The 144,179-nt window shown below is 35.7% G+C and overlaps 3 protein-coding genes, 1 long non-coding RNA gene and 1 other non-coding gene across 5 annotated transcripts in view; 2 read left to right on the plus strand and 3 right to left on the minus strand.

The window, feature by feature from the left end:
• Positions 1-2,187: 2,187 nt before the first annotated feature.
• Positions 2,188-3,993, minus strand: LOC124639627. The gene is made up of 4 exons (XM_047177067.1): positions 3,975-3,993; positions 3,561-3,632; positions 3,181-3,419; positions 2,188-2,537 (listed from the first exon to the last, which is right to left on the minus strand). Exons 1-4 carry the CDS (start codon positions 3,991-3,993, stop codon positions 2,313-2,315), a joined length of 555 nt encoding a protein of 184 aa, XP_047033023.1. The 3' UTR covers positions 2,188-2,312.
• Positions 3,994-4,255: 262 nt separating this feature from the next.
• Positions 4,256-5,386, minus strand: LOC124639261. Its single transcript, XR_006985455.1, has 3 exons — positions 5,261-5,386; positions 4,462-4,518; positions 4,256-4,334 (listed from the first exon to the last, which is right to left on the minus strand). It is a non-coding gene; the product is annotated as an uncharacterized LOC124639261 (long non-coding RNA).
• A 5,270-nt stretch (positions 5,387-10,656) lies between these two features.
• On the plus strand, positions 10,657-81,263 carry LOC124639496 (somatomedin-B and thrombospondin type-1 domain-containing protein). Its single transcript, XM_047176884.1, has 6 exons — positions 10,657-10,747; positions 30,537-30,922; positions 76,295-76,489; positions 76,857-76,980; positions 78,889-78,965; positions 79,655-81,263. The coding sequence occupies exons 2-6, from the start codon at positions 30,691-30,693 to the stop codon at positions 79,855-79,857; spliced, it is 831 nt and encodes a 276-aa protein (XP_047032840.1). The 5' UTR covers positions 10,657-10,747; positions 30,537-30,690; the 3' UTR covers positions 79,858-81,263.
• Positions 29,782-29,853, plus strand: Trnat-cgu. Its single transcript has one exon. It is a non-coding gene; the product is annotated as a tRNA-Thr (tRNA).
• Positions 81,264-94,053: 12,790 nt separating the features above from the next.
• Positions 94,054-144,179, minus strand: part of LOC124639663 (fatty acid synthase-like) — a 51,054-nt gene continuing 928 nt past the window's right edge. Inside the window, exons 2-41 of the mRNA XM_047177105.1 lie at positions 140,485-140,637; positions 139,069-139,261; positions 132,823-132,943; positions 130,732-130,935; positions 129,712-129,828; positions 129,245-129,408; positions 123,536-123,678; positions 122,267-122,470; positions 120,413-120,602; positions 119,735-119,894; positions 118,504-118,673; positions 117,868-118,019; positions 117,378-117,561; positions 116,242-116,390; positions 115,703-115,887; positions 115,214-115,333; positions 113,634-113,743; positions 113,145-113,335; positions 112,110-112,279; positions 110,752-111,015; positions 108,102-108,222; positions 107,733-108,023; positions 107,194-107,637; positions 106,442-106,612; positions 105,888-106,018; positions 105,374-105,524; positions 104,723-104,894; positions 104,204-104,316; positions 103,633-103,794; positions 103,140-103,268; positions 102,755-102,834; positions 102,067-102,222; positions 101,385-101,636; positions 100,359-100,512; positions 99,751-99,955; positions 98,436-98,586; positions 96,950-97,121; positions 95,763-95,939; positions 95,331-95,433; positions 94,054-95,087 (exon numbers count right to left, since the gene is read on the minus strand). Coding sequence (XP_047033061.1) covers positions 94,498-95,087; positions 95,331-95,433; positions 95,763-95,939; positions 96,950-97,121; positions 98,436-98,586; positions 99,751-99,955; positions 100,359-100,512; positions 101,385-101,636; positions 102,067-102,222; positions 102,755-102,834; positions 103,140-103,268; positions 103,633-103,794; positions 104,204-104,316; positions 104,723-104,894; positions 105,374-105,524; positions 105,888-106,018; positions 106,442-106,612; positions 107,194-107,637; positions 107,733-108,023; positions 108,102-108,222; positions 110,752-111,015; positions 112,110-112,279; positions 113,145-113,335; positions 113,634-113,743; positions 115,214-115,333; positions 115,703-115,887; positions 116,242-116,390; positions 117,378-117,561; positions 117,868-118,019; positions 118,504-118,673; positions 119,735-119,894; positions 120,413-120,602; positions 122,267-122,470; positions 123,536-123,678; positions 129,245-129,408; positions 129,712-129,828; positions 130,732-130,935; positions 132,823-132,943; positions 139,069-139,261; positions 140,485-140,637 — 7,269 coding nt within the window. The 3' untranslated portion in view covers positions 94,054-94,497. The remainder of the gene's footprint in view (positions 95,088-95,330; positions 95,434-95,762; positions 95,940-96,949; positions 97,122-98,435; positions 98,587-99,750; positions 99,956-100,358; positions 100,513-101,384; positions 101,637-102,066; positions 102,223-102,754; positions 102,835-103,139; positions 103,269-103,632; positions 103,795-104,203; positions 104,317-104,722; positions 104,895-105,373; positions 105,525-105,887; positions 106,019-106,441; positions 106,613-107,193; positions 107,638-107,732; positions 108,024-108,101; positions 108,223-110,751; positions 111,016-112,109; positions 112,280-113,144; positions 113,336-113,633; positions 113,744-115,213; positions 115,334-115,702; positions 115,888-116,241; positions 116,391-117,377; positions 117,562-117,867; positions 118,020-118,503; positions 118,674-119,734; positions 119,895-120,412; positions 120,603-122,266; positions 122,471-123,535; positions 123,679-129,244; positions 129,409-129,711; positions 129,829-130,731; positions 130,936-132,822; positions 132,944-139,068; positions 139,262-140,484; positions 140,638-144,179) is intronic.

The following is a 144,179-nucleotide window of genomic DNA, read 5'->3' on the forward strand; positions in this document are numbered from 1 at the left end:
CTCTTCCTGATCACCACGCTGCTATCGCACAGGCCAACGGGTCTTTTCCAAGTCACCCCGATACCCATCATAAGTACAGCATAACACAATAAAATCACTAAGTAGGCGTAAGAAGTAACAACACCTTGCCAACAAATCTATAGTCTAACGTATAATTGAATTATTCTATGTAACTGAAAGACATTAATCAGAACCCGTGGAACTACTTCTCAGCGTCGGTGATTCCACTAGTTAACTACCACTGACAATAATTGTGTGCCAGCTGATTGTTGACCACGGCAATCGTATAATTAGCCCTTATTACGAGATCAGCCAGCCGCACACATATTATAGTGCGCAGGCATCTGCGCAGACACAGACGTACCCTATTCCTTCAATCTCATAGCGACAGCCCAACACAACCAGAGAGAAACCACAAGGAGGACCGACATCAATGCGCTCTCCAATGAAGGGTGCGTCAATCAGCATCTTCCAGGCTCCGGGCTGCCTTTTGAAAATTTACAAAACCAACAAAGCGAACTCGTCCCGACCCGAGATCCCGCGCACAACAGTCGCCCTACGTGACAACTAAACCAACGACACAGTTCATATCTACCAATACCACTAGTCAACGAGGCAGTTCCACGTTTAATAACCTCGTGTAAAAAATAACCTCAACATAAAACTATGGATTGAACAATGGATTGGTCTCACCGGGTTTTCCACTCAACGTGCGTGACGATCGCACATCGCTATGGCGCGCAGTACAGCAAAGCTTTCGCGGACGTGTAGCCACGGAGATGCACAAGCACCAACACTCCGACCTCACAAAGACACGTTGGGCTAATGGCAGGCAGCGTCGTAATTTTCTCGCCATATTGCACAATGATCACCGTCATTGTTGAAACATGAAGAAAAAAAAAAAGACAAATTCGGTCAATTTTCTAGCATACCTTCAATAACTAGCTTGACATGTAACAATGGAAACCGATACCATTACCATAACCGTGGTTACCATACTTGTACCTTCGCTGAAATTCTTAATAAATCTTCTACTACAAACTCCATTTTAAATTATCGACTTCCATTTTTTTTCTTTTAAGTGGGTAGGCAATTTATCTTCACGTGGCGAGTTCTCCCGAAATCAGTCTGGTCATTCACCAACCAACCAACATCATGTTGCAGTACGAGATTCACCACCCAGGATTCTTGCTTGTGCTTGCCTGGCTTGATTCAATGCGATAGCAGTGTTGCATCAGGCGTATCAACTTTTGCCACTAGAATCTTCACATTTTGAACACGTGGGCGATGCAGGGCAATCCTTAACAGATGTGGGCATTCGGATTGTATCCCACTTCTGATGTCGGCGTCAGGATCCGACATCGTTAAATAAAACAAAGGGGTTCTCACACAATCACTTGGTTTATTCCAATTAACACAGTATTAGTCACTACAATTATTTATCACTAATTTGTGGGAGGTGTGCACTCGGCAACGGTCGGCGAACGAATGACCCGAGTCGTGCGCGCGCGCCGCTTTATATAAGGTCCACCGTTGACAGATCGACGGTTGACACATCGACGGTGGCGCCGTCATATTTATAAATATGTATATGTGTAGCTATATGTAATCAGTTGTGTTAGCACCCATAACACAAGTTAATTAATAACTTACCATGGGGCTAACCAACCGTGTGTTAAAAGGTGTCCCGACATTATCTTTTTTTTATCTTTTTTAAATTCTCTTCCAGATTTTTCTAGGATCTTCGCGAGAACTTTGCAGCTCTGTTCACGGGTTTTATTTGACTTTTTCCTGAACATTGTGTATTACCCGGGGCAGTGTAAACCCACTGCTCAATAAAATCGAATCGGCATTCATGCATCGAAATCATTATTCGAGATATCGAGATGCTCACTCGATTTTGAATTATTATCTTCTTACTTTATATTTTGTATGAATAAGATAGGGATGTGCAAATTAATTAATAAATAGAATGATTTATTAGAAAATCAATTTTAAAATATAAATAAATGATTATGCTGACAACCTTTTTAGTCTTGACAAAGCCAAGTTTGGAAACAGTTGAATTATAATTTAACAAAAAAGAACAAACAATATTTGGTATGTGAAAACAATGTATATGTTGACTGATTATGCGTATGTGTCATTTATACAAACAAAAACAAAGATTATATTATAATACCAAAAAATATATCAAAAACATTTTTGAAAATAAGGAGGAATTATTCCAAAACAAAATGCATATAATTCTGCAAATCTGATCATAAAACTGATTTTTACAAGCTTTTTTTAACCTTTTTTTTATAGATGAATTATTGATTAGAGTTCAAATTGTAATTAATGGAAGAAATAATGATTTTACTAGGAACTCTGTCCGCTATATTATCATGGATTATGATGTAAGCAAAAGGTAGGTTCTGTCTAAACCCTTCAGCTGACAAATTAGTTCTATTTGAGGTTCTTCCAGGGACTAATGTGGTAGTAGTTTGAGTCCCCTTGTCAAGCATCGTAGGATTTCGCATTGGTGTTGATTCTTCCTGAAAAGTGCAATATTAGAACTACATATACGATAAAAAGGTGTGAAAGGACTTTTGTTGTTGACTGCACATATTTTGTCAAAGTCATAAGCACGGATTAAATAATGTATATGTTGGAGTCGCCACATTATTCACTACAATAAATGAGACACAACTAGAGTGGGTAGTGTTCACCCAAACACATACTAAAATACCTGTAAAATAATATAGTATACGATATTCTTCCTCATCGGCTAATTTCGAAGGAGATCGGCTAGCTGCGCAGGACTCAGGACATTATTGTAGTGTACAAGTGTATGCGCAGCAAAGGTGCACTCTTTACCCTCACTCTCCAAAAAGTTAACGTACTCTCCGAGGCACGATTGTAAAAAAAACAATCCTACTAATATTAAAAAGGTGAAAGTTTGTGAGAATGTATGGATGTATGTTTGTTATTCTTTTATGCAAAAACGGCTGAACCGATTTGATTGAAATTTGGCAAGTAGATAGGTAATACCCTGGATTAACACATAGGCACATACTTTTTATCAACACTAACTAGAAGCTAGTTATGTATAATACGACAAAATACAGGACTGGAGGACAAAAGCTTACCTGGGCTGAAATTGTGAAAAATAGCTTACATGATAAAATTAAAACTTACCACGATATTATCAACATTAACTTCGCGTCTCCTTTCAGAAGGTCTTTCAACATTTTCAGGTTCCAAACGATGAATATCATTGGAGCTAGAAGCTTCACTAGTTTGTTGGAATTCTTCACCGGTTTCTCTATCAGTTGATGAAATTTCAGTTGAAGTTTTGCTTCTAGTAATATTTTCTGGTGTATTACGCTTATTTAACATATCAAATTTATTTTTCTTTGCTGGTGAAAATGAGGTGTCTGAAATTGATAGTAAATCTACATTACAAGTATAAAAAGTCCTGTTAGAATTTCTTCCTTTTATAACTCTACAACGGCTGAACCGATTTGGCTTAAAAATTGTGGTTAGTTGTGTGTTTTGTGTTTGAAAATGTTACTTACCAAATTCCATAGTCTTAGCTCGTCTCATTTCTTCAGGAACAGCTACAGATTCTGAAGAACCTTCCAAGCTGCCTGGATAAAATACAATTTATTTAAATAAGGCTGAAAGTACAGTCAACTTCAGGTCAGTGGTAACATGGTGGTAACAGTTTTATAGTAAAATCGAACTTATTACTATTGAATTAAGGTGCATAACAGTTACCACTGATGTGCAGTCTACCGTACATTAGCAGTGTTATTGAACGTCTTTGGCAGTCGGTCTGACAACTAGTCTTACCGCGGGCCAAGGCCAAGGCCTGCCGGGGTTGCGGGGTTATTCGAAAGAGTTACCGCGGCCCTGGTACATAAGGAGCTTAAGAAGGAACATGGCGGGTGTTAGTCGGTAAGAGTCTGACACTCAATCAGTCTGCTAACCAACAGCGGGAGGGGTCATGTGATGAATTCCCATAAAAAAGGATGTTGTGTTGCCCGGGTAACTGATTTGAGGAGGTCATATAGGCAGTTGCTCTTTGTAAAACACTGGTACTCAGCTGCATCCGGTTAGACTGGAAGCCGACCCCAACATAGTTGGGAGAGACTCGGGAGATGATGATGAGTTCTTGAGATTCACATTATTAGCCCTATCCCAATAAATATATTCTTCAACTACAAATGATAATAAAGTACATATACTTGGAATATTATGTGGGTACTTACCAAAACTGATGGTATTTGCTCGTTTCATTTGTTCAGGCACTGTTACCGATTTTGAAGAACTGGTGCTTTCCGAGCTACCTTTAAACAAGAAGTATTTTATTTACAAACAGATATAAGATTTTTTACATCTATGCCATTTATGTAGTGTCAACATTTTCAAAGATTCTGTAGAAAGAAGAAAGAGCATCTGTTTTTTTTAACTTACTCGAATTGTAAGTTCTCTTACGACGCCATGTGAGATCTTCATTCAGTTTGTTCATATCTGTGGGAAAAGCAAAAAAGATATATAAATAATAATCTATAGTGTAAATATAGGTACTTAAGTTTTGTTATCGTAACCATTCCCGCATTATTTGGTAGATTTTTTTTGCAACGTGCACCCACTGACAAAACACAATGTCCAATCTATTTGATTTACGTCATAAACAAACTTAAAGTCACAATAAAGAGTATAAGTTAGCTGTTACCTATTAAAAATAACTGAGTGAATAAATGGATGCAGGTCGCCTCCAACAGGTATCTGTGGAGATCTAAGGGGGAGGCCTATGTTCAGCAGTGGACGTCCTATGGCTGACATGATGATAAATAAATAACTAGAAACTCCTGTAAATAGTTAGCTAGCAATGTGGCAGGCGACACGCTCAAAGACGTGTATTCTGAAACACGAAGGGTCGTGTCATGACATAGATGGTCACCAGACCACGGACCGACCGCGCCAAAGCGTTGCTTAACCTTACGATTATGGCGTTCTAGACGACCGCCAGCCGCGGCGGCTGTTCTCATACAAGGAGATCAGCCAGCTGCTCAAGACATACTACAGTGCACAAGCATTTGCGCAGACACAGGTGGACTCACTATTCCTTCGCTCTCATAGCCCAAAGGAACGGCAATCCGACACGACCGGAGAGAGATCAGGTGCAGGACCGACACTAACGTGCTCTCCGATGCACAAACTATCAATAATACTTATTAGTTAAAAGAATGAAAAAATATGTTAAACTTACCTTCAAACAGCTCATCAACTTTACGTTTGTACATATTAGCGCTCCCTGCGAGGAGATGGGCTGACGTTCTCAATGACAGTCTTCTATGAGGATTATTCGATTCACTAGTTATCCCTGAGTCCAGCTCATCACTAAAAATAATACATAAGTACCTTAGTCCTGGACTGCGGGATTGTTCGAAAGAGCTACCGCGGCCCTGGTAGGTACATAAAGGCCCAAGAAGGAACATGGTGGGTATAAGTCAGTAAGAGTCAGTAATTTCTCACAAAAAAGGTACTTAAGTACCTAATAATCTTACAAATGTGAAAGTAACTCTGTCTTTCTTTAACGACTAAAATATTGAACTGATTTCAATGTTATTTGATATACGTAGGTAAGCCTAGAGCCTGAGAAAGAATATAGGATACTATTTATTCTTCCGCGGTAAGTAGGTAGTACCCTCTGGACACTGGTGTAACTACGGGAAACAGTTAGTATTTTAATAAAAAGGTGTTTCGTACCCGGACAAATCTAGTTTTATGACAAAAGTTCTATTATCCATTTTGAAAAAAGAACTAAATAAAATTATTTACAAAATAGTTACCAAATATCAGGTAGACTTTCTTTTTCGAGGTTTTCATCTGAAACGTTGAGCCCGTGGGCTAATTTCCACACGTTCGCAAACTTTTTACTGTTCATAACGTCTTAATTGTAAAACATTTCGATTTCACACTAATATCAAACTGACCGACGCGACGCCGTAAAATAATTTAAGCGCGAAATGCTTTAACCATAGACGTAATATTCTTTGTCCACTTTTTTTGTTGCTTATGCTGTCAACATTATACAGTTTACCTTTTTATATTTACTTTTTTATTTCTGAATAGATTTTAGAAATATTTTTAATTAATCAAAATAAAATAAGCATTTGTTTATTTAATTTTAATTAAAAGAAATTCCCTACAACAACGAAATTCGATAAAATAATTTAGGAAGGTCAATGACATTTACATATATGCGACCTCCTTGGTATTCCATATTTAAAAAATTGAAGTTCTGGCTGTATTTGGTGAAAATAATTTTACAATGCCATTAGAGTTTATTTTTAATTTATAACTTTTTATTGTACTGAATGGTTTTTAATTTTTTTTTCTGCCAATTCAACCAGTATTTTACTGCAAAGTATTTAGAGAACCTCTCCAGTACAAATCTCACCCGTATGTAGGCGTCAGTATTATCTGTTTTTAGGAACTTATTTGCAGAAGATAAAATTTGAATAAATATTTATATACTTTAATTTTAAGCTTTTATTATCGAGATATATATTTTAGGAGACCTTTTTGTTTTATAAGTAACATTTTGAACATGTGTTGTTGTTTACTGGCAACATTCTTAATATTTATTGTTCGCTTCGCATTCACGTGTAATGGTCGTATTCTAAATTTAAAAATATTGACCGTTGCTTGTACCGTTGCGTAATCCGTACTTGGAATGGCAATTGACATTAGCATCCAGAAGGTACGTATTTAAGAGAATAAAAACTGGGCTTCTAATCGTAATTGGAAATTCTGTACCCTGCTTATTCTCATCTAGCACTGAGACATCTACTTTTCCTTCATTAACATGAAAACCGAGAAAACACATTTCCTTTAAAATGAACGCAACATTCTCTAATTTATTTGTGAAATTACTTCGTGGAACGTCGTCAAAATTACCTTTGTGCCTTTGAAGATTGCTCACGCTTTCCTCCTTGTTACGCTACGGTGTGAATGCAGTCAAAGCGACGCAGACCATGGATAACAAAATGACTAGCGGAGGTGCCATAGGGGAAAATCGCCTAAGAAAGTTGCGCGCCAAATTGCGGAGGAGCGGGGGACGAGAAGTAACGTTTCTCGCCGTTTTCGCCCTCATACGCCTTTTTTGGACCCGTAATTTTTTTTAATTCGACAAATCGTTGTCAAGACTTCTTAAAGCACCCGAAAGCCACGTTATGTCACTCGTAACCGATCATTTTAGTCATGTCCACCGTACGAATTTGCCCTAGAAGGTGCCTGACCTAGTTGCCACCTGCTTTATGTCATCTCCGCTCATTTCTTGCCACGCGACTCTCTGTAGGGGGTAGTGCACATGTAAGATGCGCATTTTTACAGCTAGTGTATAAATAGCTTTATGTAGCATGTTTGAACTGGTTTCTTTGTACTTTGTAAGTTAGTATGGCTTTAATGTTGTTGTTTGTGTTATGGGAATTGCGTGAAAATGGTAGTAACAATTGTTGTGTGTTGAGTGGTAGTCGTTTTAATATTATTGCGGTCTTGTAGCAACTGGGTGAATAGTACCGGGTTTCAACTAAAGGTGTTTATATCAAGATTTCAGAATAAAAGAAACACAAAAAGGGAATGAAACTAGAATTCAAAGTTTGGAATTGATTGATTTGGATTGATTGTCAAGATAGATAGATGTCAACAACGAAAACGAAACTAAATTCAGAACAAGGATTTATTTTATTATACTTTTGTAATACCTGCTCATTAGTACTCATAATTAAGTAAATAGTTAAAATTCCCAACAAACCTAAAAAGGAGTAATCTATAGCTACTCGATCAATTCAACAGAATTAAATTAGCACGAGGTACATAGAAACATTTCATAGACAAGTGGCGTGCCTCCATTACGGACAACGTATTGTAAGGTTTTATTGTGAAATACTGGCGTTATTCTCTTTTGTTATTTAGGTCTAAAACACGCAAGTCTTAATAGATTCTGGTCTATTTCTTTATCTTTTTTTGCTAAATATCAACCACAGAAAATGTTTTACAAATCCCAAGGTAGGTACTACATTCGTTATTCCCGGGTAATAAAGAATAACGAAAAAAGTTTTAGCCCTATACTTAGATAAAACACTCCAAAAATACGAGCTCTTTCCAGTGGTTTCAATAATGATAGTGTGAATGCCAAACTATGCTTTCTGATAATACGCTGAAATATTTTATTTTAATCGAACCGCTCTGTTTAATATAAGTACCTAGGTATAATCTATACCTAGATACCTAATCATAGCACATAAGTTAAGAAAGTACCTTAAGTGAACTTATTACAAGCTTTTATTTAACTTGCAATGTATGTATGTAACTATGTGTGTTCGGGTGGAATTTTACAACTCAATTTTAAGGCACTTGCCCTCAACCGATTGAGCTGCAATTTTGCATACATGTTTAGTTTGGATGACAATGCATGTTAAGCTATGTGACGTCATCCTAAATCCAACATGGCTAAATATACAAGATGGCGGACTAGTTGTTTTTAAAGTACCTATACAATATGTGTATCAAATGAAAGGGATTGACTAGTAGAACACATTGCACTTTACGAAATAAAAATCCAAGATGACCGCCGCTACAAAATGGTGAATAACCTATTTTTTTCAATCCCATCCATATGGGTATCCAATGACAGGCAAGTAAAATAAAGTGCACTTTACCAAATCTAAACTAAAAAGTATAAAATAAATTGAGGTAAAAAAATCTTTAAAAACAAGCTTTTATTTAAATGCGCTAAAAATAAAAAAATAATCTTTTACTGTAACTTTACTGATTTATGTTTTAAAAGCTTGTCGCGACATTTAAGTACTCGTACTTACTTTCTTAGTAAAATCGCAAGCTTTTAAAACATAAATCAGTAAAGTTACAGTAAAAGATTATTTTTTTATTTTTAGCGCATTTAAATAAAAGCTTGTTTTTAAAGATTTTTTTACCTCAATTTATTTTTCCGGTTTCTCTTTTCTACACCTTAGTTTCAACCTTTCGAATGTCGAGCCGAATTTTGGCCGGCAGCCGAAGCCTTACCTAAGTACAGAGTACAGGGCAACATTTTTGCGACATAAGCGAAATGGTTCGCAGTGGTAGCGGGCGGCAGTCAGCAGAATTTCTGGCATTCTTGTCGCGTCCTGACCATCTTAGTTCCACGGCTGCGTTCAATGGCTGGTTCGTACCCGCAGACTGTAGACTAAATAGTCAGTATACAGTTGGTCTGATAAATCAGAAAAAAAATGTTAAGAACATTTTAAAAACTTGTGAATTCAAATAGTATAAAGTAATAGTATACTTTTCATTTCCATACTGATTTATGAGCCCAAACTAACTATCGGCCGAGGTCAGATAGGCAGTCGCTTCTTGTAAAGCACTGGTACCCAGCTGAATCCGGTTAGACTGAAAGCCGACCCCATCATAGTAGGGAAAAAGGCTCGGAGGATGACTAACTATCGGCCGACTAATAGTTTGTAATGTCCGGATAGGTTCTCTAAGGCCTTTTTCATATTGTAAGGAGACTTGCTTCTTTTCATGATTTTTGAATAGTTTTCCAGTAATTTTTCTTTTACAGAAAGTTTTTTTACTTATGGCGTTTCCCTTTATGAAAAAACTCGTTTGATAAAAACTATGTAAATATGGATACTACTGCTACGGACGGAGGACTTATGGATACTATCTGATACTTAGCCATCTAAGAACAATGGTTTTTTTATATGGAGTTTAGCCACAAACTTATAGCAACAATATTGCTTCAAGAACGTGCCCATTGTCCTTCGATTGGTTCCAAGACATACAAACCGGAGAAAGATTTTAAAGCAGGAAATCTTATTTATTAACTGCTCACTTACAAACTTTTCAACGACCATACTCGGAGTTAGTTTCATCAAAAGCTCGAGTTCCTAACAGAGGGTTTCGTACATAATAAAATTAATAGCCAGCTCGGGAGTAATACAACAAAACTAATTAGGTGATCAATCCTGTTGTCAAATGATGCTCATCCGGCAGCCACAATCTTATCAGGAGTCGTTCACCCCAGGCTCAACACTCTATGCTGGGGTGGTTTCAGATGAGATAAGTCGCGCGATTGCGGTGTTCCGTTTTTTTGTTGATGTCTGTGGGGCTGTTTAGTAGTGCTTAATGAGCTATGTAGGTGTGAATTTATATTGGAGAGATTGACAGAATGTTCTGTTAGTAGTACGTTCAGAGGGGTAAATTATTAGCTCAAGGGAGCTAAAGATTGAAGAAGGTGTTAAAAGATTTGGCACTATCGACTGTATCTGAAATATGTAATATGTAATTTCTTTATCGTTAGTATTATTTGCTTTGAAAAACTTTAACATGTAGCTTAATTTAAAGTTCTATTTTTATTAATTAGGTACCTAACTTATAACAATTTTAACAAGTATCACATAGAAACTATTTTTGTCAAAACTAGTTTTTTTATCCTACTAAACTATTTAGATATTAAGTTTCAACAATACCATTTACAAAATCTCCCATCAATAACATAAATAATTAGGTATGTTACTTTCAATTTCCATCGCACGTCTTCACCCGTCTGAAACGCCATAACTTGTCCACAAATTCGGTGGTACAGCTCGCCGGCTGTATGGCATACCTCCCCCGTGTGCCGAACCGGGAGGACGTGTCGAGTCGCGAGACGAAAGCGAGTAGTGTTACTGTGAGAGTGTTAGCGTGACATGTAAGTTACGACTTTCATATTATAATTTAAATTAAAAAAGGTATTTTTTTGGGAGTTTTTATTTATTTATTTGTGTTGAATTTTTTTTTATGGCAGTTATTTTTTTAGTAGTTAAGTTTGCAGAGGGGCAATATTTGTGACTTAAAGAAATAATCTCTGTTATCTGATAGATACTGTAAAAATGCATTTTTTTTTGTTAGCGTGAAGTTTTTTTTTTATGATAAAGGTTTTTTTTAGTAACTAAGTTCAACTAAGGGACAATCAAGTTTACCAAGGGACAATTCGTGATTCAATGAAATAATGTTTGTCTGTAAAATTGAAATTTTGTTTTATTATTGTTGATTTTTTTTGAGATATTAGTAGCTATGTTTAGGAAGGGACAATATTTGTGACTTCATGAAACGATGTCTGTTAGGTACTGTAACATTGAAATTTGTAATTTTGAAACACAGTGGTACTCAACTACATCCAGTTAGACTGGACAGACCCCAACATATTTGAGAAATAGGCTGGGCAGATGATGAGGTGATGTAAAATTGTGTTTACTGTAGGAAATATAAAAACCATATGTAACAGTATGTAAAGAAGATAGGTAACGCATAATATCACAGTTTTTATTGGAGAGAGAATAATTGAAGTTACTATCAAATAGCTGTTATTAAAAACTTTTTGTTTACAATTCATTTTAAACATTGATGATAACGGAATATCATTCACCTACTTATATTAAAACGTGAGCTATTATTTACATTAATTTTGTGAAAAGTAGGTACTTATATTAAAAATATGTCTTAATTAAAATTATTTATATGTGTATGAAATATTAATATACCTAAATAGGCTGCCCCACTTTTCAAATAAAACACTTTATTGGTTCATCAAAACTGGATTTAATTACCGTACTGAGTTTTTGAAAGATTTACCTTAAAAGAACATGTTTATGAAATTAAATTCTCAATTTTTATATATTTTTATTTGAAGAGGCTTCGCAACGTACGCGTTTTATATTTACCTTTTTGACTTTTCAAAAAGTTGTTACGAGTTATATTTTTAAGCCTTTAAAAATATAAAATATTTCAATCAATTTTAATTCACAGGATTAAACACCATTTTTATTAATACTTACAAAATAAAACAACTAGGTATATCTAGTTTGAATATTTAACATGAATATTTATGAGTTAAATTAACCGTATCAATATTACCTCTGTAATCATATTTAAATAAATCTATTGTAATCAGAAGCTTTTCAAATACGGTTAATTTACTCAACTAAATTGAATTTATGTTGGATTATTATTATGTTGTAGGTATTATCTATATCACATCATGCGGATGATTTAACTTTTTATATTTTACGAATATGTGATATTTCTACAACCTCACTTAATACATCTTCTAATCCATTTTTTTATTGGCAAGTCGCTATTAGGTGTCTCTATTTTGGGCTTATATTATTATGGTACATATAGAGCTTAAGAAGGAATATAATGGGTTTTAGTCAGTAAGACAATTCCTCACGCTGCATACACTGTCGTTTAAGGATTCCTCATCAACAAAATTGTGTCTCTATTACGCTTTTATCGAGTCTCAATACCAATTCAGAGTCTACGTTCTAAATACAAAAAAAAAGCACTGCGATCCAACCGTTTCAATTTACGTAGGTAGTAGTGAATGAAAAATGCTGTACCATAGAGTATGTATATGTAGTGAAGTCGGCATCATTATTCCGTTCTTTCAGCCAGCATGTTGGGTCTAGAACTTTCAATCTAAAGGCTAAACGCTTGTTAGTATGAAAGTTAAAGCGAACGCGTACCGTTTGACAAGCTTTTATATAGACTTTACCCTGAATTGATTTCAGTCTAGATTTTTTTTCTAATATTTTCAGTCTGATTATTCTGTTCTGTTTAGAGTTTCTTTGAATTGTGGCTTTGTTATAATGTATTTAAATTTCAATATTCAAATCTTTTAGTTGGTAAACCGAACTTTTTTGAAAGTCTAGTGAATATTTACTTAGCTGTTTTTTCGGATGGCTCTCTGTAGTTTTTAGAGTACCTACGTTTCCCCGTTTTTCCTCTAAAAATAAAAGGTGAGGTATAGTGGAACATGACACCTAGGCCTTGTTTTCTGTTGAAAAGTTTTCAGTTGGAATATCCAAAAAATGTTCTGTAAAAGACGGTTCTGACGTTTAAATTAAAACAAAAATATATTTCTTGTTTCTTTTTTAGTTTACAAGGCTTTAGTGTCGGGCTTAGTTTTTTAACGATAGCGTTAGCGATATCAGTTAACGTCAGACACATGTAAAACACTGGTAGGTACTAATGTGCATCCAGTGCCACCGGAAGCTACCCTAACATATGTATTTGGAAAAAGGTTAGGCAGTTGATGAACGTGATCAAGCAATGAGAATCTATATTCTACTTCATACCACCGCCCGTGGCCCAAAATAAAATGCTGTGAACAAAATTCAAAAAATAAACCACAAATAAAAGCCGCTATGTTCCCCAATATAAATGACTGTTCGATCCAACCTGAAATTCAATAGGTTCCAATGCTTAAAGCGTTCAATTGTTCTTACTCAGTTCCATAATTGATTCTTTAAATTGTAATCCCCTACCTCGTAAAACAATATATTTGGTAAATGTTTTCAATTAGGGAGCCCTTTCTTTGTCGTTACAAATTGGTTCAAAATTTAGGAAGTTCTATTGTTAAATTAAATTCAGTTTTGTTACAATGGTTCGTTCAGTTGATTTGGTTACACAATACATACTTCGATTTTGGCTCGTGGTTAAATTATTGAATTACATTTTCATGATGATTTTGTATAAGTTATATAGTCAGAAAATTCCTGACAGGAATGGTCTAGCTTCGTATGTCATTTACCATCGTTGGCAGTCGTCAAGAGTAGTCAGAAGCCACGACATGACAATGACACGAGTCTGACCAAGGGGTATTGGGTTGCCTGGTTTACTGGGTTGAGGAGGTCAGATAGACAGTCACTAGGTACTTGTAAAACACTGGTACTGGCATCCAGTTACACTGGAAGACGACCCTAACATAGTTGGGAAAAAGCTCGGGAGATGAAGATGGTTTAGCTTCCTACAGAAATGTTGTATCAGTCTGTGGTCAAGTATTTCCCAAAAAAAAAAAATTACGTTCCTCATTGACAATTCCAATTCCAATTCTAATTCCAAATTCAAAACAACAAGGAGGCTCATTTTTCTAAAACGCAAGCACAATACGGCCGGTACCAGAACAATAGACAAGCGACCAGACAAAAGGTGTCAACGTAGGGTTTTTACAGCCCTTTCTATGTTCTGTAGATACGCCCTTTTCTTTAGCCGTGACTAGACAGTTTTCATTCTCAATTGTAACCGTTGTCGCCTTTCTAAATAATTGTTTGGTTACCAAAGTTTTTGTTGGCTTAAATTAGTGGGTATTGTTACTGAGTATTGGTTTTGTTTGTCATTCCTCGTTGGATTAGTTTTGTTTTTTTTTTTCTGTGGGCACTTACTTGATAGTTGCGTCAAGTTCTGGCTGGTGGGCGGTTTTTTTTTATCTTGGTCCGAGTGTTTTTTTTTAGTTTGAAATTAATGTAATAAATGTTTATATCGTGTTTAATATTTTAGTGTGTTTTAATAGTTTGTTTTTAGTTTTTATTGGTTTTTAACGTAGTGGTTTTCGACAATATTTTAAAGTATAACAAAATATTATGCTATTGTAATCAGAACTTCTTGTAGACTTTTTTCAGATGAGACTTTTCTTAACGAGATGCTTTCATAAATGCTCTCAAAATACATTGTAAATCATGTATGCTGAACTTAGACCTAAAAATTCTTAGTTTAATTTTTTCTAACATTTTCTCCCAGAGCATTGTTGTACCTAACTAATGAAATTTCCATTTTACTTCAAGAATTATTACGGTGAAAATTAAATTTCCCTCGTAATATCATCAGTTAAGTTTAAGTAAATTACATAGTTAGTGTTATGATGGTAAGCTCGACGTGGTAACTCTTCAGCTAGGGCCTGTTTCAAGTTATTAAGGATTAACATGAGAAGCTGTAGATTAGGCTTAACTTAGTTTGGCTGGAACAAGATTACTAATGAAGGTAGACTTAGTTTATGTAAATGTTAAGTTACTTGGTAAGAGGTAGCTTCAAAATTAGTTTGGTGATAATTAAGAGTAAATATGCTGGGGAGTTTGTTCCACCATTTATTCTTCCCAGCTGTTGCTGTACGTGGGAAGTGGTGAAGGGCGCGCATTTTGGGGGCTGTCTTTTGTAAATTTGACCTTCAAAAAGTGATGATGACCATCTGCATAAATGACTTTTTGATCGTTGGTTTGGAATAAGAAACATACCTACTAAGGAAATAAAAATATTTTGAAAGATATTGAAAACAAAATAAACTGATATTATATGGACCAAATAGCCTCAAGTCTAAATATACTAAAATTATAAAACTGAAGTGTTCGTTTGTTTTGTTTGCTTGAAAAACAGGATCGTTTCAAAAAAATATTTCAGTGGTTTAAATGGTCCATTTATCGAGGGGTGTATTCTACAGGCTCACTTTTTTATCAGGGTGGGAGAAGTAGTTCACATAAGTCAAACCGCTGGCGGAAGATAGCGTCTATTTCAAAGTAGCAAAATAATTTGTAACCCCATTTCTTCTTGAAATAAATACATACCTAAGTAGAAAAAAATTTGATCAATTATTAAATAGTAGTCAGTAAGTATTCTTTTATCTCTTACATTTAAATAAAACGAAACGTTCACCTTCAAAGGGAAATAAAATCGAATAGACCTCTATTCCCACAAAAAATAGGTTTCATTAAAACCTAATTTCAATTTAAATAAATGTTATTTTAGTCTGTCTGAACTCCGTCAATTGTAAACTTATATTTTTCGGGTAACCCAGACTAAGAGTAACCGCACACTGAAGACTAAACAGTCGTCTGCCAGTTGACCCGATGGGTGGCAATTTCTTTTTAAAGAAAGTCGTGAATCCAATCAAAGTTTTCAGTCGGTTTAATACCGGCTAAATTACCTGGTCTTTGTAATGTGCGTACTACCATTTATCTTCATACTGATATATAAACCCAAACAAATTATAGGCTGACTAAAAGTTTACAGTATGCGGGTAGGTACACCAAGTCTTTTTTAGTGCAAAGAGTGTAATTTTTTTTAGATAATGGGTTAGTTTGAATCTCTGAGCTCTTTACTATTTTAAGTAGACTGAAGTTTATTGGAGTGGAGAAAAAATATTCGCCGATCTGCTACAGAATATTTATGAAGAATATTTAAATTCTGCTCGTGTCAAACATGGTTCTTTTCGTAGAATACATTTAGTTCAATAAACACTCGCTTATCGGATATTTTTTAGATCATTTTTGCGTGATTTTTTTTAGATTTTTTTTAATATGGTGGTTATATTTGTAACAATATTGTTTGTTTGTTACAATATATAGTAGGCAGTCTTACTTCATCATCATCACATCTGCCGAGCTTTTGCCCAACTACGTTGGGGTCGGCTTCCAGTCTACCAGAGTACCAGTACTTTAGACACTTAAATTGACTAATAATTCTAATTCTAGGTACGATCCTAAATCAATATTATGCTAATTTTAATTTCTAAATTGATTTAGGTCAATCTTTTCTTTGTCATCATAAGCAAACAAAATTAATCTATATACAATTAAATAGTAGGTCCCTACCTAATTCTAAATTCAATCTAGAACTAATTAAACATAATACCAACCTAACCAACACGGCACATCAAATTAACTATCTAAATAGTCCGACCAAAAATTAATTATTAGTAATCAAGAGTTCATTACACTTGAAACCAAGAAAAATGACCCAGTATTAATAGATAAATGTTCGTGAAACAAAGTGGGTTGTCTATCTGAGGGCAAGGGTGACTCGATAGGCCTTGATTGAAGTGAGGCAACTGTGTTGCGACAGTTTGTTGCCTGATAGTTGAATGGGCTTGTTACTGTGAAATATGGAGCGTTTAGGAGTCAATACCCTTATTTGTCGTATATTTTTGTCAGCTATTTTGCGATATATACCTATTCATCTGGCATATAAACACAATAAGCTATTTCTTGGTGACTTTACCTTCCAATTTTTTTGCGTTAAATTCATATCCAATATGTGAGTACAAAAGATTAATTTTATACTCTATTTTAAACATAGTTAAAAACGAACAAAACGCTTAAAAATCAGAAATTAATCCTTCCAAAGCTCAAAAATAAACCGTTTCCAATGATAAATATTGTATTTCATTTCCAAAAATATTTCACGGAAATAAACATTTTAAACCAACACTGTTTCAATATGTACGTTCGTTGTGCGTCATTTATTTTGGCGTGCAGTGTAGCTAAAGAACTCGCTTGCAAAATATTTGAACGACAAAATTGCTTCGTTACTTTTTCACGTGCCTAAACATTACTGATGAGGATTGTAATTGAGTTTATATTCTGTTCACTGGGTTTGCCCGTTTTTTATGCATGGTAAAAAAGGTTTTATTCGGTATTTTTACAATATATGTGTGTCTCTTTGGTATCGATGCAACTATGCTATAATAGGAACAGATTTGCATACCTATTCATAGACTGCCACGTCGCACCTTTTCGGTAGTACAATATTTTTTTATATTGTAGGTAAGATTGCTGGTTTTTACATCGTAAGCAGTCTGAGAAAAAATAAATATTAACGTTTTTCATCAAAAGGCTTTCAGAATCCTGGGTGTTCTCATTTTACAGCAGCACGTCCAACTTTTTGATTACCTCATTCAAACGTGAGTTATCATAACTGGTATAACTTCCGCGAAATAAAAAAAAACACGAGATCATTGACACCTCTCAACCAAAGCCCAATTTTTATTACATTTCATCATCCAAAAATACACCCAAGTACACACTTAATAACGATGTAATGAAAATAACTGCCAACACATAAGCAGGCCCGTTATGTTCCCCAATAAATACATAGGTATTTATATAAAGCTGAGAGCACACGGTTCGACGAAAACTAAAGCAATTACGTTAAGAGTACTCGTACTCTGCAGACTAAATAGTCAGCCGACAGTTGCTCGACGGTTGTGATTTTTTTTCACCTCCATTGCGCAATGGTAACTATCGGCTATGGCCGGACAGCCGAACCTGAGGTTTAGGGTTCGATTCCCGGTACGGTTGTGGGCCGTGGTCTGGGTATTATGTATTTTTAAATTTATGTACATTTAATTATATGTAGTTAATCAGTTGTATAAGCACCCATAACACAAGTTAATTAGTAATACATTAAGGGGCTTACTGACCGCATGTGAAAAGGTGTTCCGATATTATATTATAAAGAAAATCTTGATTCCAGTGACATTTTTCAGTCGGTCCGATACCACCTAAGTTCTTGATCTTAGTAATGTGCGTACCTACTACCATCACCAAACAAACTATCGGCCGTTTAAATAAAACTACTTTTACGGATTTTACCGCGGTTATATTAATATTATTTAATCCCGACGTTTCGGATCTTTTACAGCATCTACGGTCACGGGCAGACTAAGGTGTTGGTCATCTTGATATTTTAATCCCAAAAAGGTCGGGATTAAATAATATTAATAAAACCGCGATAAAATCAGTAAAAGTAGATTTATTGAAATGTCTAATATTCGCGTAAGTGTTAGAAATCAATAAACTATCGGCCGACTAAAAGTTTGCAGTGTGCGAGAGTGGTGAAGCAATTACGCTAACTGTGCTTATTGACGGGTTTTTTCTTAACCCTTTGAGCGTCGAGTGGGGACCTTTTATGGTATTGGTGATGTGTTCCGGGGTTTATAATGATTACTGCTTTTTTGTTACTTTGTTTTTGAGTAGACGGTTTTGTTGTGAAGATTGTTATTGTTTTTCTAATAAGGATTTGTAAACAAAACAGTGATTTAAAGACTTAAACAGTAAAACAGCTTTTTGAACATTTTCTTGCTTAATATTTCTTGTCATTTTCTGTAAAAAAAAAAATTGAAATCGATATTATAATCAGCAAGGGTGTAAGTATATAAATATACACCTTCTTCTTTTTATGCTCACCTTTGAAAAATCTAAGAAATTTTCAAAAACCAAAACTTATTTTAATACATTTTGATGGAGGATTGGGTTTTAACCCTTGAGTTAAAATCTCCTTATCATACCTCCAGGTTGGAATCCGGCTATAAATCTGAGAACTTTACGAGGGCTCGCTTACCCCTACTAAATCACAAGTTACGTTATAACAAGCTGTTTTCTGTGGGTTTACCTGCATAGGACGTAGTACAGAATATTCCGAAATATCCGGTTAAGTACTGATTAAGCTTTATTAAAATTGGTTTTCGTGATAAATAGGAAAAGAATAACATATTTTTTGTTGTCTGGTTAGTATGGTAGAAAGTTCTCTACCTCCTATTGAGGCCTTGTAGAAGGAAAATTCGTACGATAAATCAAAATTGATTTATTCAAACTTGGCTGCAAGACAGCACTTTTTGAACGTCAGGAATTTACAATAGACAGCCCCCAAAACGCCCACCCTTCACCACTTCCTATGTGTTTTTGTTGAGAAGAAGTGGCGCAACAAACTCCCTAGCAATGTAGCAGATAGGTAAATGATATTCATAAGATCAAATCTTGGACATGGTTGTTTATTTCAAGCGTTAATAGCTTACGTGCCTTATGCTGTACTACTAGATATACGTATATCTAAAAGGATACTTACAAAAGTTGGCGACGACACCGTACCGTTGCATTTCCTATTTTCTGAATCTAGAAGAATTTAAACTGGCTTCAAACTAGAAGATATGGCTCGGGATCGACCACTTGATGCATTACCCTAGAGATATAGAACGATAGCAATAATTTAAGAGTGTGACTATTACTTTAAAGAGACACACACCTTACTTAAACTATGTAAGTTACGAGCATTTGACCCTATGGCGTACCTATATTTAACCACACATAAGTGAACTTCTTAAGAAAACCTCGTTACGTGATAAAAATACGCAACCCATTGAATGTAAGGTTGACCGCTTCTTCTACACACGTTAGAGTTGCCACGAATAGTGATTTGGCCGAATACCGAATACCGAATATTCGGCAGCACTGTCGGCCGAAGCGCCGAATATTCGGCCCCCGAATATTCGGCGCAAAATAGGTACATGTTGTTGAGCACGTGCCGCGCCGTGCGTAGGTAAACAATAAAGAGACAAGTCGCAACCTGTCTTCCTTATTCCCGCTTAGATCGGAAGGCTGATCCTTAGTGGTGGTCAGCAAACGAAAAACAGTACCCAAACCTGTCGAAATTCGCTAAAGTTTATCTTTCTTCTCCAGGGAGTAGCGTGTATAGTGAGAGGTTATTTTCAGAAGCTGGTATCATTTACGACAAAAAACGTAATCGTTTGTTACCAACAAATGCTGAAAAGCTGGTTTTTATTCATCACAATTTTTTTTTTTTGTAATATGTCGTCTTTTTTTTCATGTTTTGATATTCGGTATTTGGCCGAATAATACGTACTATTCGGCCGAATACCGAATATCAAAAAAAAGGGCCGAATAGGCCGAATACCGAATAGTTGCCGAATATTCGTGGTATCTCTAATACATATACACTTATACTTAAGCTTCTTAAATGAGGTCCACAGCTGTATTTGTGCTCGGATTAAGGAAATATGTAGGCGGACCACCATTCATACGAAAATAAAATTCGTAAAAGAAAATACATAGTTCGGCTTCTACTTTTTTGTAGTTACCGGGTTTTTATTTGTGTCAATAGGTTATGATAAGTTTTTTAGGGGGAGAAATAAAAAAGGTTTTACGGAAAGGTACGTTTATGTAGACTTTTATATAAACTTGTACATGCCTATTTTAGTACTTAGGTACTTATGTAGGCATGTCGGACCACCTTCAGTAAATAAATGTTATATTTACTGAAGTACTCATCATTTAATTGTAAAGTTTTCACTGATGAAAATAGATCAGTTAACGATAAAATACGTTTGACTCCATATATTATTAATGGCGGCACCCCCAAAATAAATAACCCGCTAACAAAAGCTGAAAATTACGCCTGTTTGAAATGTCATCGCAACAAAACATCCATTCATTGAATCCGAAAGCCATATTGCAGCATTTGCACCAGTTATGCGATTCAATCGAATATTTGATGTGTAATCTCGATAATCGAATACAGTATCGATATATCGGAATTATCGTTGGTTTAAGTGTCGTTTTGCCGATATTTCGTGAATAATTTAGGCAACATTTTCATTGTTACTCGTTTGAGTTATGAGCAGTATTTTCGATTCGATTCTATTACCGTGTTTTTCTCATTCGTCATCATTTTCTTTATTTCTTTGTGTTGTTGGTCGAATTGAAACGCTGATTGACACTTTTTTTTATTCAATTCAATGATAAAATGATTCAAGGTACGCCTCTATTTAAGCCTATCGTGTTTTCCTAGAACGAGTCAAACTTGCATATCGGAAGACGTGTGATAAATGTGTCGTTGCTTACATTATTAATAATTTGTGACTCATATAACATGAACGTTAAGCTACCTAATTCATGTTAGCTTATCAATTGCCTAAGGAGAAGTAATCTATCTTTCTTTCTTACAGCTAAGGTGATGAAGAAATGCGTCATATGTTATAGTCAGCTATCTGCTGAACGATAACAAAGCTTAGGGACATCTTACCAAAGGTTGTTCATACCAAACTTAAAAAAAAAAGATTAACGCAGTAACTTAGCGATCTCTTGTAAAATAAATGATGAAATAGAATTCTAAGCTGTTAATCTTGAGCTGGTGTATATAACCTTTGAAGATCAAAATACATTGACAGTTTTAACATAATCATTACACACAAAAAACATTTTGAAAACACTTTTTTATAATGATCGGTCCAACATTCGGCAATCAAACCATGCTCACTCTAAACCCTACTATAACTAAGTACCATAGAGGTCACAGTTCATCAAACTACATCCAACTAAGTACCAATAATAATAAAAACAACAGAACGTGTCAGATTGAGTGTCAACGCTCAACCTCTGACTCTGATACTGGTATCTTGACATTTATAGTACGCGCACAGGAATAGCGGCCTTTTGATCGAGTAGCTATATTTAAAAGGAAGATAGCTTGATTTATTTGTAATGTTAAAGTTGTGAAGATATTTGTGGTGATGACTGTACTTACCTATTTTTGCGATTAGGTACGAGTAGGGTACTTTCAGACTGAACAATCAGCAAATAATTGACGCGAGACGGTTGAAAGTTTTTTTTTTTTTAGAAAATTTTTAATCTTATTAAAGTTTTAAGTTCAATTTATACCGGCCAAGTCGTTGGTCGATGTAATTTGAGCACTTCGATACTGATTAGAAGCTCGAAAAATCTATCGGCCGGCTCTAAAACGAATATGTTTTGCATGTAAGAAAGAGTACAAAAAAGTTCGTCATTTTGTTGCGAACAAAAATTACATTAAAAAAGCTGACAATTATTCGCCGATCAAACCAAAATAAACCTGATACGCAAGCTTCCCTGTAAATTGTGTTGTATTAAAATAACTTACTCCTCGATAAAGAATTTCATTTACACTTGGCCGTAACAAAACATGCTATCAACGTTGAAAATTCAATTAAAAAAGTACAGTTGTGATATTTAAAACATCGTATCGACATTGCTGGTAAAACATGGTAACTGCATATTTATTTGGCATTCCAATTGTACGGTTCATAACACGGAATAAGTATATATTTTAATAGTTACTGTCCAGTGCGTTTTATTGGAATTAATATTGCATAGCTCATTAATCTGTTCTGTTAAGTATGTTAATACGGTACATGTGGTTGAAGATTCGTACCGAGGTTTTTATCTATCTTTGTTTTGACTGTTTTTATTTCTGTACCGTAGCCAAAAACCTAGCTTGCCTATTCTATAAGAAATTATGTCTTCTTGTTTATCATCATCCTCCTGCCCTTGTCCCAATTTTATTTGGGGTTGGCACAGCATATCTTCTCTTTCCATGCTATTCTAAATTCAAATTCAAATTCAAATTCAAATTCAAAGTCTTTATTGCGAACTAAGTGGTATAAAAGGATCTTATAACTAGGTAGGTAGGTAGGTTCTATTTGCGGTCATCTCACAAATCACATTATTTCTTTCGACTTCCACACAATCTATTCATCGTTGTCCATTTGTGTATATTCTATAGTGTTTTCAACACCCAATTAGCTTCGCATACATTAAAAATCCCAAACTACATTTTAGTGTTCTAAGTTCAAAGTCAAGTCGAGAGCCGCTATTTCTCGTCGCTCGTTTTAAAGGCTGGTCTCCATTAGCGGGTCCTCTGAGCTCAGTTAATGGCGACACCTTTATGAGCCATTGGCTCAAAGGATCCTGTTTTATAGCCAGGCTATCCAGTTCCTACATTACGATAGTGTGCGTAATTAAAAAGGATTGTTGGTTAGTTCTGACGTATGTTTTAGTCTTTAGGTTAGGTAGAAGAAAAAATGTTGGTGGTGAGTGGTTTAGCGGGCATAGAATCTTAAGTATCGGTTTATGGTTAAAGCTATTTTTTATTCGACTTCCCAAACAGGAGGTTCTGAATTCGGATCAAAATACTTACAAGAGTAAAGAATCAAAAACATAAAATTATCCATTGCTGTTTTTTTTTTAAACAAAGTAGTTCACATAAACAACATTGTGATACAGGAAACATGAAATAAAGGATTTTATTTTAATGTGGGATGTATAAGGTTTTATAGAAAGTACTCAAAATAACAAAGTAGATCAATTTTGTAATTTAAGTGAAGCTTCACACAGTAATTTTATACGAAGTACACAGAAAACGGGGTTTTAAAGTAAAATACAATTTATAAAATGCTCTAGCAAGTACACAGGGTAGCTTTTAGATAAAATATTTTTAATATTTTACCTTGTTTCACCTGCCACGTTATTTATTTTGCTGTTCAGTAAAATATTGTGAAATGCTTTCCGTAGCAACCTCTTAAAATATTCAGTTACGTTAACAACTAAATGGAGTAACCGGCACAAGTTGAAAATGGGAATATTTAATTATTATGTTCTTCTGACTTTCTTTCATTTTATTTTGACGTAATTTCTTTTGATGAAGTAAAGCTATATTTAATGCAGTCTCTTTACAGACTGGGATCATTTAGTTTTTTTTACATCTCCCAATATTTTAAAGAAGGTCTTTAAATAATATAATAAATACAGTCATCATATTTTATTACATTATTTCCCAATTATTTTATACTGCGCCGACCCTAAAAACTGGGATAAAGCCAGGAGGTCAATAACTCTTAACCCTAAACCGCGATAACTACCTACTACACTAATTCCGTTCTACGCACCGTCCTGTCAAAACAGAATACGCAATACAAATTCATAAATAACTTTATTCAAACTTCACAACCCTTTGTGAAGCACCTTGGACGAGACGATTTACATACAAATCGTATGCACATACTCTGTAATTACTTTTAAAAGTTATAATTAATGAATTGTACTTCGCTTTTTGGAGTTTGGGAGTATTAATTTGTTAGACCTGAGTCGGGTTTCGTTTGAAGGACACTCGAGAGTAGTGGAACGGAACGTTCCTTCTAACCCACGTGAATTAGTTTGGGTGGCTGCTTTTAATTTTCTTGTCTAGCTTTTAGTTAAGGTAGGTTTATGTTTTGTTTTATTTATAAGGCGGGATTTATTTGCCATTTTGTGTTTCAATATCAAGTTTATTTTTTCCAAATATTTTGCACGGTGACTTCGTTAAATTAAACTCTACTGCAAAATACTAGAGAATCTACTGCAAAAATTACATCCAAAAATCTCTGGCAATATTAATATAAAAAAAATGGAAAAAATACAATTAATTCTATGTCTATACTAATATTATAAAGACGAAAACTTTGTTTGTTTGTTTGGTTGTAATGGATAAACTCAAAAACTACTGGACCGATTTTAAATATTCTTTCACCATTAGAAAGTTATTTTATCTGCGAGTAACATAGGCTATATTTTATCCCGGTGCGGGCAGCAGCTCCCACGGGACGCGGGTGAAACCGCGGGAAAACGGCTGATATAAGATAAAGTTGTAAAGTTGACAATATCCCATTTACATATAAAAAAAGATTGATTTAGAAGAGTCATCAAAAACAGTAAAGCTCCACCCATTACCACGTAATCCGCACTTATTAAGTCCAGCAATTTATTAATATTACATAGCAGAACACGTAGGTACACGTACGATGCGCTTATAATATCTACCCCCGAGATTTGCGGTCAGGCTAGAAACACAATCTTCGTAACGTATGGGAGGATGGGGACCTGCTATTTATGCTAGCCGCTGGATATAGGTTACACGATAATATTGTACGTGATATTAAACATAAATATGTTATTTTAGTTTGGTTTTATGTAGCTTTCTTATTTGCCAGTAACTTGTGTTACTTATTTCAAATAAGGTCTCGTACCTGTTAAATTATAAATAAAAGTTCTCAACATCTGAATATCTTTAGCAGTGGTTACAGGTAGTCAGACACCTGTAAGTTAGACTACCAGTCTTACCTAGGGGTATTGGGTTGCCCGGATAACTGGGTTGAGGTGATCAGATAGGCAGTCGCTCCTTGTAAAACACTGATACTCAGCTGCATCTGGTCAGACTGGAAGCCGACCCCAACAGTTGGTAAAAGGCTAGGCAGATGATGGTGTTCTAATTTTAAATACCAATTTTGACGTTGTCAAATGAGCATCAAATTCCCGCCATTCGTAGCTGTCACCTAAATAAGTCGGATCGACTAGTTCGGAACTCAAATAGTTGTCGATTAAATTAATCTAGTCAGACTATTCGATTGAATCGATTCATATTGCTGCATTGAAATTCGTGTTCGAGAACTTCGGAAGGGAATAGATTGCTGGCGTTTTGTTAATTTACCTGTATTGAGTTCTCGCGGGAACGGCAATTAAGGGGACTAGGTATAAATGTAGCTGTCACTAATGAAAGCCGTTGGTTGCAGAGTTATTTCTGCGGTTCTTTGGCTCAATGTTTGGTTGCTACATGCAGTAATTTATTAAATTCGAAATACATACTTCAGAGTAGGATATAACACTTATTAAATATTTTGGTCCATTCTATGCATTCCAAAACAGGCGTTATTCAGTAAGTCATAATTGAGCATCCAAGATATAAAAATTACAAAGCAACATAAGTAGCTACTTTAAAAGCGATGAACTTTCAGAAAAGTTTATACCTATTTATCGAAAGTACCTGTTTTCACAAGTTCACACCAATGTAAAATACAATTTTGAAAGTCAAAGTAACATTTCCTCCTAATTAATTTACTCCAAATTCATACGAAATTCACAAATCGTCAGAATCAGATCCACACATTTAAACTTCCAAATAAGTAATTTTAGAACAAATGGCGCGTGCCAAGTTAAAACCAAGTAACAAGTCAGTAACATGCTTATAAGTTGATTATTGCTTAATGAAGTGTAATGAGTTATCATATCAAGTTGTGCCTGTGTCTTAACTTGAAAGTTACTCAACTTAACGCCGAGATTTAAGCACGCGTCGGTGAACGGGGTACAAGTTGGAAGCGATTAGCGATATTGTCAAAATTAATCATAACTTCGATGGCTTCTGTATCTGTTTTGCTTGTAATATTGGTACCATATACAAAGTAAACTGTAAATAAGTATCATTGAAATTGTAAATGCAAAAAAAAAAGTACTTTGTACTAGTAAGTGATGGTAGAAATAGGTTACCTAATTCGCCTCCTTAAGTTACGTTTTGAAATCTAGCTGCTGACTGCAACTGCCAACCGCACGTACCGCGACTGCATTAAATCATACAGCAACATGTGCAGTCGCTCTCAGATATCGACCGAGTTCCTACAGTCGCTGTAACTGCGGTCGGCAGCCAGCATTCAAAACGCACCTTACTTATATGGTTTACCTAATTATTTAGGTGGCTTAATTAAAACTGGCATAAAGTGAGCAAAATACAGTAAACCGTTGTTAAATCCTTTAAGGGAATCAGAGGTAGCTTCGTGCAAATTATACAAAATTCATAAAAATCCGCACAGAATCCTCTTGTTTCTCACAGTAGACTCCAAACCACAGGAAACTTGGTTGTTATGATTAATAATTCAGAAGGGACGGGACCATACCTATCTTAATCTCACATAACGAAATAAACTTGTGCTTGAAGTTATTTGTTATCGCAGCATAACATGTTAAGTTCTAACTTGGCGGTTTCACTAAGTATTTTCATTATTAACTTGTGCGTTCAACTTGAACTTTTGTTCGGTATTTAATTAAATATTTTTCGTTGTTTCTTTTTTGGGTAGCGGGGTTTCCGTGGGTTTTATATTTAGGAAGAAAATTAAAATGTAGATATATATATGCATACATACATCAAGACACGTGTAGCATGGTAGAATCTTATATATTACCTACCTATCTAGGAAAGTACTTATCTACTCATTCAAATGAAAATTACAATTGTGGTCTAATGATTGATATTATTTAAGAGTAAAACTATCTAGTAGGTACCTAGTTATTGCAATTACACCTCACAATAACAAATGCTCGTATCATAACACCATATTCAATTCAATTTGCAAGCACTACAAAAGCCCAATAAAGCAATAAAAGAAAACACCAAAAAGTGCCACGCATTGCACAATATTTGGAAAAATGCTGGAATCAAAACAATCTAAAATTTCCCCCCAATTTGCAAGCTAGCTAACAGAACAACAGTGATGCCACAAAAGCTCAATATGGTAACAAAAATCGTCAGAATTCCCGCCAAAAGTGCCACGCACTGCAGAATATTTGAACTATTTTCGTCTGGACCTCGATAGGATCGTTGCCTATTTGACTAACAAATTCTCTCATTGTTTGCCTCGCATCAATTGTTTGCCCCACTCGTTAACGGAATGCCGTAGCCTGGTAGCCATCTTTTTTTTTGTTTCTAAAAAGTTTTTATGTGCGCCTAAAATTAAGTTACTGTTGTGACCTTTTTGGTCTTTGTTTTATTTTGATGCTCGATGGTTTATAAGAGTTATAAAAAGCTAATTATTTGTTTATATTAATTGCAAGCAAAACATATGCAAACCAATGGGACAAATGCCGCTTTAACTTTAGTTAACCAAATTAAAAAAAGGAGATTCTCAGTTTCTTTCTCAGATTTGGTTGAACTGATTCTGACGCAGTTTTCAGCGTAGAATTTGTCAGTACTTAAAGTATTTTTTTTAATAGGTATCTATATTGTTAGTTAACCATAAGCCTTCTTAAACGAGGAATAATTGCAAAGAATCGCCTTCCTAAAGACCAATTACAAAGAATCGCACGTAAGGAAGAGCTAACAAAATCAAGCTTCTATAGAAGTACCCCCTTACTGATTGAAGAGTTCTCAGGTGTTAGCTAACCTACTCGGCTATTAAGCCATTAGCTATAACCAGTATCGGCACAATAGCTATGGTGTATATATCCTATATGGATATAGATAGATAGCTTTGCAGGTCAGGTCAAGATGGTAAATTCATTTGGGATTTTATAGCGTATTGTTTCGTATCTGAGCGATATGTTTTCGGTTTCGAGTCGTTTAAAAATACAGAGTTAGGAAATATTTAATTTTGGTCTGTTGATAATGTTATTATTATTTTGGTGGCTTTATATAATTTTGGTGAAAGATATAGTTTTAGGGATAAACTGTTTTTACTTTGAGATTGATACTTAAATGTTAACCTGGTTTTGCTATTAAAAGAGAAATTAATATTTTTATAACCACATAAACCTAAATTAGTGACGATAAACTACTGTACTATGAGATAAGGAAGGTTGGGACAATTTTAAAACACATTAGAACCCATAACGTTAGCACGCACAAATCTAAAATCGTTTGTCATAGAAGTCCAAATTTTATTTAAACTAATTTTATTTATTTTTTTGGAATTATTTAGGTATATCTCGAAGCTGTACCTACCATTTTTTTAAGAACCTGATGTTTTTGTATTTTACCAAATAATTTAGTCAAGGAAAAGAACGGCGATTTACTGTATTTATACTTAAAAAATAAACTAGCTTTTAGTAACCAGACAAAGTTGCTACTTTTACCTAACTTACATATTTACATAAATAAACCAACACAACACCGAACTACGAGCGTGCTAACAAACTGTAGTTGTTTATAAAAACTAAGTTAATAGTTAACCGCATCCCCTTGTAGAGTTATCAGTTAACTTGAACTGGTCGGTTAAGTTCACTGGGGTCAACCACCCCGATTCTGAGTAGCTTTGGTTCTTTATTTGTCATCTTAAGGATTATTTTGTAAGAAGAAGGATAAAATAGGTACCCGTTTATATTTCAAAGTTAAGAATGTTACATTAAAATAGTACGGATGTAATAATGTTGGTATGTTTGTTACTAATTGTTACTCTTTAGTGAATAGACCTTAATGAAACTTGGCAATAATATAGCAGAATAACGTATAAGCTACAATTAATCGTATGCATAGTGCTTACTATCTATTAGGCATCCCAGTATAAGTTCCTAAAATGCATTTTTTTAAAACTGCGGAGTAGATAGATTGTGTGAATTTCTTATAATAAGATAATCAATTATAATATTGCTGTTTACACAGACATAATTTATTTAGTTTTTCATATCTATAGTTCGGCCATTCAGAGAATGCGTTCCTGACACGTCGCGATTGAACTGACGACGTAACTACATTCATTGATTATTGATATAATAATGTTGTTTTAATGCTCCTCAATTGTTAAAACGGTAAACAACCAGCAAAAATATTTTTATCGTAACTGCAACGCCATTGCAAAGTTACGTCGTCAGTTCAATCGCGACGTGTCAGGAACGCATTCTCTGAATGGCCGAACTATAGTATTTAATCAGCTGCCTACTTATTATGGTCCCTTATCGCTGATTCACACGCTCGTGGATACTTAACGGCTATTTCGTCGCTTCATCGCAAGCCTCTTTAGCTCAGTGGTAGAGCACTGGTCTCGTAAACCAGGGGTCGTGAGTTCAAACCTCACAGGAGGCACTAGTCAAAGTAATGTTTTTGTAAAATTATTTCAAGATTTTAGTAATTTTTTAAACTTTTATAAATATTACCACTTTTCATTCTAGTCAATCAACTAAAAATACTAAATTCTAACAACCTAAAAGTTTCAAACATGATGGGAGTTCCAATCGACTTATCAAAGCATTGTTGTTAAAACTTAATATTTCCAAAAATAAAAGAATTCTTTGCCAACAAAAAGTTTAATACTTTACAAGGGTTTCCTTGTAACGTAATAGAATCACTTGAATAAATAACAACTAATAAACAACAAACAAAGAAATAAAAAATACGCTCGCGATGAAAGTTGAACAAAAGGAAAAAGTTTAGAAAGAAGATAGAGGAAGTTACGCTTGAACGCAAACACGGAGTAAGGAAAGATGAGCGGAGATACTATAGGGCAGGTAGGTCAGGCGCCTTTTTCTAGGTCAAATAGGCACGGTGGGCATGATCAAAACGATCAGTTACGAGCAAAGTAACGAGGTGTTCGGGTTCTTTGGGATATCTGTCAACGATTTTTGGTATTGCAAAAGAGGATCGGGTCCAAAGAAGGAGTGTAAGGGCGAAAACAGTAACGTTCCTCGTGAGATTTCCCGTTATGGCACCTCCGCTAGTCATTTTGTTCTTCATGAACGCAACCTTAACATATTTTTTGTTTGTTACAGAACTGGCTGGAATTCAAATACGGAATGACAGAACGCTCAATTTGAAAATAGAAACGCGCGCGTAAATCTGACAGTGACATTTAAAAGTCAAAAAAAAGTTCTTAAGTTAATTTGGAGCTGATTATTTAAAGTAAAAGTAGTATTTTTTGTCAAAATGCTTCGTTATTGGTTGTGTTTCGCGAGTGCAGTGTGTTTGGCGGGTCACTGTGGCGCCAATTACTGTAGGGACGCCAATCTCTGCTGTCCTGGACGGGATAGTTCCTGTGTCATACAGAAGGCGCATCAGAACGCGATTATAGAAGACTTGACGGACAAGCCGTGCTACTGTGACCATGCTTGCTTGAAGCTGGGAGACTGCTGTCCGGACTTCCGAGAGACTTGTGGAGGTAAGTTTTTTGTTTTATTAAATAAGAATGGCAAATTATAATAGTATAGTCAGAAACTTTTGCTAAACAATTTGATTACCGATTTTTTGAGTTTAACTCAGTGTAGGCACAGTACATACGTATAAGTTTATATATGTGTAGTTAGGTATCTGAGGGCACGGCAGTGCCCCAGCCAAGACTCGAGCAAAGCGGGCACGGCCGTACCATCTTTTCTCGAAGCGTTTCGCGGCTATTTCAGTCCCCTGTATCTTCCATGTGAACAAAGTTAGGATTTTAGGTTTTCGATGACCAAGAGTAAGTATTAGAACAAGCCCAGTCTCAAAATTACAAGACATTTGAATAAATAGTTTACCAGTTATGAGCGATCAAAGTTACACCATTTTGTCACTGACTCACTGACCGATCATCAAAAGTCTAAGGTACTTCTAGCAAACTTAGAACCTTCAAATTTGGCACCAAGATAGGTTATTAGCTACATATAAAGGGAAAATTATAAAAACCTTAAAACTTAATAAAAAAATAGGAAACAAATTTATATTTGCGGTTTTTCAAGAACATTGTGTATGAATTTTGACTGCATTGATAACTTTGTTATTTATTTATGTACAAAATGTTACTATTTGTTTTATTGTTACGTAGTGGTATATTGTTATATGTATTAAATATACAACATATGAATAAAAAAGCTAGGTTTAAATGAAATGAATAATGATAAAATCTTTCATATTAATGCAGTGATGCAGTACGATAAACACTACATGCTCGCTCGATAGATGGCGTTGTCCTGGTCTAAATCGCGCTATGGTTTCGTTACATAGCTTAGTATAAGTAGTACTTAAAAAAAATCAAATAATTTCATGTGATAGCGTCATTACCTCTGAAAAAAATCTCTTTTATTCTAAAAGCTATTCGATTAAAAAATTCGACAATTTCGAATTTTTTTAGGTTAAAAAAAATATTGTTTACGTGCTACTTTACGTGTACATATTTAGTTTGTTATATATTTAGTTAGTTGCATGTAAGTTAATTTAATTTGTTATATACTTAGAGAAGAAAGAGACCTACAAAAAATAAATTAGATCCCACCAAAAACATTAAATGTAAAAAAAAGCCAATCCTCTACGCAGTTCCTCCACCGTAAAAAGTTTTGAGATCGCATAGAAGCCAAGTCCTGTTCTACTTTATTTGTAATAATAAATCAATATTTTGTGACTATATCAATAGTTTTGTTCACTATACAATAATACTGTCTTGGCCATGAGCACAAGTTAAAAGTCGCTCCTTGTAATAATGTGTAAATACCATTGAATTGATAAATTCTATATGGACATGATTTTACGATTGGACTGATTATGGACTGATTGGAATTTGAGATCACCATGGACTAAACATGCGCCATAGTACATGTGCAGTTCATTGATGTTGGATGAAACTGACTGTCGGTCATTTAGTAACAATTGAATAAACTAAAAGTATTTAATTCTGTGATATTAAACTTCATGTTTGACTTTCACCTCTCCAAGATATGCTGTATTATATTTGTAGTTTATTGTGCTCATGGCCAAGTCAATATTATTGTAAAGTGAACGAAACTATTGATATAGTCACAAAATATTGATTTATTATTACAAATAAAGTAGAACAGGACTTGGCTTCTATGCGATCTCAAAACTTTTTACGGTGGAGGAACTGCGTAGAGGATTGGCTTTTTTTTACATTTAATGTTTTTGGTGGGATATTTTTATTAGTAAGTATATCTTAGACACCATTGACTGTGTTTCGGATGGCACGTTAAACTGTAGGTTCCGGCTGTCATTGAACATCCTTGGCAGACGTTACGGGTAGTCAGAAGCCAGTAAGTCTGACACCAGTCTAACCAAGGGGTATTGGGTTGCCCGGGTAACTGGGTTGAGGGGGTCAGATAGGGCAGTCGCTCCTTGTAAAGCACTGGTACTCAGCTACATCCGGTTAGACTGCAAGTCGACCCCAACATAGTTGGGAAAAAGGCTCGGAGGATGATGAGGTATATTTTTATTTCAAAACAATATTACTTATTTTGTTTTGACCACTATATTATATGGCTTTACCACCATAATCCTATTGATTCAAACGAGAGAAGGGTTAAAACAAATCAAAACAAAAAAGGTGAGGTCCCAACCTCGAATGGGACCGCGTCCACTGAAATCAAATAAATAAACAAAACAGTAACGAACCCATTTTCATAATGCAAACTGTACTTAATTCGAACCACAGACCTCGAATATGTGGCTGAAACAAGCAAATACAATCAGACAGGTTTACATATGTACTTAGTGTTCCAAAATTGGAATACAAAAATAACTCGAAAATCCCAGCGAGCCTTTTAAATCCACTTCAACACCTACACACGGCAAACTTTTAGTCGGCCGAAATTTTGAATGAACGCTTGATAAGTACAGAGATGGGAGGGCGTGCATAACAACGGTCGGGTATTTGGCTGGTATAAATAATAATACCAACTAAAAACTTTGATTGAATTCACGATGTTCTAAAAACAAAAATCCTACCAACGGGGCGACAGTCGGCCGACTGTTTAGTTTACAGTTTATGGGTACTCTTATTCGGACCGCGTACTTCAAATCTGTGGTTGAAACAGACAAACACAATCAGACAGGTATACATAAGTTCCAAAATCGGAATACAAAAATAACTCGAAAATCCCAACGAGCCCTTTAAATCCACTTTTGATCCCTTCCATTCCCTTATTCGGTTTCAATTACGCGAAATTTCCCGAATGATTAATTTCTAATCTCTAGTCTGATACCTACGCGGAGTTAAAAATAATAAATCTGTCTGTTACAAAGAAAACGAACTTTATTAATATTCTTTCAGATTATGATATTGCAATTTATAAATGAAATAGGTTTTGGAAAAACGTTTAGGAAGTAAATAGATGATGACGATGTAATTTTATGTAGATTATTTTTTCTTATTTGAACTTTGCTACTTACTCGTTTACTTATCTTGCTTGATTGATTTCTTGTTCTTAAGAACCTTTCAACAATGAGTATATCATCATCCTCCGAGCCTTTTCCCAACTATGTTGGGGTCGGCTTCCAGTCTAACCGGATTTACCCGATTTAAATGAGTAGGTATAACCTTAAAACAAATGTATGGAATTTATTGAAAAACATTCAATTTTATTATTCGAGTTCATTGACTATCCACAATTTTTTTATACCTACTTATATTTTTTTGAAATTTTTTTTAAGTTTGTAGGTACTCAGTTAGAAGCAAAGTACCTATATCTAACTATCTAATTATAATATGAACAATGCTACAGGCCAATTCTGCCTTCAAGTAGACCCTTAAACACTTCACAATAAGGTCCAATATTGTATCATCACATAGTACCACCACAACAGATACAAAAAGTTTCCATAGCACTTAATAATTTATTATCTAGACATTGAACTATAAAAACTTCGCGTGTTTTTACTGCCTTATAATCGTGTTTAGCCATTACGATGCTCAAAATACGATTGAACAGAAAATCGTAATACATGTAATTTGCGAACAGGTGTTCATAATAGCAAATATTCCAAATATGGGCCATAAAATGTAATTAAAATCGACCATCGGTAATGTAATTACTTACGTGTGTTAGGGTGAATTACCTGTGGAATGGATGTTTAGAAATGTAGTCAGTTTTCTTTTGTAGTTAGACTGCATTTTACGTTATATTGAGACTTCTTTCAAGGAGATGTCGCAGTAGCCTATATTTTTCCATTTTGCCCATTTTGTGCACTGTACTATTAAACATGTAGCTACTTTTACTAATATTATAAATCTGAAGAATGTCTTCGTTTGATCTGAGACACTAATGGGCTGATTCCAAAAAATCTTGCATTGTTAGATAGCCCATTTATCGAGAAAGGCTATATGATATTTTTATTCGGTTTCGCGATATAATTCTCACGTATTACCTAGACGGGCGCAGTAATTCTCACGGAACATAAAACCGGTAGAACCCAGTTAGTTATACTGTAAAATAACTTGAACCATAAGGTTATTTTTCGTACCCAAAGAGAACAATCACACGTTTCCTTCACACGGAAGTGTCAGTACATCAGTCCTCAATAACAGGATCAGTATCGATCATACATAACAAGGTTTGCTTCATTGAGCTTGTCGCCTCATTGCAGTCGCTGACATCCCGGGGGACTGGGATTAGATTCCCGAGTAATAAGCAGAGCAAACGGAACTACTGAACAGCTGATCAATTGGGTGTCCTGATTTTCCTGTATATACTTATTTTCGTCGTATTGAAATGGACTTATGAGCTTAAGTTTCCAGTTTTGTAAAAAAGCTTGACTAGCTTGTTATTACCTGCGTCCCGAGATAACTATTTCCCAGACTTGGAGAAAAAGTAGCCTACATGTTATTCTAAACTCTAATACGGCCAAGTTTCATCAAAAATCATTGAGTAGGTTTAGGTACGTGAAAGAGGTCTCAAGGAGAGTCGGCAAACCCACCAGGGCCAAAGCCTGCCGGGGCTGCGGGGTTGTTTGAAAGAGTTACCGCGGCCTTGGTATATAAAAGGCTTAAGAAGGAACATGATGATGGGTTTTAGTCAGTAAGATCATACGTAACAAGGTTTGCTTCATTAAGCCTGTCGCCTCATTGCAGTCGCTGACATCCCGGGGAATGGGATTAGATTCCCGAGTAATAAGCAAAGCAAACGGAACTACTGAACAGCTGACGAATTATCTTCATTGTGTGAATTGTCCTGATTTTCCTGTTGTTGCTCCGTAGGTATTGTATTGATTTTCGTCCTTTTGCGAAGCTTAGACACGAATTTGTAGACTGTTTCATTAAAAAAACTTACTTAACGAACTTCTGCCCACGGTTTCACGCGTCCTGAGGGAACTTCTTCCCAAACATGGACATATGGTAGCTTATATGTTATTCTGATATAAATCTTCATTACTGCATCCAAATCCATCCAGTAGGTTTTGCGTGAAAGAGAAACAGACATCTAACTATATATTATAATTAGGATTGATCCCTCTATGATTGATTAACCTTGTTGTTTTTTTTTTTATATTTAAGAAGAATTTTCCTTTGCTACATTCAAACAAATATATAAATATATATAAATATATAAAGGTATCTTCAACATACACAAATCAACATTTCGGTTACAACCGAGAGCTTATTTCCTTACCATGAATAAAATAAATCCCCTACTCGCAATACGCACATTCTCACAGCATTACGTACGTATCTACATGATACATCAACACATTACCGTACATATTTTCTCGCTTTTAATAAATAAAGTCTTGGAGCAGACAAGCCACAAATGTGTTAAAAAAAATGTACATTTAATATTTTGTGGAGGTAATAACGGACTAATCCTTGTGTAATACAGTCTGAGCCCTCCGACCTCCCTAGGAGGGCACTGGCTCCATATACAGGGATCCACGGAGTAAGGAAAGGTGAGCGGAGATGTCTTAATGCAGGCAGGTCAAGCGCCTTCTTCTAGGTAACATTCGTATGGCGGGCATGACCAAAACGACCAGTTACGAGTGAAGTAAAGATATCTAAGTAATATCTATCAACGATTTATGGTCTTATTAAGAATGGTCAGGTCCAAAGAAGGCCTATATAAAGGCGAAAACAGTAACGTTCCTCGTCCCCCGCTCGCCTGCATTTTGGCGCGCTTCTTTCTTAGAAGATTTTTCGTCATGGCACCTCCGCTAGTCATTTGTTCTCTGTGGAGGGCTCCCTTATATAAATCCTATTCGTTTGCATACACAGGGGTTACGCCTGTGTTCAGTTTCGCTGAAAAAATGGCGGTACAGTCGGAAGCACGTGTTTAGAGGTGTGATAAAATTTGGAATTTTAGAACCTAGGAATTGGGTACGGTTAAAAGATTTTTTTTTTATGTCGAGAACAAGATTCTCCGTGGATTTCATTCTTCGTACTTTTGATCGTCGTTTATTTATTTTTGTAAATACTCATTGTGTCTATTCATCGAAGCTACGATCAAAATGGTTTCGCATTAGATTCTCGAGTAGGTATTAATAAAGTAAACTAAAATAGGATACCGTCTCCATTTGTGTAAATAAAAACAAAAAATATACAATTGTAATAAAACTAATAGCATCCAATTAAAACAATTCAAACTTCAAGAATTTCTCAGTAAAATAATAACACAGCAAGCTCCGTCTATATTTTCTCGCAAAAGCAAAACAAAACAAAATTCTCACTACATTTTAATCTCATTGACCACAAAACACTTTACCGCGCCATTGTACCAACAACAAATAGAGCACGGGCGCGAGAACACGAGATTACATTTTAATAATGTTTTTAATATCACTGTACTCGACTGTACGAAGTCTCGGTGGCCTAATGGGTGAAGAACCAACCTCTCAAGTATGAGTATGTGGGTTCGATTCCAGGTCAGGCAAGTAACGATGCAACTTTTCTAAGTTTGTATGTACTTTCTAAGTATACCTTGGACACCAGTGACTGTGTTTCGGAGGGCACGTTAAATTGTAGGTCCCGGTTGTCATTGAACATCCTTGGCAGTAAGAAGTTAGTAACTCTGACACCAGTTTAATCAAGGGGTTTCCTGGTTAACTGGGTTGAGGAGGTCAGATATTCCGTCGCACCTTGTAAAACACTGGTACTCAGATGCATTCGGTTAGCCTGGAAGCCGACTCCAACTTAGTTGGGGAAAGGCTCGGGAGATGAATGTGTTTAATATTAGTGTACTCGACTGTACTACGATGTTCGTGCTCAGAATATGATGAGTAATCTCAAATTTGAGGGATTGACTGTACATCGCATTTGCGTGGCTGCGCATATCTAATGAAGTAGGGATTAGAGTTTGTTTATTTTTAAAAGATGCTTTAAGGATAATACGATGTTTTGGGAATTTATAGCGTTTAAGAAAGATAGGCACCCTGTTAAGACGAAATATGCTTTGATGTTCCTTAAATGTGAAAAAAATCTGCTTCTCAGATTTAAAAATCTTTTATTTTGAACTGAAACTTATCTTGACAAAAATCATCAACATCATCTTCCTGTCTTTTTGGGGTCAGTGCAGCATGTTTTCTCTTTCCATACTTACTCTTATATCTGCCATCATCTCACAAGTCACTCTTTCTAGCTATATCGACCCAATTTTTACGAAAAACACAACGCACTTGAGTCAAATTAGATTTTTGAACTTCTAAAGATTCGAAAACCTAGACATAGAAAACAAATACATGGAACATATTTGGCGCCATTTATTAGGGTCTCAAGGGACCGTTTGAAATGAGGCTGAGAAACCAAAGAGTAATAGACCCTAGTCACTAACACTTGGAACCATGACTAATGACTGGCCGTGGTTACTTTATTACTTGCGATTAGTCACTTCGTTTGTAATGTAATGTAGTATTAAGAACAATAGGTTTAATTTACATTTTTATTTTGTAGATTTTTCTCAAGCTAATCATTAATCTCTACTCAATTATCATTGGTTCCAATGGATCAACAAAAACAAATGGCCTTTCGTGACCCTTTATCAGATCAGCACAACATGGCTTAATAATTCTTCTCTTCCGTCTGACGTCTTCTTAGGTATATTAGCTTCCTTTCTGGCAACATCTTTTTGATAAGTACAATTATATTTGTTTAGCTTTCCTTTACATATTTACCTGGTTAACATTTTTGAACACATGCTTAAGACGAATTGAAAACATGCCCAATTTGTTTCTATTATATCCCAATACAGCAGTAGACCCGGCTCAAGTGTACAATCAGTCATCAATTCCTATACCATCAGCCTTTTTATTGTTCCACTATAGGGGTCCGGTCTCGTGCCTTAAGTAGTATGAATGAGAATTACATGTGTAACGCTACAATATGGTCCTGGAACCATAAAAAGGCATAAATACCATACATAAGTACTCTTCTGCCTATTCCCACAATAAATGTTATGTCAGGTATTGTATTAAAAACTGTAGATTCAGCTATTGTTTAAGCATTTCCAGTGACAACATGAAAAATACCTTTCTGCTTTGTTGAACCCCTATTCACCTATTATTTCATTGTTAGTTCACTTGAAATGAGAAATTACTCCTATTTTGTTAACTGGACATGAAATATAGTCCCCTTTATCTTCTTTTTATGTTTGTTGTATGTTTTAAGCACTTAATTGATTTATTATGTTAATGGAGTAAGTTTGCTTTTTAATTTAATTAGGAGTTTTTTTGGTTGGTGAACGAAAAATATACAACATGGCGGTTTTTAATGGTAGTTGTCTGTTTGTAGATTTTTTTATTATCATAATTATACATACAATATTTCTATATTTGAACATGAATCTGCTTATTTTAATAGTGAGGATTGGCAGAAAGTGGGTTCTTATAACTTTTATTAAAACAACGGCTATTAGATCTCTATTGCCCTAACCTCTCCGTTATTTTGTATTACTGTTGAATAGTTTTTACCACGGTATAATCTACAAAAAAAACGCCTTTACTCCTAATGCGAATAAAGTTCAAGGTCCAAAAAAAGAAAAATAATCCTTCTCCAACCTTCCTATTAAGACCGGTCTAGCCCAATTCTCAGACACGCAACAAAGAATCAACCATGAATCACTAGGTATAATAAAACTGGATAGAAAAAGAAAAATAAAACATGAACAGGGGTCAGTGGAATAGTTGTGCCTTGAGCTCATCCGACTGGTTTGAGCAAGTATTCGGAGGTCCATTTATCACAATACGTCAGGAGTCTAAGATTAATTGAGTACAACGCAAAGTTCTTGTTTACTTGCCTCCATACAAATAGTGGATGAGGATGTTATAGATATAATAAGTATGTTGTGATATATCTTGTTTCCGTCTGAAAGTTTGGTTGGAAAAAATATAGGCTCATATCTCACTTGTGTGGTTAAATGATGAAGCGATACAAATACATAGATAAATATCTAGTCAGGGATTTCTGAAACATATTATTGTGGGTAGGTAAATAAGTCAAGATGATATGTAGCTATATATGCCCTCTTTCACTCCCATAATCTTTAAACCCACGAGGTGTGAAACACTTCACAAAACCTTTAAAGTACACTATCATATCTACATAATACTCATGAAATAAAGCCCACATAAAGCTTATCTAGTGCCTACATTGTCATTTCTTGTGGATGTCACATCCCCAATTCCATCAAAATAATGCGGGGGACACTTTAATGGATATCTCCCCCGACCCCCGGCAACCATCGCTGCCCATCCTAGCTTGGGGGCAGCATAAATAAATCCACCTAAATCAACACTCCTTGGATTTACCGAAATATGGAGTATGTGGCGAAAAAATGGCCTGAAGTGCCCAGTTTCTGTTGACCGAATAGAAAGGACAATGCCGGAAAAAATAAATGTTGTTTGTTGTGTAGGTACTTGTGTAGCTGTGTAGTATACAAAAGCTTATGTAATTCAATGATAAAGAAAGTGATCCAATGAATGTTTGTACATTACAAGGGCCTTTAATTCCTTTCTAAGAGGTCTTCATTAAGTAATTTTGAAAGAGTCCATGAAGTTTTTCAACTGTGGGTAAATTTCACATAAGAGCAAAGGACCATGTGTGACTATGAATTGAATTGGATAGTTTTTTAAGAAGCAGAACCACAACATACCTGAGAATACCTAGGAATAGTATAATGTTTCGTTACTTACAAGAGGTATTGTATTCATAAATACATAAACCCACTCATATCTGAACACCTGCTACGAACCTTAGATATCTAGTTATTTTGTCCCTTGTTCATTCATACATTCGTCCATATTGTATTCAATCCCAGTACCCTTTATATCGTTGCTTACGCATTTACGTAAAGGTCTAATGGTACCTAACTATTATGTATTGTATAATAATGTCTTGTATTCGTATCTTTATCTCCGTGTTTGAATAACATATTCAATGTATATTCTACGTTCCATTACATAATGTCCTATTTATTTGTATCAGATACTAAATTACCACAAGGGTTTCTTTTTGGGAAAACTTTATCCTTATTCGATTCAAATCTTTTTCTTCGAAGAGTATTATTTTAAGTAATTTTCTTTACACGTGTGGATCCCGGACGTCATTTGAACATCTTTGGCAGTCGTTACGGGTTTATTAGTCAGAACTCAGAAATTCTAAGGGTGCGTCCACATCTGGCGAATGTGCCGCGAATGTGCAGCTCGCGAGCCGTTTGCGACCTGCCCGCGAGCTGCGCGCGTGCATTTTTGTTCGTGCGCCGCTTCTGCGCCGCCCGCGCGCAGTTCGCGCGCGACCTAAGCGCCGTACGCGATCAGCGCGCAGGCGGCGCGCGACGTCTGACATCTTCGATAGTACTGAGCCAGTATACGGAACTGTAAGGGCGAGAACTGAGTGCGCGCAGATCGCGCGCCGCTCGGCCGCTCTATACGAGCCTTGCATGAGTTGCGCTAAAGAGGCACACCAAACTATCGCAGTGACTGCACGCGCGCAGCTCGCAGACAGCTCGCAATCGGCTCGCGTGCTGCGCATTCGCGGCACATTCGCCAGATGTGGACGCACCCTAACAACCAGTCTTATCAAGAGGTTTCGGGTTGTCCAGGCAGCTGGTTCGAGGGGTCAGATAGGCAGTTGTTTCTTGTAAAACACTGGTACTCAGCTGCATCTGTTTAGACAGAAAGCCGACCCCAACATAGTTGTGAAAATTCTAGGCAGATGATGATCTTTATACGCTCTAGATATCATAGCCATACCTTATAATCTACGGATATTACATGTAAAGGGTTGTAAACCAAGCTTTTGATGTGCAGCATCAATCTCGATCACATTGACACCGGATTGACCGTGTAATTGCAATCTGTCAGACTCACGTCAGTCAGTGCTCTGCTCTCCCTTTGAGATGTCGTCAGATTACATCTTATAGAGGAATTTTATTTACATTTGAATCTTGAGAATTTTTAATTTATTCTAAGATATTGAAATGTCGCAAAATGTCAATATTAAAGTGCTCAGAATTTTGGTACGCTGCCTTATGTTTAAAAATATGGGAATAGTCGGTCAAAACGAAATGACACAATCCTTTGTTCTACCCTTTTTATGTTCAGTGGATTGGAAGTTGCGTTCTGAATTCTTTCAATCAAATTGACCGTATTAACATACATATCAATTTTTTTGTATCCATTCTGTCAATCTTCATCAGCCAAAAGATTGAAAACACGATTGAGGTTTTTTTTCAGTTAAAAAAGTTAGTAGTATACGTGGTAGTATACGAACATGTGATTCTCAACAATTTTGTAGTGGTGATTTTAAATCCTCACAGTTGCCATAGTAACGCTAGGCCTGTTTATCCGGATAAGACTAAATAATAACCGTTGCCAGAATCCCTTCGTGCAACAGTGAGCACGACGTGTTATAAAAATGGTCACCCATCTTGTAACACATTTACAAGGAAGGCCTGCAAAGTCCGGCTTTACCTAATCCAGATTTGAGTTCCAAACGTCAACCCATTATTTGAATATTTATTTTAATAGTCTCTCTTTATTTTACCAAAGGTCATTCTAAAAATCTAGATTCCTCATACCTTTGGGCACACGAAAATGCCCTTTTCTTAGTACTTTCGTTTGTCAACACTTTGGCCCAAACTGTATAATTTTTGAACTGACACAAACCACCCTTTCTTTATCATTTCTCGATAAAAAGGGTTGCATATCGCCCTTGAAATCACCTATATCTCTCATGTTGTTGTTATTTTTCTTTGTAAACAGTGAAGTGGTGTAGGATCAACTTAAGCCGGTATAAGCCTGTCTGCGGTACGATCCTTGTTTCAACCGGATCGGAAAGTATTGTCATTTTTCGACGACGTTCAGATATTTTCGTTGATCGACTGTATTGCGATGTTGAAATGATATTTTTGGAAGAGTAGAATTGATTTGACAGCATTATTTTATGGATTTTGTTCATACATCATACGTAGATTGGTATATAAAAATACTAATGTGACTTACCCATGTACTTGCATTGGTGCGAAGGAAAAACGTTTTTACAGAGTTTGCTTTCTGCGGCTTTAAACTGGTGTCTGCCAACAAGGCATGAATTGATTCTCTTGTTTAATATTGGGCACTAGTGTAATTGGGCTGTCTTTAATGCATCAGTAAAATCCCCAGCGGAGTTTTCTTCAAGAAGGGTTGTTTACACTGTGTTAATATTTAAGTAGCACAGACAAATCAATATTTACAAAAGAAAAATAAAATAACAAAGGAACACATTTTTCAATTCCCACACACGAAAGTGCCACCCTACCTTACCCACAATACAAGGCTGCCACGCGACTCCACCCAATTTTATTTACGTGAGCGAATGACCTATAAACAGGGTCGTCTTCAGATCCCTTATTCATCAGGACATGTGTCAGCATAAACCACTCTGCATATGAATCCGCCTACACAATCCTACTTTTGTGAGGTGTCAATGACCTTATTTCTGTGATCTTCTTTTTTTATCGCGTGGGCTAGGTTTAAAAACCTAAGAAGGCTTATGTCAGTCAGATGTTTTCTTAGACCGTGGGAGGACGTGGCTTATCGTGCCTTTCTAGACAAGGGCATTGTGGTATCTCCAGCTATCACACGTTAGGTTGTCTTGCGGATTGCGGATCTATGTAAAAGCGACTAAAAAAACCATTTATATTGTATAAAATAAAGTAATTTTTGCTTCCTGCAGACTAGGTTTAACTTACTGCTGACTGAAAACTGACAGTGAAAACGATAATTCTTGTACCTATCTAGGTATATGAGATTCAAAGGCGTCACCATACTAAGATCTACAGCGCTTAATGCTGAATTCTCTGTGTGCTGCCTAATCTGTGCAGCTATCTCTGTTTGCCAGGTAATCTATGCTTCTATACTGAATGAGCCAGCGAACGCCCGTCACTTTGTAAGTGAATGGCGAAAATAGGTCAGTGTTGTCCCAGGCTTGGCTTTCCTACCTTTATTAAGTAGCTTGACTAAGGAAACGGGGATTTATGTTACGTTCTATGAAATTGATAATATTTTTCCTTCTTTCTAGTTTTATTTTTTATTAAACAGATGGCAGCTTGTAGCCTATTCAATACCATCTAGCAAACTGTGTTAGCTTACTAGCTACTTAGATCTTTTTTTCTAGATTAAGAATTGTTTTGCTCGTATTTCTATTACCCACAAAAACTAGAGAAACGTTACCTGTACAGAACTTCTCATACAGTCCCATTAATAATTCCCATATGACCGTCCGAAACGTCCGTCTGACTAGCACTTTAATCTTATAAATACAAACTGCAAACTTTGCTAGCCAGCCATGCATACAGGACCGGAAAGGTACTTCGGAAGTCCGGTTGAAAACATTTTCTTGAATTATTAATTCTGCGCGTAAGCCGCCCTTAATTCCCGCTAATTCTTCTTTAATTTCCGAAGGGAATGCGAATTATGCTGAGCCGTCATTTTGAACATTTGTCTTAGGGTTTTAAGGTAATAAATGATCAACCAGGCTAGCACTTAAGTAGGTATACTTTATAAGAGAAAATGTAGGTTTAATTGAAAATAATGTTGACGTCTATACTGGCCGCGTGTATATAGTCTCAATCTATTGATGAAAAACTCGTGAACAGTGCAGTAGTTTCGAAGTTTATCACGAACTGACACATAACTTCTTTGTTTTGTAATATGTAGTGAAAGAGAGTTGGTATTGTAGTGTAGGTAGAAACTCTTTTGTCGTAAGGTTTAATTCATTATATTTTAATTCCTGGCCGGACAATTATTTAAAGATATTAGAATAGAATAGTTTTTATATGAAGTTGTCACTTCACCCCCAAACAGTCAATAAACGCAAAGTTGAAGTTATTTGCAATCTTTTAATTAAATATCCTGAGATCCCCGGTCCCTAGCGCGCCACGCACTACAGTATCTACTGGTATTATGTAGGATCATAAATTATGTGACTAGCAAGAATATTTCCAAAAAAAACTAGAAATGAGAAAATTTGCCAAAAAACTTTGTTGTAGTTTTAATCTATAACGTTACACGAGATGTACGTGCGATGTCTGTTCATCAGTGTTATTCCCATATGCTCCAAAAATCCACTATGACATGTAGTACTAAGGCTCTTGGGAAATAACGTATGGAAAGGTTTTTTCTGCACCAACTGCAACTGATCTCCATATGCATTGTGTCATGTGCTACCGCTTATTTTGAAATACCAGTTTTTTTGGTTATATTGTGATACTTATTGTAATATAATACATAAGTTCATTAGAACTATTGAAGATTATATTATACTTATTTAAATATACATATCAATATATATTCTATCGATAATTATATCTATTAGATAATTAAGAGCAAAGTTGTTTTGTTTGCTTTTCCGTTTACACTCTAAACTCTAAAGGCTCCGAAACTACTGACCGATTTGATCATTTATTTTAATGTTGAGAAGCTAGCTTCGACTATCCCCGAGTAACATAGGCTATATTTTGTCCTAATACAGGAAGGAGCTTTCCCGGAAAACAGCTAGTACTTATACTATAGGTGTCGGTGTAATGTTGTTGATTACAAAATCATTGTACGATAATTAAGATCCCTTGAAGCATATTTCTTCATCACCACATATCAAGTGATCCCACCTTATTTAACGAGCTTCTGCACTAATAATTCAGTCCAACATTGTTGGTCTAATACATCAACAAGACCAGTGTTGAACACAACACTGTCGGCACACGCAAGTCACTAGTTTGTTAATTAAATGTCCGAGAGATATGGTCCAGCGTTGAGAATATATCTTAGATCAAGTAACCAACTGGAGCCGCTATGAGCACAAATGTCTTTGCGAAAAATACTGCGAGATTAAACTCGTGGGGCGAGGTAACAAATAGTGATAGCTCACTCATTGAATGCATTTTTACTAACACACACATTCACACGAAAATATTAGAAAACAAAAACATAAACTAGACGCACACATGTGCAGATAGGTAAAGCACAATAAGCTCCCCCGATATGTAAAATATCCCAATAAATATTTGACCTTATACTTTGCAGATAAGTTGCAAATCTTTTAAAGTTTGACAGATTCGAGTAGCATGATATGATGGCGTGTACACATATAGGTACGAGTACGACCAGCGGTCTCATAACTTTAGTAGATTGTAAGCCAAGGATCCTTCTGTCAGTTCAATGCTCTAAGACATTATGTGGCTGTTAGTCTTGGATTAGTCGGGCATAATACAAGTAGACCACAATAGTTTGCAGTAGCCGGTTGATAGGTTGTAATCATCTATCATGATATTGCTAACAGACATCTGGATGTGTATTGTTTGGATTGTAATTACCAAATCATTCATTGTATTGACGATAAAGTACCTAATAATCATTCTAGATGCTTAAATAGGAATGCATAAATACTTACCTACATAAGTTGTAAAAAAAGTATCTAGTAAGGTCCCTAAAGAAAAAAAACATGTTTCTTGCCATGCAATTTAATAAGAAAATTGCTATCCTATCAGAAAAATGGCTCCACATGCTTTAGCAATTTACATCCCACATGCGCCTGACAGAAAATTATAGGCAAAAAGCGCAAGCTTAAATCCCCGCCTTCCTTACAAATTGTTCAGGCGCTTATAAAAAATAGTGGCTATATAGTCGTTAGTATGTAGATGCTCGCATTTCTCATTTATTTTCTCCACTACACGATTATAAATATACCACAAGCGCAGCTAGCTTAAGTTTTAAATATAAAACAATTTGCAGAATTTTTTCCCCTCTATTCTCTTCCCTTCCCTCCCCTTAATTTGTTGTTACAAAGCCCTTCCCTATTTTACGTTGTGAAAGTCTTGTATGCGGCGCCTTAGAATATCCGCACAGTGGAGACTCAACAGTCGGCCGACAGTTGACACGTTGATTGACAAAAAAATAATTGTAAAGAGTACCTATCTTGATTCCAATCAACGTTTTAGATATCTGCTACATATCTAATCTTTATAATGTACGTCCTACCATTTATCTTCATATTGATTTATGAGCCCAAACAAACTATCAGCCGACTAAAAGTCTCCAGTGTGCGGTTACTCATACAACATTTTATTGACGAAAGAATTTTCTTTAGGAACAAAGTAAATATTTAAAATGTAGGTACATTATACAGAATTTATATGAGCTAAATAATGCCACAAAGAGTTGTGTTGTGGAATTATGTCTCTAAAGTATGTTCGCGTTCCGCTGTGTTAAGAAATACCATTATTTTAAGAGAGTCATTTCATGCGAGTTATTGCTGTGACAATATATTTAGGCGTTGGAGATATTTTGCTAAGGTATCTCAAATCTTCGTGAATGAGAACAAATATTACTAGTAGGTATGTTTAGTAACTTGAAGATAAAGAGGATAATTTGTAAATGCGTAGTTTCTGTTATCAGAAATTGTTTATATTTTTTAGGTGTCCGTATTTATTCATACAGGTATTTCTACGTCTGTTCAAAGCGTGATTGCTGCACAATCAAAACTCATATGGGTATATTTTTGACTATTTTACACAGTTGCATAAAGTACAAAAAAAATCAAATAAGCCAATACATTTTATTCTTCCTGCTTCAAAATAAAACGCCAAACATCACTACAAAGTAGATAAAAATGGACTACAAAATATTGGAGAGCCTTAGAAATCAAATAACGTGTCCAAAGAGCTTGCAAACTTTACAGACTGCAAGCCCGGTTCACTCGTATTTGCCTGAACATTAAAAGGAACTTCTTCTAAATATTGCATTCATTTGAGTTCTGAAGCTGCTCTATCGATGCTACTTGAAAAACTAGTTCAGGCGCTGTCTATTGGATTGAAAGGAGTTTTTAAATAGCGTGATATTTATTGGACTTGATTTTATTATATAGGGCTCTATGAAATTTGAATTTATTAACAAGAATTAGGTATCTATAATAATCTAAACCATTTTTTAGTGTAGGTATTTTTTTATAGTTATGCGGACCATAATTACCATGGAAGGGGAAATATGTATTATTTTATCAATTAAAAAAATAATTTTATAATGTTCGTGTATAATAGTATAATAATTTATCTAGATAAGCTAAAGCTAAGTAGGCAAGGTATATAAATTATTTTACGTTCTCAAAAAATCTTAGTTGCCAATCTATTAATCATTTCGTATAATAATAATAACTCATTCTTTTGACCGTATAATTTCCAACCTCTTGAGTAAATGTGATATTGACCTGAATTGTTGTTAAGAACTTCCTCGGAATATTTCTAAGAAATATTAGTGTTCTCACAAAAAATCGAGTGCAGTTTTCGCTTTGTAGTACAAAGTTACGTTACTTTCTAGATATAATACACATTAAAGTGAATACTAGAAACATTCACAATGTTGAAAAAGTAAGAAAGAGTACTAAAATATCTTCAAGAAGAATTTATTTATAAAAGGTGCAGTTTTCTTCTTTCGAAGTTAAATTAAACTTGCAGATGCAGAAATGTTACAAACACGGTTTAGCTCTTTTTAATTTAGAATTGTTATGCGACCATAATCTATTACTACATTACCTAAAGAGGCTAAAAATGGTGTTAAAACATCTATAAACTGCCAATTTGTAGCATTTTGTGTATTGCCTAAACTTAAAAATTCGACAATTATTCTTACTGTTCAAAGGTCTATAATATTTCATACCCTCAGATTTCACACCGCAATCCGTTTCACTAGAATCCAAAGTGTTGTTTCCAATTGCCATAGCTGCTTATACTGCCTCTCGTCTCGTCAAGATGACACCCATATAACCATTTTTGCGAACATAACGTAACCGTTTCGACACTTAGCGTCGACACTGATCTATCTCGAAACATAATCTCGTCGACGTTCCGTGTTAGCGCCGTCGCTGCAACTAAAAATGGGGAAGATCTCGACACAATAAACAAGTAACATTTGGTTTCTAATTTACGTCGCCGTGTCGTAGCATTGTTACCATATTTTAACCAGAGTTCGCACTAATCATTCAATCATTCATTCGTTCGATTAATTTCGTTGGCTCGTGCGTGAGTGACACGACGAAATAATACAAAATACAAGAAATCCCATAATGATGGTTTACTTACCTTGAGTTGATGAACTCAAGGCAAGTAAACAAAGTTTTAGTTTTCATAAATTAATATGGTTTATAATGCTCAAATCTTATTGGGAAAAAAAGTTTACTGTGTAATTTCTTTGAATATGTTGATATTTCCAACGCGCCACCGTAATATCATGTTTTAATAATTCTGGCGAAAGAAAAACTTTTGTTAAATAAAATAAAAATATAAAATGATGCACATCGAGTGCTCAAAAGCTTCCATTTAAATACAATATCAAATATTTTAATCCTAATACAAATTATTTTAGCAAGATTTACTCATAGAATTGATAAATAATGAACTATGAAAAAACATTTTTGATGTTTGTTTTGAAAAATAAGCTCGTCGCAACTAGTCACAAAGTTACGATAATGTGTCGACACGTGTCGACATGTTACGGTAAATTGTTACAAAATTACTAGATTTTTAAGATGGTTTCTCTTAATATTTGGTTACAGTGTTTTCCAAAGTTTTTATCAAGTCAAGATGCCTTTTTGCATTGTTCATCAGAATTAATATCGCTTGTGCCGAGTACTTGGGTTAAAGACGAAGACGTCTTGTTTTGGCCGAGAAAAAGAAAAAACTGCGATTTGGAGCTCGAAAGTTGAAACTTTGGCACTAGGGACGATACCACTAAGCTCCTCGGTACGAAATTCCGTACTGTTTTCCTGTAAATGGCCTAGAAAAGAATAAGTTTTAAGTTCAATAAAATGGGTATCACCAACAATGCAACATTATGAAAAAAATATTATTATAATAAAAAAAAAACTTGTGTGCGAGTACAATTAGGTACTTGAGATATTTTGGGACCTACTTATTTCTTTAACTCTTCTGTAAAAAGTTGAAGTCCATCGGAGTTTACGTAAGGTTTTTGGTTGTTTACTCATTTTAAATTTCATTAAATGGTTGATAACGGCAGAAAACATAGACAGTTTGAGAATAACTGGCTCTCGTCATGTTTTTATATATGCCAGTTAGTGTTAAAGTGTTCTGGAACATCGACTACACCATGTTACTACCCAGTTACAACACAATTGTGTCAACATTGCACACTGGTTACAAACCAAACGCAAAGTTTCTAAAATCTGTGGTTACAACTTAAGCTGTAAAGTATCGAAACAGCGACCACACAAAGTTACTGAATCTAGTTTCCGTCACATTTTTACTGAACCGTTACAACACATAAAAGCTAACACAGTCACGTTGTGTCGTACCTGTTACGAAACTGTTGCGACTTGTTACATCTTTATCATATCTGCGACCAAAAATGGCTGTATGGGGCAGGCTCTCACCACCTTTAATTAGCATCAAAGGGTGAAATGATCTCATGTTGAGAGCAGGGCCGGATTTAACCATGCACCCTGTGGGAAATATAGCAGACCCCTGAGTAGTAGAAAAGAAGTCAGGAAAATAAGGATGCGACTCTCAAACATGCTTTACGGAAGGTAATAAGGTCAGATCTATAGTATAAAACTAAGCTACGAACATACACGTAACACACCCACGCCTATGATGACCCATACTCGGATAAAATAAAAACTACGTTACTCAAGGTTAAAGCATCCTGTCATTTTGAGTATACTTAGTACACTCAAGGACATTTATATAGATATACCTACCTCTATATTCCACATACGTACATGAGGTGTCATGGCTTCACGGGACCCATAGCAATGGCTGCTCTGATTACATGTTTAATCCGGCCCTGACTCAAAGGTAGGGGTACCACAGTAGAACACGGAACGACCCTTGTAAATCAACCAATTGAGTTGCCAAATCCGTTCCGAGTTCTACTCAAAGTCACTTCGGATCCCTTCGCTGTGGGTCTGATGAATCGGAAGGGTGAATGGGAATCAACTTTAATGATTGATTAACTTTCGTGTCCAGATGTTTGAAAAAGTTTTTCTTAATTTGGTAGCTGTTGTGTAAAAGTACTCGTGAATATAAATTGAGTGGAAGTTAATCCCTTACAAGTGGGGAAATCTATAGAAAAATATGATGGTCATTAGATTTTGAGAGTGACGGTATCTTGTAATCGATATTACATGAATGCTTTTAATAATAATTCACATATAATTGAGTAGGTACTTTTTAGGATTCCGTTTGCAAAAGAAATAATACGGAATCCTTATAAATTACTTTTTTATTAAATTGATTAAATAAAAATTATTTCTTGGTAGGTAGATCGATATTAAGACTAAACTAACGATAAATAAATATATCATCTACCAATCCGTAATCGATCCATTGGCTTAGCAACACCCTTTTAATCCAAAATAATCAGTATGCGTCCCAAATCCTCCCAAAATACGGCAAAAACATATTGAATTGAACAAAACTATCAGTTGAACCATTTCACAAGGGTTTTAATAATGTTATTATTTCGCAGATAATCGTTACCGAATGTAATGTATTGGAAAATTTCATTGTCTGCGTGAATGAGGTTTATATGCGTTCATCTGATTTTATTTCACCTGGCTTTGGGTTCATGTGAAAGGATTTTATTGTTTGCAGGAATTATCCGGGTTTTTAATACTTAGCACTATAGTTTCATTCAATAAAGTGTTTTGATACTTTTTTTTTAACTTTGGTCGTTTTGTTAACTTTGGTAAGATGATAAATATAAATTGCTGTGTGAATTGTAAAGGATGAGTTTGTTAATGAAACTTTGACAATAAACTACGGAACATAATAATTAGAAACTGAATAGTCTAATCACACTTAAATTATTTAACTATTTTATGTGATTGTACTTTATTTTATTTATTTATTCAGGCAAACCAACAGCATATTTTTACAAAACAAGTATAGTTGTTTAGTTTCATACGTACGTGTTTACAGCGTAAATATCTCACTAACAGCTTTGCACACCATTTACAATGACTTACAGAGAATAATACCTATTTACAACATTACTGTTTTTACAATATCATCTTCAATAATCCAAATACGCTATAAACATACATAGGTAAAGACATTCTTGCAAAAATACAAAACGTGACAAAAACTCAGATCCAAGACAAACAAGATACCCACAATATCGGTGACGTTCTTCCAAAGTTAAACCTTTCAGTATTCAACAGGCGTAGCGCATGAATATGGACGAGCCTCGTAGCCGTCGTAGGCTCGTAGCCCGTAGCACGTAGCAAAAGGAAGTTTTAGACGTGAGAGAATAGATGTACGGTTGAAAGTGCATGGGTTGTAAAATCTGCATTTATTTTAAGATACAATTTTGGTTACGTTGTTTTAGTTGGAGAAAATATTATTTATTTACATATACTAATACCGCCCACGGCTTCGCCCGCGTGGTGTACCGATTTAAAGCAACCTATGTGTTAATCCAAGGTATCACATACCTATATACCACACCAAATTTCAACCAATCCGTCCAGCCGTTTTTGCGTGAAAGAATGGCAAACATACATCCATACATTCTCACAAACTTTCACATTTATAATATTAGTAGGATTATAATATTAGTAGGCGTAGTTTAAAAATATTAAATTGTATTAGAGCTAAATATTAAATTACTTCGTTTGGGTGTCCATAAAGAGTCTATTGTAGCCATTACGATCTCAGTGTCCCATCATTTCCAAGAATTATCATATTCATTGAAAGAAAAAGAATATTTTGGCCCACAGCATTTACATGTCTACGCCCACAAAACTCCCCCTTAATACTTAAGGGTAAAACACGACAATACGAAAATTAAATTTTTAAAAGCCATTGTCGCATTTACAATTCAAATAAATCTTTTGTTGACGTACTTACGAGATAAAATGCTTTGTTTTTTTTTTTCTATTTTTTTCTTTGATCCCATTGATATTGTTCCTTTGAGTTGTCGGCGTTTTTTAAGAACGTTTGTAGGATAAGAACAAAAACCAGTCAAGTGCAAATTTTTCTTACTTGAACCTTAAATGGCGTTTAGTAATGTGATGACAAAAGCATTCTTGTGTGCTAACACTGCGGTCGTTTACAAGCAAATAATCTCATTATGTTTTAACGATGTTGTTAACTGACTTTATGTTGGAGATCAAAGTATGCGGTGTACCATTCTTTCTAAATGTTAACTTCGTAGGAAAATGTGTAAGTTTATTTATATTATGTAGATGTTCTGTTCCCGCATTGATATTATGGCTTTTTATTATTTTTCCAGTGAAAATGTTCATAACCTTAGTAGGTATAGAAGTGAATTATCTATTTGAATTACGAAAATATTTCCAAATAAAACTAAATTACAGACATTATTCATCACATCTTAAACGTAATCTTATTCGGGCGGTCTAAAGTGAAGAAGATTTTAGTTTCAGTAGACAAGAGATGCATCCCAAACTATATGGGTATTTTATACAGTTTCATTAAGGGTGATATTTTCGCTTTATAGCTGGGTATTTGGGCTCATGCAATGCAATGTTCGTCGTTTGTTTTCATGCCCTTTCTGCGAACTAATCCGGGTAATGGTCGACTTGATATGTGAGACGAGTTTTTAGAAACTGAGCCATTAGTGGAGTTAGATTTCGTATTATAGTTAGGTATAGTTAAGTTTGTAGAAGGATATTGTAATCCTAACTAATATTATAAATGAGAAAGTAACTCTGTCTGTCTGTCTTTCTGTCTGTCTGTCTGTCTGTCTGTCTTTTCTTCACGCCTAAACTACTGAATCGATTTGTGTGAAATTTGGTACAGATATAGTTTTAAACTTGAGAAAGGACATAGGATAGTTTTTATTACAAAAAAAAATATAAAAATAAAATTTATTCCGGACATATAGCGCCACCTATTGGTCAAACCAAAAATCTACCGGAAGTTACTATTCCACGCGAAAGAAGTCGCGGGCAAAAGCTAGTTGTTAATAAGTGTGTTATAAAAATGTTATTGTTGCTTAAACGTTGGCGTATTTCAACCAGCAGTTCCATCCGCTTCCCATGGAAATACTTCACACGACCAGATAAAAAGTAACTTGGTCTAATCTCGGTAGATAAATATCTAATACTGAGATAGTTTTTCGAATCGGTTTAGTGGTTCCTGGGATAAGCGCGTTGAAGCAAACAAACAAACTCTTCAGCTTGATAATATTAGTATCTATAGATGAAAATATGAATAAAAATTGCGAATAATCGATGAAAGCCTTTTTAAGATTTGGTTTTATAAATCCTACTTTTCAAGTTGCAAAAATTAATATTGAATAAACCAGGAGTGATAGAGTAAATAGAATATGAGAGAAAAGCAAATAATGGACCAAAGCTTTTCCGAGTGTTGTTCATATAGAACGACTGATTCTTTGTAAAGACTTGAAGTGGGGAAAAGGACGGTTCAAGTGTCAGTTCGTAGTGTTTGAAAAGATAATGTTTGCTTGAAGTTTCTCAAACTACGAATTTTGTTGCTTCAGTTGATTCTTTGTTGTGATAATGAATTAATGATTAAAATAAAACTATGTAAGAACAAAAATAACCAAAATAAATTGACTTCTGAAATCACAGAAAAGCGAAACTTTAATCTCTTACATCTTAGCTTTAGGAGTCGATGTTTTGAATTCTATGCTACATTTATTGTATCATCGACTCCTATCGGGAGTCGGAAAAAAACTATCATCACCTTGAAAGTTTTTTCTAACTACATTTTCTTCTGTGATGTTTCTCTACTGTGAATCTAGTTCCTACCACGTCCTCGCCTCGTTTTCCTACCATATCTGCATATTAAAATTTCACGAGCCAACTAACGGTGTATTAAGTATCACCGTTATCTGTATCGTAAAAGAACAAACTGGCTATATTCACACTTAATTTAACCTATGGGTATGGTTCGTAATATTTGAAAAGTATTGATATCGATCATCACAATGTATTTTGTAGGTACCCTTCACAGAAGACCGGATTTTTTAAATCCAATTCTATCTATTCCCGAGTAGTTAAATAATGTTATTTTAAACAACCAAATGTTTTTGTTATTTTATTACTTTTCAAATATCCATATTCATACAGGGTCTTCATAGACAAGGTTATAACAAGAACCTGATTTATAAAACGATGTCTGACTAAAATTCGTTCCTAGAAAAAATAACCTTTTTATTATATTCCCAACCTTTTCAGTACCCAATAGTTTTGAATTTTAATCCAATGTAGGTATATTCTTAGAAATAAGGTCTTTGCTATGCCAATTTTGACTGACAGTTATAATTTATCATGATTATTTTATTAAGGTTTTTTGGGGCATGTTGTAATCGGTTTTATTTGGCTTAAAATAAAATCTTAAAAATTGAATCCTGAACGGTCCTGAAACTTTTAAATTCCTCAATTAATCACCAATTCTTTGGTGTTGTTTACCTAAAAACGTATCCTTTATTTACTCAACTACGGTTTAAACTTCCTTTCTCAAAGCCCGGCTCCTAATTATTCAAGTTAATTGAAGTTTCGTCGGGACCCCAATCTCGCTCGAAGAGTTATACGCCCTTTCGGACCCTAATTCGTTTCTAAATTAAAAAATACTTGGGAAATTAAACCCTGTTTTGTATGGCAGGTATATTTGTTGATGTCATTACAAAACATGGCGTTAGTACAAAATGTGGCTACATGTTTTATTTTATGATGTTTTTGCTTTTCGTGTAATTTTTTTGGGGACATTATTTTGATTGATGGTGCATGTTCCATGTTTATATGATTACACGTATGTGATTGAATATTTTTTTTTGGTTAATTGCTGGACGTGTACGGTTTAATGTTGGGGATATCGTCTGGAATGAAAAATGGGATGAGCTTGTATGTTAGGTTAATTTATATCACATGTATGTTAGGTGAATTATGTATTTGGTAATTAGGTATTTGTTGATTTTTTGCACACATTTTGCACCTGTTTCGAATATTAGCTTCACTTGTAACTAACTATGTATGTAAGAAAATTTTGGAATCTTAATTTGACCCACTTCCCGGTCTTCGAATAGGATAAAATTTTACAAACGCTCTGAGTTCTAATGACATTGCATGACTAGCTAAGAAACGAAGCGTGTTTTTTAGATTTTTTTACTATATTTTGAGTCTGTAAATCTGATAATATTTTCAAACATGGAGCCATAGTTAAGTGTTATCATCATAAAATAGTGAAGGCTTAAAGGTTGCCTACCGTTAGCACGTTATGTGTCATGTAGTTTCATGCGGAAATGATTTACTTTGCTCACCGTAGCAACATGCTTTGTTACACTAGGGGCGGCTGTATATACCTATGTACCTTCCTACTCATATTACATAGGTAGGTATTATATTACAGGTCATGACCGCATCATTGTCTTCCTAGTCTACGTAACTACAATGTAAAGGAGCAAAAATATTAAATTAGTTTTTTTGTGAAGTATCCATTTCCCGAGCCTTTTCCCAACTATCTTGGGCTCGGCTTCCAGGCTTTTTTGTGAAGTATATTGTTTTTGTATAGGCTCACCTCATTTAGGATAAACTCTGCAACGGTTGATGTATATTTAGATAAATTATTTCCTAATACTTATTCATACTTTTACTACAGTTCATTTTTATTCCAAGTTCCATTGTTTTTATTCGTCTCGTGGATTCGGGAAGAACGCATCTCATTATAACAATACCAATGTTACAACCCTCTCAGTAAGACATCATTTCGCCTTTCTTTAACAAAAGCTCTCTTCATAAGCATTAAGTGTAGCTCGTTTAGTTTCAACAAAACATTCCGACAACAAGACAAACATTCTCCCCATTAAGTCGAAACATTCTCTTCTAATTAAAAGGCTTTAATCTTGAGGCCCGAAACGGAACATGCCCAAAGACATCACTTAGGCGCACAGACGAACGACTAATCGCTGCGACTTGCGATTTTGTGGAACATATTAACTGGTTGCCAATTTGTAGTTTCTTGCATTTACTAACTTATAAAGGTGATTATATCGTTGAACATCCAGACAAACAAACTTATCTGATTTGAAGACAATATTTCAGTGTTAGGTCAGCTATAAGGCAACTTTTTATTCTGTTATGCAAAATAATTCTAACAGCGTGTTAGTGACAGGTAGACTAAAACACCTCAAGAATAATATACGATAAGCTGAATTTTTAAACGGAGACATGCACAAAGTATATTAAGTTAAAGATAAGAATAAAAATCGCATGAACCATTCTTTGAAAACAGACCGTTATCTCTTTCAACAGTTGTCGTACAAAATCTCTGTGTACAATTGCCCGCATGCAACTTTGGACCTTATTTACATTGCTAATTGTCGAGTGTCGTTTTAATGCAATCTCTTATTCAAATCCTTGTCTGTTCCGTTAGATAAATGGGAAAGCTAATGAAGTACGTGGATTGATGGCAAAGTAGGGAGTAATTTGAACATTTAGATTAAGGGGATTCAAACTTTTTTAGGCGGACTTGCACAGTTTACTCACACAATTACAGCTGCCTACGCGTAATTTAATACGTGATTCTGACTTTGTTAACTTTCAACGAGGTAATGATATTTCTCTGCACAATTGATGTACCAAGTTAAATTATGGGATGTTTTGCATCAAAAATCTTGAGTCAAATCAATCTAGAGTCAAAACTGAATCCACTATAAAACATACATATCATTTTATATTAAGGCGACATACTACAAACATTTTTCGCGAACAGAATTTTTTTACGTGAGTTCACAGCTAGAGAACAACGCTCTAATGTTCGCTCACAAAGGTTGTAATTTTGCGGACACTTATACAGGGTGTTTGGCGCATGGACCGACAAAAATTTTTGGGGGATTCGTGAGGCCATGTACTAGTTTTCACTCATAGACCCAATGTCCTATATGTCACTGTATTCGAGATACGATTTTTTTTGTTTGTTTTTAAAAATTACCGGAACTATCACCTTTAAAACGCTATAACTTTTCAGTCTGTTGTCGAATTTACACCAAATCACTTTCATTGCGTTCTCTGATGTATTATTATTCCAAATAAAACATAAATTCATAGCACTAGATGGAAAAAAAATACTTGTTGAGCTTCCAAACTCTTAAAAATGAAAAAACGTATGAAAAATGTCAAATTCAAAATTAATTATAAAAAAAAGTAAAAGCTTTTATGAACTTCGTTTAATAAAAAAAAATTGCCTACTTAATACCCTTTCCAACGATATGCCACATGGGTGTGAAATCATTAATAATGTCGTCAAAATCAGAGCAGGAACGAACACGCACTCTAACGTCTCTAACAACGAACCCGTTTGATAGAACAATGGTAAGCAGGTAATTGGCAGGTAAACTGCCTGTCTCTTTCTTACGCATGAAAAATATCTCTTGTCTTTGTCTATCATTGGGTTGGAGTTTGTTATGTGATCCTTGTTTAGTCGAGATTTGACTATCTCTGCTATCGGAAGTGTCCGTGTATTTCACGTTTTCCTATTTCGTTGTTTTTTGTTAAAGTTTGTTTTTGTTAAGTTTTGTTTGTTGAACTTTTCTGTTAAACTGTTGGTGTATTCACCGTGCTTGTTACAATGCCTAACTTCAGCAACGAAGAGTATGCTGACATGTTGTTGGCATATGGCAGCGCTAATTGTAACGCTCGTGAAGCGCGTAGAATTTACCAGCAGCGTTATCCTAACCGGCGTATACCACACCACGAGACGTTTGCTACAACCTATCGACGTCTGAGGGAGACTGGAAACATAAATTTCCAAGAGCCTCGCGTTAATGTGAGGCAACATAATGTTGTAATTGATGAAAGCATTTTGCAAGCTTTTGATGAGGATCCAACGACAAGTATTCGAGTTGTAGCTGAAAGACTTCACTTGTCGGTTTGGAAAGTTTGGTCAGTTCTTCGGGAAAATGGAAAGCATGCGTATCACTACACTTCTGTTCAAGGTACGTTAAGTACTTTATTTATTTTATCAGGCGAAATCGTAAAACTAAATTTTGAACCAGTTATCTTCGACCTTATTGTGCTGAAATTTTGCACCCAAAAAACTTGTATTTTAAAATGGTTTTAACCATACACTTATTTTAAACGTTTACAAATATCCTTGTAGCTTTACTGGTTCGTTTTTCAAATAAATACCTAGTAACTTTTATTTTTTCTAATTTTATCTTTTAAATTTATGTTAGTTTTTGCCATTCAAAAAGTGAATTTTTACCAGTCTTTAATGGATTGTTCTAGGTCTCATAGATGATGATCACAGGAGACGGCTCGATTTTTGCCGATTTATGATGCATACGGACGTAGATGATACAAATTTTTTAAAAAGAATTTTGTGGACTGATGAATCCAATTTTAATCACGAGGGAATTGTGAATCTCCACAACCTTCACCATTGGGCGCAAAAAAGACAAAATCCCCGCAAGAAAAGACAAAGTTCCTTTCAAACTAAGTTTAGTGTAAACGTTTGGGCGGGGTTTATTGGAAGACACCTGATCGGTCCACATTTCTTACCAGAGCGCCTGACCGGAGAAAATTATTTGAATTTTTTACTCGAAGATTTACCTGAATTGGTATTACCAGTATTAGATGGAGAACCAATTATTTTCCAAAATGATGGCTGTCCAGCACATTACCAGCGAGACGTGCGAGAACATTTGGACAACTGTTTTCCAAATTCATGGATCGGAAGAGGCGGCCCAATTCCTTGGCCTGCACGTTCACCAGACCTGACGCCCTTGGATTTTTATGTCTGGGGCCGTGCAAAAGAAATTGTGTATGCGACTGAAGTACCCACAAGAGAAATTTTAATCGAAAGAATAAATTGCGCCTTTGAAATTATGAAAGCAGAAATGCGACTGAGGACGACGACTGTAGAAATTAGAAAAAGATGCCGTGCATGCATTCGCAACAGAGGCAGTCATTTTGAACATAATTTATAACTTAAATTTAATTAAAACATTTTTGTGTTTTCATTACCCTGGCACTGGTTAATGTGTACCTTTAGGTTTGTGACGACATTATTAATGATTTCACACCCATGTGGCATATCGTTGGAAAGGGTATTAAGTAGGCATTTTTTTTTTATTAAATGAAGTTCATAAAAGCTTTTACTTTTTTTTATAATTAATTTTGAATTTGACATTTTTCATACGTTTTTTCATTTTTAAGACTTTGGAAGCTCAACAAGTATTTTTTTTCCATCTAGTGCTATGAATTTATGTTTTATTTGGAATAATAATACATCAGAGAACGCAATGAAAGTGATTTGGTGTAAATTCGACAACAGACTGAAAAGTTATAGCGTTTTAAAGGTGATAGTTCCGGTAATTTTTAAAAACAAACAAAAAAAATCGTATCTCGAATACAGTGACATATAGGACATTGGGTCTATGAGTGAAAACTAGTACATGGCCTCACGAATCCCCCAAAAAATTGTGTCGGTCCATGCGCCAAACACCCTGTATATTCGCACGCAATTCACACACATCGTCGACATCGGTGGAATCTCGCCTTCTGCTTAAATTAGAGCAGTAAGCTTCAACGCAAAGTTACGTTCGATACGAAAGACCTTTAGACCGACGTGTTACACAGCTTCTGAGAAGGCACCTAATTTCGGACACGGAATTTGGCAAGTCCTCAGAAAGCTACAAATTATTGTGTAACTAAAGTACAATTTAACTTGCGGTAAAGCTCGACGAATTAACTAAGTCTGGAGGTGATCTATTTATAGGATATACAAAATATAATTATGTACTTGTTTAACAGCTATTAAGATTTCTATGGATAGGTTCTCCTCTTTTATGGGAAATCGAATGGTTTATTGAACTTTTTCTTCATAATTTGAAATAAATTTTATAAAACAGACCTGCTCATCAAACATATCACTGCACCACAATAGTCTTAAAAATAGTCAAAGTTTCCGTAAAAAGAAGCAGAAAATCCAATTTCCCACTTCTATACGTTGATTTACACTGTAAATATTGAAAACATCATTACTATCCTCATAATTAATTATTACTGTATTCGTGTTCATTAATCCTATTGTTAGCATAACCTCATGTATCATTAGTAATATTATATCAATTAATTTGCTAAGCAAACACCTTGCCATTACTACGTTAATAGACTCTGAAGAGCATAGGTTGCAAACACTAAGTCTTAGAGATCAAACACTTGATTATTGATAGATATCCGAATAATTAATGTAAGTTGTACTTGAGTTAGTTTGTTGTTTATTATGCTAATTTATGTACCTATTTATTGTTATTAAAAATCCTTACAGAATTGTGAAAAAAAACAGTACTAATTAAGTCATTACAGTAGGTAGGTACTTCTATAATGGCTGTCATTATCGAAGTTTCATATAGGATATAATAGGAAAAATCACAATTATTTTTTACTGTTTTCATGTATCGTGTTGCCTACGCTCTTCTATTTACTCTTCTATCTTCTATTTTGAACAACTCTATTCCCTAAGAGCAAAAATAATAAAAAAAAAACAACTTAGAGTTTCTAGCCCAAATCTGACTTATCAACTAACAATATGTTCCAAATAAATCGAAGCAAACAAAGACATATATATATCTTAGGAATAATAAACTAATACTGATAGGTAATATCCGATAGCCGACTGAATCTAGAGCCAATAATAGTAACAGGATCGGATAGCATTGTAGCATTGTCTGCCGAATGGGTCCTTTGTCCCCTGCTGATGGAGTGAGATGATAAAATTACGAACAAGACAAGACAAGCTACATTATGGAATAGATGGTGTTTAGTGATTAGTTACCATTAGCTTTAACGGCAAAGGCTATTTAGTTTGATGTTAATCTTACATTTTTACTGTTGAACTGTGGTTAATCAATCAAATCAAATTATCAATAGAAAATTAGCAGTCGAAAATTACAGATGTCTTGTCCTGTACAGATGCAAAGAATTGGGGTCTAATCTGATCTTTTAACTTTCATATAAAAGATATCGTTGGTGTTGACAATTTAAACAAAGTTAACATGTAAATCTAGATATCAAAACCGCCGAGTTAAAGATCTGTAAACAAAAATATACAACAAGTAAAGACACGAAGTAAAATGTTCCACCCGAAGCCAAACACGACGCTCTAAACGTTACTTCCAATTTACATCGCATTGAAGCAATAAATCGCTCCTGAAGGCTAGGCCACGAAATTGAGTAATCGAAAATGCAGTCCAAACGACCGACTCAGGTATTCCGTCGTCTACCAATGTCAATAAATTCGCAATAGACACCCGCCGACGTAGTCCCACTCGTTCATGATAAATAGCCTCTTAAGGCCATTTTATAGGCCATTACCCCGCTCCGTACTCGTGTTCGAACATTCTAGAGCCTCGTAACGACATTTTTGAATATATTGCTTATTTAATAATGTAAAATTGTTTTATGACGATAAATCTTTGTTGTGATTTGTGAGTTCAAGTCAAGGGCCTACTCAATGGCGCAGCAAATTGGTGCTTTACGTGGCCTGAGTATCAAATGGGAGCCTTAAAGCTTGTTATATAGCTCCTAATTTATTGCTTGGCTGTATTGGTAAAGCCTTTTACCGTGCAATCACTCGATTTAAAGGAGTTATTTGATGGTCTGTCTAAGTGGGTGATTCGTACCATTTCAATGACTTGATTGCTGAATGTTGAATTGAAAGAAAATTATTATGAACACCATGAATATGCTTCAGTACTAATACTATTTCTTTAATAGAACACTGTTTTGCGGTTCAAAGTAAAATAAAAAAGGAAAAATATTTCGCAGGTTCCAGTTCCTTAAAAGTAAACTAAAACCCCAGTCTAGACGAAGTCGTTGAGAAACCCGAGTGCTAAGTTCCAACTTTGCAACTCGACGCGTGGACTCGATTCGGTAACGACTGCAAGTGACTTACCGTAAGCCACTGTAGGTACCGTACCGTACACAATATAGTACGGTATATAGTACACTATTAACCACAGTGTGTGGTGTTAAAGTTGTCGGAAACAGGTGTCCGACAGGAATCCTGTTCAATTTCGATTCGTCGATTCGTTCGCTCGACTCGTTCGTGTGTGCATTACTACTTACGCTCTCCGTCTTTAAAATTCATAGAAGAAGTCTATAGTGTACTTATATGGACAAAAGTTACATAAGTTTAAAGCTCGATCAAAGTTCTGTGCTCTGTGATATTGTTCAATTAAATCGAAAGCGGATTACGAAGATATCGCTGTTTTTAGTGATACCGAAATCTAATAAACAGTGATCAGCTGCTTGTGACAGGTGAGTCATCGCGCGCGCCGTCCAGTCTACCGGTCACACTATCGCTGTCGCCGCCGCTTCCATACGTACGGCCTATTGCTGCGCTGCTTGCTCACATATCACGCACCGCCACTCACTCGGCGCATGTACTCGCCGTGCTGCTTGCTAGCTGAGTCACTGCCTTTGTTCACGAACGCTAACGTTGTTTTGCGATAATTCAAAATGAATATGATTTGTGATGTTTGTAGTGAAGATATATCTTCGAACAGATCAATTAAATGTAAACGGTGTGAGAAAAACTATCACCCGGTCTGCGTATATGTAACACCAGACTCCGCTAAATCAAATGAAAACTGGGTTTGTCCTTCTTGTTGGGCTAAAACACCACTCCATAACACCAACACACCTGTCTGCCCATCTTTTACACCAGCAGCGATTGACGTTACGCATGTAAATACCCAATCTCGCGCTTACAAACGCATGGCGAGTGATTCACCAGGCCGTGATAACCTGGAAGACTCACTCTCAATTGCCTTAGAGATACGTTGTCTTCGGAACGAAGTTAATGCGTTAAGGACTGAGGTCCGTGAGTTCCGCGAGGAGTTGATGGGCAGAGTCGACGCACTGGAAGTCCGAGTTACTACGGTGGAGGAAAAAATCGAGCAAACGGTCTCTCCTCGTCTTGCAGAGTTAGAAACGACTGTTGGTGAACTTAAGCTGCAGCTCAATGAGCGTGAGCAGGAGTCGCTACTCAATGACGTGCAAGTTTCCGGTGTGCCGGAGACTAAGGGGGAGAACACAACCCAGCTACTGAACGTCCTGGCCATTAAATTAGGCGTGTCGCTTGATGAGCGTGACGTGGTATTTGTAAGGCGCGTGGGTAATGTGCTGCGAGACCGCGTCGAGGGAGAGGATGCTTCTCGCCATCGCATTATTGTTGCCAGGTTGGCAAGGCGCACTACTCGTGACAGTATCCTGAACGCTGCGCGTGTTCGTCGGAATCTATGCACTGCTGACATTGAGTTGCCCGGGGCATCACAACGGATCTATGTGAACGAGCGCCTGACAAAATCTAACAGGCAATTGTTCTACATGACGCGTCAGGCTGCGACTCGTTGCGGATGGAAATATTCGTGGACAAGAGATGGGCGTATACTTGCTCGCAAGGAAGAGGGCAAATCGGTGGTGCAAGTTAGAATGCAATCCGACATTGAACGTTTTTTCCCCGTCAAATAAGTTGGCTATCATCTTCTAACATAATTACCGGAATTTATAGTTATGTGGTACTTCTCGAATATTGTCAGTGTATTAGAATTATAACTTTGTTTAAATGCTTTGCAATATGTTTCGTGAATTTTGCTACTTTTAGGTTTTTAAATGATATTTTTATGATATTGTATGTGCACAAAATAACTTATTTTTGTATTTGCCTAGTGTGTACACGCATATTTGCTTATAGGTACTGTTGCATTATTATGTTTGCTGTTGCTGTCTGTTCTAACTATTGTGTATTTCCATTACTGTATGTAGCCCACGGTGTTGATCGCTTTCTTTGTTCTGATTTAATTTATAATATATTTATGTTAAGAGTTACACGTCACAAAATCTGTATATATTTATATAACACATTTACAGTCTTAAGGGCAAAAATAAAATGACAATAAAATTACTCAAAGTTGGGCTTTGGAATGCTGGCTCCTTGGGAACTAAACACGATGAGCTTACGGTGGCTGTGCTACAGCGCGATGTAGACATCATGGCCATTAATGAGACCTGGTTGCGGGTCGGTGAAGAGGGGCGTGCACCCGTGATTCCTGGATATAGACTACGCCATATACCACGACCATTGTCGGTAAGGGGGGGCAGGGGTGGAGGCGTTGGTTTCTATATCAAACGCGGTCTCACTGTGCGTAGACATACGCATCCTACTGATCCATTATATGCCTCTGTGGAACAAATGTGGCTCACGCTCAGCGTTTGTGGGGCTAAACTCGCAATAGGCACAGCATACCGCCCGCCTTGGCAGGATGTTGATTTATTTTTGGATGCCATATCTTGCTCATTAAATAGTGTAACTCAGTGTGACTTTATAATATTGATGGGCGATTTTAATATTAACTTGACAAATGACTCTGACCCAAAAACAGGCAAGTTACAGTCCTTTCTAGATTGCATGAACCTAAAACAATTAGTGACTACACCGACACATACCACGGTACATGGAGACACACTGATTGATGTTATTTGCACAAATGTTAAGGCCCGCTCTGTGGCTGTGGAAGCTATACCTGATTTGGGTGCGCACGCACTCGTGACGTGTGAGATGAATTTCAAAAGACCAAAAATACTTCCTAAGACAATCTGTTATAGACCTTTAAATCAAGTTTCAAAGGAAGAAATTGAACAAGACTTGAATCTTTTCAACTGGCAGGCTATAACTGAATTACGTGACGTTAATGAAATGGTTAATACGTTTAATTCATTTCTAGTTGCGTTATTTGATGTTCACGCACCAAAGAAAACATGTACTATAAGAGAGCGTTCTTATCCTTGGATAACTGACACCATTAAATTAATGATTCGCTTGAGGAACGAGGCTAATGACGAATACCGGGAATATAAAACTGAAGGCAAGAAAGCTTGCTACAGTGAGCTTAAGTCTCTGGTTAATGTGTCATTATATCGGGAGAAATCTGCTTATTTCACGCACAATATCAACCATCAGGCACGGGACCCCAAATTGCTATGGAAAAACTTAAAGAATACTTTGCTTCCACCTAAAAATGACATTGAATTACCGTTGCATCTTAATAATCCAGATGCTATATGTGACCACTTTTTAAATGTGCCAGGTAATGATGAAGTCAGTCTTTCTGAACTGACCTATTTCGAATTTTCGCGACACAACTCCTCAAGTTTTACTTTAAAACCTACAACGCAGTCAAATATCGCGAGAATTCTGAATAGTGTTAAGTCTAACGCAGAGGGATGTGATAATATTAATATAAACATGGTAATTTTGACATTGCCTGCAACATTAGAATGTATAACATCTATAATTAATAGATCTATTGAAATAGCAACTTTTCCCGAGGTGTGGAAATTGGCAAAAATTCGTCCACTACCTAAAATACCTAATGCCGCAGATATTAAGGATCTACGACCGATTAGCATTTTGCCTGTGCTCTCCAAGGTTATGGAAAAAGTGGTTTCTTCGCAACTGGTTGATTACCTAGAGAAAAATAATATCCTGCCCGATATGCAATCCGGATTTAGGAAAGCCCGTAGCACTACCACTGCGCTTCTGGATGTAACAGATAATATTCTATCAGCACAAGACAACGGGATGTGCACACTGTTGGTTTTGTTGGACTTTTCCCGTGCTTTTGACTGTATTAATATTCCTCTTTTACTATCTAAAATGACTTTTTATGGCTTTGACGTGGACACAGTAAAATGGTTCGATAGCTACCTTAACAGACGCACTCAGTTCGTAGAAATACGACATACAGACGGTTCCATAGATGTTTCTTCTTATCGTTCGGTTAGTAGAGGCGTGCCGCAAGGTTCCGTACTCGGACCTATATTATTTAATTTGTATTGCGCTGACATAACGACGAATATAAAAAAATGTAGTTACCACATTTACGCGGATGATACTCAAATTTACATCTCCTTTAAACCCCATGAGTACGAAAGAGCACTGAAAGACCTGCATGATGACCTGGAGCGAATTGTAAATTGGTCCAAGCGCAATTCCTTGGTCTTAAACCCACAAAAAACTAAGTACATGCTTTTTGGTACTAATACCCAGCTAAGCGCAATTAACGCCGCCACTTTCTGCATAAGAGTAATGGGAGAACCTATAGATCGTGTTTATGAGGCACGTAATCTGGGTCTGATTATGGACGCGGACCTTCGTTTTGAGAAACATGTCACTGAGGCAATCCAAAATTGTTTCTACAGGCTAAAAGTGATTTACAAAGCGCGTCCCTATCTGTCTGAAGATTTGCGTATTTTACTTGTTGAGTCTTTGATTTTATCTAAGCTCAATTATGTTGATTCTGTGTATGGCCCGCGCTTACTATCCAAAACGGAACGTATGATACAGAGACTTCAAAATGCATGTGCGCGATTTTGTTTCAACATACCATTTAGAAGTCACGTTACTCCATTTTTTAATAAACGCAACTTGTTAAAAATGAATGCACGACGAAAACTGCACTTAGCCAGCTTAATGTTTAGTGTCATACATTCACGCACACCCCTATATCTGTATGATAAGCTTGAATGGACACATGGTTACACTGGCAGAGTACGAAGGAATTGTGTTCCACAACTTTCTATCCCGAGACACAGGACCGCAGCATTCAGGGGGAGTTTTCGCTATGCAGCAACAAAGTGTTGGAATAATATTCCACCCCCCATTAAAAAAGCAAAAAGCAGTGTGACTTTTAAGGTGAAATTAAAAGAATTTCTACTACTGCATCAAAAACGATATGAAAATGTCTGTATAACCTCTTCTCCCATATAACCTTTACAGGCTTCGTATGGCTGCTGTTTGTTGTGGCTTATATTGTCTTATTTTTGTCCTTTCTGCACGTGTAAAACTATAAAACACTAGGTACACTCACACTCACTGACACACACACTAATCATTATATAATAATATCTATAATATGTATTTACTAACTATTATTAATCTTGGAATAAGGAGTGAATTTTAAGACGGTATCGGTAGCAGTAGATTTTAATAATTTCGAGCGTACGACACTCGTGGGTTGCAGCTGAAAACCAGCGTCGGGTGGCCAGTACTGTTGTACAGTGTGGTCACTTGACAATATGCTGAGCTGTGACCTTGTTGGCACAATTTTTATTATTATATTTTTAAATGTTGAGCCTATTTTATTATTATTTTTTATTTATTTTTTATCTGAATTGTTTTCGGTGATACTTTTATTTTACTGTTAATTTATGTTATATACTGTGTATGTATTGTGCCAATAAAAATATTTTTCTTTCTTTCTTTCTTTCTTTCTTTCTAATTGTTATTTCGTTCTAATGCTGTTCGTGTCTTAGGTTTGTTGTTATTTCGTTTGGTGGAGTTGTCAAATTGTTTTTTGTTACTGGTATTTGTACTACAGTTGTTTAGTGCTAAAATTCATTGGTGGGACCTGAGACTTGGCTACTGTTCCTTTATACTATTGTGCAGTACTTAGATCACAATGACGAGTGTAGACTGACAGAAAGACGGAAATACAACGGGTGATCACAGACTTTGTTTTAAAACATCTACTGAATTAAACACAGCTACATCTACTTCGGTATTTCTTCCAACAATGTAACTAATACTTAATCTATTACTTCCAATAACGCCAAAATATCCGATACAGCATGACAAACCACCATAATCAATTGTGCACAGCTACCACAAACCCTCGAGGCAAATATACCGACTATTTCCAACCCATGGGTTTCACTCAATAGCCCCGGGCTCTTTGTCAAATTGCCCGTCCCAATGATTTTTGGCCACCATAAATAAAACGTGGTATATTGTATGGGAAATATTCAGCTAAATGGTGGTTCTACTTTTTTTTTTTTTTTGTTGTCGCTGGGTAAAAAATGCTATTACGCATGCCCTTCCCGTCGGGGGACGGGAGAGGGGTATGTGGGACTCCCCGGTAACGACGTTCCCGGTATACCCACTAAAAAGGCCCAGCGGCACTCCGACCTCGCCTGAGTGGAGGGGGTCTGGGAATCTAGTGCATCCAGTCCCCCACCGGCGATTGCCCGCCTCACGGCAGGCCCCTCATGCCTCCCCCCAGTGGGGAGGGGTCCCTATGATGGCCGGAGCACAAGGGGCGATCCTTGTAATGCAGGCGGTGGCACCCCCGCGCCTGTCGCCCGCTGATCACCCCCCGGGGCGGATGGGGACGGACGTTGTGTTCGCCGTCTTCCACCCCTTCTTCGTCTGCGGAGCCGCGCTGCAAGAGGGTCGTTCTCCCGCAAGCGCTCTGCCGCCTCCTTCTGTGACATGACGTCCTCACAGAAGGAGGCTACCGCGTCCCATGCCTCCTCACTTCCCAGCATGGCACCAATCACACTGGGGAGCGAGAGGTCATCCCCGACCACTGCCACCAGGGTGCGGCGGGGTTCAGTCCACGATGGGCACACCTGTAGTGTGTGCTCTGCTGTATCCACCTCGGCTTCACAATGGTGGCACTTTGGGGTCTCCTCCCTCCCAATCCGGTGCAGGTACGCTCCAAAGCAGCCATGCCCGCAGGCCCGCCGTAAGCGGGCGTGCAGCGCGTGCACAGCACGCGGGCGGCACGTCCTAGGGGGCGGCAAATCTGGCGAGTTATCACGTAATATTTAAAAAATACAATATCTTTTTACTAATGGTTTGATTTCAATATTTCCGAACACAGCAATAGCGGTAAGAATATTACTTACACTGCCGGTTTCAGTTAGGTACATCTGTTGAAAGGACATTTTCAAAATTAAAGGTTCTTAAAAACGATTTAAGATCAACCAGTGGCGTAGCGTGGGGCAAATGCTATTTAGGGGGCGGCAAAATTAAACCAATAAAATTTCAGAAAAAGCCGCCCTAGCTTTGGTCGTCTCCTATTAATTTTGACTGTTTCACCCTTTGCATCCCCAAAAAAATTCGCGCTCGCTGCGCTCGCGGCTCCATGTCAGATGTCGCATTTTATCTTTGTTTAATTGTTGAGGCATTCAATTCCGGAAAAAACATTTTTCGCGCACGTCCGTTATGGCTTTTTATGATATGTGTTATTGTTGATATGTGTATTATATGTTTACTTCATGAAAACTCTAAGGAAAAAAAATCGCGCTCGTTTCGCTCGCGGCTTTTGCACTTCACTTCCGTGCATATCTTACTTTTTGACTTTGCTTTGTTAATTTACAGTGGTTTTTATTTGTTTTGTGTCCTTAGACTAAAAAATTTTCGCGCTCGCTCCGCTCGCGTTTCCTTACATATGACATGTACCTTATAAGTTTTCAACGGGAAACCCACCAAATAACATATTTTACTGACTTTAAACATTGTTATAGATATTTAAGTGCGTTAGTTTAAGTTAATCACAATCCTTCAATACATAGGGGCCACTTGGGTAATGATTGCACTGCATTGATGCCCTAAGCAATTGCTTAGTTTTTATGGGCTAACCTAGGACTGCTTAGGTTACTCTGAACATTTCAAGTAAATAAAAAGTTATGTGTAATGTATGTTATGTATTGCAATAGTTATTTATCCAAAAGTAGGTGGGTTTTCTGCAACCAGAGCGGTGCATGTACATATTTTTTTCTGTTGGACAAGTAAAATGGATATGAATGGGCGGGGGGGTCCGGACCCCCTGGATCCCCCCCCCCCCCTTATATATTTTTTGTCAAAACGTATGTAGTCGTAGGGCGGCATAATCAGTTTTGCACGCGGGCGAACAAACAGCTAGCGGCGGGCCTGCATGCCCGGACAGCACCTGCACCAGATGCATCGAGAGGCAGCCATGCCGCCGATCGAGCCATCCATCCAGGACAGGCCCGATGGCATCCAGCGTCCGGCGACCGAACGTTGACGAGGCAAGGTCCTCGGCCCGGTGTCGAGTGATTGCTTCCCTCGCCTCCTCACGCACTTCTTCCCGTTCGATCGGGTCCGGGTGCCGGTCTAGCGCCCTTTGCGCCGCCGTCCAGTCGTACACTCTAGCGAGCACCCAAGCCTCGAGCTCCCAAGGAGGGGCTCCCGCCAGAACGCACGCCGCCGCGAAGCTCACTGTGCGGTATGCCCTCGCCACCCGCTGTGCAATGGCCCTTTGTGGCCTTCGGATGGCAGCGGCGTTCCTCCGACCGCACAGTGAGTCTGCCCAGATTGGGGCCCCATACAGGGCCATACTCTTGAGTATGCCGGCGTATAGACGCCGGCAATGGTCGCCGGGCCTCCCGATGTTTGGGAGGAGCCATGAGAGGGCGCCCGCGGTCCTCATCAAGCGCGTCGACAAGCCACTGAAGTGTGCGCTGAAGCGCCACTTGCTATCGAGGACTATGCCCAGATATTTCATCTGGGGCTGTACCCCAATGCGGACACCCTCCACATGTATATGAGCGTCGGGCGGTTGGTGCTGCCGAGGCCCATGGAAAAACACGGCTTCGGTCTTTTGCAGCGCCACCGTCAGCCCTAGGCGGGATTTTTCAGAAAAATGGTGTTCGATTGTTAGCACTGTTTTTACGGATTCTTTCATTTAAATAGGACCTGTTTTCGTGGTTATGAGGAAACCATTTTCTGGCCTACCCTTATGTTCAGAATAAATAAATACCTCTATACTTAATCCTTTTCAACCGACTTCCCAAAAAGGAGGAGGTGCTCAATTCGTCGGGATCTTTTTTTATTCCTATCAGATTGATTTCCAAGTTCAAAACTAAGAAAAAAGCAGATATCAAACATTTACTTCTTATAATATGTACCAAAAGTTTCCACAGCTGAAATCGGTTGAATAGCATTTTTTTCAGGCATAAGCTAAATGTTTCACCACTGCGCATTTGTAGAGCACTTTCGATAGCTACTTTGATATTTCGATACTAATATGTCAAACGAAAATATTTGGCTTTTATAAATGTGGTTTTATTTGTACACTGAAAATAATATTATTTGAGTTTGATATATTGGTTTAAAAAGTTATTTTTTCGAGTTACACTTTGATTTGATTAGCTTTGATTTTTATGTTTTATTTTTAATGAAAAGTTTGCTTTTGTTTATCTCAACATCAAGTAGGTAATTTTAGTTTTATTATTATTATTATAACTAACACAAATAAAAACCATCATAGTATCATTAAGTTTATTATAAGTAGTATTAAGCAATCTGTGATATTATTATAATTTCAGTATCTCTCAAGGAAAACTCATCTATATTATTCCTCTCCTTTACTAAATTCCAATTCTACTTAATTCAAATCCTGTAGTTAATGAACAAAGCAAAACATTATTTACCGTTAGTGATAAATGAAGGCAACTTAATAAGCTTAAAGCTTATAAATAACGTAAGCTCTAGTGGCCTAGTGCCGAGGTCATCGACCCGTGAAGGTGTCGACGCGTGCAAATTAACGTAGTCGGTATAAATATATCTTCTAGCGTTACTACGGATACCTACTAGACTTTGTATGGAGATTGTTTTACGGCCAGTTTCTTCATCAAAAGTTAAAGTAATGTCTAAAGTAAAAGTAACGGTCAAATACGTTTTTTCAAGGCTAAAGTGACAGCAAAACTAATAGAAAAATTGAATTTGACCGTTACTTTTACTTTAGACATTACTTTGACTTTTACTTTGGCTTTAACTTTTGATGAAGAAACTGGCTGTAAGTAGTAACTTAATACTTATGTGGGTGGGACTACTTCTATGTAGTTTGGTGAATAGTTTTGTAGGTAATTGAATGTTTGAATTATTTTACACTAATAACATCTTAATGAATGTTGGATGGTTTCCATTTATAACATCGCTAGAACTGTAAAAATTGGGTTCAATTAATTTAAATGTTTACATTATCATAGTTAATATGTGCACTTATTATATACCCTATGTTGAATAGGTATGAAAATTTTCGTAAAAAGCAGGTAGTCGATCGGTAAGTACATAGTTTGAAAGTTAGTATTGAGCTCAGGTGCGTTTTAGTGAAGTTGAACTTTCATTTTAAGTTAGCAGTATTTTCGTTTTAATTACTGGGTGAAAATCTATTGACTCTTATCGATTGGTCGCAAAGCTCAATGGTCAAAATACCTATTATGTTGGAGTGTTGTAAACATAATTAAGGATTTAAATTATGTATTAATTGGAATTCCAATGCAATTAACGGTTTCCGATGAGCAATAGGTTGGTGGTAAAATGCTGAAGATAAATAAAATAACAGTTGCTTAATCAACTGAATTATTATTTTAAGCAGTAGGTATATTTTATTTGTTTAAAATGAATTTGCGTAAAAATAAACCGGCCAAGTGCGAGTCGGACTCGCGCACCGAGGGTTCCGTACAAATGCTGTACAGATAAAAAGTGAGTTTCGCGCCAACCGTTCAGTTTAGAACAATCATAGTTATGGTAATTTCGTGAGAGTCAAAATAGTTAATATTTTTTATTTTATAATATAACTAAAATAGTAGGCCAGTACCTTGTAAAAGTTATTTTATTGAAGTTATTTATATACAACATTTTATAGTCATCATTCAGAAATCTGATTGAAAATAACTGTCTTACGTGTCTTAAAGGTCATGGGGCATATCTGACCCGCTTTGTAAAAAGTGGCGGACATGAATCAAAGTAGTTTTAAATCGTGGAGAATGGTATGACGTTTCTTTGAATATAAATATTTTATTAAAATTCCATGGAGACGAATGTCCAGGATCGTTTGAAAAATATAAAAGACAAGCAGTTTCAGAGGATTGTACAGGTTGCAATGCTAGTTTTTATTGTTAAAGACATTTCATAAAGAAGGAAGGTGCCAATCCGGATGACCAGGATCTGATGAGGATCTGAAAACCCTGAGAAATCGAGGGCAACTCTTGAATATTGTAGGCACGCATCGAGTCATAACCAGACATGTGAGTGTATTTTTGAGGGTACTGGTAAACAGTGAAGGTTTGGAGCTGATTTGATTATTGAGACTACAGAGAGTCAAGGGAACTCCCGAACGGTATGTTGCAACTACCACGTGTTTGGGGATATTTTATTCGTATTGGCGAAGACTTTCCACAAAGATAGGTTTGACTGCCATTGTGGGATCGACAGCTAAGATCAGATATAGTTATGGGAACTCCTTTACAATTTATAACGTAACCTTGTGTTGGAGCTTATTTTATTTTAGGTGATGAGAATTCACTACTAACTTGGGTTAAAGCAGCCATTGCAGGAATGGGATCTTTTATTTTTGAGGGATTAATCACCTAAAGAGCCCCAGTTTCAGGTTTTTTCGAAACCGCCGGACGACTTGTAGCTTTCGAATTGTAACAACGACTTCTAGAGAGTAGGATTCGGGGCTGCTGGCTTTACGTTTCTAGAGCCTTGACAAAAGTGTAATTCTGTCCCTTTCTTTGTTTTATAAAGTCGGCATTATTTTATTTTGTAGCATTTTACAAACAAATCCAACTTTTGAAGTTATATAAAAAAGCAACAAGAAAACAAAAACAAGAAAGAAATTAAAAAGATGTTAGGTGCATCGGTCTAGAAGTCGGTGTCTAGCTAGAGGATGCATCTATATTTATTTAACCACCGAGATCTAGACCGATGCATATAAACAGTTTTGTTGAGAAGTTGTTTTTTTTTTGTAAAAAGTTTTTATTTTTAACTTTTGTGAAAAGTTCTCGTCAATACGAATAATATAAGCCCAAACACGACGTAACTAAAACATACCGAGTTCTCTCGACTTTCTCACGTCTCCATCATCAGATAAGCTCTTAACCTTCACTGTTTGATAGTATCACCAGACATACATCTGAGAATCAAGTTTTAATCCTATGCATGCCTACAATTTCTGATAGTTGCCCTCGATTTCTCAGGATTTCCATCATCAGATCCTGACCTGATGACAATGGAAATAAACGGCGAGTATACTCTTTCACTACAAAGAAATGATTTCTCAAATCCGTCAAACTTGGTCGTTTAAATTCCCCATTGAAATGAGGAAAATATTTGATGTTTACACCTGATTTTCTCTAGATTCCCATGGTTCACATTGATGCGACTAATGCCATAGTAAATCAGAGCCTTTATCATTATACTGTGCTATATTTCGTTCGTATCCGCCGTGGGTATGGTTTTCATACTAAGGTGCCCAATGACCTTTGAATGATTTAAAATTTTTCACAGTTTAGAGGCCATTATATAAGAAGTGTTTGATATGAATTTCACGTTTTATTCAAAACTTTAATATCTCAACGCGTTCATGTGAAAAAGGGTAGGTAGTAAGTTTATAATTATTAAAAAAATATTTTATGTCATGTAAGCAAAAATAATATTTTAATATTTTATGTAACTTCAAATTTATCATTTTCGCAATTTTTCCTTTATCTGTACTATATAACGTTGCTTCGTGCCGAATTTTAAGATTCTGAGTTCACGGGAAGTACCTTGTAGGTTTTGATTCCCTAGCGTGTGACGGAAATTCGTCTAAGGTGTCGGTAAAACTGCTGTATCTTTTGATCGCGTTAACTTAGAAGTTTGATTTTTTGACTGCCTAAAGGGACAATAAACCTTGGTATTTGATTTAAATTTCAATTTGATACCTTTATTCGTTCGTGAGAAATAAGGTAGTAAGTTTCATTTTATTAAAATATTTTTTTTATATTATATAACTAAAAAAATGAGATTTTCGAAATTTTTCCTATATTTGCATTATATGACAATGCTTCGTGCCAAATTTCAAGACTCTGAGTTTACGGGAAGTATCCTGTAGGTTTTGATTCCTTTGCGAGTGTCGAAAATTTGTTGAAAATATCGACATAATCGGATGTATCTTGTGATTGGCTTGGTTTAGAAGATTGATATTTTCACAGCTTAAAGGGACAATAGACCTGAGTATTTCATGTGAATTTCAGCTTGATACGTCCACGCGTTCTTGAGATAAAGGGTCTTGACAGACAGACAGACAGACAGACAGACAGACAGACGGACAACAAAGTGATCCTATAAGGGTTCCGTTTTTTCCTTTCGAGGTACGGAACCCTAAAAAATAAATACATTCTCTAGTCAAGTGTCTAATCAAATGGAGGATACCTATACTTATTTTTGTACTATAATTTAACCAGCGCGCACACTGCAGACTAAATAGTTTTTTTTAGTAGTTCATTAAATCAAAGTTTTTATTCGGTAAATACCTGATCTTAATCTGGATAAATACTTGATCGTAGTTACTTGTGTACTTTCATTCATGTTCATACCAAATCCACTGTCGGCCGACTAAAAGTTTCTAAAATGCCCAATTTAAAAAAAATATTTTTTTTATTAATTGGATTCTTTTCGAACTTCGAACATATATATTTTTTTGCAATTTATTTAATCTACATCTTCCTTGTCCACAGTAATAGACTGCGTGGTCTCCGGCTGGGGTCCGTGGTCGGAGTGCGACACGACGTGTGGCTCCGGCAGCATGGTGCGCAGCCGTCGTGTCGCGCAGGCGCCCGCGCATGGCGGGAAGCACTGCCCCTCGTTAGTGCAGAGACGAGCCTGTCAGGAACATAGAGGGTGTTCGGCTGACAGTGATGTTCCGTTACGAGGTAGGAATTTAGTTATAAGTTTGTTTTCTGGCTAATTAATCTTAGGTTCTTGGAAAGTCTTTAGTCTCATGATCCTTTTCATCGACAGTTCATGACAGTTTTGTTAAAGTTTTTAATACATATTTACACTGCCTTTGGTAATAATTCCCAGTGTACGGAATTTAAATAAGATTCTAGAACTTCATGTCCCAATGTATAGGTAGGTACGATAATTTGAAACCATTTTGTCTCGATAAACGTTGCCCTTTTCGCTCGATTTCAAATAAAACTAGGATAAAACCTAAGAATAATTACCTAAAAACACCACATTTTCTTTAGAAGACGTATTGCCAAACTATCATTTATTAATCAAGTCTTTTCCTTCTAGATGAGACAGCCATGCTCCTCCCGGGTGGTCTCTCAGTGAGTCGCCACTCCAACGACACGGTGGACATTCGCAAGAACCTGCGACTGCGCAACCCTGACGACCCCGAGTCCAACTCGCATAGAGAGTAAGTACATATAAAGCATACATGTATATAAACATTACTATCAGTAGAACATTATGAGTTCTTCTTGAAGTGCTGAGGAAACAAATTCTTGTAACTTTTTTTTTACAATCCTGTCAATCACCATATATCATTTTATTTTATCAGCAAACCAAATGCATAATAGAAGACTAGCAGGTTGTTTCTTGTACATGAGTATCCTGAGAGAACTAAGTATATAGGTATTTCATGCATTTAGATACAAAGTAACATGTAACAGACTTTTTGTCTAAACCAAATATTGTGGATGATTGATACATGGATTGATCACCGCGAAAGAAATACTTACACAAAACAATAACATGAATAAAACAAACATTTCTCATTGAATCTATCTTATCTACTTTTTCATTACACAAATAAATGGCTTTGTGACCCGATGAATACAACTCAAATATTTGTCAAATAGCAAAAGGATCAATGGCAGATCAAAGATCAATCAAAGGTCAAAGTTAAACAACATATTACGGTTTTTAGAATTTATCTATATTTACAGCCTTTGGCCATTACTAGAGCGAATAATTCCTATCATGAAAACGACCAGATAAAATAAATTAAAAGGGTAACTTGTAAGCAAAACATTGTTTTTAAATGTTAGGGAAATTATTTCCTATTCTATATATAATTATATAAGCTTTTGGTTCGGAATCGGTTCTGTGAGCCATTATTTCCATTCAATTTCTATGTAGGTACTTTTACAGCAAATTAAATCCAATGTTTTATATTTTTTTAACTAACAGTTGTTTATTTTGGAATTTGAATCGTAAAAACGAAGCTATATTTGTACGCCTATGTGCACGCAAATGTTTAATATTTTTTTTACGATATTACTATTTTATTTGCATCGCAAAGTTAAGTTATTAAAAAAACACAAAAGTCACGTTTTTTTTTTGTTCATACTAGTTGGTAGTTTCGTCATTGAATACACAAGTGAAATTCCTGAAAACGGCAAGCACAACATGTAGGTACCTACATACTACTCTCTAATTTTGAACACTTTAACGTATACCAGACAATTTCAATCCATCGGTGTGTCAATATCTCCTCAGTATAAGACGATTACACTGTCGTGCAACAATACCGGGGCAGTGTCGGTCACTTCCAGACACTGGCGGTCGATATATCTGCACTGTTGACATGACAGGAAATGAGAGCTCGGTGTTACACATCAAATATTGAATAGATCTGATTGTATTTAGATGTGTTTAATTTATCTTGGTTAGATAGATTTTAATTACATTTTTAATCTGATGCAAAAAGAGAGGTGATGGCCGCTGTCTGTGGATCCGTAGTTCTTAAGAGAATGGACCGATTTGGAAACGGTTTTTAATTAAAATCCGGTCATGTAAAGTGTGACAAACACTAAAATTAAAATTATTTTAGATATTAACTTTCTATAGGTAAAAAGAGATTTCTATCTTTCAATAAGTTTGTTACAGTTTCGTAGGATATTTTTATTCAAACTAGTATTCGACGTGGTGCTTATTCTTCCAACTAACTCGACTGTGAACGAATAACGATACAAAGAAAAGTTTTATTAAAATACCAGTAAACAAATTGTAGTAAACTGTTATTATTTTACTACTGTTTGGGTGATTTATAAATAGATTATTTTTTCAGGAAACATTTACGAAAATTGAACTTATCCGAGTAGGTACTTCCAAATATCAAAATATCGGATACAATCTCAAAAATATCCGAATCAATTTCCGAAACGTTAAGCGTCGGCATTAACACTTTGAGTCGAGAATAATCTTCACAAAGCGATCCACAGGCTAATTTCCTGTGCGGAATCGGACCGATATTTTTCCGTTAAGTCCAATAAATTTGTTATTTTCTACCCTTATGTTTCATTTTCATTCTTTTGTACAGATACTGTGCCCAGTTCGAGGTCACCAAGGTGTCGAAGGCTTGCCACACGGATTCCGACTATAAGGCCTTGAGAGAAGGTATGTATTTCTTTGTGACAAGTTAAATATAAAATTTCAAAGTACGAAACCAATCTGAAATTTCCTGCTGTGTTGTATAGCGGTTGTAAAAGTTTCTCTCGAGTGCAATTTTGTCTTCAACTATTGAATTAATAAGCGGCCCGGTTTGTTGGTCCTTGTAAAGAAGGAAATTGCTGTGGTACAGTCCTATTAAAATAAAAGTGTCTTTGCTTTTACGCTTTTAAAAATAAGTTTTCTATTTACTATCCGTAAACATGAGTTATCTAAAGGAAACAAAATCACACCTTGAGATTGAGGGGGCTGAGCTCATATGAAAAAGGGAATTGACGTTGATGCAATATATTTTGGACTCCCATAGCATCACAAGGGGAAAGCCGGAACCAAACACAGCCATATTATACCAGGCTCCCTATATTGCATCAACTTCACCTGTCAATCTGTCACACACACTCACGCAAATACACATAAGGCTGCCCTTCCACGTCAAACTTTTTGTAGGACAGAAAATCGGGCGGATTTATTGTAGGACGACAACTGACTAGGATTTTCTGACCAACTTTATAAACCGTGTTCGTTGCACTATTGATATCAGTGTGTTCTATTTTTTTCCTACAAAAAATCGGTCACCGATTTATCGGACGTAGATAGCCAGCCTAATATGTAGTTTAATCACCTATTTTCATTGTCAGGTGCGACGGTCTGCGTTCTTTGCGAAACTGCAGCTTTGCGACGGGACTTAAAATGGCGGTGCAGTGGTCACGGTGTACCCGGGCATGCGACCCGGTTCTATGCCCTCGTGGCTCCTCATTGTCACGGCAAATGGGTGAAAGCGGCACAGAACCCGGATAAGAGGAGCGACTGCTGCGTGAACCCTAATTTTATTTTTGTTTAGGTAAGTATTGTTTATTTGCTGATGTAAGGAATAAGAGCGCTTTCGCCCTACTGTTTAAGAAGCCCGCGAGACTAAATAACTGGGAACTAAGTACCTACAGAACTTTTGAAAAACTAAGCATGAAAGCTCTAGTGTAAAAGCGCTCTAAACTAAACTGATTTTGAATTTTGCAAGTTAAAGAGTGTTGATAATATGAGTTGATCTGATAACCAATGGAAAGAATTAATACTTAAGTTTAAGCATGTATTTCTCTTTTAAAGAACTTTTTAAGAAATAAATATAATCATACACAATATATACTAACAACAATAGGTACGTACACAATGTTAGCTGGTCAACTATACTCTACAATTAAAATCCAATTTTACGTTTTTCACGGCATTCAATTCGTATATTTTTTTAAAACAAATCAACACTCCATTGGTTAGCAGATTGTTCGTAAATCTTTTTTATAGCTCGAATTTGTTTTTTTTTGTTTTTTTTTTTCGGATTAAGTTTGTATGATTGTTTTTAAAAAATAGCGCTGTTTAATACTGTTTTATCAATAAGTGGAACAACCTCGAATAATAATGTATTGAATTGCATTTATTAATTTTAAGTAATATGACAGATGTTAAGAGTATCCGTACACTGCAAACTTTTAGTCGGCCGATAGGTTGTTTAAGCTCTTAAATAAGTAAGAAGATGAATGGTAGTACGCACATTACAAAGATCAGGTATTTAGCCGGTATCAGACCGATTGAAAACTTTGATTGGAATCAAGATATTCATTAAAAAAAAATTGCCAACCATAGTGTCAACTATCGGCCGACTTTTTAGTTTGCATTGTGCGGGTATTCTAATGGAAACAAACACAATCGCATTTAATAAGACTTGTAAGCTCAATAATATGTAAATAAAATAACTTCTAGGTTCTAGTACATTACTTTTTGAACTTCTGTCCCAAAGTTACCCCGCCTTTACACTTATAAGTCGCTTCCGTAAAAATTACGTAAGTAACTTCCGAAGATAAGTTGTAAGAAATTCTAAGAAATTACTGTAAACGGCTTACAAAGGAGTTTTACATTTGTAAATGTATCGTAAGTTAATTACATAAGCTACTTATGTGAGTATAAGTTACAAGTGAAAAGGCGGGGTGACGAAAGTCCCGGGTTCGTCTATGTTCGATAATGCTTGAACCGAAACGTATAATTTTTTAATTTGCGTTTTTGCAATTTTATTCAAGCAAGTTTTTTTTTTGAAGTTCATGATATTTAAGAGTTAGTCTCCAATGATTTTATAACTTCTAGTAGGTAATAACTAATAGTTTTGATAATAATACTACTTAATAAATAAAAATAGTTTGTGAATACATATCTTAACGACTTATGTACATAATAATGTTAAATAAACTCATTATGAAGTGATATTTTGTTTTATTTGAATATTTTTTGTGGTGTCTGTATGTGAGAGCACGTTTTATGTGTATAATGACGTGCTTTGCATGTCTTTAACAAGTTTACCCCTTAAGACTGTTAGAATAGGTAGATATTTAGATAGAAGTGTAGACTGACGTCGGTACAGAGAAACTTATTATTTAAGAAGTGTTACCATGCAAACTTAGTTTCTTGAAATCATGCCGTAAGAAAATGTATAGGTATACTCATCGTATATATTTATAAGTAACCTTAAATAGGTTTATAGTATCATTAAAATGGAATTAGAAAAAAACAACTGACATTTTCTTAAATGTTATAGTTGTTGAAATGTAATCAATCTACCAGATAACGATGAGATAATAATAATAACAACATGAAAAGCAACCCTACAACTACTTTCTGCTTCCAAAACAAAAAATACTATAGTTCCCCATTATTTACAATTTGCCCCACTATCCTTCGGCATTTTAAATCCAAGCAAGAACAAGTTGGTAATAATATTGAGCCGAAAACAATAAAAAAGGGTTCTCTCAATAGAACCTCTTAAGACTGGCAGATTTGTTCAGTAAATGGATCACGGTAAGTAAAGGATTTTCGGGTTCTGAAAATGTTGAAAAATATCTACTCAGATTTTAGTAATATTTTTCCTGTTTTCGGTTTTAAAAGGAAATTTTTCCTTTGGTGTAGGGGTTAGAAGGGTGATGCTGAGTTGAAGGGTGGGACTTCGATTTCTAGATGGTGTTGATGGGTTCAAGCAAGTATGGTATTTTTAAATGTTTCCTGAAATAATCTGCGGTCAGTATATGTTAATATTAAAATACGACGCACGTAATATTTGCACTACGGTTGTTCCTTCAAGACTTATTAGAGAAAGCAAAGATTTATCAGCAAACCTACCCATAAGATTTGTTTTTAACTCTAAGTTAACCGCTTTTACTTACATAATCTCAAATACAGCATATTCGACTTAGGTACATTACAAACGTGAAAGTTTCTTTGTATGGAAGTTTGTTCCTCTTTCACGCAAAACGACCGAATGGAGTCTAATTAAACTTAGCAGTAGTATAGTTTATATCAGAATAACATACAGGTACGCTCACGGTACGATAATTTTCATCAATGCACGAGAAGATTCCTTGGTACGCAAACGCGGCTGAAACCGCGAACAGAAGAGAGTTGAAGAATAATTTCTCTTCTACTATAATATTATCAGAACAAAAGGCCAATAACTTTCTCGTTTCCTGAATAGAAAGCAATTACTTTGAGTGGGCACTTGTGTTCACGCACCACTCAACTATTGTATTACGATGCCAAATACTTATTTCTATATGAACAAATTGATCAAATAGATTATCTCTTCGATGCTATATTGATATTGAATTTCACTACTTCAGATGTCTTGAAATAACTGGCTTTTTCTTGTTCAAATATCTGGGAACTTGATTTAATATGAAGACTTTTACGACTGAATTCTCGCGGTTCCACCCGCGACCAATAGAAACTTCTGCCCATACTCCGATAAAATATAGCCTATGTTACTCGAGTATAGTGTACCTCTCTAACAGTGACATAATAATTAAAATTGATTCAGTAGTTCACCTTTACAGTACTATTATACAAACAAAGAAATATAATGAAGATAAATGAAGTATTGAAATATCTCCTATTATCATATTGTTATTATAAATACAAATCATATTAAATTATGCAGGAGTTTGTTCAGTAAACTACAAATCAAGTCTAATATTTGTGATTACACATTTAGGCCTGTAATTTAAACCTCAAAAGGGAAGGTGGTCTTCCACGAAACATTCAACAGAGATGAATTCTGAGTGCCCCCTTTATTCAAGCTATGTTTTGAAGTCTCTCGATAAAGGGAAATTGCTTTTCCAAGAACACGCCATATGTCTGAAATTCCATATAGAAAATCTAATTTCATTTAGGCCAACCTGGGAAACATCGTTTATCACCCTATGTTTTCATCTCTATAACTATTTAAGTGAATTATCCGATGCCTGGGTGCAGGTTACAGAAGAGGTATGTTTCTGTTTCTACTTCTAGTTTCATTACCTTATTTCAGACCAGACCAGACCAGACCTTGTTTGACTTAAGACTGCCAAATCTCTTTGGAACTCTTTTGAGGTCGCTTCTATTGATTTAGTTAAGTATAATGGCCATCATGAGATTGAAAATAATTTCAATAAAGAAAATTTACTTTCCAATTATACAAAGTAAAGATTAGCATCCAAGGATCATGATAGATGATACAAAGACGGTAGGAACAGTACTATGATTATCTTAAATGATTATTAATGGATCACTGCACATGGGACGCTGATGTATTACGCTAAATTAGTTACAAACCACGGAACTTGTGTAGCTGCGTCTATTAATCTTGGATCTAGTTATAGGTATTATTATGTCTGAATAATTCTGATATAGTATTAAATCATGTTTACAAACAAAAATTTACGACAAAATAACTTTCACGATCAAAATTTAAATGATCTGTAGTATAACTATTACTGAATACCAAAGAAATTGATGGGACCGGAAAAAGTAGTCGTAAATTATAGTACCCACCTAGAGGTGTCCCAAACATGAACATAGGCAATTTTTTGGCCAGTAGCGTGAAGTGAACGTTTAGCTTATTTATAAACCAATATATCCGTCAGTTAAGCAAAATTCATAACTAGACTGAAATCAAAGTAAACATGACATATCCAACAAATTTCATAAACAAAGTTGCTTGCTGTTGACCGCTCGGTGAGCAATATCGCTCTGAACCAAGCGGCGCAATATAGCTTGAACAAATAGAGTATTTTCGCAAAACTGATATGTGTTGCCCACAATAGGAGCATAGAACCGATTGATAAATAATAGACTGATAGCTTCTTCAAATATAATTGGATTCTGTGCACAGATGGCTCGGACACTTTTCTAAGAACGTTTTCATTTATACTATCCTTTCATCTTTGATAGAGGTTTCCGGTTGAAATATTTTTGCCAGATTGGCTGATTTTTAGGTCGTTTTGTCACAATGTCCTCTATTTTGTCAACATTTTTTATGGTACAATGTGACAGCAACTCAGTTTTGCTGTTCTCTAGAGTAAATAGTAGTAAGATTAACGTAATATACATTGTCAAAAAATTCTTACGAGTTTTTACGCAAGCGTTAATTGAATGTCTAGTTATATTATTTGCATACAATATTTAATTATATTTAAAGGCACTATTTCCGATATAAAACCCAATTTTTATACTAACAAAATGTACTCCTAACTAGCGAGATTTTACTATCCTCATCTATAACATAGAAACTTAACTTGTAACATTATTATGTAGGTAAGATTAAACAGCTAATAAAGTAACGAGAGGCAATCTGTCGCGTAACAGATTTAACTGCGAGTTAATTGACATACTGCGGTTTTGTTACTCTGTGGCGGAGCTCCCGGCTTCTAACTGCGCTTTACAGTTAATGCAATATATGTATGTAGTTGTAGTTAATATTACATAGTTTATTTGAAGCATTTTTTTTAATAGAAGTAGATAAATTAATCTTAATTGTTAATACTAAAATGGAAGAAATCGCTGTTTAGCAATAAGACCGCCTATTATAATTTCTATGTGTGTTGTGATTTCCTGTGTAGTTTTTTTTTCTGCTATACAATAAAAAATAATCTATCTAGATAGATAGATCTTTTCTAAACATGCATCACGAAATAAAGGTACATTGTAGGGTTTCTTTATGTTATCGATAAGACGATAGGCTAGAAAACTCTTGAATGATGAATAAGTTGTGTGTACCTACCTTATCTCCAACAAACACAGTGTGAAGCCTTACTGAAGGTATACCATAAAATTGGTATAGGAAGTATGTCCAATGCAGATACCAAGATTAAACCTAAACAAACCAACAAATAGGTATTACCTATAAATTAAAATAATGCCTACCTACAAACAAACTTATGCAGAGCAGCAAATTCACACAAGTAAGTATATGCTGACTCGACATTTTGCCGTACCTCTGCATCTACGTACCTTTATCCTTCAAAATATATGCAGACACACGCTATCTTTGAGCTTAACATCACACACTCGCTATTCCTAACAGACTTGTAAACAAAGTCAACGTATCTTTCTTCGTAAACAGTTGTCCGAGTCTCAAACTAGATTGTCGACCAACCCGGATTCTCTCAGTCCCCCCTAACACAATTTGTAGCTCTCTACCGAATTTGCATGTATATTGGTCGTACCTTCCATTTATATCAGTCTGATAAGGGTGGCTAAAATTCGCCTTTTGTAATGTTTTTAGAAATTTTTGGAAAGTACCTTTCGACGACTTTTTGGCGTAGTTAAATGCTTAGATTGTTTAAAGATTTTAGTCGTTTGATTCGGGATGATTTTATGGATGCAAGATTTTGTTAGTCCTAAAAGTTTATCTGGTATTCGTTCGGGTAGATTTACTGTCGTAGATAAAGTTTTGGTCGTACTCAGACTTTAATAGGAGCTATTTTGGTTACAATGAAATTTTTGTAGTCACATACATCTTTGTTAATTTAAATTATACCTGTATCTAAATAACGTATCTTATCCAGGTTTAAGACTAGATTTAAAGAGCGATGTACTGCTAGACCTCTGACTACAATTTTGAAGTAGGTAATTTGTACTCCATACCAGTCGTCACTCTTAAAACAAGCGTTTACCTACCACCTTTATCCGTCCAACTCTTACCCAAATTAGAGAAAACAGCGTTAAATAACCAAATAAACTCTTTATAATCCAGGCTGGGCTATAACGAGCCTATTAAGAGCATAATGACAATAATCAGGCGGTCTGGTAATGGCGGGGAAGTTTAGACGCGGTCCACAGTGGCACAATGGATGTACGAGTGACTCAAACTAATTACTGTAGAATTGGTTGTGCGTCAATTTGTGTTTGTTCGACTATTTTGGGATTTACGTTTTGTCCACTTTTGATGCCTGTAGCACACCTCCGCTGCGAAACCCAAAGGGCGAAACCGCCATAGTTTCGCTGTGAGTTGTGAGTTGTTGGGCGGCGAAACAATAGCGAAATTCCCTGCTCTAACGTACAAAACTGACTATGACGTTGTCTCTGTTGTTGTTGAACGTGGTTTAGAGAAGTAAACTAAACAGGTAATGTTGATGCTTCTCACATTAGATTTTGCATTTTTGCAAAGTAATCATTATGTTGACGCTACTAATGGTCTTACTACAAAAACTTAAACATGTGTCAAACATTTGTCTAAAAAAAGTGTGACTGCAAAATGGACCTTATTTCAACGTCATAATTTGTTATTTTTTGAGACAAGTGCTAAATTGACGTTTAAAAGTTTTTGTGGTAAGACGGTAAACCTTTAGCGAATGTTTAACTTACCTACCTTATTTATCTAAATATGAGTAACCTCTTACACGAATAATAAAGGATTTGCTAGATTGAAATAAACAGTTCTTATTTTTTAACTCCTTCTTCGGTGACCACAAAGGACAGCTTTGGCTTTTAAGTTAATCCAAATAATAAGATGTTAATGCACAATTTATAAAGAAAAAAAAAGGTAAATGGGTTTTTGTGTAGAAAATTTTGATCTTTTAGTCAGAGCCGTTTTCATCTCAATCAAGACCCTAAAAAACCTTAGTTTCAACACAAAAATCTAACATAGAAATTACGAGCAAATTGCTTACATTTTCAAAGTAAGTAATATTGCCTTAATTTTAATAATGTGGGGACGTTTCGTACCTCCCATAATTTGGAGTCCGTCCCCTGGATACGCGGTCAAAGGCGGTCGTTGCAGGAATTTAGTGTTTACATAGCTTACTGAAATACCTATATAAATATTTATGGAAATTATAAGGGTATTTATTGTATGCAAAGAGCTTGAGATTACTCTTTGAAATAGTATGTGGTGACAAAAAATGAGGGGACATGTTTTAGGTAGTGAAACAAAAGCCGGGTGGACATTTTGGTAAAAATATTTGTCAGTAAAAATATTATATACTGATTGAAGCAATATTTTAGATATGCTTAGAAATAGCTGAGAAATTGGTATTGAGCTTGGTAATTGTGTCCATGTTCTCAAATCGAATCCTTTAAATCGATTTTGGTTTTGATATCGGTCTTTTACAATACCTACGTTCTAAAGATAGTATGCATTTTATAAGAAAGATTTCTCTATTCTGAATCTGGCTCTCTCATATCAAACCGAGTAAGTTTTTTATTTCTCCAAGAACAAACAATTTGAGTTTCTCTTTTAAAACAATATTTCCCGAGGGTTAAAAAGTTTCTGTTTAATTTATGCGGAACTGCGTTTGATTTGAAAATAAAGCTTATTATGCCGTGTATGTTTTTATTTCAGCTTGTTTTGGTTTCCTGTAACTGATCTTTGAACTTTTTCACGATTTATAACTGTTTTTGTTATCTATAATACGTACCTACCTGAATAAGTGATCTTAAAGAAATGACACAACTAATTACTTATGTGTAACCATTATGGCAAAATACGTAACGTATAAACTAATGAATGGCTTTCATAACTTTATTTCATAAACAACAATACACATAGGTACAAAATACGAATGCATTTTTGGTTAAAACTTCAATTAACCGCTCCCTCAATGATAATAATATTTCATTAATTTGAGCTGGTGCACATTTTGTCCTCAACGGTAGCTCGAAGCGGTGACAAGGCAATTATTTCAGAAACTACTGAAACTTTGCTCAAAGTAAATTGTAGGAAATATAGCACCCGACTAAAATGGCAGTCGTTCTTTTTAATTTTCGGCGAAAACTTTATTATAAACTGCTGCAAATGAATGCTAGTGAATTCTCCTGAAGCCTTTAAACTGCTCTGATTTAATTGTACGGGGCTATGGGAAGTTAGCGAAGGGAATAAAATGATGAGACATCGTGACTAATAAGTGAAAAGAACGAAATTTGGCTGCAAAACAGTGGTTTTTGAACATTGCAACACCAAATTATGTACAATATAGATAACAATTAATATTAAATAATTAGTAGGTATTATTAGCTGCATCTAATACCTACTGTGGTATTCTAATTTAAAATATGCTCGTATGGTTGTAAACTTCACACGTTATTTACCCACACATTACAAACTTTTCCTTGTCATCATTATAATCAAAACAAAACCTGAATCCTTGAAAAAAAATGTTACAAGCTTTCTTCAGAAACTTGTCCACGAAAGCTTAGGATAGTTAGTAATGTCAAGCTAAGTATAATTTACGACTTAACAGGGAGTTCCTCAAGTTGTGAAACTACTGTTACATGTGAGGAGGACAAAGGAAGATTATTTATGTATGTTCGTATGTGTTTTTGAGTGATGAATTACTGTATTATAAAGCACAGGTAGGTGTTGTCAGCAGCGATTGTAAATTAGTTGACGAATTTTCTCAAGACCCAAAATGGTACCCAAAAGTTTTTGAATCTTTTAAAGGTAAATTATATTGATGTAGCCTATTTGAACATATTTATAAAGTACCTACTAATAAATAGTTGCCATACACTGAATCTTGTAACTACTAATATGACAATTGAGCATCTCTCCATCCCTCGCTAAGCTACACTTAGTTAAACCGACAGTATGAGACGGACAATAGTGGCTTTAGCTACCTACTATATTGTGATAGATAAGCAGGCAGTTACATAACGACGATTATCCTAGTTTGATGTATTCATCAATAATTACAATCAATGCAAGACGAACTTCGTGAAAACCCACTAAAATATGTATTAAGTACACATTGGATAATAATTACCTACTAGGTAAACTGTTTCTGCTCTTGTTCATTTCTTACCCAGAAGTTTTTTTATTCCATTTAAATTTTCTTCTTTCGGTTGTAAATAGCTTATAAAATCAAGGAAAACTACAGCACAAATTACTAAATAGTTAATCAGTGGCTAAGTTAGGTATTTCTCACTCGACGAAGTCGTAAGTAAAGCTGAAAACAGTTACTAATTTTACAAAAAGCTCCTACCTGCCTTAATTCCTATTTCCATTCACAACACAATTTATTGCATACTAGCTTCTGCCCGCGACTTCGTACGCGGATCCTGTCCCTTATGCCAGCGACTACGGGGTCAGCAAAATCAAAGATCTGAATAGTCGCAATAGACGTGAACATAGGGATAAAAGTAGTGATTCTAATTAGTCCGCGTTTAAGTTGTGTGTGGCAAAAATATTACGTAAATAAACATTAAATAGATGACAAGTCGTGGTGACTTAGTATAATTCGTGGTGGTTTAGTGGGTAGAGAACCAATCTCTTAAGTATGAGCGTGCGTCTTTGATTCCAGGTCTGGTAAGTGCCTGCCAATGCAACTTTTCTAAGTTCGTATGTACTTTCTACGTATATTTTGGATACCAATGACCGTTATTTGGAGGGGATGTTAAACTGTAGGTTCCGGCTGTCATTGAACATTCTTGGCAGTCGTTATGGGTAGTCAGAAGCCAGTAAGTCTTACCAAGGGGTGTTGGTTTGAGCGGGTAACCGGGTTGTGGAGGTCAGATAGGCAGTCGCTCCTTGTAAAATACTGGTACTCAGTTGCATCGTGACTGGAAGTCGACCCTAACATAATTGGGACAAAGGCTGTTGAGATAATAACGACAATAATAATGAGATATAGGCACCGCAGGACATCTGAGGCTGATGACGGGGAGTAGCGACCCCGCGGGGCTATATATACTGAGTTCTCCAGGGAGTGTATACTGTCCCCCATCTCCGGCCGGTCGGAGTGAACCATGACGGGGGTAGATCTCATGCCTCTGGCTTGGCTTGGCCGTCCAGAGTGGAGCCGTCGCTAGAGCAGGATTAGTAGCCTTGCTCGGAGGGTAGGTGCCTCATGGTAAGCACAGGGAGCGCGTAATCTACGTTTAAAGTCCGCCGAGGTATCCTCACCCTTCAGCCGCTCATATCCCTGTTGCCCTCTTGTTGCTGGGTATTCAGTGACTGGTTCCCGGGGGCCCAGTAAGTGAGGTGGCGAGTCTCCACCTGCCGTTTTTACATGTACCTAATACATTGTCATCCACTAACATCCCATCACAATAGCCCAAGTAGTTTTCCTCCATAGTTAGCACAGAACCGGGGATTGTCTTTTTTTTAACGACGTCCACCGAGGATTGTCCTTGGATTCATTTCTATAGTGTATAAAGGGATAATCGTCGGTTTTGTGTCACCATTTCATTAAAGTTGTCTCAGAAGGACAATTATGTAAAATTTGTACTAAGCAGTAACTTAACACGAAATTCAAGCGTTGTTGTATCTTCGTTATTATTTGTTTGTGTGAAAGAGAAAAGAAAAATGCGTCAATAGAGAGTGCTTATCAGATTGAACAACTTTTGCTAAAACGTCATACCTCTATATGCTATAGTCTAGCTGGGCCCCTGGAGTTCCACATCAGATGTTTTAGATCTTCAATTTGTATAAGTCAATAGAAAGTGCTTATCAAATTGAACAACTTTTGCTAAAACGTCATACCTGTATATGGTACAGAGAAGCTGGGCTCTTGGGGTTCCACATCAGGTGTTCCAGATCTTAAAATTTATTATCTCAGCTGAAAATGCTCATCAAATGAAACAATTTTTGCCACGGCACCATATTTGTATCTCTTATAGTTTTATTGGTCTATTGGAGTTCTGCATCAGGTCTTCAAGTTTCGAAGATAAATTATAGCCTATATGTTGACCAGGCTTAATACTGATACAACAAAGAAAAAATCGTTGAAATCCGTTCAGTAGTTCAGAAGATTAGCGTGTACAAACAAACAGACATACAGACATACAGACATACAGACATACAGACATACAGACATACAGACAATTTTTTTTTTTTGGATTTGTGCTCCATTACTGTTTCTAAACCCCACCCAATTATTATTTTTTTAATATATTCAATGTACAGACACAGTTTTTTTACAGATTTATTATATGTATAGAAGATTACAACCCCAACAACATCGGTGTTGCCAGATTCTTGTATCACGCGCAATCACAAAGGATCGCGTATTTACTGCACGTTCACACTGTCAAACATTGTTGATTTATTGTGTTACAGTTGATACTATGTTATATAACATTATGTATGTATATATGTAGGGAATAATGACGTATGTTTGTTTGTTTGTTTGTTCATTGTGGGTGTAGGTGACACTTATTTGTTTGAAGGGCTTTTATAGTTTGACGTGTTTGTAATACAGTTTTGATTGTAAATTATACATATTATATGTAGTGTCCAAATGTGATATTGAATAGTTAAGTTAGGCATTCTAGGTACAGGTGCTATTCGAAAAAAAATATATTGTTTCGGAATAGCATTATGAACGTCTGAGCTTTTATAATATGTACAAAAAGTGATGAAATCTCTTTGATTGAATCATACCCATAGAGTACCTACGCGCAGACTGCACACTAAAGAGTCGGCCGACAGCAATATTGATTCCAGTCAAAGTCTTCAGTCGGTCTGAAACTAATCTTTGTAATGTGCGTAATACCATTTCATGCTGATTTATAAACCCAAACAAACTATCGGTCGACTAAAAGTTACTCAATGATAATAAAAACAAATATGTAGTAGTATCTTGGTATACAGATTAGGTACATACAAATAAAAAGATTTCGCTTTAAAACTTCCAATATAGTAGCGAATAAAATACCGAATTCCCTATCCTTTGGAAGCCAGTCATGCGGTGTAGGTACGTAATACAAATACTTTATGAACGTTCCTTTGACTACATATTTTTATTTAATTTTGTTATAGCTTGTCCACTAAAATGTTATATTTTTCGTGCTTGAAAGTAGCATTAAGGAAGATTGCTGAAAGTTTTTGTAAGCTTGATTACCGTATCTACATTAAAAACTGTTGGCTTTGAACTTTTAACTCCATATTTAAATTAGTGTCCATCACAAAGCACATTGCTTTAAATTAAAAGTATGTAAGATGCTATACATGATGTACAAAGTTTTTCAAACACTGTGCTCATATACATATTCGATTTTATTCATACTTAGTACGAACTGTAGGTATTTATAAATTCATCTTTACTTCAGGAAAATTATCATTTCTTTAGTCAAATAATATTGGAATTTTATAAACATTCATATGTATAAAATAAACCAAAAATGTATGAACGCGACAAGTTCACGCGGACGATTTAATGATAAATGATTTCGATTCTGAATACGTCGCTATGACAGATTAAAATCGGTCGGATTGGGGCCACAAGAGCAGCGGGAATTTACTGCAAAGTAAAAGAGAATTATGCTTTTAGATACAGCTTATATATTGTGATTTGATCTACGTCTATGTTTAGGTGGTGTGAAGGAGATTAAAGTTTTTATATTTTTATTAATAGAAGTTGCGGAGAACTTCAAGCGGCGGAAATATAGTGGCCTTGTCGGAAACTATATTTTCGAACCGTTTGGGGTTGAAACCCTCGGGTCCTGGGGTCCGAATGCCCACATTCTATTTAAAGATCTCTCTAGGCGGCTAGTTGACGCTTCTCGTGACCAGAAGGCTGGTTATTACCTCGGACAAAGAATCAGCATGGCGATCCAACGAGGTAATGCTGCCAGCCTCTTGGGCACGCTCTCAGTTGACAGCGATGGGGACAAATTTTTTGACGCTTTTTAGTTGTTTGTTTTAATAGGATAGTTTTTGATATTTTTGTAAATATGTATTGTAAATATCTATGTAAATAAAATTAAAAATATTAAAAAAATAGAAGTTTATTTGTCGAAATATGTAGTGAATGTGTGTTACGTGCTTTAAACCATCAACAATTAGATAATAATTTATTCTCTTTAGATCCTACTGACTATGTATGTCGAATGACTTCTTAGATTGATGTATTAGCTAAAATTGGTATTTAATTGCTAACCCCATGTAAATTATTCATAAACCATGTGTTTGTTACATCGCGAGTTTCATGGCTCAACGTTCAGATCCCGCTTTGATCGGCTCCCAATATTTTATGCCGTTTCATCTTTAAACATTCGCCCACTGATTGAAATTAGCTTTGCCATCTGACACTGAATAAAATATATAGAAATACCTACATACTTACATACGCCTTGATTTCTGTTGCGGAGGCCACGTTAAACTGTAGGTCCCCGCTGTCATTGAACATCTTTGGCAGTCGTTACGGGTAGTCAGAAGCTAGTCAGTCTGAGACCAGTCTAACCAAGGGGTATTGGGTTGCCCGGATAACTGGGTTGAGGAGGTCAGGCAGGGCAGTCGCTTCTTGTAATACACTGGTACTCAGCTGCATCCTGTTAGACTGGAAGCCGACCCCAACTATGTTGGGTATAGGCTCGACAAATTTCGCCCTGATATTCACCTTAAAAGCTACTTGCGTAGTACCTAATATAATTGAATTATTCCGAGAAGAATGTGACTGTAGGTATATTTCGACGGAATATTGGTTGGTTATTGAATTCTCAGAAACACTCAAAACTTCGCCTGATTTTGGCGTCAATTTTCAATTTGTTACTATCTCAAATAATATGTAGATTGGGACCATGGCAACAATATTTTTGCGCATTACCTTTTATGAGTCTTTGAAAAGTGACTGAGATTATTAAGCTGTAGTGCAACTGCAGAAAAAATGGAATTGATTGAGATTTTAAAGTAATATTGCACAGTATAGTAGGTTTTTCTGTATTGAACAAGGAAAAGAAAAACATTATTCACAAGTTATGGAAAAATATAACATAGTTTGAAAATGTATTGTCGAATAAAACAACAGAATATCATTAAAATTAATATATTCAATATTCCCATGTACAAAACACCTAGCTTAACAGCTACAAACAATAATTTATTGCTTACAAATAAGTTTGAATGCCTATCTAATAATAAAATACCCCCGTTTGAAATATTCCCCTCCGTTACGTTTAAATAACTTAAAAGTTAAACTTACTCCTTCACTTGACCCCTTAAGTTAACTTAATGAATATTTGTTTGGTACTGGTGTCCTACGACGTTATCTACTTACACTATCAGTTACTAAGTTAGTTATTATATTTATTAAAATACGGCCATTTTTTTAATAATATTTTTTACACACAACAACTCAATCAAAACATTAATTAGATCTAATTAACCTTTACCTTAAATAAGTTAAGTTCACAATTGTACGCTTTAGAAGAAGAAAATAATCCGATAACAAGATTCGATGAAAATTTTGAAATTTTAGACTTGGACTTGTCTCGCGTTCTCGACGATGCTCGTGACGGTGTTCTCAGTAGTCTTGCCAGTCTGTCCTTCACTCTCAACAAGAGCCCTGTTGATAATGTTGGCACAATCCTTGTTCTCAATGATACTAATATGGTTACCTTCCAAGTAGTGTACAGTAACAGTATTCTCAGTATATTTATCGAGACCGTAGTTCTCTTCAACGACAACGTAAGGTGGGTTGTCCTTAGGCCTGAGTAGGACGACAGGGGACTGTAGTTTCTTGAAGTTCTTAGGATTGAAGTCGAGGACGACCTTGAGACGTTCGTAGCAAGCCCTAGCGATGTTGGCAATGAATTTGTTGGAGTATTTGCTCTGGACGGGGGACATTTTGATGGTAAGTTCGACCCTTTCTTCGTAGGATTCTATTTCGTTGAGTTTCTCCATAAGAGTTTTGGTGATGTCGTTGTTGGGAGCGATGATGTCGACGGTGTGGCAGAGGAGGCTGTTCTGCAGTTGGAGGTCGTTCTTGAAGGTGATGGTCATTGTGAGAAGTGCGTAGAGGAAGTCTGGGGCTCCGTCTAAGCAGAATACTGTTCCCTTGAAACCTGGAAAGAAAAGATTCGTCAGTTGATGGAGAGGTCATAAGTTGTGAAAAGTGAAATTTTGATTACTAAAGGTTTGATTCATTTTTTTACAAATACAATAGATTTATGCATTTTTGATGACTTTCATCAAATTCTTATGACATCTGACACTGGGGTCTGAATGTTTCAAGGATTGTGTTCAAATGTCTTTAGAGCCTTATGGTCGGTTATATTTAAAACCCAAGAGTAAATGATGCTGCTTACCTTCACTCTCCAGCCTGGAAGCGAGCTCCAAGATGAGGAGGGAACCGAAACTGTATCCGAGCAACCAGAACGGAGCCCCCGGCGCCAGTCTTGAGATCACCGACTGAAATACACACACAATTAGTTACGAATCGAGTATTGATAGAGTGGGAAACAACGGTCTCTATGGAGGTATGACTGATTTTATATACATATTTAAATAGGATGTCTGATAATATCTTTTGAAGTTAATTTATCACCGGATAATGTTAGTTTCAAACTTGGAAAAGAAAATATATTTTCGCGTAGGTTCCGTCGTATCAATGACTCATTCTGAGATTTGTATTCTCTCTAAAAGAAAAAGAAGGGATATGCTTTTGATATAAAAGCTTCAAACCTCTCAAACACTAGCCATTACTTTTACTATATCACCATCTGTTAAAATCCCCTTACCTGGTGCAGTCTATCCACCATCTGGTCCAAGGTCTCTCCTTTGTGCTCGACTCCGAGCTGCAGCACGCAGACCTTGATCTTGAGCCTCTTGCAGAGCGGCTCCAGCACTGAGGCTGCTCCCTCCAGACCCGGCAGCATGAACATCACGCGCTCCATCACGTGGATTGCTTCTTCACCCTGGGAGGAGATTATGAGGTTTGAGATTTTGGGCTTTAGGCAAAGTGAGAGGAGTATCATCATCCTCATCCTCCGAGCCATTTACCCAACTATGTTGGGGTCGGCTTCCAGTCTAACCGGACGTAGCTGAGTTCCAGTGCTTTACAAGGAGCGGCTGCCCTATCTGACTCCCTCAACCCAGTTACCCGGGCAACCCAATACCCCAAAGTAAGAAGAGTATCATGATGGGAAAATAGGACTGGTATGTAGAATATACCACATTCCGTATTTCATAAATGTAGAAATAAAACGAAAGTCATTTTGCAATAATGATAGTAACACTAGTTATGTCATTATAACATTGAAATGGGATTTCTGAGAGGGATAAATGCATTAAACTTTTTGAAATTATTATTGCAATATTCTTCACTCTTCGGAATTGGGAATGATAAATACATTACACTATAACACTAATGTATACGCGATATAAACCATGTTACTTTGTGTACTTCATTCATAGCAAGCAAAATTCAAACACTGAATGGAATCTTTAACAGCATATTCACTCCAGAAAGTTGTTTAGAACTTGCACTCCCAAGATGTTTCACATTTATCACGACTTTTGCAAGTTCGATCCACTTTCCAGTTTTTTATTGAATGATCTATTTGAAAACTTTGCTGTTGAGTGGAAAGTGTTGAAACTACTTACTGGAGAACATCAGCGATATAAAGAAATGAGAATTTTAAATCTATCGCAGAAAATATGTTTGAAATTCAAGTTTTGATCTGGGTTTCACTATTTTATCGTCTTGAGTGACAAAGTAAACTCTTAAGAGAAAATTACAATGTACAATTTGGCAAAGAGTGAGTTCACTGGGCGGTCTGATCATCAGCCCATTTGAAATACCTTCATTTACTTTTGGTCTTCAAATTTTTGAAATTGTTGACAAAACCTTATGGCAAACCCCTTAAAAGGCTGAATAAAGATATTTTTACTTTAGAATCAAGTAAAGTCTTGGTTTTTATCTCACCTCAACGCCATCGCTGACCATGGAAGGCATGTAGATGAAGGGTTCGGAGACCAGGTTCTCTTCTCCAAAGTTCCTCATGAGGACCTTGAGACCGGCAGCTCCTTCAACATTGACGGGGCGTGAGGCAGAGGTTGATGCTGCTGCCTCGCGTTGGGCTGTTAGTTCTACCAGTCTATTGGGAAGAGACAACTTGTAAATAAAAAAGGTTCAATCATCCGAATTAAAACTTCCTCATTTTAAGGAATTGATTAAAAAGAGAAAATGTGATTTATAGTTTCTTTTGATAGTTTATATGTTTATTAATAGTAATAATTACCGTCAGATGATGACGCCTAACGTGCCTAATGAGATTTAACCTACACGCCTATATCAAAACTATAGGAAATCTACATTATAAGCGATCAATAAATTGGTAATATCAAGTAGGCACTTTAATGATTTAGAAGAGTAAGATGTGTTGTGATCATCTTTAGTACGATAAAAAAATATTTCTAAAAAATTCTAAACAGAATTCAAATCAATACCGAAACCGAAAACAAAACGCGAATCCGATATTAAAGCTAATTGCATAATAATACGAAATCCAAAATTAGACGAAAACAGAAATAATAAGATTAACGAAAATCAAATAATAAAAATATTATACAGCAGAATATTGATAATACAAATGTAGAAATCTGATATTTCGCGTAATTTGCGGCAAACGTCTGTTACCTCACGGCCTTTATGAAAACGTTCGCGCGGAAAAATACGAACAAAATGGCCAAATAATTCGACACATATTTCGTGTGCGTAGCTTCGAGATTTTCTTTTCCCCTAAAATAGCATGTTGTATTAGAATAGTCTGTCTTATTATTTTTGGGTATAGCTTGTTTGAAAAAACGAGTCATTTTCCCCTATAACCGTTTTGTTTTTTATATTTCGTGCAGCGATATGCAGAATTTTCGATCGTTTTGATTACTGAAGCGGTATTTCATTAATTTAGCGACGGATTCGACTGTGTTTATTTTGCGGATGGTCGTTGTGCAATGTGCTGCGATTTATTTTGATGCAGTTATTTTAGCTGAATAAATTTCATGGTATTTTTGTGTTTTTAAGGATGAAAAAGTATTCTATGCATATTCGTCTTCATCTACCTCTATATTTCAGTCTCAATTATTCAATGTTTATCCAATTTACACACTATTTACTTGTATCCTCGTTTCTCTCTTTACCTATGTTATATCTATCAAAACTGACTGTCATCATCATTGTAGGTGATGTACTTATTTTGTTAGACCTATATTTCTTTGTATTGAATAGACTCCGAAACTACTGCACCTATTTGAAAAGTTCTTCCTCTGTTTGGAAGCCGCACCATTTCGGCTGTCCTGGACATAATTTAAGTTATATTTTATTCAAGTGTGGGAAGAAGTTCCACCAGAAAACCCTTGGAACGACGAGTTAGGGCTGGAATAGAATATTCTTCATAAATATTGCCACAAACCTGGCGAAAGTGAGCGTCCTAATGTCCTGAGCCGTGAGGAAGATCTCGAACTCTCTCTCGAGCGTCTGCTTGATCTCCACGGCCATCATACTGTCCATACCCAACTCGGCGAGGGAGACTTGCTGGGAAACTGTCTTCAGGTCCTTGATACCTGGTGGAAGGAAGAACATATTGTAAAGAAAAACAGATAATGATAATAAGTAACTACGTAGGATGTTTCTTCTAGTTAATAAAGAAGAAAATATGAAATACAATGGACGGACTTTACTCTTCGAGCCGACTCCAATTATCATGTCACAGTTTACTTTCTGTCAAAACATCAACCATTCTTTAGATAAAAGTTATGTGGCGCTTGAAAAATCAGTCTTAAAGGTATATTATAAACTAAATGTTTCATGGACATTAGTTTTAGCGAATTCCTGAAGGTAGCAAAAAAAGGTCCTAAAATATTGTTGCATAAAGCATTTAAATATTCTAAACTAGCAAACTTTATTGTAGTGACAAAAGCAGCCTTGCCACGTTGGATAAGCAGTAAGATAGCTCATCCTGCCTTTCCAAGTAATAAAAAAATAATAAGAAGCTACATTTAAAATTGTTGTTGAAGAAACTCCTTGCTGTTGTGTCTTGAACTTCACTAACTTATGTTCAACAACTTACGAATAATTTCTTAGAAACGCGGATGCTGTGAACATACGGTATTTTGTTGGCAACATGCTTTTTAAAGTTTGGAAGTACGTTTTCTTTAGTTTTCTGGAATAATTAACTTACATGTTATATTACGTGTTCTGTGCCAGGACTTGGAACGATGCTCTGTTTATGACATCATCTCTTACCTATATTACCTTCACAAATTCCTGATTTAATTTTAAGCTTTTTTAATCACTGTCTTAAGGCTTGAAAGTACTTTTGTAGCAACATATTAACCATCTCTTTAACCTTTATCTTCAATACATATTCCTTAACCTGCTTTTTTTGCAGTTTCATTAGCCTCATCTCCAACATCAACTTCTTTCACTAATATCATCAATATCAGTTCCAACCAGTTCCCTTGATGATCAATAGAAGGGGCCTATTTTGAGCAGTGGAACAGCTGAAATGATGATCAAATTTACACATAATCTGAGCGACAGCATCAACAATGTTGCCACATTCAGACCCTCCAGCCTTCTTCTCAGCCACGACGGTGGAGGACACGATGGCTGCGTCTTGTTTCATGAACTTGTCGAGATCATAGAGACAAGAGGAGATCCTCTGTTGGAGAGTGCCTCCGACTCCTAACTTAAAATGATGATGACGGTGTAGTTTCCAAACTTACCCATAATCTGAGCAACAGCATCAACAATGTTGCCACAACCAGACCCTCCGGCCTTCTTCTCAGCCACGACGATGGAGGACACGATGGCTGCGTCCTGTTTCATGAATTTGTCGAGAGCAGAGAGACATGAGGAGATCCTCTGTTGGAGAGTGCCTCCGATTTCTAGTTGGACATCGTCGTCTTGCATGTCGGCTACGAGACCCACCTATGTAAAGGATATAATATTAGCTTTGTGTATTACAGTAACTGTTCACTAAGGTTCAATACCTATTATTAACTATGAGAATCTTGCACAGACTTTTTTATAATAATTTCATACTTAGTATAACATTTTATTTGTCGCTGGATCGTAAAAAAATATAGACATAATCCTTACATCTCATTGAGTAATAAGACGAGCAGTAAATAAGACCAAGAAATTCAGTTCAGATTTTTGGTATATAAAATAATGTATCTTTATCTATCTTAAATATCTTTCAATAATAATAAGTGGGGTTGTTTAAAATATCAAAATATTAGGAGATTCAAATATCCTTAGCTTGCCAAAAGGTCATGGAACCACCAGGAAACTTGAAAGAGGTGGTATTAAAAACAAAGCTTATACTTACATCTCCGACGGCTCCCCACTGTACGGCGAGGGCTGGGAGTCCGAGCTTCTTCCTCCATTCACAAATCCTCTCCATCACGGAGTTGGAGAGACCGTAGTTCGTCTGTCCAGCGTTACCGCGACCGCAGGATACGGATGAGAAGATCACGAAGTCCCTGTTGATAAAATAAGGAGATATGGTGGTTATAGAAGTATTGTCGGAAATATGTCGAGGGAAATCGGATATTTTTGTGAAAGATCGCTTACATTTTATTAAAATTATTACCTGTACCGCTATATAATGTTTAAACCACTAAACTACATATTTTTCAGTTTTGTTACGTACTTTAGATTTGTAGGCTCAAAAGAGACAGAAAATGTATATTTAAATAGACCCACTTTAAGATACGTTCATAATTTTACCTTCAAAATAACCCTAGTATAATAATTTAGTTGAGTATTAAGACTAATACATACTATACATAATTTTAGCCCCAAATAACCCCAGTACTTAATTTAGGCTCAAACTCCTCCAACTATAATTCTAAACATTAAAACAATTCATCATACTACACCAAAACATGATCACATAAAACATAAGTACCAAGTTTTGCCACCCTTTTGTTTTTCCCTCCACTTGGGGATTAATAAATAAATTTCTGGACACTATAATTGAACTCCCGGGGTGAAACTTCACTCGTAAAACTTGTTCAATAATCTACTTCAGTGTCGGTATCATGATATAAATTTGAGAACAGATTTTATGAAGTACCTGCTTTAATTATAGACCTGTAGTTTGTTGAGTATTTTTATACCTGGAGAACACGCTAGGAGCAAAAATAGGATCCATTTAATTTTAGTGGTGCTAGACCAGAATGTATTTGATTGAAACATTGTAAGGATCTAGATCGAAATATTGTCAATTTTAAAACCTCAGGATCCACTTCAGCTAAGTTTATCAGATTTTGTAAGAACAACATAATAAATGAAACTAGTAAAAACAACATTCAAAAAGAGCGAAGACCATTAAAAATAAAGAAGAACTTACCTCAATCCCGGGCACAGTTTCCTGGACAGTTTGTCCAAATGGACGGTAGCGAGGGCCTTAGGGCCGTACGAGGTCTTGAAGGTCTCAGGAGTCTGGTTCTGGAAGATGGAGTCCTTCAGGACCACTGCCAAGTTGAAGATGGCGTCCACAGGACCCATCTTGATGGCCATCTTCAGCATGTCTTCGCAACCTTCCTCCGTGGTGATATCGTGGGTTGAGATTTGGACGTCGGCACCGTATGAGGCCCAAGCCCTGGTGGAGGAAGTAAGATTATTATAAGGTTTAATATTATTGTAAGGTAAGTCTTCAGTTTTGAAGCTAGGTTTGAAAGTGAATGAAGATTAAGTAAATATTATTTAAGGTTTATTTAAATTTTAGTAGCATCATTAAAAGAAAGTAATGTTCAAAATGCCCCATAATTAATGTGATGTTTTGGGGACATCAAATAATACATTTTATCACTTATGTATAAACCAGCTTTATCTCATATTGTTTTATTTACTTATACTAAATCACTTGGAAATAAACAACCAGAATGAAGCCTAAAATCAACGACAACATAGACATCAGTTTTCTTGAAATTCACTATAGTTTTTGGCCTTCATTCTTCAAAGTAACCAGGACTGCATGCTCTCTGCGAACATGGACCTAAAGATCCTTAATCAATTCCCTCTTCACAAACCTGAGCCTAGAAGACTGGTATCCATTGGTGACTCCTCTGCGTGAGGTGAGGAGGATCTTCCTGCCTCCTCTCATGATGAGCCAATCAGCCAGCTCCAGACCGAAGCCTCCCAGACCTCCCGCTACTATGTACACGTGGTCTTCGTGGCAGATGTACCTGGTAGAAGAACGTGGTTTAATAGGGATTTAAGGGGGTATGAAAAGGGTCTATAAGTACTCGAAGTCGAAAGGTTTTATATTTCATATAGACTGTTACTGGTGCTTAAGAAACGTCAAGCTAGTTGCGTGGTTAAAAAAAACGTGTCTTATAGAGAAGAACAGAACAAAAAACTCCATAGAACACCTTTAAAAAAAAAAGTGTTTAGAATATTTTATGATTTTATTAAGGTTTTTTAGTTCGATGGTTTTACTTTTAATTAGTTGCTTGGGTCCATCAACAAATCTTCACATATGTGCAGGCTAGAAGAATATGATTTGCAGTGTGACAGGCACTTACAGAAACATATCGAGCGAAAAACAAACTAAAATTAAACTAACATAAACCCTGTTTGGTGTAAGCAAATAACCAAATAGCATGTAAAAGATAAGATATAGCATCTTATCTTTAAGGCTAGGTTAATGGACTTTTCAGATTTTATTTTGAGAGCTTTTTGGTGTACTTGATTTTATCAGTTCTATGTTAAGCTTACCTAGGTACAGCCTGGATCGGTGTAACGACGGGCCTGACTGGGCGGTTGCTGCGTTCCTCATCGCGGATCTTAACGATAACCTACCAAGACATAATTAAAGTTAAGACGATGAAAAAAGACTAGAAGAACTGACCGTAAAGCGGACTTAACAGTATTCCTCTAAAAGTAGTAGGTAAGAATGGAAGATTACTTCAATTATAAGTTAAAGTAAAACATGTTCTGCCTTACTACAAAAACTTAAACTGTTGAATCTGTTGAACACTCTAAAAAAAGTGTGGCTGCAAAATGGACCTTATTTCAACGTCATGGTCTGACTTTTTTTACCCAAGTGTTAAAAGACGTTTAAAAGTTTTTTTTTGTACGACGGGTTAAAGCTAAGTGTTACCTTTCCAATGTGTTTTCCGGCAGCCATGTAACGGAAGGCAGTCTCCACTTCATTGGCTTCGAACGTGCAGTAGGTCAGAGGCCTGACGGCACCGTTCTCGATACCACTGAGAAGCAAGTCTTGCAGGCGCTAAACAAAAATACAGAAGATAAGTAAAAGTCACGGACTATTAAGTTTTTCGATTAACGGGATAGAAGATGGGTAAATTAAAGATTACATAAAAGCATCACGACGATTTTAAAAACCTTTAGATATGATATCCTTGAGTTGAATCTCATGTGCAAACAAACAGGCTAAGAAATACATTTTATATGGTCCAAGATACTATTTTCGAAACCATAATTTAATTAAAGGAACTTTATGCTATAAAAATTACAGTGTCAAAGCTATTCATATACTAGAGAAAATTACAAAACCTTAAATAGTTTAATAAAAAAATAGCATTAAAATTCTAACAAAATAACATAACGAGTAAGTATCTAAGTATACAAACCTTCCTGAAAGCATAGGTCTGGTCGAAGATGTAATCCAACATGATGCCGTGGAAGGAAGTCTCCTTGAGGAAGAAGTACATGCCGATGGGAGTGTTGTTGCTGATGTCGAACTTGCCGATCTCGAGGAAACGGCCGCGGTAAGCCAGGCAGCGGACTGACGCCTGGTGAAGGAAACAAGGAGTAAGAAAATAATATTTAAAGGTAGGCTGGATTTCAGTAGGTAAGTAAATAAGCACTATATATAGTTTTAAGGAAAAACAATTAAAAAACTAGACGACACGCTTGTCATGTATTGTCATTAGAACTCAGAGCGTGTGCTTTCATCTTAATCAAATCGGTGGGTCAAATTAAGATTCCAAGATTTTCTTACATACATAGTTGCAAGCGAAGCTATATAGTTTGAATCAACATCGATGACGGAAGCAGTTTATAGAGAGAGTAAATATACATTTCGTTATAAAAATATATTTAACCAAACCTATAGTATAGCAAATGAAGTGGTAAAAGAGGAATTGTGCTAGTTACAATATTTGTGACATAAAATAAAAGATCATTTATGTAATAACGAACCTGCAGTTTCTCGTCAGACAAGGAGTTGAGCACCATATCTACACCTCTGCCGTTGGTCTCGCGTCTGATCATGTCCTCGAACGAAGCGTCACGAGAGTTGCCGATGTGGCTGTCTGTTAGACAAGAGAAGAATATTCGAAATTATGGTTCGCAGAACACTATTCATTGTTCGAAAACAAGATTCGAATTGTGAACATCCCCTTCCGTTTTGGGAAGTCGGTTAAAATCACTAGATTTTGCTGTGAAAGGGTGAGATAAATCAAGTTGATACTTTAGAAATTGTAGATGTAGCTACGGCGTATTAACTGAAAAATTTGGCCTTCCATGAAGCTGAAGTTACATTAGAAGGTAGTTTTATAAATGAATCTAAATAGGATACTTTTTAACCCAAAAATGTTAAGTGAACCCAAAAATATTAACTTTACATTGTATTTTACTTTGCATTTTATGAAGTGGCTAAGTTACAACTATCTTCTATCTTGCCGTCTTTCCCCATCTATAACCTTCAAGTCTACAAACCTTTAAGTTGTGGGAACAGCTTCTTGATGAAGGCCCTCTTTTCAGCAGTTCCGACAGTGGTGAAGACTTCGCAGCCGTAGTGAAGGGCTACGTTGATGGCAGCCTGACCGACACCTCCCGAACCGGCGTGGATCAGGATCGATTCACCGCGTTTGATTTGGCCTACCATGACCTGAGTACAGAGAAGATTGCGTTAGATCAAACTTTTTATAATGATTTAACAGTGTTATGTAAATTTCTTTATGTATATTTTGACTGAAATTTTGACTCGTATAAAGGCTATAAAAGCTTGTAAAAGCTAGCTTGTGTAACAAATGAGGAACTAACGCTACCTCTAGTTACATTTACACCCACGAGCTAAAGTGTCGCTTATCCTAAGCTTAATTTATATGTTTTCCTCATAGAAGTGAATAATTGTATTCTTTTTGAGTGAAATTAAAAAAAAAAACATAAAATAGCGAGGAGAGAGAGAAATGTGATACACACAAAAACCTGAGGAGTCGGTGAATTTAGAAAAAAATCATTTAACAGATAATATGCAATCAATTACTACATTATAGGTAATAAGTTAAAATTGCAACTCAACAATGCGGGTTTGCAATGGTTTCTACATGTCCTATGTTAACTATCTAACTAATAATCAAGACTCACCATAGAATAGTAGACAGTTCCGTAAGCCACAGGTACTGTAGCAGCCTCCTCGAAGCTCCATTCGTCAGGGATGGCCCACAGCAGAGCCTTGTCTCCTTCAGCCAAGTTGGCCATACCACGGTTACGGATCATACCCATGACACGGGAGCCGCTGTGGAAGACATTTTTGGTCAGATTATGGTGCTTTTGAAGAATGATAATAATGAGTGCATGTTAGATATGAAATTGCTATCTTTAAAAAAAAATCTGAAAGAAAAGCTTGGCCTGGCTATCAACAAGAAAATTGCTGACAGTAAGCATATTCAAGAGATCTGTAAGGATAGTCAACGGCAAAAAATATTGTGCCTCTTAGGTAGGATTTTTTGAGAATTTATTATCTCTAAATTATATTTCACCAATAGTAAGGTAATGTAAATAGGTAGGTATGTAAAAATATTAATTATCTTTTTATTTGGGTAATATTTTGTCACGAACTAACTAAGGAGAACTCAGATTTAAAGAAACTATAACATACTTGGGTGTCTTTCCGACAATCTCGAACCCTTGTACGCACTCCTGCGCAAGACGACCGCGAGCGACCGCGTCGACTGTCACACGACCCGTAGCCGTCATCACGTCACGGAAGTTAAGAGCCGCACAGTATACCTGATGAAGACGAATATAATGCTTTATATTATGTAGTAGACGAAGAAGATGACAAACATTAAAAAGGGAACATAAATGTAGTAATAATTAAAAATGAATAACTAGGTACTACAGATAGGTACTAAGAAGAAAGAAGTCGCAATAAAATAAGTAATAAGTTATAACATATGTTAGTTTTTAAGGTATTTATCTATGGGCCATTGATTCCTGAAAATAAAGTTATAGATAAAATAAAATAAATAAAATGTTAATGTTTTGATGGACGAAATCAAGGAAACTAAGTAGAAAACATCCTATTTTCTGTGGATCCTCTTTTTGAGAATAGAAAGGGTAATAAGATTCTGAAGTAACTTCTTTTGTTTTAAATGTAAAAAGTAACATTTGTATGTCCAAGAAAATTCATCACTCAAAATCGATACTCACGCTAACAAGCACTTTCTCCTTACTCTTGAACACATGGTTCTCCCTGATGGGTCCTTCCACCCAGCTCAGTGAAGACAAGTCTCCGATGGTCAGAGTATTGACGTAAGCATGGTTGGCACGGACAGTCTCCAAGTCACCCAGGAGAAGATGGCGGTAGGTACCCCATTGACCCTGCGGAGACAATTATAAAATAGAAAACTTTGCTCTTACTCGCTTTACCAGCTCTTAGTTAACAATTATAAAATATTAACTAAGAGCTGGTAAAATTAAATCTATATTTTTGATAGTAGAAAGGGTTAGTCTGTAAATTGAAATTAATGTTGAATTTGAATAGAAAAATTGCTGTTGATATGTGTCAGAATATTTTAACCAATTTATATTTTGAAAAGCTGTCTGGATTAAGCGAATGTCTCAGCATAAATTATAAAAAAATTACGGCGGAATATCGATTATTTGCCATTTCGATTGAAAACCGATACATTTGTAAAGCAATTTATCATATTGATGAATATTAATTAAGCCTGTTGTCGGATTTACTTCGTTATCTCTTAACTGAATTCAAATTTCTCAGAAATAACCCCGGCTTTATAATTCCATTGACAGAATATTTTGTCGTTCGAGAGAACGAGGTGAACCTTAATGAGGTTCGGGGTTTCATAGAAATTCTCTTTCATAACTTAATTTATTTGGTCAGTAAAGTCGAATAATTTCTCGGTATCAGAAACTTTCGAGATCAATGAGTTGTGACTTACATCTTGGTAAATGTTGATAGCCAAATCCTTGTCCAGTTGCTCTTCATAGAACTCCAAGTCAGGGTTGAATGGAGGTGCAGAGGGGTCAGAAATCAGGAGACCATACACGACCTCACCACCAGGCTCCTTCCTCAAACAGTTGACCAACCCTAGAAGACCGTTGATAGGCTCATCTTGGGTATATAGGACCAGTTTCTGGCCTTCTTTAAGTTCCTCCTTGACTTTGTCGATCCATGTGAATTCGAGGTCTGAAGCGGGGATTCTGACGAACTTCGCGGGTCTGGCTCCAATGCGTTTCCTGAAGAGGACCAGGTATTCGACGCCAGTATCGTGGATGGTGACAATGTCGTATTTGTCGGAGTAATCTTTAGGATTGGGGCGGTCCTTCTCACGACTGATGAGGAAGCACTTGTCACGAAGTGTGCCGATTGCGCTTTGGAGGACCTGGTAATAAAGTAAATAAATTAGTATAATTTGGCAAAGAAGAGATCGGTTACTCAAAAGATATAAAAACTTGAAAATCATAATGGTTTCCTTACATCAGGCCTGCTAAGAAGGTTAGCTCCAATGAAGAGGATAGTGTTGCTCTCTCCAGACAGCTTCTTGTTCTCGACAGTGATGTTAGAGGACACTTCAATAGGCTCTTCAGAAATCATCAGCAGCTCAGCTTGTACTAAAGGCAGGTCACCCAGCATTTCTCCAACAGTTTCCAAAATGGGTTGAATGTCGTTCTTCTTGTATTCCTCGTCTACTAACTCTATGCTCTTGACTTTGTATGTCTGGATGTTCTCAAGCACCAGTTGGATGTTGGAACGGAGAATGTCTTCAATCTGTTTACAAAAAGTAAGTTTTAGTTTCAAAGGAATTTCAAACTTATACGTAAAGCATTAGGGTTGAGTTTCCTTTACCTTCATCTTGTTCTTTCCGAAGTTGGCGATGAATTCGTTCTTCTCAAGTACTGGTACTCCAAGAGGCAGCCTCTTGGTGATGGGAGTAGCGTGGAGACCACGGACTTCGACACCACCAGCCCTGGACAAAAAAAAGACCATTTACATATTGAACTACTAGTATTTAATGAACATTAATATAATCTTGTGAATATAAGTGTATCTGCAAATAAATGGTTGTTTAATTGTGAGAATTGAACTTTGAATTATCTTCCAAGCGGATTATATTGGCCGACTTAAATTGGATTAAAGTCGACCCCTACCTAGTTAATGGCATATGTAAATCCTACCACGTAATACTAATAAATTGCAGTATCTTTGGCTCCCTAACTGATCGTAACTCAATTATAAATGGTAGATATTTGTAAACCATTTAAACTGGCCAACACGAAATCTGTTGACATTTGTCTAGTCAACACGTTTTGATAGTCAGATTCATGTTATTGGTGCTATGAATTTGTATGAGCGTTTAGAGGATTTGTACTGTGGAACATAATATTTCCCGCTACGTATGTACCACTTATTTTACATCTAAAATTCCCATACTAGTAATATCAATTCCAGTAACAATTATCGAAAATACTACAATACTATCTAATAAAGCAGATTAAAAAAGAGGAAAAAATAGTGATTCATTTGTACCCTAAAAGCCTCGAAACAATTGAACCGATTTGACAAAATATTTCAGTGTTGGGAAGTTACACTATCCTCGGATGATATTATTTATTGATATTATGATTCAGGAAGATGGTCATGATACCTTGAGACGCTAGTGAAACCACGAGAAAGAGCTGTTAATTAAATCTTTTTTTTATAACAAGCCAGTTCTCCAATGCAAAGGTCAAATACCATTTCTGCAAAATCCTGCATGATGACTAGGTTTACACAGAAGCATTACCTTGTAGCATTATAGCAAGTCAGAGTTATTGCTAGTAACCTCAAAACGTTCAATGTTGCCAGTTGTATAAATCATCATTATACTCGTCTATGTTAAAAGGTTAGCTTTATATAACATTGCGAACACTACTATTTCTTGAGACTTGACTTTGGAACAACAAACTTAATTAATTGCCAAAAATAAACTTTATGTTTATTTTATTTTTGTTTACCGCAACCTTTTTGATTATGTTCAACAAACTGTAAACTTATTTTTAGTTATAGAGAAGACAAACTTAAAAAGTTACTAAGTAGTCAAATAGATACCGAAAAAGATATATTAATATTTTATTTATATTTTAATCAGAAAAACTAAAAAGACGATAGGAAATTAAATGTCTAATAATTATTATTTGAAGAAACCATTTTTTTCTATTCCACTTTATCAATATTTGTTCTAGAAAATTGAGATGGTCCTTAGGGAATTGCTAAGGAACTATTTCTCGTGGCCAATAATATGATTAAAAATATTGGGCTGCGTGTGTACATGGTTGAATATTTAATTTTTCATTCCAAGAGAGTGGCTTTTGAGTAACATTTTTTAGACTATATGAACTTGACTGTTTATATTTAAAAGCTTGAATCGTTTTTCGAAGGCTTTTAGGTATGAGCGGAAAATAGCTTTTACGAATTTTGGTAAAAACATAAAGGGTTGAATACCGTATGAACAAAATATAATATAGATAATGTGTAGTAGCTTGAATAAGACTAATAATAAATAAATTATATACCTTAAGAAAAACAAGACTGGTTGAAGCACTCTTGACTAGAGAAGTCTACAACAAGACTATGTACGAGAAAGAACATAGATAATATATTAAAATGTATTTATATATAATTTACTTTTATAAAAAAAGTTAAGTCCCTATGTACACAATTGTGTGCAAGTTGCTATGTATTATATCGATAAATTCAACAGTCACCCAATAAAAGGTTGATTAAATACGCAATTTATAAAGGGTTGTCGTGAACCTGGGAAGGTAATTACTTGGTCTCCAGTGTATAGAGCGCCTAATAACATTTAATGCTCAGAAAATTCATCAAATGATGCATTAAATGCTTGTACTAGTATGTATTTTTTTAATCTTACTTTATAGAATACTTTCGAGCGAAAGAATTAAGTCAAGCAATATAAAAGACAGTCAGCAAAAGTTAACATTGAAAATATAAGGTCACAAGGTTCCATTTACTTTCGATTTCTCTTCATTTTGATTTAATGTTAGTTCGTAAAATGGAAGTCGTCTTATTCATACTCCAAAGCATTCGGAATTAACGCTGCTATTCGTTATTTGGTGTATCTTAAGATTAATTGGACAGTAATACAAATATCCTTGTTTAATTTAAATTCAGTAAAGTACGTATTTATTTCAATGGCTGTTCATTAAGACTGTTTTTCATTGAAACTGTTATTTACCTAAATATACTGCTTTTGATATATCCTTTGAGAAAAATTACTTGAAAATAATCAGGATGATTCACAGTTTAATCTCAAGAACTACTGGTCCGATATGAAAACATTTACTTATTTATATATCGGGCTGACTTTTTATCCGGGTTCGTGTATAAGTTTGCTAGTTTCGAAAACTACGTTTGAGTATCGCCAAAAAATGTCAAGTGAGCTGTCAAGAAAACTGTTAAAACACTAATAATAGTCAAAAATCATTCAAAATCTTACCTAATAACATCAACATCAGGATACACTCTAATCTCGAACGAATTCTTCGTAGAATCAGGGTTCATTTTGGAGATAGCATTATAATGCATGTTAGCATCAATAGACAGCTTCTCAATCCTGGTGGGGACGAAGAGACCTCTGGTGTCCTGGCCGATGATCTTCATTTGCAGCATGCAGTCCATGAAGGTGACCCAGTTGTTGACCCAGGAGAGACGGCCGCGGGTACCTTCGACGTTGCAGCCGAGGACGCCACGGAAGAGACCGCTGGAAAAGGAATGCTGGTTGATTTTTCGATTTTTGTGGTAGAAGGTAGTGAGGAAGATGATGGTTTGGAGTTTTGGTGTGAAGGTGATGATAGTGGAGAAGTTCATAATTGCGCAAATAGAGATCAAACAGCGGTAGTAATTATTTAAGAGATTTATGTTTCTATCTTGTCGCAGTCGCTCCTTGTAAAGCACTGGTACTCAGCTGAATTCGGTTAGACTGGAAGCCGACCCCAACATAGTTGGGAAAAAGGCTCGGAGGATGATGATGATGTTTCTATCTTGTAATCAATTTGTTAAGAATCTAAGAATGGAGCTCAAAAAGTGCTTAGATCGAAATCGACTGGTTTAATTAACAGTGTAAGTATCAACGACGTTATCCAGAGGAAAAAGGAATGATTAATTATGTATAATTCCAGACTTCTCTCTTATACCTACTACCACTTTACCAGTATTCTGTAGTTTTCATGATACTGTCCCTCTAGACTGCAAATGTTTTGGCTAACCAGCAGCCACTTTAGCTGCCTAATTTGGATTTATTAAAGTAAAACTTTTTGGTCTAAATTCATAAAACATAAGTTTGTATAAAATCTTTATTTTAAAGCACTCAGCTTTGTTTGTAAAATGCTAAGTAATCTCAAAGTTAACAAGTACAATTATATATTAACATTATAGCTTTGATGTGAAAACAAGAAGGCTTGAAAGATGTTTCGTGTTTCTATTAAAATAATTAGAATTTGTGGTTTTATCGTAATTAATACTTTGCTGAAATTATTACGTTGAATTCGTTTAAAAGTTGTTGAACTATTCTTGTATTCTCCTTTTAAAAATCTACAAGCTGCGAACTGATATTCAAATATTAATAAATATTAATCATCATTTTTATGACTCCAATATTCAATTTCTTGCTTCTAGCTTTTATTAAAACAATTCTATTTTTACCCTCAAACTGGTAACTGTCCCATCTTCTTCATACACTACTTTCATAGCATCTAAAGACTCAAATTTTGCATCATCATCAAACGAACCTACAAATTCCAAATTCAAAAAATTTCAAATTTCGAATTCATCATCTGAAACTCCATCCACTCTTACCTGTACTGGTATCCTCTGAGCCTCAACTCCTTGTAGAAGTCCTTCGTGAGCATGTGCTTGATGTTCGGGCCGCTCACTTCGGGCAAGCTCGGGATCACTCGGTAGTCCTGGCCAACGTTCTTCTTGGCGTAGATACGACCGGTGACGATGGATGCTCCACTTTCTACGATCTGGGGGAAGAAGTTTGATTTGAATTTATGTTTTAGCTTTGTTAATGGCTGTTACTACCGATGAGCTGCACCATTTAACGTTAACCATTTAAAGACGGCCGGTTATTATTTGGTTATTATGATTAAACTCCTCTCAGTGTGATTTGGCACTTTTATAAGTTTCTATTACAGCTAGACACGAAAAAAGTAAGTAGCTGTGTTTTTGTTTGAGATACATCTTCATAAATTTTCAATTAGGGACTCACAAAAGTCATCATCATCCTCCGAGCCTTTTTCCCAATCATGTTGGGTTCGGCTTCCAGTCTAACCGGATTCAGCTGAGTACCAGTGCTTTACAAGAAGCAACTGCCTATCTGACCTCCTCAACCCAGTTACCCGGGCAACCCGATACCCCTTGGTTAGACTGGTGTCAGACTTACTGGCTTCTGACTACCCGTAACGACTGCCAAGGATGTTCAATGACAGCCGGGACCTACAGTTTAACGTGCCATCCGAAACACAGTCAATGGTGTCTAAGATATACTTAGAAAGTACATACAGACTTAGAAAAGTTGCATTGGTACTTGCCTGACCTGGGATCGAACCTGCGCCCTCATACTTGAGAGGTTGGTCCTTTACCCACTAGGCCACAACAACTTTCAAAAGACTCACAAAAGTATTTTACTTAAAAGTACCTAGAAATATTATTAAGGTAAAGAGTACAATGCCTCTTTTATTGCTAAAAGTAATAACTAGGTACTAAACAGCTACTTTTTCTTGAAAGTAAAACTACACTTTTCTTGGAAGAATAACTAGCAAGAAAATCTTTTCGACTAAGTTTGATATTTTCTTTGAATCAGAAGAACGTATAGCCTAAAATAGTTACCTCAAAGTTACCACTGCCCTTCTGGATCATGATGATGAACTCCAAGTTGCCTTCTTTAGGAATGTTGGTGGCTCTCTGGAAGCGAACGTTCTCGAACACGACTGACACCTCAGTGTAGAGCTCTCCCATCATCATACCGAGGGTCTCCCATACGAGGACCAGGTAACCGGTGGCGGGGTATAAGTTACGACCTGAGAAGTGGAAATAATTATTGTAGGACTTTTAAAAGAAATAAATAAAGAAAGAAAATACATTTATTCACTTTTAGCGACGGTAATTTTCGACGGCGACGGTAAAGAAAAGTGTAGAAAACCGTAGATATGCAAGCAATTTGGGAATACTCTTCGTCGAAGCATTGGACTAATACTTAGTTTTCTGAATATTTTTTCGCCAAGATTTAGAGCTATAATATTGAAGATTAAAACAACCCAGTGACCCGGTGACCCAGTATAAAATTGATGTTGATGATCTAGAGTTATATATTCTTACCATCGACAACGTGACCAGCCATGTACTCGCAGTCTTCATCCACAATGGACATTCTGATGGTCCTCTCACCAGACTTCATCTTCTCTTGAGCTTTGTATGATGTCACATACCTAGTCAGAAAAAATAACATTGTTAAACCACAAGTTATTGATCATACATATGGTTTTTATTTTATTTATTTATTTGTATCAGGCATCTAAGGCCCATAGAAAAAACAATAAGTACATAAATATTAACTCATACAATTTCACAGTATTAATTTTTGCCTTATTCATGCAAAACTTTTTAAAATTTTCAAAATAATTCGTCGAGTCTAAAACTTTATGAGTACCAGTTGTTACGGGAGTGATAATCATTATCATCAAATTCATCCCTTTTAGTTTAAATTCTGACCAAAAATAATGAAACAGTAAATTCTACATTAAATCCCACATTTGCATTAGTATCGAAACTATTAGCGATGCAATCAAAACTCAACAGAGAACCGATTGAAACTCCTCCGTCTGCAATCACTTGAAGTCCTAAGATATCCTGCAGCGGATTGCGTTTCCACTCTTGAGGAATTGCAAGGATCTTAGGATTTCAAGAGAGAATTGATGTATATGATGTTTGTAAATCCATTTATAAAGGTTAATAATAGATTATAACTTTCAGTTTTAAATGTATAGGTCAGAAGTTTCCTTCGTATTTTATTATTGAAAACAAAATACAATTATTTCAGTAATTATCCGAATCTTATTTAATGTTGGGTACGCTTAAGTAAGAACTTAACTTAACTTTTTTTTTTGTATTTTAGCTGCTTTTGTGGTTTTTTGATAAATATTCTTCAAAGCCACATTTTCGACATTTATTTAGAGCACTGACTTTCAATACGAAAACTAAATTCATATATAGTAAGTACAGCTATCGATATCGATAAAAATAATATAGCTTGAAATATAATACAACGCACGCAAAACTTTATGTATAGCAAGTACTCAACCATGCACCATTTTTAATTCCTAACCGCATTGCAGCATTCAAAGTTCATCAATCATATCAAAAATGGGACTGCTTTTTGAAAAATGTCCCGCTAACGTCCCGGTATATTGAAGTCGGTACAAAGTGGCCGCTATAGATCACTGCTGGCCGATTTGTTTGCGGCCAACTGACTGATGGCCAGCAATAAATATACATAGCTCTTTATTGTGTTTCAAGGTTTGGCTGTGATAGTGCGGAGATGACCAACCTATCTGTGTGTGAGATAAGTATGTAACGGAAAATCAATGTTTCTTGTCACATTTTAAATATCCAACTGAGGTGAAGCTCCAATATTAACACGCTTTTATTAGCTTTACTTGTAACTAGGTATGTTAGAAAATCATAGAATTTTAATTTGACCCACCTCCCGGTCTTCGATTAGGATGACATTTTGCACACGCTCTGAGTTCTGATGACAATACATGACTAGCGTGTTTTTTTTTCTTTTTCTATTTTTTCAGTTTTCCAATTTATTTAAACATTGTGCTTTATAAAATCCTTTCCATAAATCTTCTGCTTCTTTAATTAAGTCTATTATTACAATTTGTTGATAAACTTACCAGTCTTCACTGTGTTCCCACTCGACGAGATGGGAGATCATGGGAGTGCCCTGTGACACGGGGAATGGCACGTGGGGGTAGATGTTGGCAAGGTGTGGGTTCAGGCCTGACTCGTACAGTCTGTGTGCAAAATCATACATCATACATTAGAATCATTTTGATCACAGGTGTGTCAAGGGACTTCTGTAAAAAAAAACTCAAAAGCTAGAAGCACTACATCAGAAGTCATCCATTGCTGAAAATATACGTTTATATTGCATTATAAACAAAACCCTGTCTCATTTGAAAAAAATATTTCCTCAGTAATTGACGAAATCAAGCATCATCAAATAATCTACCAACTGATTTTCAATATCGATTTTGGTAGCGGTTTTTATCAAATCCCCAAACAAAACATTAAACATTTTTTTGAACATCCCATTAATATCATTCATCTTAAACTCCCAAACTATGACCCCCCATTTCCAATAATTTTATTCAATAACTTACTTTCCGAAAGCGGTGAACAGGACCTGGACATTGTCCTTGTGGTTCCTCTGCGTCAGAGCAATGTTGATGACATCCTTCTTCAGGGATCTGCGCAGGATGGCTTGCAGCAGACCGTGGGGAGCGATCTCAATGGTGATGGCGTTGGAATGGATCAGACGGGCTGTCTCTTCGAAGAGGACTGGGCTCTGTGGAAGAATGATGGATTAGGATCTAACTAGCTTTGGAAGTTTTTTGGAGATAATGTTTAGAATTTAGGTACACTAAATAGACAAAGATAAAAATATGTTAAAGCTAGTGTTATTTTCCTTTATCAAGACAAAGTGGTTTTACACCATCTTATCTCTCATTTAGACCATCTTGAAGAAATATTGATGAATCAAAGTAAGCAAAATAAAAAATTATATCATAGCTGCAAGAGTAGTTAGTACAAAAAAGCGATTTTATTTTTACCTTTTTTTACACTAAACTATGAACAGATATGAGACATAAATATGATTTATATATTTTATTTACATAATGCAGTAGCAGTGATCACTTACCAGCAAATTGTTAGTATGGTACTCAGCCGAGGACAGAGCAGCCTTGGCATCCTTCCATTGAGCCTGAGGCAGGGAGGTGGATACCCACTTCTCTGAGCGAGGCTTGGGGTCCTTGATGACCTGCTTCAAGTACTTCAGCAGGGTTGGGCCTGAAAGAATCCAAGATTTTGAAGATTCCCTCATACCTATGTCCTGGTGGCCTAGTGGTAAAAGCACCAGCCTCTCGAGTATGTGCGTGGTGGTTCGATAAAAGCGTTGTGATTAACGCAATCATGTCTGCTATGTACGAGAAGAGGACATACAGATAATAAAAAGACTGAAGAAGAAATAAGCTACTCGGCGCTAGGTATTTCTCCAAAGAGATTTAACTATGTCACTTTATACAGGCATGGATACCAAAACCCAAAAGACTGAACTAGTCTTCCCGTAAGGAATTCAAATTCGCGATCTTTGCTGATAAAATTGTTTAACTACCAGCGTTCCAGATTTAAACCATTAAATATTTGCACATCAAAGCTCAAAAACTTTATTATTCGTAATCGAATTTACCGTTTCAGATCAACAAATTAGACAGAAAGATAATAAACAAAAGTTATTTTCAAAATGCAAAGTTTACTTAGTAACTTCGCAGACGTTAATAACTTTATATCAACGGAAATCCTAGTCTTAACAAACAAGTTTGTTTGGTACAACTTTCCCTTACTTTACAATAAAGCTTTGTAATGTCACAGCTCTTGGAAATGGTCTCAAATCTTCACTTAATATTTTAAATGGCAGTCACTATGTTTGACGTTACTTTCATGGCTAAACTGAATTAATTGATGTGAAATGCTTTAAACTAGCCCTAAATGTATGACAAGACAAAAGATGTATTAAGCTATTGAAAATACGAGAAAGAGATATAGGCAGTTTGTAATAATTTTAAAATAAATGCCAGTTTTTCGGTGCGCTCTATTGGGGTAAAGCTACTTGAGAAAAGATATCGAATATGGACGGAGTAGATCACAAAAAATAAAGAAATCAAACCAAAAAGTTCCTTTTAAGTAGTTATAAATACAAGAAAAATTCTCAACATTACTTACGAATATCAATTTCTAAGACAGGTTTATGCAATTAAAAAGAAATAAAAAACTTACCAGCCTGAGAGATGTAACGCGAGTGGTAGGCGATGTTGGAGCAAGGGACCTCCTTAGCGAAGATACCCTGAGAGCTGAGCTTGGCCACGAAGACCTTCATGATGTCAGCGGGGCCTGAGATGGTGGATGAGTCCGGACCATTGTGGCAGGCCACCTCGATTTCAGGTGGGCACATGGATTTGATCTAGAGGAATGGAAATAATTTGAGTTATTTTTAATAGATAAACAATAGTATGAAAGAGCTTCCTTACAAGTAAGGCAAAAAAGGAAATATTAACAAAATATTGATCGCAATTATTTTTGTGATTTTAAAACCAGAATCGCCTCTGAAAATGTGACGATAAAAAAGTATAACGGTACAATTTGTGGTAACTTGTAAATTATTCCTAATCAAAATACCTATTGCTATTCCAAAAATATAGTATCCACGTTTCTAAAGCTAAAATATTTCAAACGATCAATAACAAATGTCTTAGTAAATTGTTCTTACCTGACTGTATCCCAAACCGACGGCGGCCATGGATCCCTTGATGAAGGGAGTCTCAATGGAGGCAAGACCTCTGCTGTAGGCAGACAGGATCATCTCCTCGGCGGTGAAGCAACCATCGGCGTAAGCACAGCCGAGTTCACCCACACTGTGACCTGGTGATGATGATGAGGAATTTTGTAATGTGAAGATTTTAGTTATAGACAAACCACATGTTGATATTTTTGTGATGGTGTGAGGATATTTAATAGAAAGTTGATTCTTGGATAGACACTGTCATGTAACTTAATTTATCTTTTTTCATATCGACTCCATCCAAAGGTTGTCTGGAAGCGATTGCTTTTTATCGATAAGACTGCCTATTGTAGGTATTGTAGGGGGGGTAATACTCTACTACTTATTTGTTATGTCCTTCCGTATTTGTTACTGGTGTTCATTGAAGAAAATTCTATTCTATTCTTGGATATAATTTCTAACAAAATTATTATTTTTAGGAAAGTTAAACTTTTACCACTTCTAAAGATATGTACCTACATACTAAGCAGATTTTAACTATTTTGGATTCATATCTCCATACAGACTTATTTACACATAAACCATCTCTTTCTCCTTTATCCATATTTTCGAAGTTCTACTCACCAATGATGTAATCAGGTTCAACACCAATGGTTTTCAAGACATCGGTAAGACCGATCTGTACGGCGGCGATACCAATGAAGGAGTTCAGGATGTTGTCGTAGATCTTAGGGTCAGGGTCTGTGATGATCTTGGTCAGGTTCACGCCTTTAGGCTCCAAGGCTTTGTGGCACCTGAGTAACAAGTTGAGGAGTTAGTTTAAATAAGTGGTAGTGTTTGAAAGAGTAACCTTTTTTTTTACGATGGCGAAATCTTCAAATGACTCCTACCGCTATGGGTTAGCAGCGGTGAGGGTAATCTCAGATCAGAATTTCAGAAGAATAATGGTAAAAATGAACACGGATAATTTTTAGTTAATAACTTTGATATTTTATCCTATGTTGCGGTACAGGGAAGGATTATAATAACCCGGGTAGTCATAATTTATTAATTTTATGATGCATTTCAAAAGTTACTTATTAAGTAAATTTTGAAACCGCAAACTAATAATTGCAAAAATATGATTTTGCCAAATTGAAAGATAAGCTAAATACAAATTACTCAGGATTTAGATTGCAACAATGGCTAGTTTAGCGAGTAACAAATTAACAAGTTCCTTTGTAGATACTATAGTAATATTTGTATTCTAATAATTCCTAACTCATAGCAAACCAAGTAAGTTACTTGATTATATTCAACGAATGCATGAGCGCGTAGATTTTAATTGCATTAGCATTGACACAGAGCTGAAACTTCTCCGCTAATTGCGTTACATGTATGAAGTTTATCATTTAGTTATAACATCAACCTATTTAGCTAGTTCTCACAATTTTCCTCTTATAAACATGAATGCAATTTCAATGTGTTTCAAAAGGCAGATTACCTTTGAGGTCTTAACTTGAAATACTTAAACGTTCCTAACTTTAAATCTTGAATACTTACTTAAAAGTAAGGCACCAATTTACGTGTGATAGAGGCATATTTAAAATAGCGTGGTGTTTCAGTATTCAAACAATATAGTAAGTTGAATAAACAATTTAAAATCATTCATTCTATAGTAGTCCGAATTTTCGTGTGTGATAAACGGAACCACGTATCCTATTTCTTATGTAAGTTAAAAAACTATGACAACTATCAAATGCAATATAGGTAATAATTTTACATATGTAGTATCAAACACAGTTAACCCGCTTAACCAAAGTCCTATGTGTTCAGTAACACTTTATGAAAACCTGTCTTGATTTCTTCAACTTACTTCTCAATAGCAGCAGCGAAGACCGGGATCCTCATGAGCTCCTTGCCCATACCGGCCCACTGGGAGCCCATGCCGGAGTACACGAACCATACTGGGCGACGGACGCCGGAGAAGTACTGGATCTCGCGGGCTAGGGACACGCTCTTGGTGGGGGTTGAGCCTGGAATATGGAAAGTGGTTAGGAGAATATTCTAGAGTACAGAATGTAGATGTTGCTCTATGTGCCATATGAAGATTTAAGTAGCTACTAAAGCGGTCATCAGGACGTGCTACAAAAGCGGTCAACAATTATAATTATCGTCCTAGTATTGCTAGCCCAAGTCTGTGTAATTGGTTACTAATCTTAAGGCAAAAATAGGCAACATGCTTGCTGCCTCTAGTTTTTGTCATCAACAGCAGAATTTATTTTCGATCAAGATATTCGATCAATATGCATTTAAAAGTATATTAGAACTGCTTAACTTCTCTTAAGTATAGTTAGTTACGTATCTACTCCATTATAATTAGTACAAAGGTCGGTTAAAAACTCAACCGCATCGCGACTTTACAATCGGAACTTCTAGATTCTTTTAGTACCTAACTTTGAAATTTCAACTTCTATTCTGCATTTGAGAAGCACTTAACAAAAGGTATTTGCACAAATGAACCCTTCTAACAATATCAGTTTCCACTACTCACCCAACAAAGTGTAACCCCTAACAACATGTCCAGCAATATCATCATCATGGATAGCATGGTACAGACGCACCAGCTCAGCGTCCACAGTCCTGGACTCCAAGTCATCCAGGATCCTGGCGACGGCTGACTCCGTGCGCCCTGATGCACATACTAGACGGGGGAGGTCGTCTGATGGTATGCCGTTGTTTACCTGGTGAAGAGTGGATTTGGAGGCATATTATTTGGTAAAATTGTTTGAAGAAAGTTTTCCAGTCATATATTGGAAGTTATAAATGTGAAGTTGCAAGTGTAAATCACAGTCCAGAATAAAGGAATTGAAGACAATAATATTGTTCTTGAGTATGGTGATATTTGTACAAACGTAAAGAAGTCGAAAAATCGAGCTTTTAGTTTACTTCAAATCAATCTTAGGTCAGCGTCGTTTTACGGAATATTAGAGAATCTAAGAAAAGTTCGTAAAAAATTCGACATAAAGGATAAATTATAAAAAAAAGCATTTAAATAATTGTTATACATTACCTTTATATTCCTACCTAAAACATTAACTTTATCGAAAAGAAATAATTGAACAAATCTAAGTCTTTTCTAAACCATTTGTTTATGGCCTCAATACTCAATACTGTTGACCATAAAGAAGTAACTTGAGTACAAAAAAAAACCCTATAAAGTCTAAAAGATGACAAAATCCCGCTTTTACCATGTTTCACCACCTGCGGCAATGCAGTGCATCACTTTTGTGTATTCAATTTTCAACTTTATTGTAAACGCGTAATGTTTAAATTCACTTGAATTTAAATATTGCAGGTATATTGGCAGCCTTCGAGTGACCAACAGAATTTGTTTTCGAAGATTAGAATAGACTTATCGTTTGGTCAACTTTCGTATTCAATATAATAAAGTAGCGTAGTAGTAGTAAACTAAGGAATTAATTAAATCTTTTGAAATATTAAGCAAAGTAAACTTACCTGCCTTAGGACACATATTTTATCACAGTTTTTATATTAATTATTCACTCAAACGTTAAATTATTTTATTTTTTCAAAGTAATGTAATGGTGGACTCGGCGAGGCGGCGCATTGCACAACCAAATTCTATTTTTAAAATGCGCGCCATAAGTAATGGTGTCATAGGCATCAAAACGTTCAGCCTTACAAAATAAAAAGTTTAAATGCCTCTGATGTTTATTTTTTTTATGAGTTGAATAATTCAAAAGAAACCTTTGATAGAATTAATTTAAATTTCAACGTCAGGGTATAGAACGGAAATCAAAACAGTCTGTAATAGAAGGATACCCAACAAAACCTATTTTAATTAATTCCTCAAAATGTCCATCAAACAAATTGATAGCCGATTCCAATAATAACATTTAGAAACTCATTTTATTTGATGTTTCATCAGTGAAAACAATAGGCTGACATAATCAATAGATTGGAAATCAAATCTGATATAACTTGGTAAAGTCCTAACACTCGCTGATGAAAACGATTCTTACTTTATGGAATTAATTATTGCGGCTTCAAAGCGTAATTGAGAACGGTTTGAAGGACAGAACAATTTGTTTTTGCTGATTTTAAATAAGTAACTAGAAATGTCTATTAATGTTTTGTGTGTTTTTGACATGAAATAACACAAAGCAAAAAAAAAACATGAATATTGTTTCGAAAAAGTTTTACCGTGATTCTTGATTTAAAAAAAGCAGGTTGTTGTCTCTAGCCAGTCTTGTGCCTTATTCTTACGATTTTGACAGCTGTTCCAATTTTGAATACAAATCAATACTTTTCTCTCATAACTAAAGATATAAAATAATATATTTTGTAATAATAAATTCTATTCATATTTTCCCGTCTATCTTACCTTATCCCTGGCGACATTCTTCAACAAAGCGTGAGCATTAGCGCCTCCGAAACCGAAGCTGTTCACTCCAGACATGCCCCTACCCCAAGCAGTCTTGTCTGTCACGACCTGGAGCCTGTTCTCAGCCAAAGCTGCTACTCCTTCACGAGGCACGTTGTAGTTCAAGTTGGGGGGCAAGTAGCCGGTGCTGTATGCTATGCACATCTAGAAAGGAGGTTGGATGGTAAGTTTGTGAAGAAAGAGGTTGGTTATGATAGTAGTTGTTTATGGTATTCGTTTTGCCCGTGGTGTTACTGACGTCTTGGGGGCACTAATTCCTGCACGTGGGTAAAAAATTGCCTATAATTTGTTACTCAGAAATATGTAAGTGTACCTAAAAGTGTATGTGTGATACTGCCAAGTTTCATCCATGCTGTGAGTTTATGCGTGATAGCTGAATAAACGTCCATACATGCAAACTTTTAAGTTTATAATAAAGTAATATGAGTTAATTAGTGAATTAAAGAGATAGATATTTTCGCTATATACCTGAATAAAATATACTATATTACCAAAATCTCTCTAACTAAAATCAGCTTCCTCATAACTTCATCAATGAGCTGCATTGAGTCTATCTAATGAGTACCTGTGTCAAATGTGTCAGTTTTGGTACACATGTACAATGTACATAATGTACATCCTGACTGCTTAGCGCTTTAATTAACACAAGCAATATGGAGTTGGGAGTAGAGATATGTCATCTCCGCCAATTAAGTTGGCTTGAAATGACGTCACGGGGAGCATATGAGTTTGTGTATGCTTGTGCATATTTTGGTGAAATACTTTATTGGCTGTCTATACGCAATGTTATTAAGGTTGTATATTTCTTTTATTAGCTGTTCTCTGCGGTGCCAGCGACATCCTGAAGAAAATACTTCTCATGTCTGGATAAAAAGAAGCCTGCGGGACATATTTATTCATTTATTTAATTTTACAGAAAGCTTACAGACTAATAACACAATTAAATAATATATGTAAGTAGTACAAATTGCTAATTACAAGCTTCCACATTTATGCAGATAATATGCTATGCTTCCTTTTCTTTCGTCGCGCTCTGGCTAGACTATACGTGTTACTAGTTTTAGCGTGAAAGCATGAAAGACCGATTTCAATGTAAATGTGAAGATTTTCTCTATCATCTTTTTTTTAAATTACCGGTTTTTGGCTTTTGAATTCTAGCCTTACAATGAGCAACGATTAAAAATATTAAAAAAATCCTTCGCAATTTACCTTGGCAATGGAGCAGAGACCAGAGGCGGGCTCACTGTGTCCCAAGTTGGACTTGATGGAACCAATCCTGAGGGGTCCCTTGCGGCCAGTGCAAAAGATCTCGTCGATAGCCAGCAACTCCTCAGGGTCTCCTACCCTGGTACCTGGTGGCAAGAAAATTAAAGTTAGGAAGAAGTCACAAAGAATCAAAGTATCTGAAGTCTATTAAGGGTTATTTCATCTTGACAGTATATGGGTGGTCCTCTCGTGGAAGTGGAAAATATAGTTCTTATTTTACTGCGTTAACTTTTTACATCGAATTTAGAGTACCTATACTTGGATGATTTTGCGCAAGTATTTACAGTCACAATTATCCGTATTAACGTATTCCTCGGTACAATTTGTTTTATGCTAAACATGGTATCGCACTTCAGTATTTATGTATCTCAATTACTGTCCTAACGTAATGTAATTGAAATAACACCCAAAACCTGTGTGTCTATCAAGACATTAAAAAGTAGACACACATTTTGATTGAACAAGTGAAGAAGCCGACTTCTGACGCAAGCTATTTCGTATGCGACCCAGCTCTGCAAAGGTTGGTTGACTGCATCGCTTTGCAAGCTCCCCTGATTGTATCACTGCCAAAAGTCCCCGAATCCCCCTAAATGCACTCCTAACCCTTTTGCAACGAACTATGTTACCAACTGGTGGATTTTCCGTCGGTACTTCAAATGCCACGGCCTATTATGGCTTTGCAAAACTTTTTGGGGTTTACGGAGGTTTTTCGAAAGAGTATTTTGCTTGTAGAAGAGTTTTTACTTTCAATTGTAGACTTTTACTTTAAATATGTAGGTATAAGTTTTTGTGATATTTTTTGGGTTTACATAGATATCTGTTATGCCATTTTCTTAAGTACAACTTAGTGCAAAGTTTCTAAAAGAAAATTAATACTTAGCTTTATACCTTAGAGATAAAACATAATACCAAATTATCTTACCTCTAATGACTTTTTTCCTGCCAAAAGTGAGATACTTAAGCTAACTTAATTTCTTAAAATGTATCGATAAAACATTAACTTAGTTACTTTTCCTTACGTCAGCACTCTAGCTAATTAAATATTAATGGAAAGGGCTTTATGCTCGCCCTTTATGCGACAAACGGTAAATGAACTAATATTAAATTTGTGACGTCTAAAGTGGATCATAAACTTTCTTTAATTCATTTAAGTAAGAGATTTTTCAGTAATTATAAAAATTTAAATAACTTTTCGTCACCATAATCACGTCACCGTGTTTCATGCCAGATGGATTTGAGAAAACTCTGACACCACGGCGTGTTAAGACCATAGGTAATCCCAAAATTATTTGCTTTCACCAATTAAATAGATACCTTCTCTTAGTACCTACTTAAACTCGTTTTAAATAATAGTCTAGCTTTGTTCACATAGCTATCGATAACTTCACAGCATTTTTCAAGACGGACCTTCAATATTTGAACTAAGTAAACTCAAACAATGGAAACACGAATTTCAATGTCAAAATTGGAATTATCGACGCACCCTTGAAACTTAGAAAATACTTCTACGAGTATAATTTTGCAGAAACTTTAGGGACTGGCTTTCAAGGCACACATTTGTAGGAAAACACGTAAATCGGTTGGTCAGTTTGTACGCCTGGGTTCTAGTTGTAATCGTCATTTGTTTGTCAAAGTTTGGGTTCTAGGCGATAAGTATACATAAGCTGGTTAGTATGTTATAGTTTTACATACAAACATTGATTATTTGACAGATTTTTAAGGAAGGCTGAGATTTGGTAGAAACGTCAAACTAGCATTTTAGACTTATTTCCAAGAGATACTGAAATTTGGTTTGGTTTTAAGTGTTTTGGTGTACTTTTAAGAAATTAAGTGTGTTTGTAAATCAGTACTTTTCGCAATCGTGAAAAAGTATTTTTTAAGGAAAATCACCCTCCTTAAGGCTTTTATTGATTTGTTAAGTAACAATAACTAATTTCGATGCTGCAATATAGTCTACATTATCTTATCTAGAAAACCATATAGAAAATTTGAAATATGAACAATTTCCATCTAAGATTCCAGTATACAGAATGCTTTAACAATCAAAAAATACTAAAAGCTTGTAAAACTTTGCTTTTATGTTGTGGAGTGGCCAACATTTTGTCGTAAAAGTGTTTTATTTCACATTTCGGTGTGTTTCACGTTGAAATATTATTATTATACATTTCCTGCTAGCTTTGTTTTTGGTTTTCAAATAGCTATATGGTTGTAGTATATTTTATTGTTTTACACGTTCATGAATATGTTAATAATAGTCAGCATTGTTATATTTGGGAAATAATAATGTAATTGAGTTGCTGAAGTATTGTTACTAGGTAACTTATTTATTTCAAGAATACCTAGGTAAATAAAGTTATTTCCTTATTTTATTCATCAAATTATATTGTAACAGAAAATACTTTACGAACAAATTACGAACTTTTGAATGTAGTTATTTTTTTAAATCTTACTTATATACATCACGCAAATACCTATGCTAATTTATAAAACAAAAAAAATTGGTTGTTTGTAAAGTAGGTTTACGATCGAGATGTTTACGTGATAACGTCTTATTGGTGATATAAGTTTTTGGGAAGTAAGGAATTAATGAAGATAACAATTTTTTCAAATTTTAAATTACATCTATCGTTTTATTCACACTTTTGATGATAAATTTCGGGTGTAGAAATCTCCATTCGTTTGTATGCCGCTAGAGTGAGAGAGACGGAAGACCGGTCCACTCACTCGAACGCTATGCCAGCCTCCGCTCGTGAGGATTCCGCGTGACAAGTTTCACGGAATGACTGGCAGCGCTCGAGATGAGACGGGGGATCGGTCCGTCTCTCTCTCGTTATACCTGCGATCGCGCTCGTGTGGTTTTGGTGTGACACAAGTTTCTGAACATGTCACCCGACTAAAACGATTTTAAAGACGTTATCACGTCAAAACGATACGGTTGAGATTTCACGTTCTAAAGCTCATTTGATGAGCTGGCAGAATAGTCAACAATAATGGTAAATATGAACAAGAGTGAGAGTGAACAAACATACTTAAATTAATTGACTGTTTCTATTTACTTTGTACCTGTGGCCTTTTTAGTTTAAAGATTCAGTAAATAAGTACTTTCGTTGATACAATAACCTTTATTGAAGGTAATAATCGTTTTGAAGGAACATTTGGGTTTGTTCGTGTTTATAGAAATATTTTTTTAATGTTATAATGGGCTGTTTTCTGAGATTCAATTTCTGGTTTGTAGAGAAAAACATCAGTTTAGGTAAATAAGAGCTTATAAAGAGGCTGTTTGTATCTATTGTACCTTTTTAATGCAGCGATCTCGTGAAGTGAACTTTTTTGTGAATATTTAAGAAAATGATTTAAAATAAGTGTTACACTGCTATTTAAGCAAATTAAATTTTATAAGTGAGTATTTTGATGCATTTTTCATTGTGTCTTTCAATTTTCATTCGATGTTTTTGCGTAATTATGATTCGTAACACAAAACTGGTAAAACAAAGTCTTGCAAGCTTAACTTTACACCAAATTACATAATTTCGGTCCGACACTAGGCCACAACCGTTCTCATTGTTTCTAACAGTGTTCACAATTACAATTTCACCTCTGTATTGTATTAAAAGCTTGTCACAAAAGGTTTACAGTATTCTTTGTGTTGTAAACAATAGTTCATTTTAATTTCACTTTGCGAAAGTGCCCTTAGCTGTGCTCCAAGTTTTCTTATCTGTGTTTCTTTTTTAGGGTTCCGTGCCCAAAGGGTAAAACGGGACCCTATTGTTTTCGCACCTCTGTCCGTCCGTCCGTCCGTCTGTCACCCACCAGGCTGTAGGTATCTCATGAACCGTGATAGTTAGAGAGTTGAAATTTCCACAGATGATGTATTTCTGTTGCCGCTATAACAACAAATACTGAAAACTAGAATAAAATTAATATTTTGGGGGGCTCCCATACAACAAACATGATTTTTTTGCTCATTTTCTAAATAATGGTACGGAACCCTTCGTGCGCGATTCCGACTTGCACTTGGCTGTTTTTTTTTTTCATTTTTCTCTCCAAGTTTTCACTTCGCTCGCCGAGTTAATGTGAAGGTTTTTTTAAAAAAATGCAGATGCTTGAAAGTTTTGTGAAATGGCTGGATTGTGACTAATAAGGTGTTAAGTGCGAGGGTGATGAACTGCCTTGCTGGGGCGTTTGTTTTATAAGTTGGACTTTCATATTTTTTAAAGTTGTATTTTCTTTACAGTGCTGATTAAGCACCAGGACATTCATCATCTGCTGAGCATTTTTTCAAGGTCCTAAGTTGGCTTCCAGTTTAACGGGCTGCAGTGAAGTAAGTACCAGTATTTTACTTGGAGCTACTGTCTACTGGCAACGACTGCCAAAGTCGGTCAAATGATAGCCTAGATATTACCAATACCTTAATGTGTCTACTATACGAAGTATTGGAGACCGGACTAAAAACTGGCATTTGTTTTTCTTTAAATACATTTATATAACTTTAATTACACGAACATATTTGGCCCTAAATAACTTCCCAACTGGCACAAAATGCTCGCCAATATTTTTACTACCGCCTCCAATTCAGGCAATAAATTAGAATGGAATTCCATTTAGTCCTTAATAAACGATAAAGGTCGGAGTTTAGATCGGTGCCCGAAATATCAAAGGGTTCAATCTAGCCCGGTGGAATTATAGCGGTCAACCGCTCTAAAGCGGACTATTTAGGTGCTTAGTTCAGTTGAATTGAGAGTACTAATAATAAACTGACCCCGGGGTTAAGTCGCCAAAACTAGTTATAAGTATAGCTTCCTGTTAAGGGCAAGCGAAAACTACGATAAAGAAATATCGGTTTGGCAACATAGAAGTTTTCGAACCCTTAAGAACTAATGCCCATTTTCACCAACAATCTCTTAATCTAAGTGCCACTTAGAATAAGGGCTCTCCCAATTTTGACATAAATAACTATGGATAAGGGATACCTAAACTTTGGTGAAAACGAAATTCTTATTAAGTGTTCCGTAAATGCTCTTAGGGGATCCCTTAATTTAGGTATTTGTTGGTGAAAATGGGCATAAGTGTAGCAATTGCTACTTTTGCTGTGTGGTTAGTCCGGCGCTGACTTTTAATAAAGGCATAATACCTATTAGTAATTAGTAGGAAATAATGGTAGATGAGATGGTGAAGTTGGTTTGCAATTTATTAAAAAGCTTCTTTCAGTTTTTGAATGTTCCTTGAGTAAAAAAAAATGATTTATATATCTAGCTTCTGATAAAGATTAATGTTTTAATTTTCTGGCTTTTAATAATGGACGGTCTTAAGCTTCATCACCTGTTCTGTCTAATAGTGAATCAATGAGATGGAATCTTGGCTCCGAACTACATTTAAAATTAACTTATTCCTTAGCTCCGGTCTTATAACCATCACGATTGGGCCAATTATATAAGAACTTACTTATTACTTATTATAAGTACCTGCGAGTTTTCTTATTTGTTCGATATGCTTACATGCCAACGGCGGAACTGATTGTCATAAAATTTAGATACTTCGAAGATAGGACTGTGTTCTATGGGACTGGAGACCCTGAGTCTTAAAAGTCGTGGACAAAGTCACGGGCGAGATCCAGTACCTAGATATACCTAAATTAAAAAAGTATCTCCTTACCTGTGCCGTGAGCTTCAACGAACTCCAAGATGTGAGGAGGGATGGAGCACTCCTCGTAGAACTCGCTGAGGAGAAGCTTCTGGATGTGACCGGCCGGGTATGTGATACCCTGCTCCTTGTAACCGTCGCAGTTGGTCTTAGCGTGGAGGAGTTGAGCGTATACCCTGGTGGATGAAGTGGATTTTGAGACAAAAACTTCGTTTTAATATTGCGTTTGATGTCTTAGGAAATTGAAACAGTGGAAGATCAAATGCAACAGACGCTAATTGAATGTTTAGATACATAGGTGCATATCAAGACAGTCGATTTTATCTCTTGAAAAAGTAAATTTTAAAATATTATATAAGTTTTAAGGCCCAACTAAAATGCGTTACTTATAATGGTAACTTATAATATATATATGCATAGGTAGAAATCAGACTTAAGAGTGCACCTAGTGAATTCATGATTACTTTGGAGTAGCTTACCTCCTGGAGTCCTTAGCCTTCTGCAGGAAGACGACGACGATGGCTTCAGAACGCGCGTAACCATTGGCACTGTTGTCGAAACTCTTGCACCTACCGTCGGGGGATAACACTCCCAACCTAGGATTGAAATAGATATTTAAATTATGTAAAACATGACTTCTGACGTATGAAAGTGTAATACGATAGTAGGCCTATTTGGTAGTTCAAAATGACTTCATTAAAGCTATCGAGAACAGTTGTAATAATATTCAAAGAAATAAAAATTTACAGAACAGAACAGTTTCCATCATTAAAATTATTTTTCTTGCATCTACATAGGTACCTAATAAGCAGCCGATATCATACCAACTATTATATGAAACCAGACTAGACAAACAGGTAGTACGATTTTTCACCATATAAAATCTTAAGTAAACTCAACCTAAACAAAACACAAAAAGAATTCCTTATTCTTAACATCTGCAGACTATCTCGACGCGACGCTACCCAACTCGGCGCAAAAACCAGTTAATAAATAATGTTCCCAGGTTACGGTGAAACTACATTAACGTTACTTAGTCAGGGAAGAACTGCACCACTCAGACTTTTCCGGTCACTCGGTGATTTTTTAATGTACCTATTTTCCTGTACATACAAAGGAGAATGGAACCTTTTAAACTGGCGTAGCGGGTTAGTACCCTTTTCTGTTTGTTGACTTTGAGTGTCTATTGTGAGATGCATTTTTAAGTTTGCATACTCTATCGTGACAACAAAAGAAATCATTCTAAATGATTATTATGGTCATTTGTTTGGTCAATCAGAACGTTAGAAAATTAACTACAAGATTGATCAAATACCAAAATTTTACTCTTGCATACTACGTTTTAGCATTTTTTGGTAGGTACCGTAAAGTCACATTAACAGTTCACGTAGTAAAGTAGTCTTCCTCAAAGTAGAAAGAGTTTACGATGCATACATTTAACCTAGGCACAATTTCCCACCAACAAATATATTATTTATAAGTACATATTATTCCCTCACCTAGAGAACTGCAGAGACACATAAGGATGTAAACACAAGTTAGATCCTCCCACAATAGCAGCATCACAGTGACCATCACGGATAGCTCTGAAGGCGTGCTCCAAGGCATACAGAGAACTGGAGCAAGCTGAGTCCACGGTGTATGAGGGACCGGTCACTCCTAGCCAGTAGGAGATACGGTTTGCCAACATGGCACGGGAACATCTGGAAGTAAAAGTAAAATGAGAATTTGTACAAGTGATCCCGGGAATTTTGCAAATATAATGCCTCTTCTTATTTTTTATTAAGTCTATGGTCAGTATATATAGTTTGTAAAGCAAAATGACTCCTAGAGAGATGAGCTTTTAACCTCGTCTTAAATTAATTCTGAATTATTTATTTGTTAATCATACGTAACAACAATAAAAACTTACAATATTCTATTAAATTATTGTGCTCCAAAGAATTTAAGCAGGAATATCTTGAAATCGTTTTTTTACAATAGCTATTTGTCAAGCTGAAACCTCTTGAGACAGTATTCAAAAACATTTGAGCGTGTTTATAGAAATATTTTCTCAGAATTATGGTAGGTAGGTAATTATTATTATCAGGTCAACTCAAGCAGTTATTGTTGAGGTTATTCTACTAAAATCTATGTGATAATGACTGGTAAATGTAAATTCTCGAAAATGTCATCAAATATTATTATAATTGGAACTATGATCGCTCCAATGTAACCACGAAAAGCAATAACGTGTTGGGACTTGATATTGCGTATCAAGTTATCCGTCAATCGCTTCTCGACTGATATTCGGAAGTTTAGAATATTGCCCACATATCTTCGCTATAGTTAATACTCGACGAAAAGGTCAGGTAATACCAATAATATATTTACAGATCTTAGCTAATCCCTATTAAGAATGCGAAATTAAGTTCGTTTGTTGTTTTGTTACGCTATCCTATAGAAAAAAGGCTAAGCTCATTAATGCGAACTTTAGCATGGATACCTATATGGATGTAGGTAAGTCATGTTTTATGATGCTTTTCATGATAGTTGTGATGCGTGTGAAACCGCGAAGCGGCTACTTGATGAAAACACGTTGACTACAATTTTTTTTTTCAATTGACCTTCCATTGTTACCAAGCAACACAACAATATATTGGATAAACAATACACACAATTACAATTGACGTACAGTTTTAATAATTCGTATAAACATGTTTTATTTATACATTATCATATTACTTTCAATTTAACAAACTAACTGGGTAACTGGGTTGAGGAGGTCAGATAGGCAGTCGCTCCTTGTAAGGCACTCGTACTCAGCTGCATACGGTTAGAGTGGAAGCCGACCCCAACATGATTGGGAAAAAGGCTCGGCAGATGATGATGATTTTATTTTCAATTTATTTCATTTGACAAAACTGTAACCGAAGATTCTGAAACCATTTTTACTTCACAAAGTAGGTAACCTCCTTTCATGCCATTACTATCACAGAGCTTAAGTTTCAAAGCTCTAAAAATCTACAGTTTAACTTAACAAAGAAAATATCGAAATGACTGTGTAAAATAACTATGACAAGTTTTAAACGCTTTTGTACCGCAGCAATTGTAATAATTTCTGTTGGATATAGTTGGAGGCGCGAAGTTGCATTTTGTAGTTGCATCGCCATTGTTTCAAATGAATTTAATGATTATGTGGGCGGCCGTTTTAATTTTAGTGTCTGTTTTGGATGTTTCGTTGGGCCATTTGGTTTTTGATAATTATGACTCTTAGCGTTTCCAGATTTTATTGCCACATTTAATAGCATAGGTTCATTTACTTCAATTTAGGTAATATATTTTTTGCCGAAATAAACCGAAATGGTGACAAAAACCGAAGTATGTGAGCAATTTATTATTTTTCATATATAAAAACTTTTTATAATAATAGTTTTTTTTTTTATACCAGAACACATTAGTTTTATTTATTTCGTGACGCTTTCGACAGCCAAGTGTGAAAAATTATGGGGAAGGCTTTTGCTCAGCAGCATCACAGCAATGGCATATTCTTTTGTAGTCACAGGTAATTAGAAATGTATGTACTAACGTGAAAAACATCTACAACTTACCCAGTGATACCGAAGCCGTTGACCTGCATCTTCTCGTAGAACCATGTCTTCTCTGACTCTGAGAAGCAGGCGCCCACGAACACACCAGTCTTCGTGTCGCGAAGCTCTTTGGGGTTCACACCTGAAGGAACAAAATAATTGTATTTAGTACACTAAATAATACAATATAACATAATTTAACCTTGTTTAACCTTGTTATATTGTCGTGGTGGCCTAGTGGGTAAAGGACCAACCTCTCAAGTATGAGGGCGCAGGTTCGATCCCAGGTCTGGCAAGTACCAATGCAACTTTTCTAAGTTTGTATGTACTTTCTAAGTAAATCTTAGACACCATGTGTTTCGGATGACACGTTAGACTGTAGATCCCGGCTGTCATTGAACATCCTTGGCAGTCGTTAAGGGTAGTTAGAAGCCAGTAAGTCTGACACCAGTCTAACCAAGGGGTATCGGGTTGCCCGGGTAACTGGGTTGAGGAGGTCAGATAGGCAGTCGCTTCTTGTAAAGCACTGGTACTCAGCTGCATCCGGTTAGACCGTAAGCCGACCCCAACATGGTTGGGAAAAAGGCTCGGAGGATGATGAACATAATTTAACAGGGTTATAAAAAAAACTACTTCAAAAATATAACTCGCTATAAAAAGACAAATACTTTTATGTAAAATATTTTTTACAATGCTATTTCCAACTTAAATTATTTAGCAAAGAATATCATTAAAATAAATAAGAAAATATTTAGGCATATTCTTTTACCTATTATTACTTGAAGAAAGGGTTTATCAAACCACCTTTTCAATAAATAAGTAAATGGTATCTACCACATTAATTTAACATTTTATTCATGCTATTCCGAAAGGTTTTTCATAACCTAATTTTTACTGCACTTATTTAAATAAGAACCTAGCTCAGTTACACCTCGAATTACCAAATGTCTACTTCATTAATTAAAGATGCAACTCGCATAAAGTTATAGATAAAGAGGAACTCTATTGAGCTGTCATGTTAACGTCAAAAATGATTGAAAGATGATGAAAGTAACCGCCTATTCTGAAGCTATTTTACAAAGTAAAATAATATCTCCGTTTTTATAGGACACAAAATGTTGAAATATAAGTAAGTCTTGGATAAGTTGAAGTTAATTTATTGGAGAAATAGCTATGATCTAAGGTCTTGTTTTGTAAATAATACATATTTGAGAGCGCATAAATGTGAAAACCAATATATAGAAATTGGATATAGGTTTCTACTTAGGTTCTAAGGTAGGTTTTATATTTCTTACTAAGCCATAAACAATCTGCGTTAACATTTTCTAAGCAAAATAATATCAAAAGATTTAATAAGTCTGTCAAAAATAAATGTCATCAAATAAATCTTTCTACAAAATATTTAATCACAAAACAAAAACTGAAAATATCTAAAAGATGATCATATCTGTTTAGTAATAGCCATCAAAGTTCTCATTCATTCGTTCCTGTCGATATTCCGTCAGAAGGATTATTGAATACTTCAGAATATTTCGTACTAATTCTTAGACCATCTAACCAACGGGAAAAGGCATTGCTGTGCCTTCCCAAATGCGAAAAATAGGGGAGCACCGTTTAAAGTTAAAGTCAAGTCCATTTATTGAAATCAGGCTTATTAAATTAGCGCTTTTTCATGTCAAATTATATTGGTCAGCACCCCCGAAACATCATTTAACGTTCATACTTATAAGTCCGTCAAGTTGTGAGTGTGCGTCAAGTTTATGCTTGTATTTTCCATTTTTGTCATGTGCCTGCTTGCATAACGATGAGATCGAAAATGCATTACTAAGCTGTCACTATCTGTTCCGTTGCCTTGCTACCTATTACTAAGACTTTTTCGCATAGAGATTTGTGCTCTTAGCGGTTCCAGTTGTTTCAATACTCTAAGTATTAATGCGTATCTTGGCTTGTGAATAATTCAGCAGCCGTCATGTGGTAATCTATTTATGTCATGATAGTCTCTTAGATATTTTGATATGAATCAAGCCGGGACTTTGGTTTCTAGTATAATAAACAAACGTATTGTTGCTAGGATTAATTTGTGTTCTTCGAATTTGATTCTGTTGTTGTGGTTTGAGTCTATTTCCAGTTAGTGTTCTTAGCCAAGGTTAAAATGATCAGTAATGAATTATTAAAGTGTCTTATTGTTTCCTATTTAAAAAGCCTCTATTTAATAAGTCGGCTAAACATTTGTTTGTTTATTCATATTCTTATCGTTTATATTGGCGCCCAACAAGTGTCCCACGCGGACGCCAAAACTCATATTGACAAATCTTTGTTGTAGCGTAAACAATAGTAACATCAAGATAAAAACCTTGAAATTAAAATAGTACAAAATTTACTTCGGCAGATTGACAAACTGACTTATCTCCAAAAAAAAACACACAAACCTTCAATTTCTTGAACTACCAAAGAAATTTACGTGATCGAGTCCACTTCAGAAGTTTTATTATCAAATTTGAATTCTTGGGGCTGTCGCAAAAGGCAATATTGAGTTATAATTACTCTGCGGACTGAAACTTTTAATGGATGAGAAGATAACGGGAGGTTCGCTTCGAGGAATGACGGTTACAATTGTTTTATTGTGCCTTAGATAACAACACTTTTTAGTACTTTGAATCATTATTTTTGGGTGACGGTAAATTTGTTTATGGGTGCGACGAAATATTTTCCTTAAGTTTTTTGATATCGTCAAATGTGGTTTCATGAACTGAGGCAGAAAACCTTGTATTATGAAATTTAAGCTTTCTCCTATAGTACTATCTAGGTCTCAGTAATTATTTTTTTTATGTATCTAGTAGATATTACAAGATAAAATCAGCAAAACTAAATGCCGACTACGTACTAATCACCATGTTCAAATCAAATATAGAACGAGAAAACATAAAAACTTCGATGTTCCAATTTTGTATCTTAATATTGTATGCCTTTTTTTCTTATTTAGTAAATCCTCTTTAGTCAACGCACCATACATAATCTGATAGCGATCTCCAACATACGAATTTACGAAAAAAACGAATGAAAATTAAGAATACCTACTCACACTACAAACTTTTAGCCGGCCGACAATTTATTCGGGCTCAAAAATCTGTTTGAAAATGAATGGTAATACGCCATAACAACGATCAGATATTTGGCCAATAATAGACTGATTAAAAACTTTGATTGAATTCACGATTTTGTCTGAAACCAAGCCGCATTGAACAAGCGTGGTGATTAACGCTCAATTCTTCCCCGTGTGAGAGGAGGCCTGTGCCCAGCAGTGGGTGGAGAAAAAGGCTGTAACTAACACGATTTTGTAAGTAACCGGTGGACCAATTGTCGGCCGACTGTTTAGTCTGCATTCTGCGGGTATTCTAAAGGCAATGTTCTTTGGAAGAATTTTAGTCGTAATTGGAACAAGAAGTTAATGAGATCCACCTGTTTCTTTGAATGTTAATGATGCATCAAAGAAATATTTCAGAAAAATAACTGATGTTTTGTATAAGCGCTTATGTTTTGCGAATGTAAGCCTATCTTTTGATCTGCTTATGCATGATGGATAAGCTAAATAGGAAAAATATTTTTGTTGTTTATCGTTTCTGAATAAGACTCGTATAACATAAATATACTAAATATTTTTAGTAACAAGATCTTTAAGGAATTTATAGATACTCTTATGTGCAAAAAGTCAAAAGTATATAACAGCCTAGGTAAACAGAAATCATGTTAATGTCATAAAGTTTGTTGGTATATTCTAATGTTATATATTTGGATGTTTGTTCCTCATTCACGCAAAAAACTATCGGACGGATTCAGATGAATATCGGACGTAATATGGCTTGTATAACAGCATAACATATAGGCTAATTTTAATCGAAGTGCGGGATATAGTTCTCTCGAGACACGGGTGAAATCGCGGGCAGAAGTTTAGACTTAAAAAACTTTTTCGGACCTAAAAAATAGGACATTGCTACATCATTTAACAGGAGCTAAGTATTTACTTTCCATCATCTATTAGATATCAAAGTAAATAAAGAGCTAGCTATAACGTGGTCTGGTCTGCTACTTATGATTAAACTTGTAATTGGCTCGGAAAACTTCGCCAGCTAATTGAAACTAACTTCAGTTCGCAAACTGCTGCGCAAATTATGAGCGGTACAATCTGTTTTGAATTACTAAGTACGCTGTTAAAGTGTGGTGTGATAACGGGATGAATTTGAGTGTGAAATAAGCAAACTACAACTTCCTTTCATGACCTAAAAAAATACCTTTCATAGTTAATAAAAAAAAAAAAAAACATTTGAAACACCCGTGATAGAAACCATGCACTTAGCAGTTCCAACTAAACCGCAAAAACCAATAGCAGAACTGACTAAAACACCTTTGTTTGGTACAAACAAAGTATTTGTTCCAAAATTTTTTAACCCTAGTTCGCATATTACACGACATATTAGCCCAATACCCAAAAGTACGATCAACAATATGGGTTCCAAAATGTTTAAATAAGGTAAAAAACCCATATGCTACCCAATATTTTACCAATACCCCGTAATAGCATTTTAAGGGTTCAAAAAGCGGTAAAAAGGTGGAGAAATAGCTACACTGACGGATTTAATGAATCAGAGTGGTTTGACTCGTGGTACCGACAAATTGGCCTCATTGGTGCCAAAGAAAGGTAGCACTCGATCGAAATACGCATTGTAAGTAAGTGGGGGGTAAGTGGGGGGGCTGCTTTTACACCGTAACGAGCGATGGTCTTAATTTGGTAGGAGTTATATCAAATTATAGGGAGAAAATTGTTGACACAGCGCATAATTCGACAGAGGAAATAATGAAGACAAGAATTCTGTTAGAAATACGCGGTTTTATGAACATGAAACTAATATTAATGATGAAAGTAATAGCCACAATTAAATACACAATTTACGAAATTTATATAGCAAATTCGATATTTAATCAAATGTAAATAATTTGTTTGGTTTACCCCAAAATGATTGAAAAACATCATCATGTATGCCATTAATTCTGTTCAAACTAAATAATGATTTATTTATAATCGAATTTCCCAGAACAGAATGGAAATCGTTTAAATAATGTACAGAAATAATCTGTTAAGCCGGAAAATCCTTCATTAAAATATTGACAATAGATTGGCATTGCGCTCACAATGTGAACTATTTAAAGTTACATTGTATATTTAATTTTAATTCCACGCGTCATTGAAGGATTTACGTTTCGAATTAATTCAGAAATTGTTGTAAATCAGTTAACATTAAAATCAAAAAGTGGTTATAAAAATTCTTTGAAAAATGGGGTGGAAACAATGTGAGTTCACAAAGAAACGAAAACTGTTTTTATCTTGCTCAAAAATTATGTAAGGATATTACTAATTCTATCTACGATAGCTACGAGACGACGAAAAATTTTGGCTACGGTGTAACAGCAGGAATTTTAAAAGTTACCCAGAATCAATGTTTCTGATTGCAAGGGTGGGGGAGCCTAAATGTTCCGTATTCTATTCGACCGGTCGCTCCCCAAGTCACCATTCTTTAATCTCGACTCACAGTGTATTGGTTCTCTCATTTACTGTACCAGCTAACAAATCTGTATGGATAATAATGCCACTTTTTGTTGTAATTTTATAACTCAAGAAAGGGCTCACCTATCCAAATCAAGTGTTTAGGCTTTTTTCGGACCAATAGTTGAGAGTTTATGTGTAGTTTTGCACAAAATCGGTCGAGCGATTCGCGAGAACGACGTCGCGGATAATTCGAAAACGTCCCGCATGTTTTTTGTACCTCTAAAATTGGTTAAGAAAATGTAGCCTCCGTTTTATTTTCAAAGCCTTTTAAGGAGACAATAATATTATGTTTTGTGTTTTTTCCTTGACAACGTAAGCTCTTCCAATTTCGTGCAGTAGATTGGTATTGCTATATGCCGACTGGAATACAAGCTTTGAAGTTTTCAAAGCAATGCGTATTCGAGATGACAGAACATTTTTTGGTTGAGATTTTTTTCGATGTTCTGATGTTTTTCACACGGCCCACGTCTGTCTCTATTTGGTTTTGGAAGTAGTTTGTGACAGATGCTCTAATTTTGACCTCTTGCCTACTTTGTTACTAACTGGAAACTTTGTTAGATCAAGCCTTTCTGAGAATATATTATAACCTACAGACTAGACTAGTAAATCTTCTACAATGTTCTATAAAAAATAATTCTAGATCGTCTAACTTAAGATAAACTTACCAGCATCAATAACAGCTTCATAAGCCTTTTCTAGAAGGATCCTGCACATAGGGTCCATGGTGTGGGCTTGCTTATAATGGACGCCGAAGAACGAAGCGTCAAATTTGTTGACATTGTTGATCTTTCCCGTTCTCTGGGGGATCTCAGGATGAGCTAGTTTCCATCGACGAGCGTCTCCGGAGATTAAGTCCACCTAAGAAGATATAAAACTTTTTTAGAAAATATTTTTAAACTAGGCACCAAATGTTTTCTTAAAAGATAAAGTGGGATGGCGCATTTTTGCAGTATAACGAACTGTTTTGATTTATTATGACAGCAATTTGTTGGGAGCTGTCTTGAAAGATGGTGACGGCGAAAAAATATCAACTAGGAAAATCTTTAGTGATATTCGTGTAAGGCAGTCTTTCCCAAAGTGGGCGATAACGCCCCCTTGTGGGCGCTGCAGGTTTCAAGGGGGGCGGTAAGGGACCCAGAAAGAAAATGGGGGCGTTGTGTAGAGGCCTGGGGGGTCATTTGTAATTTTATTTACTCTCAACAACAACTTGTGAACATCAACTAATATGAATTAAAAGATTGCTCAAGCTCGGAATGTTGGAGCACCGAAGAAACAAAGACACATACATACAGCTGACTGTCGATCCAGTCACGGTTTCTTTTAATTTGTGTTTAATTCCGCGTTAAATTTGAGAAATTCTCGAACAAACACAACTTTTATGTCCCAAAACTCAAAAATTTTCGCACTATGTTCCCGTGATTTTGCATTCACCAACCAGCAATAACTTTTGTACGATTGAGCTACATTTTACGTCATTTTTGCTTTGACTTGTATACTATAAGAAAAAAATTCGCGCTCGCTTCGCTCGCGCAATCTTGAAACTGCATATGTCTCTGTTTTTCGTATGGGTTTGAATTGCAGTTGGAAGGCACCATAGAAATTTCGCCCGGGGCGCTGGTAGAGTTAAAACCGGCACTGAATACATCATCTGTAAAAATTTCACTCTCTAACTGCGAAAACAATAGGGTCCCGTTTTACCCTTTGGGTACGGAACCCTAAAAAATGGGGGCGCTAAAAAAATATTTATTCTCAAAGTGGGCATTAGACAAAATAAGTTTGGGAACCACTGGTGTAAGGTATAAGACTTTTATTAATAATACATGCTTTGCAGTTTATTAAGAAGTAAATAGCTTCATACCTACTAGGTGTTCACAAAAACAAAGGCCCAAGTTTTACCAAGTCCAACCATAAAAGCAGAGGTTGCAAATTGAAACTTTTTTTCAAATTCTATTGCTTTTTTCTTTAGTTTGATCAAAAGTGTTACTGTTATAATTGCTACAGCCTTTTATCGTCCCACTGCTGGCCACAGGCCTCCTCTCATACGGAGAAGGATTGAGCGTTAATCAAAAAGTGTTACTGACCTTATTAAAAAGGTTTTCTTGCAGGTGGTTTACGGAATCGGAGTCCGGGAAGTACCCGGACACACCTGAGATGAGGACCTCGTCTCCGGGCGGGGGGTGAGACAGACGGTGGCCTGACGTCAGCCTGTCCTCCGCTATTGTTGTCGGCGCCATCTTCGAAATAAGGGTTTGTTGTTAGCTTAGCCGTTAAACAGAAACTCATTATTACATCAAGTTACACACATAGTTCAATGATTATTCCTGTGATACTAAAGATAGGTTATTATGCTTCAAAGTGTTCTTTTTCCTTAATTTTTATCTCTTCTCCTTTTTCTAGTGACTCTCCGCAACTGAAGGTTAGTCATCAACTCGACACCTACTTCTACGGTGCTACTTAGATGGACATACATGATTTACTACTTGAAGATACACAAAATGATAATAGCAAATCGACGAAAAAGAAAAAGCATATTTTGGTAGAAGAAAAACAGCATATTGTTCAATAAACATCCATTTAAATCAATATGTAACATACAAATAAAACAACTCAGTTCAAAAAGTAAAGCAAATAAGTCTTATTTGGCGAAATCAATTAATACACCTTTCTGACCTGTATTAATTCCCTGTGTTTTTAAGCCGACTGAATTGCGAATGTCAATTCCACAACGCACGTACGTCAACGCTCCGTTATACCGAATTAACTTGTTAATTTTACTTTAAACTTGCACTGTGAACCAGTTCATTTAAATATTGACTTGACTTTGAATAAATTGGAATGACGCATTAATATTTAATCTTATTACGCTGCCTTATTATATATGGTAAATGAAGGGAAGAGTTTATTTTGCGTTTTTGAATAAGCTTTTTATAGTGTTCCTCACAACGTCATCTAGTTTTGTTGTAGGTATTATGATGATATCCTAGATAACACTGATAATTTATTATTATAAAATACGCTTTTATACATATAAATACATACATTTTAGTATCGTACGCAAGTGCAAGTATAAGTAGTTATCGATTGTCAAGGGTCAAAATATTTCTTTTAAAATATATAAATACCTAGATTCCGCAGGGTACAATAGTTGGTCCAATCCTGTTTATTCTTTTTTTTAACAAAATTAACTTTTGAAGATTTTTTTTGGAAGTGACATAATCAGATAATAAAAGCTCATACGTTACGATTCTATCGTATTATCTCCCTCTCACTAAGAATCTTATTTTTATCATTTTCCTTATGTTTGATTGTTTTATGTGTTTTGTATTGACATTACCTTCAGATTTACCTTATCCTCAAGCTATTCTGACAAATATTTTTATCTCAAAAGTATTTCATAAGATTACGATTATACGGTACCAGATGTTTATTAGACGGATAAACTATGTATAGTCTATGTAAGTTATTTGGGATAATATAGCTTCCTAACAGTGAAACAGTTTTCAAATCGGATCAGTAATTTCTAAACTTTTAGGATACAAACAAACAAAAATGTTTCCTCTTTATTATAGAAGATGCGTACTCAATATTTTAAAGCTTTAGGACTTAGTTTGCGTGAACTCTAATCTCAGGAACTATTGAACCGATTTAAAATATTTGTTTTATACATGAGTTAATTTCCTTTGCTTACGTAATAAAGCAAGACATTTTACTATCGCGTGGTCTTGCCTGTTCAATATTCAACGCTACATTTTACTTGCTTTAAGTAAGTATTGTAACAATGGTTACTAACCCCATGTCAACGGTGCCTGAATAATTTCTACCTTCGAAATACGAGTATATATATTTTAATTTACATTGTTTGTTATTTTGAGTCGTTGATTTTGAGATGCTTTTTCAAAAGTTAACGAGAGCTTTTTGGTTAATTATTTTAATATCAACTGTTCTACCCTCCGTAACCAAATAAAAAGTAGCCTATCTTCTTTTTCAGGCTCTAGGATATCTGTATACCGAATTTATCCTCCAGGCATAGACTTACGCACTCATTTTAATTAGTCAGGATTAAAAGAAAAAAAAAAGTCTCTTGTGCTTTGATCCCCAAATAATGTGTTAAAGATGCCATCTTTGCTATTATAGATATTTATTTTCAAACAATATTTATACATGGATATCTATATACCTATGCACATCTCGCTTCACGACTTTGTCTACATGATAATCAAAGGCTATATCTATAGCTACACCATATAGACCTACAAACCCCATAAATCCTTTCGAGCCTTCTACTAAGAAGATTCAATTTCAGGTGTTTTATTCATCTGACAATCCCTAAGATGTATTACTGAAGAAAATAGATACACCTCAAGACAATTTATTGAAATCTCCCGACGATATTGAATTTATTAATATAGATCTTGCTGTATTGGGTTTTTAGCAATCTTGTAAAACCAAATTGTGAACTGTAAGCCTAAGCAGTAAAGTCATAGTAAGGATAAGTAATTTTATTTCATTTAGGCCTTAACTAGCTACTACTAATACTTATGAACGTCAAGAATATAAATAAGTTAGATTCCAGCTGTCCATTCCAAAATTCGTATGGAAAAGAACGGGCAAGAAACTCCATGGTTACTTTTTTTAGTGTTAAGACTGGTTTTAGTGTTTAGCAAAATATATAACTTTTATCTGATAAGAGGTACGATATCACTCGTATAAGGATGAATATTTTTTCGCGTGTTTGGTTGTACGCGCTCATATCAGGAACTGACGGATTGATTTGAGAAATTCATTGAGTTTTATGTCTAATCCTTCTGATCGGGAAAACTAAGATATGTTATCCTTTTTTCTAAAACCTCACCGACCATCAATTGAGTAACATTACACATAACGGTATCAATAGGTATAGGAACGTAAATCAAACTATTTAACACATGATCGATTAGAATCGGTAAACAACATTAATTTAAAACTGTATGTAAATGACAACCGATGTTTTGACCCTAAGGTTAGCGACTGTGACTCTGAATCGATTTAATTTAAAGAAACGACTATTTTGTGAAGGTAATCAATTTTAGTTCTGCGTTGCACAAGGCCTTTTATTTTACCTAACTTAGGTATATTTAATTTATGATGTGCCTTGCTTTGTCGCATAATATTAAATAATAGGTATTTAATGAGATTGGTAAGAAGATTTTGAGCATCCAAAGGGCACGATATTCATTGATATTTAATATATATTTTATTTTAATAAAGCTGAAGAGATTGTTCTTTGAAAGATTTAATTTCAGGAAATAATGGATCGATCTTAAAGCCGTCGGCTATTTTTTAATCCGTACACCTTGATTGAATAAGACGTATGAAATTAACAACAATACCAAACATTGCATCTTTGTACCCAAACATAAAAAAAAAACACATCATCATCATCATCATCATCAGCCTATCGCAGTCCACTGCTGGACATAGGCCTCTCCAAGTGCACGCCACTGAGATCTATTTAGCAGTAGGCTAAATTCCTCAAAAAAAAACACATTAAATTATTTTAAATCGTGCATTCCTTACATACTTTAATTCCTCCATGTTGTTGTATAAAATGTAAATAAGGGTTGACTTAGGGTCAAAGCACACGTATTTAGCATTAGCAATTGTCTACATCACGTTTTTGCGGTTTGTTACCTTCTGTCGATATCAAAATCAGACTGAACCCTGGATATTTTATATATTTTAACCCCAATCATCATCGTCAGAAAGTCTGACAACCAGTTTCACCAAGGAGTATCGG

Source organism: Helicoverpa zea, chromosome 19 (assembly GCF_022581195.2).
Source record: "Helicoverpa zea isolate HzStark_Cry1AcR chromosome 19, ilHelZeax1.1, whole genome shotgun sequence".
In the NCBI taxonomy this organism is placed as follows: domain Eukaryota; kingdom Metazoa; phylum Arthropoda; class Insecta; order Lepidoptera; family Noctuidae; genus Helicoverpa; species Helicoverpa zea.

Excerpts from the sequence above, each read along its gene's own strand:
- LOC124639627 (XM_047177067.1), bottom strand. Across the intron at positions 3,420-3,560 it reads AGCTAAGACTATGGAATTTG|ACACCTCATTTTCACCAGCA; the intron begins GTAAGTAACATT and ends TATCAATTTCAG. Across the intron at positions 2,538-3,180 it reads TTAATGTTGATAATATCGTG|GAAGAATCAACACCAATGCG; the intron begins GTAAGTTTTAAT and ends TGCACTTTTCAG.
- LOC124639496 (XM_047176884.1), top strand. The coding sequence starts at position 30,691 with ATGCTTCGTTATTGGTTGTGTTTCGCGAGTGCAGTGTGTTTGGCGGGT. Across the intron at positions 30,923-76,294 it reads CTTCCGAGAGACTTGTGGAG|TAATAGACTGCGTGGTCTCC; the intron begins GTAAGTTTTTTG and ends CCTTGTCCACAG. Across the intron at positions 76,490-76,856 it reads CAGTGATGTTCCGTTACGAG|ATGAGACAGCCATGCTCCTC; the intron begins GTAGGAATTTAG and ends TTTTCCTTCTAG.